At 51.3% G+C, this 138,198-nt stretch overlaps 5 protein-coding genes across 11 annotated transcripts in view; 3 read left to right on the top strand and 2 right to left on the bottom strand.

Moving 5' to 3' along the window:
* Window positions 1-5,293, bottom strand: part of JMJD6 (jumonji domain containing 6, arginine demethylase and lysine hydroxylase) — an 11,913-nt gene extending 6,620 nt beyond the window's left edge. Inside the window, exons 1-3 of one of the 2 annotated variants that reach the window (XM_086473679.1) lie at window positions 5,126-5,293; window positions 3,953-4,341; window positions 693-979 (exon numbers count right to left, since the gene is read on the bottom strand). In XM_086473679.1, the coding sequence (XP_086329805.1) occupies window positions 693-979; window positions 3,953-4,341; window positions 5,126-5,293 (844 nt within the window). The remainder of the gene's footprint in view (window positions 1-692; window positions 980-3,952; window positions 4,342-5,125) is intronic. The other variant, XM_086473680.1, reaches the window with a different exon arrangement.
* A 675-nt stretch (window positions 5,294-5,968) lies between these two features.
* Window positions 5,969-7,690, top strand: METTL23 (methyltransferase 23, arginine). The gene is made up of 4 exons (XM_086473389.1): window positions 5,969-6,286; window positions 6,378-6,615; window positions 6,939-7,023; window positions 7,346-7,690. The coding sequence occupies exons 1-4, from the start codon at window positions 5,969-5,971 to the stop codon at window positions 7,512-7,514; spliced, it is 810 nt and encodes a 269-aa protein (XP_086329515.1). The 3' UTR covers window positions 7,515-7,690.
* Window positions 7,691-8,007: 317 nt separating this feature from the next.
* SRSF2 (serine and arginine rich splicing factor 2) lies at window positions 8,008-11,770 on the bottom strand. 5 transcript variants are annotated; one of them, XR_015183903.1, is made up of 3 exons: window positions 11,376-11,770; window positions 9,438-10,971; window positions 8,008-8,932 (listed from the first exon to the last, which is right to left on the bottom strand). XR_015183903.1 is itself a non-coding variant. In XM_086473653.1 (3 exons), exons 1-2 carry the CDS (start codon window positions 11,735-11,737, stop codon window positions 10,668-10,670), a joined length of 666 nt encoding a protein of 221 aa, XP_086329779.1. In that variant the 5' UTR covers window positions 11,738-11,770; the 3' UTR covers window positions 8,008-10,310; window positions 10,661-10,667. The 5 variants fall into 5 exon arrangements, 3 of the variants coding, with proteins under 3 accessions (XP_086329779.1, XP_086329781.1, XP_086329778.1); XR_015183902.1 differs by having other exon boundaries at window positions 8,008-9,549; window positions 10,207-10,971; XM_086473653.1 differs by having other exon boundaries at window positions 8,008-10,310; window positions 10,661-10,971.
* A 4,292-nt stretch (window positions 11,771-16,062) lies between these two features.
* MFSD11 (major facilitator superfamily domain containing 11) lies at window positions 16,063-31,991 on the top strand. Its single transcript, XM_086473619.1, has 13 exons — window positions 16,063-16,158; window positions 17,805-17,860; window positions 18,835-18,942; window positions 19,373-19,452; window positions 19,551-19,647; window positions 21,781-21,839; window positions 24,149-24,290; window positions 25,133-25,173; window positions 25,596-25,661; window positions 28,029-28,154; window positions 29,107-29,281; window positions 30,284-30,419; window positions 31,708-31,991. The coding sequence occupies exons 1-13, from the start codon at window positions 16,063-16,065 to the stop codon at window positions 31,873-31,875; spliced, it is 1,350 nt and encodes a 449-aa protein (XP_086329745.1). The 3' UTR covers window positions 31,876-31,991.
* A 31,319-nt stretch (window positions 31,992-63,310) lies between these two features.
* On the top strand, window positions 63,311-131,908 carry MGAT5B (alpha-1,6-mannosylglycoprotein 6-beta-N-acetylglucosaminyltransferase B). 2 transcript variants are annotated; one of them, XM_086473633.1, is made up of 17 exons: window positions 63,311-63,378; window positions 69,843-69,955; window positions 88,623-88,767; window positions 100,321-100,433; window positions 101,196-101,269; window positions 102,777-102,947; window positions 103,800-103,964; window positions 104,615-104,784; window positions 115,377-115,508; window positions 116,400-116,533; window positions 117,242-117,372; window positions 120,130-120,285; window positions 121,011-121,157; window positions 122,725-122,841; window positions 129,712-129,786; window positions 130,283-130,557; window positions 131,710-131,908. In XM_086473633.1, exons 1-17 carry the CDS (start codon window positions 63,311-63,313, stop codon window positions 131,906-131,908), a joined length of 2,385 nt encoding a protein of 794 aa, XP_086329759.1. The 2 variants fall into 2 exon arrangements, with proteins under 2 accessions (XP_086329759.1, XP_086329758.1); XM_086473632.1 differs by having other exon boundaries at window positions 117,242-117,378.
* Window positions 131,909-138,198: the final 6,290 nt, after the last annotated feature.

The raw sequence follows: 138,198 nt of genomic DNA, 5'->3' as shown, positions 1-138,198 counted from the left end.
ATGGGGCCACACTGCACAAAAACGATGCAAGACTTCGAGGTCAGACTTGGGCATGGAACTCGCCCGCTTTACCCACCTCACCTCCCAGCTGCAACGCGCACACAGCGTGCAGCCGCTCAGAGGGAACGGCATCTTTGTGGGATCTTTCTTTAGCTTTTGATTTCACGTGCAAGATGAAGCATAACTACAGAGAGGTGGGCGGAAACTGTCGCTGCCTTTAAGTAGTTCTTCTCACACAGCTAAGAAAAACCCGTATGCAGTCAGACTACCCAGGCTACAAAACTCAGTCATGAATTTTCTACAGTGTATATAAACTCAAACATTTTTGTCTAAGAGTTACTCATACTCAAACACCGCTATTATTTTGTGCCTTGACAGTTTCCTATTACTGCAGTTTATTTCAGGATCATGTTCCCGTGATGCTGCAACTCAGGTCCCATCTGTATGTCATCCGTACCACGTGCAATCCTACGCCACCAGCCAGATGTTTCAAGACATTCAGAAAATAACTGAATAGTCTCAAAGAGAGCCTTGCGATACAGATCCCTTTTGAAACGGCTCAGAGTAGTTTCTTTTGTAAGAGATAAGCCATATAAGAAAGCTGAAATATTCTCTTTCTCTCTACTATACTATACATGTTAAAAATACGGTTTTCTCTCCCAGAGTTCCTTGTTGGAGAGACTCGTGCATACCTGGCACAAAGACCGTCTCGCCTGGTTTCTGTAAGATTTCCAGGGGTTTGAATTCCGGGGGCCAGGTGGGGAGCTGCGTCCGAGGATAGATGACATTGAACCAAGTGATAGCCTCATCCTGCTGGTTTCCTCCCTCTTCTCGCGTCACTTTGATCAGCTCTCTGGGAGTGCTGGTAGGGAACAGGCACCAACGCTTATGGCCCTGGACTAAGGCATTCCACGCACTGGTTCCCAAGGGATCAATGTGAATTCCTGTTCCAGAACGAGGTGGGCCCATCACAAACCATCTGCACGGGGGGGAAAACCAAATCCTTTAGTCACAGAGCACACAAGTAGCCACCTTCTCCTGTCTTCATCTTAGACAGGACCTGGCAGCTGTTCGTTTCACATACGGTTAGAAATCAAGGCAGTTACAGCTCCTTCATTCACCTTCTTGAGACTGTTACGCTCACGCTACAGCAAAAACATACAACAAGGGTTTAAGCTAAAAACCAACACAAACTGGGACAGGAATGACTCTGGGACAAGAAAGTGCAGACAGTTTTTCATATTTCATAGCTGTATTTTGTTTTAAACAGTTCTTCAATAAAACATACAGAGACTTCAAGGTTTATGAATGTGACTAAGTCACAACAGCCTGCAATACGATTCTTACTATGCAGGGGATTTTTCCTAATCCTATGTTTTTCTAAAATTCGTCACTCATAAATGGATCCAGGACTGCAGAACAATGAGAAACAAACAAAAGGCAACACAAGTAAGGAACAGAGCGAAGTTACGCAACCCCGGCCTCCCTCTATGCCTTCTGTTCATTTACAACGGGCTTTTCATTCTAACACTTAACTAGCTGGAGCTTATTCTCCGGTGACCATTCAGGATTTGGTGTGTATATTCTCATTCCCCATTTGCCAGGTTTATTTCTCCCACTGGAGAACTTTATCTCCTACACATGTTTAACAGCATCAGCACTTTCAATTGCTCATTTCCCCTGTAACAGAACAGTAAGACCTACCATACCAGATAAAGCAGTGTAAGTGAGGTGACTTAATATCAGGCATCAAGAGGAAAAAAACGGCAGTAATTGTTTAATGAGCAGCAGGGAAGGTAGAAACTAAAGCACCAACAAGATCCCTCCATCGTGTGGCTGACAGGCAGCAAGAGGAGTTCAAAGGTTCAGAAAATATCGGAAGTCAGCAAGCTCTCCATCTCCCCTTTCCAATGCAGGTGTAAATTAAGCTGGTTTTCAAGTATCCTTTGCTAGCACCAACTGCGGGACTGCAAGCTTGGTTACCAAACTGCACTCTTCCTACTTCACAAAGGAGGCACAGAAACATAAATAAGCAGGTGTCTGTCACTTCTATTGTCAATTCACTCTTTAGATTCACACTAGCCTTGGAAAGCTAATTAAACCACAAGCAGAACACTCAAAGCTTTTACTAAGAAGTCAGAAGTGAAGCACAAAGACCTGACACAGACAGATGCACTGTTCAATACCATTCTTCTGGCTATAACCTGAATCTACACACAGGGAAGATTTAAAACCCCTTATTTAGCAACACCATCATTTACCAGCATCTTCCTCCAGGCGTTTAATTTACAATGAACATAATCCAGTTTGCCATAAGACATCAAATTTACTGTTAAAAGCTTCACAACCTGCAACTTCAATTTAAAAGCAAAAAACCCAAACTCCACCCCCCCCCAACTAAAATAGCTGCTTCAGTAAATGGCTTCCAAGAATTACTGCCTTTATTTTAAAGGGGAACAACTTCAATAAAGATGCTCTAAGCAGCATGAGCTCTCACTTTTAAGATCTATACGCTACCACACACCTCTCAGTCCAGAGGTCAACCCGTGCAGTTCACACCCTGATCATTTGATTAGAAAGCATTGCTTCCTGATGGATTTTCAACTGTGCTCTTAAACTACTGGATACTCTTCACCCGTTTCGGTACCTAGATGAAACCCCTAACTCCAGGAGGCACCAATGTGCTCTCTTGTGTCACTCATCTCTCAACAAATGGAGCCGCCTCAAACCCACCTTTTCCAGAACAAAGTACAAGAATTGTGAATACCAAGATCAAAATCACAAGCAAGGAGCTCAGCCTGTGCCTGTAGGCGGGGAGGGCGTGGGGACAAGACAGCAATACAAGTGAGTGACAACCAGATTATCTAGTTTACCTATAACTTGGGATACGTGATTCCCAGTTCCGTAACTGTATTCACTTTCTACTAGAGACTACACCTAGTGTGCTTTTGTGTTTGATCACAGCATTGGATGTTCTTCCCGGAACTGAATTATAAAAATGGTCTGTTACAACACTGTAAAAACACCTACTTCAGTGATTTTAAATAGAATCAGCTTCCTGCTTCACTCCTGCAAAAGCACAACTGGACTACAGACACGTGAGAGACCGCAGAGAAGCGAAGAGTACCGTTATTCATTCCTTGTTCTATTTTATTTAAAAAACCCACATCACAGCCTCATGTCACTCGAAGGGCAAGGCATTCTCTGACAATTATAACGTTGCTAGAAAGACTTTAATTACTGAGGAGGGTTCAGCTTATGCTCATACTGCTGTGAAGCGTTATATTAACATAGATGGAAATCACCTTTGTACCTAACAGCCCAAATGCAAGGCTGTTGCATTTGAATTCAGGAATGAAGTATCATTTCAACCCTTTTCCAATCAGATGTGAAAAAAAGAGAGTTGAAAAGATTACATAGATGTGAAATATTTGTTCCCTCTCAAAATCATCTGAAGGGGAGCTAAGAACTAGTTTTCACACTTCATACTCATCCAGCTTAAGATCTTCACCTCAAAAAGACCGACCCATAATTAAACAAAATTCCACACTATACGTAGGCCACTCGTGCAAAACCCAGGAGCTAGTCTTGATGCACTTAAAATTTGAAAGCCAGAAGGCACACAGAGCAAGAAGTTAACAATCATAATTTTCAGTAACTATGTAAGCTTCTTTGAAATCTAAAGTGAGGTAAACTGACTTAATAAAAAAAAAAAAAAGAAAAAAGAAAAAAAGAAAAAACTCACGAACTTGTAGCAACACTGGTGGCAGAAACAGAAATTGCGATACACAAACCGGCCCTTCCCTCCCGCTCGGGGTTATGAATGTACGCTCATTTCAAACCAGCGGACACAAAGCTATCACTCTGTTTTATACAAGACAACCATACCTATTTAGGAATAGCTGATGAGATGGAAAATACCTACTTCTATCTTACTGCCACTGTACTATACCTGTAAGGCGGCCTTCGTTTCTCCCCTGCGTACTGAAACAGATCATCAGTGAAGAATTTGGGTACTTTGTAGTCCTCCAGGAGTTTCCTGCGCTTGGGATGCTCCCCATAACTGCTGTCAAAGATGTAGAGCGGGCTGTCATCACGTGTGGTTTCCATGTACTCTATGTAGTATTTCATCTTCATCTTCACAGAATAACCGTCATTGTCCTCCCCACATTTGAACTTCTGGTTCCTATACTTGCGTTTCAGCCGTTCCAGAGTCCACTTCTCTTGGGCAGACCAGCCCACCTGGGCATTCAGCAAGACTACAGGCTTGTAGGGTTTTTCATAACGCTCAACAAATTCCTCCACTGTTAACTGGAGTGCATCTGCCCTCTCCACATTATCCTGAGAAACCAAGAGAGGAATAACACAACAGGCGTTAGGACAGACTAACGTCCTAGAACTGTGCTCTCTAATCCAGTGTGGAGGAGCTTCACGCTGAGACTTTCATCATACACTACGAGGGCATCAAGCCACCTAATGTGTTATTTTAAGCTCCCCGAGGCTGCAGCCCTATTTCCCATGCCCTGCTCCTTGCACCCATCGGCAACACCAGCAGGCTGAAGTCGTTTGGCACTCCTCCCCCACCAGGATAAGTCCCCAGGCGCAAAGGCCACCCCTGCCCTTTCGGCTGCCACATCCCCTGCTGCATTCCACCCCCTCGGCGCCCCGAAGATGGCACCTGGGAATTACGTGGGCGCTCCGACACTGAGGGCGCCCATCCCATCCCGGCTGAGCCCTGACCTCCCCGCACCCCTCGCCACGTGGAGGCAGGAAAAAACCCGCGGGTGTTGCTTGACCTCCCCGCCCTGACCCCTCTCCCTCAGGGGTCCCTGCCTCGGCACCCCCAGGGAGCCCCGCCAGCTCTCAGGCAACCCCGGCCTCAAGAAAGGGCCCTTTCCCCAATCCCACCGGGCTCCCCCCAACCCCTCCTTTCCCCTCAGGCCTCCCCAGTCCCCCCTCAGCTGTCGTGCCCCCATTCCCATCAGAGCCTCGCTATTCCCCTCAGGGCCTCCCTATTCCTCTCAGGGCCTCCCTATTCCCCTCAAGCCCCCATTCCCCTCCCCCCCACCCCCCTCAGCCCCCCGTTCCCCTCAGGCGAGGCGGGGGCGGGGCGGCCGGGGCGCACCTTGCAGGCGGCGGGGCTGAGGGGGAAGGTCTCGCAGTAGTTGTGGCGGGTCCAGTCCAGCGAATCCTTCAGCTCGGGCCGGGCACTGCGCTTCGCCTCACGGATCCGCTTCTTGCTTTTATGATTCATGGCGGCGGTGTCGGCGGCAGCGCTAAGGGCCCCCACCATCCGCCGCCGCTGCCCCCGCCGTGCCCCAGGCCCCGCTCCCCGCCCGCCCCGGTCCCGGCCCGGCCGCACCTTCGAGAAATTTCACCCCCTTGCCGCCGCTGTCGCCGCGGCCCCGCCCCCGCCGCTCTCCCATTGGTTCGCTGCGCCATCGTCTTCCGCCACGCCTCGCCCGCCCTCCGCCGCTGATTGGTCGAGGAGGGGAAGCGGCGCGGCCGGGCCGCCATGTTGGGAGGGCGGGTGTAGCGGGAGGCAGGAAGGGAGCGAGGCTGCCGGTTGCCCTTGGCCACGCGGCTCCGCGCCCGCTCGCCGGCGGGAACCAGCCCCCCCGCCGCCTCTCCCCTTCCTCTGGCGAGCCCGTGCTCGGCGCCCGCTGCTCCCCTGACACAACCGCGTGTCACCCGGTTCGTGCGGGACCGCGCGGTGCCCCTGACGGCACCGGCCCGCGGCGGGGAACCCGTCCAGCCCCGCCGGGACAACGGCGCGGGCGGGAGCGGCCCGGTTTAACCGCCACACTCAGGGGAAGCCCCTCGGAGCGCCGGGCCGGGCCCGCCGCCATCAGCGCCCGCGGCGGCGCTCCGCGTGACGCCACGCCCGGAGAAGGCGCCCATTGGTTCGCACGGCCCGGTGCCATACGTCGCCGCCCGCGATTGGACGGCGGCGCAGCGCGGCACGGCCATGGGGGAGCCGCGGCGGCGGCGGGGCGGCGTGCGGCGGTACCGCTTCGGGGAGGGGCCGGCGGCGCTGGTGCTGCGCATCCCCGAGGTACCACCCCGGGGGGGGGGGGGGGGGAGTGGGGTGCGGACCGGCGGTAAAACGGGGACGTCGGTGCGGCCGCCTCGGCGGCGGAGCGGAGCCCGCCGTGCCAGCGCCACGCCCGGTGTGTTTCAGGTGCTGGACTCGCAGTACGGCATGTACGTGTGGCCCTGCGCCGTGGTCCTGGCCCAGTACCTCTGGGCCCACCGGGGCAGCCTGCCCGGCAAGCGAGTGCTGGAGGTACGGCCGCCCCGCCCCTCTCGCCACCCCCGGTCATTAGCGGCAGGGCCGGCGTCCCCGTTCGGCCGCCGTGAACACGCCGCGGTTTCAGATCGGTGCGGGCGTGAGCCTCCCCGGTGTGCTGGCGGCCAGGTGCGGCGCCCAAGTGATCCTGTCCGACAGCGAGGAGCTGCCCCGCTGCCTGCGGAACGGCCGGAGGAGCTGCCTGATGAACGGGCTGCCCCGCGTCCCCACCGTGGGGCTCACCTGGGGGCGGGTGTCCCCGGAGCTGCTCGCTCTCGCGCCTGTAGACATCATTTTGGGCTCGGATGTCTTTTTTGACCCAAAAGGTACGTTGATACTCTGGGGTGGCTTTGATTTGTGACAAACTTCGTGTCCCCAGGGGTGCTGGGAGCGCTGTCACCTCAGGTGAGGGCCGTTGGGGCACCGGAGCAGTTGTTCCTGGGGCGATTCCAGCGCTGAGGTGTCCTCAAATACCACCGGGGGGGGGAGTAGAAAACAGAGCAGATGAACCAACTGCTCAAGGCCCCGCTGCTCTCGTGGAGAGGCTATTAGTCTTGTGTAGATTTTTAATTACCCTTGTGTACCACCAGGCCTGTGACCTGGAACCCAGAGACTAACCCCGATTGCTTCATCTCCCCAAACCGCACAGACTTTGAAGATATTTTAACTACAATTTACTTCTTGCTGGAGAAGAATCCACATGCTCAATTCTGGACTACTTATCAAGTCCGAAGGTAAACGCTTTTTCATATTTAAGACTCAAATCTTAATTCCTGTCTCAGCTCCCGAAGAGCATTAACTTCTCCGAGGCAGCACCGCACCGCTTCCCGAGAGGCTCCTCCTCAGATTGGGGAGCCAGGTAAATCCTGGGGGTAGCAGGTTAAAGCAGCCAAACCAGAAAATAACCCACGAACCACCCCTTTACGGTTAACTAGAAAACTGCTGCAAACTCGGTTTTGTGACCTGTTGCGTTTCAGTTTGGTCACAATCTCCTGTAACTACTGCAGAAGTTAGAAACCTGCCTTGCCTTTTCACACACTGGTATTTCCTCCCCAGTGCTGACTGGTCTATTGAAGCTTTGCTCTGCAAATGGAAACTGAAGACCGTCCACGTTCCCTTACGTTCCTTCAGTGCAGACAAAGAGCACTTGGCCAGCTCCTCTCTACCAGGAAGACACACAATCGAAATGATGATCATTTCACTGGCACACTCAGATGGTACTTAAGTTTATTCCGCTTGATGGTTCCAATACAAGATGATACTTAACCGCTCGCTGTAGCACGGATCTGCAGGAAACAGTCCTGTTTACAGCAAACCTCATGCATATTTTTCAGGAAGCAGATCCCCTTAGCAGTAATTCTGAAAACATGCATTGTAAAAATAAAGCTGTTTGATTGTTCACCTGTGGCTTTTGGGAAATTTGTGCTACTCCCCAAAGCCCCTGTCACAGGTCAAAGACTCAATTCCGTTCCGTAAGCCACTACACAACATAGCTCAACCGCCTGACAATGCACCAAGAGCCAACTTCAATTCACAAGTCGGCTATGCAGGAAAAAGTTAACCGCACTCTTTCGAGATTAAAAAAATATCCCCAAAAGATGTTTCCCAGGACTGAAGCTCCTTCCCAAAGACTCACGTAGGAAAGCCAGCCCCTTTGTTTCTAAAGGCATCTGCGCAGACTGCCGCTAGGCACAGCCCTGGAACATACAACTCCTCGGTTGGTAGAAAAGCACTTTTAATCCTCCAGCCAGCCAGACGGCCAGTATTCAGATGTTTCCATTCCCAGTGAACATACATGCATGAAGTTAACAAGGCATTGCAATCCCCCTTGAAGTTACAATTCGTTGGGTACCCAAATCAAGAAACAAGCAATCGCCACGGTTAAGATCAGCTCCCAGCAAGCAGCAGCCTGTTGAGCCAGGGCAAGCACACGGCCCACGCAATTAGTACTGCTCAGGGTGTATCTTCCATCACAACGTCCGGCGGACCCGCCTGGTGCTGGGTTCAGTCTGGTGGGCAGCACTGGCCGTGCCACCGTCGGGTTAGTCACGACACCAGCTCAGTTCGCCCGCGGGAATTTAAAAGCAACCCCAGTGGATAAAATTGAGCAGCAGTAGAACGCATCCAGTTACTATATAGAAGTTAAACATTGACAGTGTAATTGCAGAAATCTTTTCAAGCTAAAAATAAGCTGACTCGGACATTAAGTTGAGAAAAGTTAACACAGAAAAATGTTTAATATTAACTACAGAGACAGTGGGTATAGTACAGAATGTCTTAAGCAAAAGATACACCAATCAGTACTTACAAAGGAATGAACCATTTCGTTTCTTAACATTACATTTCTCATATGTAAGTTCGTATATGCAGGTTGGTAAGTTTTACCATTCTGGAAAAAATAAGGTGTGTATATCATCAGCTAGATGTGCTCACTGTATGCTCCATTATTTTTACGCAAGGCCCGGGTGACTGGAAGTGCAGTTGTCAGGCATTTTAATTAACTGGACAGCCATTTGTTTCTGCACGACAAGGCATCGTTACACAGGAGCAATCAGGAGAAAACAGGAAACAGCCAAGCACTCTGCACTGCAACACGCCACCTTAACAGCTAACCAGCATTACTCAACTGCTACACAACTGCGCCTAGTGCACAAAAATACATAAGAGAAGAGATTAGAATTGAGTCTGATAAAACCATCTTTTCAAATATCAACTGTCACCTGAAAAGATTTCTACCAATTTGAATTTGAAGATACTATTTGAATCCAAAGTTAAAAAAAAAAAGCATTTACAGTAAGTTTCAATTAAATTGAAGTTTTGCAGAATTTTGTTTAAGGAATGAAGACAAAATTGAGAATACTTTTTGACAGTTAGCTACTCGGCATATAATGGCTGCATGTTTCCTCAGTATGAAACTGAAGCAGCAAGTTACCATCAGTTTTAATTTGAAATAAAAGTCAGCACTATATAAACAAAAATGAAGTTTTACCTCAAATATCCAAGCCAATAATGAAATCGGTAGTCGTTCACTTCACTAAATTACAAGAAATTTGAATAACAGCAACAAAATGGCACATAAAATGTAAAATCTGCCACTTGAGGCGCAACTTAAACAAGTAAAAAGTTAGACAAAATGTTACAAAATAACCTTTTCAACAGCTGGTTGCTCGTGCCAGGGGTCTCTCCAATGGACTGAAGACTCAAGCGATCTTTTCCCCCCAAAGGCGTCCTTTATGTAGGTTCTCATTTATCTGATGCATCTAGGTTTGAAGAGAGAGAAGTTCAGCCAGGTTTCTACCTTGTCTCTTTTGTTTGTGTGGATGACTTCAGGTATACTTCTAGTTGTGTTTCAACTGGCTTTGCCTAATTTAATTAAGTTTTAGGAATTTCCATAGTGTTCCACCTCCCCCCCGTGTGTTGCTTTACTTCAGAGGCCAAATGTAAGGTTCTTGTCAAAGTATTTAGTTACAAAGAAGAACAAGCATCAGGCTGGAGATCAAGCCACATTAACTTCAATTCAGCCTGTTCCAACAGTCGTTTATTAAAAGTTATATAAAAGTTATAAAACTAACACTCCTTCATAAAGACTTAACTAAACGCTAATTAGCATTCAAAACAAAAAGTGTGACTAATTTTGCTACAATTATCTAACTGCAGAGCTAGCTTAGGCCCTTTCCTTTTAAAAATAGGACCAAACAGTTTGAAGGGTTAAAGACACACTATCCTTTCCCCACCCGGTGTATCCTTAGATGCCTCTTCAAGATGTCGACTTGAGGAAAAAATAGTTTCCATGGTTTTCTCGTTGCAAGGAATTTGCCACTTTTCTAGAACAGTTATTACCTCCAGTCAGTACAACGGCCACTGAACCGATCTTCCGTTATAAAAGGATAGTGTATCTTTAACATTTAAAGACAAACCTGCTCCAATACACGCCCACAGAAACTGGTCCCTGGAGGATCAGCCAAATCAGTTAAAATCTGCAATACTGGCCAATATTCTTTTAGCAAACAGGAGACCGCAGCTTTAAAGGGGAAAATGCAGATGTTGGATAAATACAGTAAGAAATAGTCATTTTCATCATAGGTTGCGTCTCATACAATATTTTATTAAAACCAAGCCATTAATCTCTCAATAAAACATTTTCTCTGTAAAAAAAATTCTCCGTAGAAAGCCCTTCGGTATTAATTTCCCTAAACCAATAACCAAAACGCACTGCTCAAATAATAATAATTAAAAAAAAAAACAACTAACAGTGTGCCCCGTTAGGATTCACTTGCTTCAGGCTATTAATACTCTAAGAACTACCCAACACCCCACCTAAGTGCTACTATAAAGTAACATGCAACATGTGCTGATCCGGAGGTACATTACCATGTTCCTAGGAGGACACAGCTCCTTCTTCTTCCGGAGACTTGGGAGGGCTCTTAGACCTGGATCTAGAGTTGGATTCCCTCTTTGAGGCAGGGGGAGGGCTCCTAGATCTGGACCGGGATCTTGACCTGGACCGGGATCTGGAGACAGATGAGGACTTTGACTTGGATCTCCTGGCAGACCTGGACTTCGAGGTGGAGCGAGACCGCGAGCGTGTGCGAGACCGGGATTTGGATCGACTGTAGCGGGACCGACTGCGGGATCTAGAGCGGCTCCTGCTTCTAGATCGGCTGCGACGGCGTCTTCTAGGACTAAAACATCCCGGGAAGAAAGAAAGAAAGAAAAAAAACCCAACAAAACAGCGTTAAAAGTTGAACACGGGCGGCGCAACAGACTTCAGCAACTACCGCGGGACAGGGAGGGCGGAAAGGGACCCACGTGGGCACGAAAATGAGTGTTAAGAGGGCGCCATTGTTCAGAGTGAGTGGCCGGGAGCTACATCTACTACAGGGCGAAACCCTTCCACTCCGTGAGAACTCCACGTGCCTTTACTACTAAACCCCTACTCCCCCCTCCCAACCCGGCCACGGAACTCCCTCGGAAAAGGGAGCAAACCCAAGCGCTCCCCGCTGTAGAGGCGCATGCCGAAGCCCCGTTTCCCCGCCGCATTACTCCAAACTCCGCTGCCCCCCCTGCCCCCCTTCCAGGCGCTCACCTGCGGCTGCGGCGCCCGTAGCCACTGCTCCCGTAGCGGCGCGGCGGCGGGCCACGCCGGCTGTGGTGGGAGTCGGGGGGGCGACCGTAGCGCGCCATCTGGACGCGGAGCTCCCGGCCATCCAGCACGGCCCCGTCCATGGCGTCCATCGCGTCCTCGGCATCGCGTTTGTCGTGAAAACGGACGAAGGCGAAGCCTCGGCTCTCCTTGGTGTAGCGGTCCCGGGGAATGTAGACATCTCCCACGCGGCCGTACTTCTCGAAGACCCTCCGGAGCGTGTCCGGGGACGTACGGTAGGTCAGGTTGTCCACCTTGAGGGACGTCATGCCCTCCACGTCCGGCGGAGGGCGCCCGTAGCTCATGGCGGGCAAAAGCCCCCGAGGGGCGGCGGCGGCTGAGAAAAAGAAACCTGAGGGAAGGGGGGAGGGCGAGTCAGGAGACGGCGCGGCCCTGAGGGGGGAAGCGCCTCACACCGGAGGGGGGGCGCCGGAGCGGCGGCCCAGCAGAGTCCAGCAAGGAGGAGAGCTACAGGGCATAGGGGACGGCCGCGGGGTCCTCAGCGGAGAGGGAGGAGCAGACACCCACCTCTGGGGTCCGGGTGGGAGGCGGCCTAAGGCCGGAGCGGAGGCGAAGCGCCAGCACCGGCCACCCCGGCCCGCTGCTGCGAGGAAATGAGCGGGGCGCCGCCCGCGCGCGCCTACTTAACGCCACAAAATGGCCGACGGCGACCCGGAAGCGAAAGCGCCGCCCCGCGCCCGGCGGAGGCTTCCCCGTGTACGACCTCGTCCTTTTTTTTTTCTCCTTCTCGGCCGCGGATCCCGGAGGCAGCCTTGGAGGCAGCACGGAAAATGGTCCGCTACGTTAATAACTCGCCTGCTGTTGAAAGTGGCCGTTAAGGCGGCTCCGCCGTGACCCGGAAGGACTCGGCGGAGGCGGGGAAATTTTGAACAATGTGTGCTGAAAACGGTAAAAAAACGGAAATAAGGCGAGGCCTGTCTCTGCTAGGGGGAGGAGGGGCGGGAAACCCCAGCCGCGTGAAAAAAAAAAAAAAGCGTTACCGAAGGGAATCGCCTCGCGCGCGGGCGGCGAGGTGACGGTTTAAAATGGCGGACGCTGAGGGGAGAGTGCCGTGAGGGGAGGCGGGTTGGGGCCCGCGGTTTGGGCCGCCGTGAGGGCGGTTCTCTCGGGGCAGGTGTTGTGGGAGCTCTGTGCTCTTCCTGCTCCCGCTGCAGCCGCGTGTGTGCTCGAGTCGCCGGTGGGAGGGAGGCCCGGCAGGCCGGCATGGCGCTTCGCGGGCTATCCTTCATCTCCTGCCCGTGGCGGTGCCTGGGGAAGCCTCCTCGGTCCGTGCCGCTCTGGACGGTGGATGCACGCTGTGGTGCGGTGGGAGATCCGCGTAGGCAGCCCTCTGCCCGCACGCCGCTGCCTGGGCCATCCCCGCTGTGTCGGTGCCCGTGAGGGCTGTGAGCCGACCTGGGAAGCATCGGAAAAATCCGCTTTTACACACAGCGCTCTCTGCGAGTTCGTGCTTTGGCAGCATGCGTGGTAAACGTGGAACGAGGGAGAAGATTAGCACAGCCCTTGTTTAAGCATGACGAGCTGATTCCATGAGTTTTGTCTAGGCAATTCAGTGAAAGCTGCTCCCCCCGCTCTGAAAGTTATTGCTGTGTCACTTCAGGCACTGAATAAAATGCCCGAATTTCAAGCATAAACGGTAATACCTAGTTGTGATCTTACAATAATGACACGTTTCTGCCAATCTGTTTCATAATCCTATGTTAAGAAAAAAAGGCAGTTTGCTACTGGTTTAACACGATGACAGTATTGATATAAGAAAGCGAATTCAGTATTAGAATTTAAATCCCTATTCTTACTGTAATTGTGTTTAATGCATTCTGTACTGGAGAAGTATAAAAATAAACAATGACGTCAAAACAAACCCAGAAGCAACAGTTTGTTTTCTGCTACGAAAGACTTCAGAAATTAAATAACCTAGTACTGCACGTTTTCACAGACTCACAGAAGGGTTTGGGTCGGAAGGGACCTTAAAGACCATCCAGTTCCACCCCCCTGCCATGGGCAGGGACACCTCCCACCAGACCAGGTTGCTCCCAGCCCCATCCAGCCTGGCCTTGAGCCCTGCCAGGGAGGGGGCAGCCACAGCTGCTCTGGGCAGCCTGTGCCAGGGCCTCACCACCCTCACAGGGAAGAATTTCTTCCTAATAGTTAATCTCAATCTACCCTCCTCCTGTTTGAAACCGTTACCCCTCATCCCATCACCACTCTCCCTGATCAGGTTCCCTCCCCACCTTTCCTGCAGCCCCTTTCAGCACTGAAGGCCGCTGTAAGGTCTCCCTGCAGCCTTCCCTTCTCCAGGCTGAACACCCCCAACTCTCCCAGCCTGTCCTCACAGGGGAGCTCCTCCAGTCCCCTGAGCATCTTCATGTCCCTCCTCTGGACCCACTCAAGCAGCTCCATGTCTGTCTTGTGCTGGGGGCCCCAGAGCTGGACGCAGCCCTGCAGGGGGGTCTCACCAGAGCAGAGCAGAGGGGCAGAATCCCCTCCCTCGACCTGCTGCCCACGCTGCTCTGGGTGCAGCCCGGGATGTGACTGGCTTTCTGGGCTGCGAGCGCACGTTGCTGGGTCACGTTCAGTTTTCCACCCACCAGCACCCCAAGCCCTTCTCCCCAGGGCTGCTCTCCATCCACCCTTCACCCAGCCTGTGTCTGTGCTTGGGTTGGCCCCAACCCAGGTGCAGGACCTTGCCCTTCGCCTTGTTGAGCTCCATGAGGTTTGCAGGGGCCCACCTCTGCGGCCTGCCCAGGTCCCTCGGGATGGGCTCCCTTCCCTCCAGCCTGTCAGCCGCACCACAGGTTTGTATTGAAGCAACTGAAGCAATTTTGTGTTGCTTCGTGCTGTATCGTTTGTTCTTTTTTCCCCCGAGAATTTTGAGTAAAAATTTTCTGATTCAGCTGCTGAAACCCTTTCCCTAAGGAGAAATTTGAAGTTTATCTTTACAATGATTTCCCTAAAATGATAGAGGGGGTCTCCTGTCTCCCTTCCTCCCTAGTTTCACTCACTTCAATACAAGGTGCTGCTGTTGCTGAAGGACTGGGTCCAGCACACCAGCCCGGCTGGCCATTCAGCTAGATGAATGCTTATGTTGGCACAAGGGGAAGAAGGCATGACTGGGACACAGTGCCTGGAGGATCTTAAAAATCTGTTACTATAAATTCATAAGAAAGGAAGAAGAGAGCTTTGCTTGTGTTAAAAAACCCATCTTGATATTCTGACTGGATCTTTGTAAAGCGGCCTCTGAATAACCATAATGACTTTCTTCCACAAGTAAAAAAATAAACACTGTTTGAAAAAACTACATTTTTTAGAAAATACAACTTGGAAATTAAAAGACTATTAAATATGTAACGAGAGCTGGGATGCAGAGTTTATTTAAGTTCTGGCAATTTGTCATTTACTTCGACCAGCTCTGGATTTCCTTCCCTCCCTGTTTGGCCAGCAGTTACGTGGAGCTGGTTTAGCTGACTGCTCCAGCCCTGACTGGGAGGCCCAACAGAATGGACAGGAGATAGTAGCAGTAAAAAGCAGCCATTCACTCGATGTGTGATCCCCTTTCAATGCTGCTGACGTTGTAACAGAGATCTTCAGAACTTAAAGATCAATTGATCTTAAATTTATTACTTAGAAACACTGTGAAGTGAAATATTAAGGGTATGTAATTTCTAAAACCAAATGTGTTTCCTTGAGACAAAGCAGTGAAAGATTATGAAGATTCTTTTCTCTCCTGAGTCTCTGAGACAACGAAAGGCAGAAGCGCTGTGCAGAGCGTGCGTGCTGGTGGCATTGAGCTGTGTAGGTTCTCCAGGGGGGAATTATATTCCCTTTGGAATGACTATTTGTGCGTTTAAATTCAGCATTTGCTTAGACTACTTCCTAAGCCTTTTTTTTTTTTTTTTTAATCTTGCCAGGTATTATTTAGTGGATAGAGATAATCATTCTTACAAACTAGCATAAATCTTTATTTTAAGGATTAGGAGATTTCCACCCTTTCAGGTAGAAAAAGTATACTTTCATAAAACTGCATTTCCCATAGTGCACAAGGGCTTTCTAGGCTGGGTCAGCTGATCGAGATTGTGAAATGTTCCTTATTTCCTGTCCAACGTGCATGGAAATGACTTGTGTGTGTGAATGTCTCATCTTGCCTTCGTCAGGTGATTTAAGGGCCGTGGACCAGAATTGTGATTTAGAACAATGGCAAGAAGCTGAGCTGATTAACTAGCTCGGTCTTCGGAAAACTGCTTCGTTTGGGGGAAAGTGATGTCATGAAGAAGTAACGTACTGCCGTCTGCTCTGTTAACTTCATGGGAAAAGGTAGAGAGGATCTTGAGCTTTACCTTTTGTATGAGACCTTTGTGGGGGTTTTGGGGGTTGGTTTATTTTAGTTACTGATTTTGCTGTACATTTAAGAGAGTTACCAGATTTCTTGATTAGTTGATGATTATGTCCTAGCAGCTAATAAGTAGCCCTAAGCAGTCATCATTTTTGAGGCTTTTTCTTTTTTGATTTATTCTTTTTGCTTATTTGTTTTTAACAGAGGTTAAGAGGAAGCTTTTAAAAGAAAAGAGAGTTTTTCCAGACTGAAGCTGAGGACCTGGCAAGAAAACACAAAATGTCTCCTGAATCAAAAAAACTTTTCAACATCATTATTTTGGGAGTCTCATTCATGTTTATATTCACTGCTTTCCAAACGTGTGGAAATATCGCGGTAAGTGTGAATTCCAAAACATGCCACATTTCTATCAGTTATTCATACTTTCTTGTCTTTTGTGTACTGTAATGTAAAAGTTGCTTTATTTGGGATTTTTTAATGTGCAAGACTCCTTGACATTTTGTCTCCTTTCTTTTGGTTTAGTGTTAACTAGATTAAGTTGGTTAACTGGATAATTACGCAGTTTATTTCTTTAAGGTAGCGTAGCTGTACTTATAACTCTGCCTGATTGCTTAGAAAGGAGAAAATTAGTCTTATCAAATGTTTGAACTTTAAAATAGCGTCTGTTTTGACACTTGCGATATTTAACAGTTGAATCACATTGGACCTTCCATATTTCTGATGATTCTATATAGTCCCTTTCAAAATATTTGCCTAAGTTGTTATTATTAACCATGCCCCTAGTTTTTCCTAGAGTGTTTTGCCTAATTTAACATATTTTTCTGTTTTAACAAACTAGACATTGAGGGGGAGTATGAGGATAACATCTGACAAGTAGTCAGACTTCCACAATTGCTAGAACTGCCAAGTCACCTTCCATCTGAACAAGTAATTTGCTGCTTTAGTATTCTGTATCTCTTTGTGTGCTGAAGCAAAATTAAACATAGCACAACCCAAATTTACTATTAAAAGCAGGTTGCTCTCTTAGTAACTTCAATTTTTAGAATCCTGCTACTGACATACTTGGCCCGGATCCTCTAGCTTGCTGAGTTGTTGACGTTGCTTTCAATATTAGTTACATGCCTGAAGGGCAGTTAGATTTCGACATACCTCTTGAGCCTACAGGTCTTACAGCTTCTCTTTTCTTGCACGCAAGAAGAATCCTTTCTGGGTTCAGACATACAAGTGTCCTTGTCTGTATTATAGAAATAACTACTTAGGGTAGTTTTTGTAAAAGTCGTGGTGCAGCGTGATACTGTGCATGAGTATGTAAGTGCAGCCCAGTGATCTTAGAAGTTCTGCAAGGAATTCACAGCACCTCACTGAATTGGACCTAGTGATCCTGCCATCATGTAATTTGTTGTCACTGAAGTCATTACAAGTGGCTTTCAACCAGATCTGCCCACCAGTGCAACTAGTTACATGGTCTCATGATCACTAAATTTGATTCAAGGGAAAAAAAAGGAACAGGAAAATAACGGGAAGCTGACAAGAATGGAAACTCTTATCAGAAGCTCATAGTTAGGTCAAATTGAGAGTATTTTGAAACTTCTCCTTTTCCCCCACTTTTTAAATTAAGATAGTTGTGCATATCTGCCTAAGAGAGGTGTTTAGTGAAACGAAAGTTTTGTGAGGTATTTTAAGGTCTCTGATGAAATCATAATAGAATCCTGAAGTACTAATTACTGCTTCAAACATAGGTGTTTCTCTGCCAAATATCTCCTTCACCTTCATTGTGGAGCTGTTGTGAGTTGTAATTTACACTTTAAATTATTTATATATTACTATATATATTACTATTATATAAAGTACTGTAAAGTACTTTGTAGAGACTATTAATGATTAATATATATATTATAGTAGTTTGTAGAGTCTGTTCATGATTAATTCTAACATTTGATGCTGACTTCAAACTGGTGCAAGTGTTCTCAAACTACAGGATACATTCTGACATATGACAATGTAAACTTTTCTCCTCACAGCAAACTGTTATCACAAATTTAAACAACACGGATTTTCATGGCAGTGGCTACACAAGGTAATTTACACAGATCTCCTTGTTACTTTGCTCCTTGCAGGGTGAAGCTGGTTATAATTCCATCTGGTAGAGATACACGCTGAAGAGATTGTAGCATTCTGCTGACTTCACAATTTAATAACGTACTTAAAGCAGTTTAAAACATAGGCTTCTCACATTCACTCTAGTTCTACTCTGAATTATTTCTAGATGACCACCATATGGTCATGATGTTGGTCTAGATGACCACCATTCTCAGCATTTTATCTTAAGAGATGAAGAATGTGGAAGTTTTAAAATAAATAAAGCTTCTAAGACCTCGGTTGTTTGCCCTCGTACACCTCGGTGTGTTTGTGTAGGACAGGTGGTGTGGATCAGCTTCCAGGAAATACTGCAACATAAATGTGAAAGGAGCGGTCAGAAAGATGAGGAGCAAAGCCACGAAAAGCCCTTCTGTTTATTGCACTGGCATAGCCAAACTTGCCAAGCGTGATCAGGGACCTTTGGTATGCCAAATTATCCTGTCATATAGGAAAACCTGGTTGCTGCTTCGAAGGGTTTACTGTCTCAATGTAAAGTAAAAATACAACTGACACAAAATATATCTGTAAAATTCCTGCGGTGTATTTGGCAGAAAATGAAATCCTCACTGATAAACGAATGAGGCTCTGGAACATTCTCCTCTAGAGGTACTGGGCCCAAAATACAGTAACTACTGTTAAGGCACAGTTTGACAAATACATGCCGTACATTGCAAGACGGGGTTGCCTGCGGTAGTTTGGGACTCTGATCAGCAACGCTGCTGTGTTCCCGTACAGAGCGCAGGGGGCGAAGGCAGCAGGAGAAAGGAAGGAAATGTTTGATCATGAAAGTTATGCAGCTACTTAAGTTATGTATGTACTTGGTATTTTGGAATCGACTGAACATTCTTAAACCAGTTGCACTTGTAGTCTGTATTTTAAGTATTTAATCATCTTTGTTGTTTATTTATGTAGCATGTCCATTATTTACGGAGTGTTCTCTGCATCAAATCTTCTGTCACCTTCAGTGGTTGCGATAGTAGGGCCTCAACTCTCCATGGTTGTTAGTGGCGTATTTTATAGGTAAGTATTAATTCTGAATTTTTGTCTGCTTCCTTTGAAGTCTTTCTTTCATTTTTTCACGCCTAAGGCTACCGTGCCACACATGAAATTGTGCTGGCTGAGGAAGGCATCTTGCAGAGATACTGTCTGTATCAGTAGATGTGTAACTGCAGAGTACGTCAGCCTGCTGGAAACAGAGTATATTTTTTCCACAGCATTTCCAGACTTTGCTGACTGTGGAGTTCGGGTTGTGGTCTCAGATTAATGGCTATATAAAACAAAATTCTACATGCTTAGTGGAGTAAAAAGATTACACGTGCGACCTAACTGTTTTCTAATGTCACTTAGGAGAGAGTAGCTGATTTGGAAGCAGATAAGTGAGATACCCGATTGTTGAAGAGCATTGTCCCCTTCAAGTCTATATTCAATAAACTGATCTGTTCTATTCTAGCTTGTACATTGCAGTTTTTATCCAACCTGCTACATGGGCTTTCTACACTGCTTCTGTTTTTATTGGCATTGCAGCTGCTGGTAAGCATAGTTCTCACCTTGCTTACTATTCTTTGCTACATTTGAATATACCTCTAAAATATTTTTATTTCCTGAGCAATATATTCTGTGTATTTCAGTGCTCTGGACAGCACAGGGAAATTGCTTGACTGTAAATTCTAATGAAAACACCATTGGAAGGAACAGTGGAGTATTTTGGGCGCTCTTGCAGTCCAGGTAAGCTTTATTTGTTACTCTTTTTTTTTTGGTTGTGTACACATTCTACTTCTTACATCTTTTGGTAAGTGAGAGACTGCATCAAAAAGTACTCTACCGGTACCTTGCAGTCAGGGAGGGAGAGCTGGAAGCAACATTTCTGTTGCTATCGTGCATTATAGAACAACGAGTGGAAGTTACATCTTGCAAGCCTCTGCTCTTGATGTGCTGAAAGAATAGATTTCTGTTAGGGGAGCGTTTTGACATATACAACAGAAATCTTGTTGATTGTGGAGGGCTGTGCTAGTTTGTGTCAGGATCCTGAGTGCACTAGTAAGGCCTGATGGTCCTGAACCACCTCACCTGGGGCTCCACCACACCCTTCCCATCTGCCCATGGGCCCCATTTAAACTCAGCCCTGGGCCTTCACTTCCTCTGGAGCTGGGTTGGAGGAGTACTGGTCTGCAGTTTGGCCCCAGCTGTGCCTGTGGATCTTGATGGTCTTGACACCAGTTTGCAGTCTGACTTCCCATCTTGCCTTTGTCTGTGTTGTCACTGTGGATCTGCGTGGCAATCACCGGACCTGATTCTGGCTGGTGGGCTGACTTCCAGGCTTGAACTCAGGCCTACCTCTTCAACACACGCTTGTGTGATGGTCTGGACCTTCTGTTGACCCTGCCTACAGTCTTTTCTGTTGGACGTGTTATCCCCTGGACTCCCAGCCCTCCTTCCCTGAGGGAGCAGCTGGGCCTTGCTGCTCTCTGACAAGTTGGAGTGAAAATACTAAAGTTGGTCCTGGCACCCAGAAGTCAGAAAAGAGATCTTGTTGTGGGTAATACTCTGATACTAAGCTTAGAGTGCTGCATCGACCCAAAAAGTCAACAAAAGGCTCAGCATCAAGAAGGGGAGTGAGAACATGGTAGTGGTTGCTGTGTTGCTGCTATCGAGTACTTTGTGTGCCTGTGGTTTATGCCTCTCAGATGAGTTGTAATGTCATTGGGGTATAGGGAACAGCAACAAGAATGCACAGGAAGACAGAGCTGCTGGCTTGAAGAGAGCCTGAAAAGTCTGGGACCCTTTCCTCTAGAGAAAAGGCGTCTGAGGAGGTTTATACTGATGTGTGGCTAAAACACGAAGGCAGCAATTGAGCTGAGTGTAGAACTGCTGCTTGGTGGATGCTGCTGTACTAGAGCTCTGGTCACTTGGCGAAACTAGAAGAGGATTGGTTTGAAACAGATAAAGTGCTGCTTTACACAATGGGTAGCTAAACTTTGGCACTTGCTGCCACAAGGGAGTATAGAGTTGGATGGTGTCAGCGAGATCAAGAAGGGATCAAACAAATCCAGTGGCAACAGGCCCACAAACAGTTCCTGAAGAGAGACACCTTCTACCACCCCTGATGTAGCACTTCTGGATATTGGGAGATAGCGAGGGGAGTGAATTGCAGGAAGCTTAGGCTGGTGAGCCTGCACTAGGTGGCATTGTTAATGCTGTTGTAGGGACAGAATACTGGATTAATAGGACATCAGTCTGAAACAGTGGCACACTTGTGTTCTGTAAGTGTCAGGTTCAGGAATTAACATATCAGTAGGTTATCAAAGTAGCAATTTCCACAAACACAACTAATTGTGTGTTTTATAGTCAGTAAAATGCATGGTTTTATATGAAGAATCTTTAAGGCTGTCTTGAATCACGGTTCATTCAGAATTACTGTGTTTTGGGAAACTGTAGGTAGGAACACGGAATTTCCCTTGGGCTGTTAACAACCACTTTAGTATTGTTGGGGTGATACTTCAGGCAAGACACATGACTCTTCTAAGGAAGTATCAAGAAGTCATCTCCATAAATGTCAGCTTTCTAACTTAGACCCTTCCAAAATTAGAGAGGCAACTTAGATGCAGATTTCTTCCTTTTGCTACCACCTTGTGTTTTGATTCTTGAAAATAAGTAGCCAGCATTGTGGGGAAGAATCCTTTACTGTGTGTGAAGTTTTATACAGAATAAGCAGTTTGTGTGGAGAGTGACTACTGTCTTTATTTCTTTCACTATTGCACAGTACTATTTTTTTTGCATAGAACAGTATTACTGTGATGCTACAACCTTAATCTTGCCACAAAAAGCGCTGTTCACCCGTGTTGTCCTTTTTGTTTACAGCTTGTTTTTTGGAAACCTCTATATATACTTCGCTTGGCGAGGGAAAACTCACATATCAGGTGCGTATTGCTTGTTTGTATGGGAGGCCATCCTTTAGAGTATGGTAGTATGAATAAACAGATGAAATACTGAACTGGAAAGTGGTGAGAAAATTACACGATATCAGACAAATTTTTCTTCCAGTTTATTGTTAGATTTGCTCTTTTTGGAGTAGGTTTTTGATTCAGTGTTCCATGGTACTCGTGGCCCTTGTATTATGTGTGTTGTTTTGCTGCGTGCTGTGCACTGAGTACCTTCTGTTTGGATATTGTCTATGAAATTCTGCAGAATGCTAGTTTAGGATAAGGCTTTCCACAACAGCTACTCTGGGATTTTTCCCTGTGCAGACACGGTTATGCCAAAATAAGCATATTTGGGGGGAAAAGTGTTCTGGAAAGGCTGTGTGGTTAACAAACACGGCTGTCCTGTTCCAGAGTAAGTCCCTGGTGTAAACTCTCCTGCTAAATCAGGTTGGAGACTGATTAACATATGAGATAAAGGAAAAGGAAGGAAAACCATCCCAGTTCACTTATGGCTGCCCTAATTGTGCTGGCACAAAGTGGTGTAGCAAGGCAGGGACTGGGATGTCCAGCTGGACTGTGACTGTACTGCTGCTGCTTACACGGGCAGCCCTGCTGGAGGAGTGTGCAAAGAACTTAGTCTTCCTTTCTTGGCATAGTTTATGAAGACAAACTTCCTGACGGGATTGCAATGAATACTATAGTTTTATTTTGACGTTGTGCTAGAGTGGTAAAGGGCAGGAATTGGAGAACAGTGGTCTTAATATTCTTAAGAAGCTGGGTAGTGGTTGACTCAGTGGTTTTGAAGCAGAGATTTCTGGCAGCTGTTAAAGTGAGGCAAGGTAGGTGGGGGTGTCAACTGAGAAAACTGCAATGGTGAAAATAAAGCAAAATCTAAGATTTTGAATATAAAAACCAAACATTGCTGGAAACCCAACGTTTTGTAAACCAATTGGGTTGATTGTCTTGTTCTGTAATGACTGAGGGTTTTCCTTATTGTAGTCTTAGAGTAAAATACCTACTAGAATGGTCAATTCTTTTAATGTTTAAAGATGAGGCAACTGCTGTAGTCAGTCAGGAATAAGATATTGACTTTTAAATTACAATTATCAGGCTTCAGAAATACTGCCCTGTTGAGATGAGTAGTCCACTTCATGCCTCTGTTAGATCCGTCTTTTCAGGTTCTCTGCAGATGTGGGCCTGGTAGTACAGCACCGGTTAATTTTTTAAAGGTCATCTTCCGCATTCCTTTGCATTTAACACAAAGGTCTAAATGTTATTGAAAGTATTGGAGACACTTTGAACCTGGTGGGCCTGAAATTCTGTGCATTCTAAATTTCATTGCTCTTGCTAACCACAGAATGAAGCAATTAACGATGAGGGAGTTCTGCTGTTGCATTTTCCCCATCTTTAAATGTCTTGAGACTCCTCTTGATTAGAAAATGTATCAAAAGATTTAACAGCATTTAAAAATCAATTCCTCCTTCCTTTTACCACCTATATAAAAATATTACAGGCATTTCAAGGTGAAGCATATAATCCCTTTTTGATCTGTAATCATACGCTGGTTACTTTTAATTGACATAGGACAATTTTACCTTTACGTTTAAGGTAAAGGGGCGATAAATACAAGTGCAGGCAATATCTTCACAACCACACACTAGTTCAGTCACACCTATTAGCAGTTTCTTGGCTTTTCTTTCCCCTGCTTAATATTTGTAAATGGGAATGACTTTGGTATTGCAGACTTTCCTGTGCCAAACGAGTTGGTGCAGCAGAGCTCGTGCATAGGGCAGCCATTCCTCCAGCTGCGTCCTCTGTGCTGCACCAGTTAGGTTCCAGGGGTTGTAAGGCCTTTGTAGTTTACAAGCCTACCAGTTTACAGTGTTACGGTGCTAATATTTCTGATGCTGGTAAAGAGCTTTTTATTTTTTTTTTAGAAATCTGAAGGGGTTTGGGGTAGTTTGCTGTGTCCACTATGAATTACTTAAGTCTTGAAAGATGTACTTTCTTCTGCTAATGATTTATGCACTGCCTTTGTTAATTGGCTCCTCCTTGGTCATAGCCTTTGCATGGCAGAAAATGTGAGTGACACTCTTTAATAAGCCAATATTTTATTGGCGCCATAAAACTGAGACAGGAATTTGCCAGCAGCTGGGTACCTTTTGCTCCATGTGAAAGGTAAGGTAGGAAATGAATGTGTTTTACACGCAGTTACATAGTGTGTCTGTATGAGTGCTTTGAAGGGAGTTGCTTGGTCTGAATTGCTTTTGCACATCTAGTTATGGCTCCTGTTTGTTTTTCCACAGAGAGCGATCGCAGAACTGTCTTCATTGCTCTGACTGTTATCAGTCTTGTGGGCACAGTTCTGTTCTTTCTGATTAGGAAACAAGAGGACACAAAAGCTCCAGGGGAGGACGATTCTGCTAATGAAGTCCTGGGGGACAGCTCGTAAGTGCTTATGGCAATAACATGTTGTCACGTAGACTTGTTTGTGCGCCTGCTCCTCGGTGGAACATCGTGCCTTCACTTTTCTGTCTACACTGGAAACAGGAATGTTATCAACAACCTGTAGAGTTTACAGAATTAATGGAGAAGTGTCTGTACTTTAACAAGTGAGAATTAACGTTCTTTATATGACATATATTCAAGGTGGAGTGCAGTGCTGCACATTAAGTTTTTCCATTAATAAGCGCCTTCGGAAAGATACTTTTTACTACTTTTCTCCACTGATTATTATTAAACTTGTATCTGCCTTTCATAATCTGTCTTGCCCTCATCAGCCCAGTTTAAAGGCTGGAATAAGCAGAATTTACTGCGTTTTTATAGGTTATCTTTATATATTGAATCATGTTTTTCATGTCTTCCCTAAACATATATGTGCCACTCTGATAAATACATTAAAAATGCATAGGTACATAGATAGATTTAGTACGGTTTTGCCTGAGGCATCAGTTTAAATATTTTTTGCTTTATTTAACGATCAATGAAAATGTTAGAAAAACGTCAGTAAGTATGCCAGTGAAAAAATGTTCAAAGCTAAAAATGCTCAGAAGAAAGATTCTGTTAAGCAGGTTAATTTTTGAACGGCATTCACTAGTGCAGAAAGCAAAGAGATTTTGTGGTTAGTAGTTTAGATTCTCAGAAACTTTTAAGAATACATTAGGATATTCCAGTATATAGTGCTGGGCTAGAAAATAAACAAAAAACTTGAAAAATGAAACTACTTTCCAGCATAGCGATACTGTGTGGTTATTCTTTTTCCATTTTGACTAAGTTGTTTGTTTACCCAGGTCTGCCCAAAACAAAATGATGAGAGCAGTGGCTGCCTTCAGTAAGTACTGTTTCACCTAAGAGTTGCTTCAGAAAATACTGACGTACCCTTTCCAGCTCTTCATGATTCTGCTGATAACGTGATCATGTACAAACCACTTAGAACAAACATTTGTGAACAAATAAGGTTTTAAGAACGCCTTTCAGTTATTCCACGGAAACCTAAGCAGAAAATTGTCTGCTAATTGAAAACTGTGTGTTCCCTCTATAATAGTTCTCCCCTCGCATTTCTTATGAAAAAGGATTTCAGTTAATGGCATTTCTTTCAAAGGGCAAGTCAGGGTTGGTTTATTTAGCACTCTATTTACTGTAATAGTCACAGTTTGCGTAATTTTAACCTATTTTTGCAAAGAGCAAAAGAAAGTGTAGATTATCTTAGTAGTGCTATCGGTTATATTAATTTCCATTGTTATGTCTTTACAGAGAAATCGATAAAGCTGAGCTTCACCAAAGAGATTCTGCTTCTCAGTGTTACAACAGCCTACACAGGTATGAAGCAAGCAGTGTATAATCATGTGGCATCGTCAGGGCACTGTTTGGAATTTCAGCCCCCCAGCAGGACTGCAATTCTGTGTCTGCACACATTACTTGAATATTTGAATTAACTTTGAACACGTCACAACATTTCTGTGTTGAGAGGTGTGCCTAAATCTGCAAATTATTACTGAGGTGGTAATGCTGGGTTCGGTACAGTTCTGGGTCAACCAAATTGAGGGCTAGGCAAAATTTAGCTGTTCATGTGATTTAGTGTTACACTACCAATGGGTTGTAGATTGTCTAAAGCAGTTTCATTTCATTTGAATTAAAATTACTTTTGTAGGATACACTTTCAGTATCCCCTCCATTGAGGCACAGGAGATTATGAACAGTCTTCATTTTAGTCTTGGTTCTATTGGGAAAAAGTTTAGCTGTTTTCAACTGGTTTTGTCACTAGTATTTGCTGTGGCAAGAGCTCTCTTTAGCAACTTTAGTTAAACCTGGTCTGCCACTGTTAGACCAAGGTGTGAGTTGTAAAATAAAAATACATTTATCTGTGTCATATACTAAATTGATTCTTCTACAAAAATACTATAAAATGTTCAAAATGTTGTTGGAATCCTTTAATGGGTTTGGGGGGGGTTTCTTGCTCCTTACTTGGCTTCAGATGCGGATCTGTTCATGATAAAGTTAAGTTTTAGGAAGAATAGAAGTATTTTCAGAACCTCAGCTGTGAGTCACCATTATGAAAAACTGTTGTTAGCTCTTGTAGGTGAAAAGAAAGGCTTGGGTGTGAACAAACTATAAACAGTGCCATAACATCTGCCGCAGGTTGTGGTCAGCTTCTGGTAGAGAAATAGCAATAGCAGCTGTGAAATCAGCTTGCACCAGCCACTGATGAGTGACAAGTTACTTCACAGCATCTCCACTGTTGTGCTAACCCCAATTAACTAACTGGATTTCCTCTAGAAGTTTAGTGCAGTGGGAATGTGAAGCAAGATAACAAGGGAAGGGAGGCAGTCAGGTTTTGCTTCATTAATCTGAAATTTGGTCTTCCTGGTAGCAGAAAAAAAATAAAATCAGTCCAGCTTGGAAAAAGCAGCTGCTGCCATCTGGTGGTCGTGGTCAATATTGCCACTTTGTGTGGGAAAACACAAAATCCCATAATGTTGTCTGGAAAAGGGGATTCTTGCCCGGTGTGCCATAAATCAATACACACAGGAGAGAGGTTGCTTATTTATTCGGGCTTGCTCTGCCCCGGGTGCTTGGTGGCGTTCTGCAAATCAAGCACAACGCAGGGTGTCCGCGGTGCTTGCACAGAAATCGGCTACGGTGGACACTGCCGTTGTTAATAATTATGTACTAGTTAGTGTAAGTCAGTCACTCTGTTCTTTTACTTCTCTTCTGCAGATTTGGGGATTTCTGTTCTCCATGGTCTGGTCAAAACAAGTCCATAAAACTTTCTTCAAAAGGTCCTAGTTTAGACACTGAGTTTTCTTCATGTCTTAGCTGTGTCCTGGCGGTAACGCTGTGTACGCTTAGACTTGTCACACAGCGTTCTGTTGGGTTGCAATAAGGCCAACAAAAGCTTTTGTTTCTGAAACTGGTGGTCTGATCAATAAGACTGCTCAAAGTTCACCCCTTTTTGAGGCTGTGCAGGTCATATGCCATGTTAGGTAGCCTGCTGCTTGTGGACCAGGATGTGGTGTACTGTATTTCTGCAGCAGCAAAAGGCAAAGGAGGTAAATTAGAAACAGTTCTAGTTTTAAACTGGTTTTCTTTGTTTAGGCATAACACTTTGCATTGTTTTAATAGACTTTCTATTAAGGAACTGGTGTTTTTATACTGGTTCTTATAGTTATGCTAGTTGACTTGCCTGTGTTACCTTTGCTCACAGTAACGGCAGTAGAAAGAAAAGTTTTAAACAAACAGCTGTTGTTCTTTCTCAGTTTTAGTTCATGTATACAAAAGTAGCAGTCTGTTTTAGGAAACCTTAGCTTTTTTGGTATTTGAGGGTTCAGGGAGTCTTTCTTAGGAGTGCCATAACTTGGGGGGAAGAAAGCTCACATGTGGAAGTCCAGTTTCTGAAAAGCAGAAATATAAACTATATGCAGAGATGGCGTCAACAGAAGCAGTACTGAACCGAAGTGCCTGTGACACTGATTAGTGACACTGCTTTTTCTGCTCTAGTTTTTGTAAACTGGCATAGGAGAGTATCATTGCATAGTTTAAAATTCCCTAATTGTTTGTTCTGCATACCTTATGTAAATATATGTATTTGAGAGGTACTTTAGGGGAAAAAACAGCCTTAGACATAAAGATTATTGCAATAACTTTAATAATAGTTCATCTGTCAGTTTTGTTTGATTTCTTTCAAAGGTTTGGAATTAACATTCTTTTCTGGAGTATATGGGACATGTATTGGTGCTGTGAATAGGTTTGGCAGTGAAGAGAAAAGCCTTATTGGTCTCTCCGGTATTTTTATTGGTGTTGGAGAAATTTTAGGTGAGTCTAAATTTATGACCTTATAGACAAAAAAGGATTAAGATGTAGTTGCTCAAAATGGTTTTTGTGTTTAACTGAATAGTGTCTTCCAAGCTCCCAGCAATGATTACATAAACAAAAAATGAGATAGAAGAAACAGAATTATGAGTGTGGTTCCTTGTTCCACTGTGAATTATACAGTATGCCATCTAAAGTGAATGCAGACTAGGATGGGCAACACTGGTGACTGAGTCCTAAGATTTTACGTTCTTTTTGGATTAGTGAGACTTAGAGGGAGAGAAACACTAGGCTACAGTGTTATTGGGCACCTTTCAGCATTTTGATACTGTTTTTTAAATAGTATTCTGTTTACATTTTTATTTCTTAAGTGATGTCATAAGTATTTCAAATTTATTAAAGTATTACACTAAAAATGTCTTTATTTTAAAAAGTTAGCTTGTGTTAATGAGATCTGATATTTGAATAAAATTGAATACAGGGCATGTTCATTAAGTGAATTTTTTTGCTTTAACTCAAGTGCTGCAGTATTTAAACCAACCACACAGACCCCAACGCTGTGTTGATTCACCAGCAGCTTGGATCCAGAGATGCACGCTTTTGCAGTTAAGAGCTAAGCACAAGGCCATCCGTTTGTACTTGGTACAGTTGCAATGCTGGAGGAATCAGGGGCTGCTGGGAAAATACTTGCAAAAAGGTGAAGTGTCTTCACTGGCAATAGTCTGATAAATCTCCTGCCCCTGTGTCCCAGGCATCTCCAGCAACCCAAAGGTTACGTCGTCTGGCACATCTGGCAAACTCCTTGGGGCTGTTTTCATGTCTGTCAATCTTTCAGTTAGGAGGAAGTTGATAATCTGAGTTTTCAGCTGGTTTTTTTTTGCACTGGTTTGAGTTTGGTTCTGTTCTTCGCATCTTCAGTTCTGATTTAATGTTCCGATCTTTTGCACTCGTGCAGGTGGAGGTCTCTTTGGTTTATTGAGCAAGAATAATCGCTTTGGCAGGAACCCTGTTGTGATGCTAGGCATCGTTGTCCATTTCGTAGCCTTTTATTTAATTTTTTTCAACATGCCAAATGATGCCCCTATTGCTCCTATGGAAGGGACAGATCATGTGGCTTATATGATTCCAAGGTAAGTAAACTTTTTCCTTTACTGGTGTAACTCAAGATGTCTGTAAAGAGCTTATTCCTGTAACAGAGAGCTCCTCAAAGCTGCTTGTCTGTGTGGTGACTAACTCTGTAGAAAAGGCTTTCAGGAATTCTGTTTTTATTCAAGGTAGATATTCCACCAGTGTGCACCCAACTTAGGACTTCAATGGCATAAGAATAAAAAGCGTGAGGATATTTGGCAGCAGTTCTGTCACTGAGAACTGACATTCCTGACATCTCGTACAACAGCGAGACCAGAAACTATTGTACGAGATGTCAGGAATTCAGCTGATTTTAAACCAGTGTTGGGCTCAGTTTTACTGGAGCAGGGAGCAGCAGCCTTGTGCTCTTGCACTGGTTTCCCAAGTCTTTGGATGCTCGTTGTCAAAGTGTCCCCGTGGTCTGACTGGAGCCGTGCTGTGCCTGTCTCTTACACTGCTCAGCGTGAGGGGAAGAATATAAGGAGCTTTCTTATCTCATCATTGCAACTTTCTTTTGGGGTGTGTTTTTTGCCAATTTGTGTGAAAATATAGTATAGTCAGTTTGTGCAGGCACAGCTGCTAACTTGCAATTATAAGCGTTTGTGCCTGTGCTGGTGGCTGTTCTTTAACTGGAGTATTTTCCTGCAAGATGAATTGGTATTTCTCCAATATTCCTGCAGTTTTTATGAACTCCCCATGTGTATCTCAGCTTTTAATCACTGCCTTGTGGGTTTTGTGGCTCCAAGCAGCAAAATGAGTTTTTCTAGCAGTTCTAATTCAGTGTAGAATTGACTGCAGGTAACAGTGGTCTTAGCATTCAATAAATTACAATCTGAGGAAAGTATTCTTTTTGCCAAGTGTTCCCAGTTTCTTTTCCAGGGAAATTTAAAGTTTGATAACTTTCTTCCATTCTCACTTTCCAAATAAGTCTGCCAAAAATAGTTTATAGATGTGTCAGCTGTTTGAACGGATGGCTTTTGAATTTGATTCCCTTTCTCCTTCAGCAAAGAAGTGGCCATATTCTGCAGCTTTCTGCTGGGCCTGGGGGACAGCTGCTTTAACACCCAGCTCCTCAGCATTTTAGGATTCCTGTACGCAGAAGACAGCGCTCCTGCCTTTGCCATCTTTAAGTTTGTTCAGGTATTACATGACACAGCCTTTTGAAAGTATGACTGTTGGAATGTTACTGAAATACTGGGCTGGGGTTTTTAATGAGCTGAGAAAAATGATGTTGTTTCTGCAAAGGATTTCAGTCTGGGTTTTTATCTTTCACAGGAGAGAAAAAAGGTTTTAAGTAGGAGTAGCTTGATTGTGTAGCTTGGTGTGATTATATAATTGAACTGCTATTACTTACAAATTTGAGGGAGTTTCCAAGAGTTGGGAGTTGTAGTTTAATGTCAAATGGCTAGTACAGTTAACCAGACCTGGATTTTAGTGAAATAATAATTCACTGAATTTATTTGCTCAAGTCTTTGACAGAGGGGTGTGAGTTAAAAGAAAACAAGTTGTGCAAATAGTAGTTGAAGAGTTTGTGGGTGTTGTACTGGATCGCTGGCAGTTATCAGGTGGGTATGCAGGCAGAAGAACTAAGTAAGGTTTATCTGCCCTTAAGTTGTCCGAATGCCAAACCAAATGTATCTATGCTAGCTGGAGACTTGATGGAGCCTTCATACAATATGAATACAGCTGCTGTATTTTTGGGTAGATGACTCACAGGCATTAACCTTGACCTGGAGAGTTCAGCACCAAACAAGATCTGTTGATCGGAGGCGTCGGTAGGGAAAGGTGGTGCAAAGCATTGAAACTGTTATGCAAGGTCGCACCAACAGCAAGCTCCTGCTGGCAGCAGAGGTCAGGGTGTGTCTAGTTTAAAAGATGACAGCTGCTTGCTTCAAAAATTCCCCCCCTCCCTTGTGCCTGGCTCCACTTTTATGTCATTCTTAGTGATATGTAAGAATTTGAGATAGACAAGGAATATAAAGATTCTTTATACGGGCTCTAATGAAAATTTTATCTTTAAAAGGGGGGATTGCAAGTAAGCAATGCTGCTTGTCAAAGCCTGTAGCTATTTTGATATAGAAGAGTTTGTGATGCTGTAAAACTGGAAATAGTTTCCTGGATTTTGTCTTAAAACCTGGGCAGTGTTGTTTCTAGATAAACTTTTCAAATACCAGAAAACTGCACTTGAGATGCTACAAACACTTGAGTTCTGTGTTCGCTTTCTGCAGAGAAAACTATTTAAATAACTGAAAACTACATCTGTTGTATATGATATTAAGACATATGTTGAGGCTTTATTATATATCTTCTACCGAAGCCTACCGGGGAGTTGCACATTAAGCTGTGTATCTCGGTTTGGTAATCCTTGTAGAACACTAGCCTGGGTATTTCCACTGATAATCTTGTTGCGCTGTGTTTTTTCTGCCAGTCCATCTGTGCTGCAGTTGCGTATTTCTACAGCAACTACCTCCTCCTGCAGTGGCAGCTCCTGATCATGGTGGTTGTGGGCTTCTTCGGGACAATTACCTTCTTTGCAGTGGAGTGGGAAGCGGCAGCAGTTCTTGCTGCCCGTGGCTCGGACTACAGCAGCATTTGATCCAGATACCACGGCTACTCCAAGACAAGGAAGAACACAGGCACATTTATTGTGAGGTGATGCGAGAAGGTGAAAGGATCAAGCTCCTGCAGAGGTTAAGACGGAGGAAGCTACTATTAAATCACCATCGGTCGAACTGAATGTGAAGCACAGGTGAAAAAAAAAAATGCCCCATTTGAAAGGCTTTTTTCTTGCTTTAATCCACTGAGCTTGGTACATGTGTTCTCAAACATGTGGTATTGGAAATGGAAGGAAATGTGGAGCTCTGAATTGAACAAGTCTGTTCTGAGATGTACCTTTCCGAATGTAATTGCCTAATTTCACTCTACTGTGCACTATGGAATGACAGTTTTGGTTTTTTCCCCTTAAATTATTTTTCCTATATTCTAGTTCGGCAGACAGTTGCATTCTTGTATTGAATGGATGATATTTTTATAAGGTACATGATATTGCAGTGTGTCTGCCCAACTGAAATCAATTTGTCATTGACTTTTTTCAGCAATTAGATATGTCGAAGTATTTCTGTGGGTAATGTTGCTGCCTTATTCTGTATCACCCAGTTCCTTGTTTTCTCACCATTTGCTTTTAATCTGTTTCATGTGCTTAAATTTTATCAGGTGCATGTTTGTTTTTTGAAGAAAGTGAATTGGGTTATAGTGTGATACGAAAGATTTTAGAATTTGAGGAAGTTAACCCATCTTCAGGATGGGATCCTGAGATCTGTGAAGTGTGGATAACTGAAAGCAGTCTTGTGGTTCAGCAGCTCAGAACTGAACTGGGTTGGGATAGCTGCTGCAACTTTCTCAGGGTGATGTGTGTGAAGGACTGTAAGACATGGCTTCCCTCCCAGACTCTCAAATATATTTGTTTTTGAGTTCAGTGAAACTTTCATTATAATCTGTGATGGGAGCATTGTCAAAGATAACTTCTTGAAGTACAGATAGACACAGAGTGTGAACAGTCTTGCAGCGTGTATTCTGCTGCAGTCTAAAAATACCTGAAATGCTTGATGTAAATTCTCAGTGTATTTTGGGAAGACTGTGATGTAATCTTATTCTGCCAAACGCAAAAAGGATACTAGTCTAGTAACTGAGTTCTAATCCAAAACTGTTATAGATGATACAAAACAGGCAGTGAATGCAACTCACCTTGATTTTACCTGCCCATGCGACTCCTTAGTACCTGCAGTTGTGTTTCTGTCTAGTGGGCAAACAAGATGCAACTGAGAGCAGGTATGGAACACTGAGGAGGTGTTCTTAGACGCTCCATGTAGCTATTTCTAGAAAAGTACCATTTGCCAACCTTTTTTTTTATGCACAGTCAGAATGTTAATGTCTTGCCTTTGAAGATAAGTACAAAAAAAGTCAACTCGTGTGTCAGTAGCTCTGGCATGTCCCAACCACGTAGGTGTATCCAAGGTTAAACTTGGTGAGGGAGCATGGTATCTCCTGTGACACTTGCTGTCACTCTTGCTCTCAGACGGCGTGTAACACACCGCACCCGTGAAGCACAGCCCCCGTCATGCACAGTGAAACAGCAGAGAGGGATTATTTTGCAGAAATATAGAAAGGGATTTTCAGATTCTCGGCAGGTTTTTGCTGTGAGATCAGTAGGGTGTTAATGGGAGGATGAGAGGGCACCTGAACAGTTGGCAAGCGGAGAAGTCTGTGAGGACAGCCAGGAGAGAAAGCCTTTGTGTACCCCCGGGAGATTTAATGAATGATGTAAAAGAAAATGAGACAGAACACCCATTTGAGCGAGGGGTTGCTGAAGCCATTCCAATTTGTCAGACCAACTGAAAAAGCATTCAGTGTTCAATCAATATCTATGATTAACGTGACCAGCAGCACTCTAATGCTGCTCTTATCCACGCCTGTTACCCTGTGAGCTGAAGCGTGCTATTATATACTGGGCCCCACAAAAGGTATAGACGATAGGGCGCTGCCAGTGATGAGAGCTCTCCTGTTGCTATACATTTGTATCTTCTCCCAAGTACCAAAAGGGATAAAGAGCTGGTTTTAACATCAGGGCCTACTGACTTTTGTCTCCAGACTCTCCCCGGGACCTGTGTTTTCCTGCGTATCAATGAGCGAAGAAAGACGTGAAAGTTCACAAGGGACAATTTTGTCTTGCAGTACGTGGCTGGGGGGAAAAAGATTCTCAGGTCTTGTGGTGATAGTAACTTTTAAAACACTGGCATTTAATTGTAGCTAGGTTACGGCGCTCATGAGGTTGCTTTTTAAATGGTTACCTTTTAAAAATGAACTTCTGTGATGTTCGTCTGCCATATAGGAATTCTATGAACTATTGTATTAGAAATTAAAGAAAATTGCTGAGTTTATTTTTGAGACTGACTTTCAGGGATACTGATGAACTAGGACTTGTGGATTTTTCAGTACTGCTGTGAATCTGGTGCTTTGCCTTTTTTTTTTCTTCTGTTCTGTTTGGTCTGAGTCAATATTAGACAATGTTAGACAGCTGCTCAGAACTATTTATTGGGTTGTTAAAGGGAAGTGTTATTGCTCTGTGACAAGTTTTACAAGAAATCATGAAACTCTCAAAACTACATCAGGGATAGTCAAATTTTGTTTTTACTATTTACTATGTAAGTATTGCTTTTGACATTTGATCTGAAGAGACACTTCTCAGTTACTTAAGCTGATGATAACACATGACTGCTTTTCACTTATGCATATTTCTTTGGTTTGTCAGGAGGTGAAAAATCCACCCAGCTACACACAGTTGTTTGGTCAAAATTTTTGGTGTAGTGATGCAGACATCCATTTATGTTTCCATCTCTTAATCTTTTTATCAGCATCTGCCAGCCCTGAGACCCATTGATTCACCTCTTTGGCCTTTGAACAGTTTCATGTTAATCTAAATTGGGAGCTTACTGTTAAATTAAGTGTGATTTGAAAAAAAAGGCTTTTGCTGTATTTGTGGTATTGTGGGTTCGGTTTGTATTAGGGATTTTATCTTTATAAGCAAAGTTACACATTAAGTTGCTTGGGTTTATTGAAAAGTCTCTTTCATTTGTTTTTCTCTTCTTATCCTTTCAGGTTGTTAGTAAGGTTTAGTATCTTCACATATCACATCCCCAAGTCTTTTAAACAAATGCTGAAGAGGAAATAAACCGATATTCTTGACACTTGAGTGCTAAAGAAGCTGCTACAAAATAGTCTTTAATGCATATCGTAAAAGCATTATCTATATTTGTCTTGCCACCTGGTGTTGATTTTCATGTATGAATGTATGGAAAGAAACCTTGCTCATAATCAAGTGGTGTGCTTTTACTTCTGTTGTGTTAATTTCATTAGGTACAACCTGTGTTAGCAGGTTGGTATGAGGGAGAGGACCATTTCTAAAGGTTTTTTTATAAGTAACTCTAATCTATACATTTCTGCAGATACAAGTAAATACATAAGGGATATAAAATTAAGAAAAAACCCAACAAACAAAAACCCACAAGAAAAACCCAAACAAAAAAAACCCCCGAACCCCCATAATCTTTACCAAGGTCCCTATCTTAGCAGGAGCTCTCTTGTGGTACAGTTATTAAAAACAAGAAGTCTCATGCTGATATAGTTCCTTCAATTTTTGTGACCATTTTAAACTATACTGAACTTCCTGGTGGAGTTTGCTGGTATAACTTTATGGAAAAGGAGTTTTAGTGTAGAAACCCGTGAATTCAGGACTGTGTCAGTTAACCACGCGGAGAAAGCTCCACGTGACTTTCTCTGAATTCCTTGAGAACACGGTTCCCTGGACACCAGCCTGACGAAGTGCTGGTAATTAACGCTCCGGCGGCGGCCTGGCAGGTTACCTCTGTGTGAAGAGGAGGCGTGTACGAAGAGAGCCTCGAAGGTGGTTTTCTAGGGCGATGGCTGGTGGTTGGCTGCCAGTATAAATAGGAACCGCTATGTTCAGTAGACACAATGCTCAACTTTGACTTGAATTGTGCAAGTGTGTTAAGGCAGGACCTTACAGTCATGACCATTAGTTTTTGTGTCAAAATGTGTTTTTTGAAGACTTTATCCATATCACACTTTTCCTTGGAAGCCTTGTAACCCCGCTTATGCTAATTGAAGGGCAGGGGTAGTTAATGCCATGTTTTCCCTGTTCCCTGGTAGTTCTTCTGACATGCTGGCAGAAATATGAAATGGGGGAAATTAAAGATGGAGCTGGAGCTGAGAAGGTAGCTGCTTAACAAGATGCTTGCCATTCTGAGGTGACCACATTGCAAGGGTGGAACTCTGTAGTTTTCGTGGATAAATTCAGAATGATGCTTTGATAAGTTTTAACTTGTTGTGTTAGTACCACAGAGAAGCACTAATGAGAAAGTGGAAAATCCTTTAAAGTGCAATAGAGAGCATTGCTGGCCTTGACTCAATTTCTTTTGTTCCATATTTTTTCTATCTTGGTTATTTCAGCTGTTGACATGTCCTCCTCCAGGCTGTTCGTTCTTTTGTTTACGTTTTCTCACTGTGCAGAAGTCTAATTTAAATGATTGAAACTTTTTTTACTTTAAAAGGTGTCTTTGGCTTAGAATTGGTGATAATTGAGAACAGGCTCACACAATGATTATCCTAATGAAAATGCTGACTTCCAGTGAATGTACTTTTTACTACATTTCTTTTCATGGTCACAGCCATGCAAATAAAAGTGAATCACAGACAATGTTTTTTGTTAGTGCTTGTTAAGTTGTCAGAATTGCTCTTGTCACTGTTTCTAAAAGTCATGCCGGGGGCTCTGGGAAAGGGAGACGGTCTTAACTGGCGGGTCTCGGAAGTGCTTTGTGGCACCTGTAAGGGCCTGCTTAGGAAGATGAAATGCTTGGTTTGGTGCTTGGGAGCCCTTTGGAACCACTGAGTTCTAGTGTGGTGCAGACTGTTGAAGTGCCTTGGGGAAATCAGGGTGGCTGCTTCAGTCCCAGCCCGTTTTCTTACCCTGTCCTGTTTGAGAGCCCATCTTAAGAAAACTTAACTCCGTTGTTGAGAGGACAGCGTGTCTGATGTTACTTTTTTGTGGGTTCCTCTTCCAAAATCCTTTCCTGTGACGTTAGATACTTCTCTCAACTCAAGTGTTGTGTATCTGAAAGACTCTGCCAAATTCATCAGAACTGCTGAGTATTTGGGTCCCGTTTGTCTAAAATTAAACATAGATGGGGGGGGGCTGTTGTCCAGTCACAACCAGTGTGTGGCGAAAAGGTGTGTTTCAGTCCTGGCTTCATACTGTCATTAAGGGCCTGGGGAGAGCAGCAGGGAACAGCTTTGCTGGCTGTCATTTGGCTGGATTGTTGGTGAAAGGATACGATGGCAGAGATGAAGGTGCTGAGGGAAGGTAACAAGCACTTCATGCAAGGAGGCCAGTACAGACAAATTTTGCCCGCTGCATTTTTCCCTCGAGATGCAGTGATTTACAGATTCGTCAAAATCTACTGTGGTTCCACTAGTGTAATCTTTGGATGGCCTTGGTATTCTGATTTGAGAAAGAATCTGTATTCAATAGCTGACTGTGAAATCCTTTATGTGAACAAACAGAAAAGAACCTCGCAGGTTAGTTTGTGCTGCACACAGCCCTTTGAGTCTTTGAATAAAAGGACACTTAGGAGTTTGCACTTCAAAGTTAGATCATGAAGAAGGATGGAAATAGAAGGTTTGTGCCTTAAATGAAAAAAAAATTCTGTCATATTAAAGGGGAACTGCTCTTTGTTAATGTCACTTAGTGAAATTAGCTTCAATTAAGCAGCCTTACTAAATGCAGCAGTGACTGCTTGTTGTCAGAGCCACTCATCTTGGGGCAATGCCTGACCTGCAGAGTTTATGATTATTAAGCTCTGTTTAAAAAAAAATTACATAGCTAATAACCTGTTGAGAAGAGCCTCACCACCACACAACATTATTTTTCATGCTCGCGGCAGTGTAACTGTGGTACGGAGCGTTTGTTTGACAGCCCCAGTGCAGAACGAGGGTGCTGGGGACGTAACGGATTTCCTCTGTGGCCGTAAACCAGCGGAGGATGCCCAGGGCTGTGTGCTGGGCTCCCTTGCCATGGGACTGGAGCGGGGCGCTAAAAGCGGGGGGGCAGTGGAAAGAATCTCAAGCTGCCAGAGCGCCATGACTGATGGAGGAAAATGCAGGTGGAGGATAGCAGTGAGTGCTCAGCCTCTTCCCTTGCTGAAATCTCTCCAAACACTCACCTAAAATTTGCGGTCTGCATGGGTAAACTACCTTTCTTCCCATTATACATCCTCCTGTAAATATCTGTATAGGGTGTAAGTGGCCGCTGTCATGTGCTCAGCTTGAGGCAGGGTGAAAACAACGCGTTTATCAGCCAGTGCGTCCATTCAGGCCTTTTCTGTGGTGTAGGCGACCCAGCATTGCAGCAGGATGAAAGTAGCTGCTCTTCCTCCCCGCGGGGCTGGGATCCCTCCTCTGCCTGCAGAGGCAGCAGGCTACGGCGTGGGTGCGAGGCCGATGCTCTCCGGTGGCGTGCTAGAGCCCACGGTGACACTAGGCAGTGCTAAACTCACCAGCACAAGGAGCACTTGGGCTGTAATTAGAAGTTTTGGAAAAAACACGGCATGAGCCAGACAGTCTGAAAAAACAAGTGTTCCAGCGTTCGTGTGCCATCCTTACCTCGCTGCAGAGCGAAACAGAGCAGCAATCACAGCCAGATCTCAATGACATTTATGGATAATTACAATAATTATACTTCATAAGAGCTTAATTCTGCAGATTCTCAGATGTGTCTGTAAGACACAAAGCGCTGCCCTTTCGCAGCCGGGGGCAGAGGACAGCGCTCGGTGCCCCCACGGGGGTTCGTCGGGCAACGCGGCACAGCGCTTGCCTGCGCTTCGTGCTTCCACGCTGGTGCTGCTGCGCTTTGATACACGCGTAAAAAAAAGACTGTAGGGGAAGGGAAGGGCGTTCTGCCCACTGGGTTTCGTTTCAGGCAGAAAGCAATTGCATTTCAAAGTTTGCTGGCTAGTAAAAATATTTATGATGTTCTGCAGCAAACCAATAAACCACCAGTCCCAGGGACTGGGAGGGGAGGATGACTTGAAAAGCTGTCCCACTGGAAGCTTCATGTTCAAGGTGTGCTTCTCACCTTCGTACTGAGGGAGATCCAGGGGTGTTGTGTCATGCTGTTAGTTCAGGAAAGTGCCTGTCAGGCGCCAGTGGAGAGGGGCCAGTGACTGTAGGTCGCCCCGAGGTGTTCACAGGGCCTTTCTCTCTGCGAGCGCACTTGCACGTGGCCATTTGCCCTGCCTGGGACCTTGCTCGAACCCCCTGCCCCACTCCAGAGCTGTGTTTGAGCCCAGTCCCTTGCCATTGGTACTTGTTTAAACCACAAAGTAGGTGCGTGTCCATGCCTGGCCTCTTACTGTCTTGATCCTGACCGGGTCTCATCCGTGTGACTTACTCACTTAGCCTTGGCTAGTGATCGCTGGCTGTGGCTAGTCCTGGCTACCATCGCTGGACCCAGTTTGGGTGCTGTGGGCATGTGCCCTTGCAGTGATGGCACTCTCTCAGCTTGGCTCGCAGAGCTGTCACTTCTGCTGCCTCTGGGTGTTGAGCAGCTCACCCTGCCTTGATAACCGTGTGTGCTTGGGGAGCCCGGTGGGATGGAGCTCTGGGTTGATGTGTAACGCTCCTGGGGCTGTCACAAGGCTGTGGACAAGCTGGCCTTGTTTTTTACCCACCATGAGCATTTTTTTTCCCACCAGGCAAAGGAAATATTGCTTCGCCTTAATGACTGGGCTGGGGAAAAGGTTCCCAGGGCGTAAGCTGGTTCTGCTTGGGCAGTTTTACACACTCCAGTCCAAACTCTGGAGAAAAATTACTATGTGGGTCTCATTCTGCTTTCCAACATCAGCTCAGCCTCACCGTGGGTCTGGATTTGCTGCAGGACCAAAGCAAAAGATTTCAGTTTGTGAGGGAGCCAAAGGCTGTCACGAGTCGTGGCCAAGCGAGGTCGGTAACAAGCCAGGTGAGAGGCAGAGGTGAGTGCTTAAATATGTGGAAGGAAAACAAGGGGATTATTTTTCATATTTAGGCAACGGGGAGTTATGAAATAATGCGTTGATAAGTAGCAATAATGAGGGATCAGCAAAGCTCAGGTTCTGCTTGTCTGTGAAGCTGAGCCTGTGAGCCAGGCGTGCGCAGAGCACAGAGAGCTCTCTGTGTCGGTCTTTACTGGCTTTTCAACTCGCAGCATGCCACGGTGTGGTTTGGTTTTACTCTGTGGGTGTGTGTACGTGTGTCATACTATTTTGAGGAGAATGAAGGGTCGTGTTGCAGCACTACAAATTAAGCTTCTTTTCAGATGGTGATGAAGCCTTAAGGTGGTGGGGGTTTAGGCTGCGGAGAAAAGGAGCGGGAATACCCTGGTAAGTTCAAAGCAGCTGAAAGCGCAGTTTGATGGTCAATATTTTCATGAGAGGCTACAGTTAGCAAGAATTATTATGTTCCTGGGTCACTGACTGAAACTCTCAAATGAATTTGTGTTGTCTCTGGTGGACTTAAAGGCTTAGGATATTGATAATACTTAGACGTAGAGACTGCTCGATATTTTCTGCTGCAAGGTACTGCTGTGAAATACTTCCTTTGTTTTTCCTTTGCTAATAGATTCCTCCCCTGACAAAACTTCGTGCAGGAGATAAATATTGCAAAATGGGAGAATTTTGGAATGGAAAGTCAGGTGGTATGCCGAAGGTGACAGGCATCCTCAGCAGTGGAGCTGGGATTAGCAGTTGGTTGTTCCCAGCCAACCAGTTTGCAAATCCCCAGACAGCACTGCTGTCCTGGGAGCTGCTTGTAGCTGCAAACAGCTCTTCCCCCTCCGGAGGGGGTGTGAAATACTGTCCAAAACCTGATCACAAGCCTTTCTGGGGGCTGGGAGGTGGGAAGAGCTTCACCTTTATGAGCTGCTAAACAGAGGCAGGCTGCGAGTGCTCGAGGGACTCGCTGGTTTGCGAAGCTGTCGGAGGACCTGCGGCAGCAGAGCCTGGGGGAGACGCTCCTGGCTCTCATCCTGGTTCTGCTGGCCCGGGGGCTGGTGAGAAGGGGGGTGTTCAGCCTGGGCGGAGGGAGCTGTGCGGTTTTGGGGGGAGCAGAGAGAAACACGCTGTTTCTCTGCTCGGTGTTTGGCAGTGCTGCGGGGAAACCTCTGCGGAGAAACGCCTTGAAGTGGGGTTCTGCGTCCGAGTGCTGAGAGACAGACCTTCGGGTCCTGCTGCCCCGACACGGGCGCTCTCGGTGCCGGCTCTGTCCGTGAGCAGCTCGTTGCCCTCTGATGTACCCTGCAGAAGGCTCGGGGCACGCTGAGCGCAGAGCAAACAGGCGAGGTCTGATTTAACGGACAGGAGCTGAGGGAAGCAGCCCCGGGCTCTCTAATCCAGACCTGAAGAACCCAGACTCTCCAAATCCCGGGTCTGGCTCTCCTGGGTGTAGCTGCAGAGGATGTGCTGTGCTCGCACCACTCCCGTCCGCCCCGACTGCTCCTGTCCTGGCTGCCCTGCGTGGAGCCTCCCCAAGGTGCCCTTTCTGATCTTGCTCCCACTGCCAGCAACTGGCTTTCAATTAAATCCAGCTCAGGTCAGCTTTTGACAAGCAGCCTCCCTTGTAACTCGAGGAGGTTACCAGCCAGCAGATTCTTGAAATGCATCTTAAAAAAGAGAAAGGCTTGGGCTGGAAGCCAAGATAATTTTCTTTTTTTTCTTTTTTTTTTTTCCTTTCTTTCTCTCTCCCCCTTCCTTCTCTGTAGCAACTCTTTCTGCAGAGCTGTGGCTCAGATGGGAGGTTGTGGGGACCAAGAGGTGATAGGGTGTGCGTAATGTTAATTAGCTGTTGTACCTGCAGCACTTCGAGCATGGAAAACCCTTATAGACCCAGTTGTCATAATTAATGACCACAGAAATAGCAGAAGGGCTCTTAGACCTTGTGCTGGGGGGTATAAGCCAATTTTTAAGTACTAGAAACCAGGAAGAGGCTTGAGCAAGGGTGAGTTGCCCCATGTGTTTGCAAAGGGTTTCTTGCATCCTCCTGAAACAGCCAGAACAGGATGCGTTGTGATTCAGGATGTGGTATACAGCTGCTCCCAAATACGAGCTCTTCTGGTGGTGTTTCTGCATTCACCTCTATGTCAATAATCACAACTGCCCTCTGTTAATAAGGTGGTGGTGTACAGCAGAGATGAAAGGAGTTTTTCTTATTTTTATAATTGAGGTCATTTTTATGCAGAGCAAAAGGACAGGAAAGCAATGAAGTGACGTTTGCTTTGATGCCCTAAACGTGAGCAGCCCCTTTCTCCTGCTGTCCCAGGGCATAAACCAGGCTGACGGCTGGGAGAAGAGCTCCAGCAAAGAGTCAGCAGGAGCTGCTGTCCCTGCATGAACAGCTGCTGGTCCTGGGTTCGGGGTCAGCTTGCGTGGGAAACCTCCCAGTTCCTCTGGATGACTGAAGTGTGGGACTGACCTCCACCCCTCTGGGAAGGACTGGGTTTTGGAGTGAGTCCTCCCAGCTGTGGAGGAGAGAGGTTTGGAGAGGGGGGAGCATAAGAGGGACACAGGAAGGGATGGGGAGGTGTTGTGGTATTGATGGGAAATCCGTGGCCGGCTGGTGAGGGACTGGTGGACAGGATGCTGGTCGGGATGTGTATTTGAGGATGAGGTTGATCCCAGAAGCTTCCTTTGCTCTTTGTGGGGTGGCAGCCTCATCCTGTTCGTTCAGGAAGGTGATTAAGAGCCTCTGAGTATTATCCTCTGAGGATAGTGTGTGGAATGGAGGGCACTGTGTGATATTTTTGCATTTAAGTGATTCATCAGAAGCCTGGCTGGGGGGGTTGTGTGCGACCTCGGTGGCACCTTCACCCTCCCAGGGCGACTGTGCAGGCAGACAGCCTCGGAGCAGTGAAGTTACATGGTCCAGGCTGGGCCTGGGATGCAGGAGACGAGGTCCCACCTACCTGCCCTGCTTTGGGGTGGGGATATGTCACAACCACGCAGCAGGAATCGGTCCTGTCCCTGTGGCTGCTGGCCGACCATGGGGCTTGGTTCCTCCACAGGGCTCCTGAGCTCCTTTGCAAGCACCTGCAGATGAGTGGGTGGAAATAAGCAGGTGAAAAGAGCCCGAGGGGAGCGGAGGAAGCCTTTTCTAGCTGGCTGCTGCTGGTGATAACGTTCTGAATGTGGCAACATCCCTCTTCCCCAAGGCATGGTTATTCCACCCATCAAGGTGGACCTGTAGCTGGGGCAGCCCGCGGCTGGGGTTAGCTCAGCGTGCAGCACTCGTGTCATCCCCTGCCAGGGCTGCTTTGTAGCAGCGCTCGCTGGCAGAGCTTATTGCTCTGTTGGGCACGTACAGCCTTTGGCTTCCCCCTTATCTAGTGGAGAGACAATTCCAGCCTCTGTAATTAATGAGTCTCTCCTGCCAGGGTCTTGGGTGAAGCATCAACACAGGAAATTGGCCAGGCTAAGTGGTGTCTGTGCTTGGATCCCGGCTGCAAAGGCAGACCTTAGCCAGCCGAGATGAATTGTGGCTTGGTTGCTGAATTCACTTTTCATCCTTGGGTCTGAAGGCAGACACGGGCATAGCTCCTGTGCGCTCTGAGCTGCGCACGTACCACCCTTCTCCTCTGCCTGGGGCCTCATCTGTTGCAAATATCCTGTGTGCTGATGGAGAAAGAACAAGGTGTGTTGGCCTGTATCCCTGGGGGTTACCTGTGCCTGGATTTTGCAAAAATATTTGGGGACCAGACGGTCCAACACCGCTTCCCAGGGTAACAAGGTTACAAGATAAGGGGTTAATTCTCGGAGAGCGAGGGGGCTGCTAAAAGGCAACGCAGCTGATCTGACCTGGGGTTGGGTTAATCTCAACAGCTCACCCTGGACACTGGTCCTGAGGTGCTGTCAGGCTCCCAGGCACAGCGACTGTGCACCGTGGCCATCGTTTCAGAAAAAAACAATTTAGCTTGTAGGGAAGCACGAGATTAAACATGCAGCAGGCTCCGTACCCCTGTGCTCATTTGTGCATCCTTTCGTAGGAACTTGGGTTCTGGCTGAATCCTCACCACCGCAATTGGGGTCAACTGCGAAACCCTTCTCTCGGGCTGGCCGCTGCTGTGCAGCAGGGACACGTTGCAGGAGGGCCAGAGCGCTGAATAAATGACTGCTGAGTTGAATTGCCGACTCTTTGGAGCGGTGTCCGTACAGCCTGGGCCCTGGCTTTCTGGATATTGTGGCAATAGAAATATTTGTGTTACTGTGAAACAGCACGTCCTGTTGTGCAGAGCGGTGCTGTGCATCCGTGGGTGGGTTTGTTGGGGAAAATGAATGCGCTTCAGCTTGGCACGACTCGGAGGTGTTTGTGGACAGTGAGGATGAGGCAGTTCTGCTCTCTCACTAGCCAAGGGTTTGTAGATCAGCAGCAAAATCCGAAAGCACAGAGAAACCGCAGCTGATGAGAATCACTGGCAAAGAAGAGCCAGAATCCATCTGGGTGTGGTGTCTCTTTTATTTTCACCTGTTGTGTTTGCTTTGGAAGGGAGTAGGGGTAAACTGTGCTGGCTGGCAGCAGGCACCTCAGGACGTGGCCTTTGGGCAGAGCAGGCACCTGGCCAGTGCTACCTCCCCCTTCCTGCCGCTGCTCCAGGAGGTGCTCTGGGAAATCCTGAAGTCTGGGAGAAAAGGTAGGGCTGGGTTTCGTCTGCTTTTTTCTCCCCAAAGCCAAATACTCTCCGAATGCTGTGCACAGTCCAGCCTGAGGTCAGACTCCAGTCTGGCTGGCAGCACAGGTCACATGTGGCTGCACTGCTCTGCTTGAGAGTGACACCAGTGCCAACAGGGCAACCCTGTTCCCTAGCAGCAGAAGGCAGCAGTAGAGACCTGTGCCTGTAGAGAAAACAAGCAAAAACTCCCAATCGTGGACTCGGGGTGATGAATGTGTGGGTTACCTCCCTGCTTTCCCTTCCCTCCTTTACTTTTGCCACTTGTCTGCCTCCTCCATCGCATGATCTTTTTCCGTGCTCCTTCCTTCCTCTGCAGCTTGATAAGTAGCTGTGGTCACATCTATTTCAAAGGCTCAGCAGTGTCACCAGGTCCACGTGTGGTACAGACCATAGAACTGTAGAGTGGTTTGGGTTGGAAGGGACCTTGAGGCAGCCTAGTGAGCTGAGCTTTGAGCTCTGAATTTCTAATCCTGGCTCCTTTGCCGGCCTTAGGCAGGTGCCTTAGAGCAGGTCTTGGCTTCCTCACCTGCAGGATGGGACTGTTGCTAAAATAGCCCACTTCTGGGGCAGCATGAGGTGTGCTTGGTGGATCAGGTTCAAGGAAGAAACAGTTGGAAATAAATTATTCAGGCTGGCTGGCCAGCGACGTGCAGCTTCAGCGGTTAGCTCTTCCCTGGGCTGGGAGCGATGCCTGCAGGAACAGCCCTGCTTTGGGGCTGCGGTCGGACACACCGGTGGGCAGGCAGGGCTTCCAGATGTGAGGCCTGCCTTCAGGCAGCCCAGATAAGCTGCCTTGCACCCAGGAGGGAACAGCATCTCTGCTGCTTCCCTGCAGCTTCAGGGGCAGCCGGGAGCAGGTGATGCTGCTGCAAGCGCTCGGTTGGTTTGGGAGGCCCTGTAAGGTAAGTGGGGAGCATCCACCTTCTCGGCAGAAGCTGAGCGGAGGGGCTGGCCTGCCAGTCAGAGCCAGCTCCCCAAAACCCGTGGGCATGAAAACCAATCTTTCACCTTACCAGGATATCTTTGGAGGTGCTGCCTTTTCCCCAGCCCTGGGAAGAGCCAGGCCCCTGCACCCTGTTGCAAGAGCAGCTGAGAGGAGTTTGGCACCAGGGAAAGGCTGTGGTGGTGCTGGGGACACTGGGGACAAGCTGCCTCTACCTAGAGTTTCTTCTGCTGTGGGTGCCTAGCTTTTAAAAGGTGCTTACATTTGCTGTTATTGGCAAATAAGGATGTTTTGGAGGCTGTAGGGGTGGTTGGGCAAGGAGTGTAGCAGCTTCCCGTCACGTTGATGAAACTCTGCCAGCCCACCTGGAGGGAAGGAGCAGATCTGCTCGAGTCCCCCGAGAAGGAAAGATGCTGAGCACATTCACACAGCGAGCGGGTTTAAGCCTGTGCACGCGTGAGAGGGCAAGTGCATTTTGCAGAAGTAGCTTTTCCTGGCATTGCAGTTCATCTTGTTAATAAATCTCTCATAACACCTCCCTGCAGAGCCCCTCAAGAAATCAGCTAACCAGGAGAAAGTCGAGATCAAAGATAAGCCTCTTAATCCATTATCAGCAAATGCAATCAGACTCTCCATCTGCTATCAAAGGCCCCTGCAACCCGACAACTGGGAGCCAGCCATCCGCTGCCTGCCTGCACAGATGCTTGGTCACCACTGTGCCTTCGCTCTGCCTCTCTCTACATTCAGCCTAGTGTCATCTTAGATTAACGGGCTGATGTTCAAATCCTGCCTCCTCTCAGAAAGGGCCAGGTGGAGCTGAAGGGCTGAAGCAAGCAGCACCTTGGCTGAAAAACGAGCCCTGGGTGCTTTATAGAGCCATGTTCAGCTCAGTGCCGTGTGCTCTGGAATGGGAATAAGAGCTCCCTCTCAGCCAGGATTGCTTTGGGAGTGTCTGTAGAAGGAGAGACAGAGAGAAACTCTTGTGGTGGGTATTTAATGACACGGGTGGGAGTGCTTGGTTTCCATACCCCCTCCCTCCGTGTTTGAGCTCAGACCCGGCTGGGGGGGAGCACCAGCAGCCTGGCAGCGTCTGGGCAGCCCTGGGGTGCCCGGCTCCAGCACGTCAGGTCTCTGTCGATGCTCACCAAGGGGGCAGTCCTGCCTCGGAGGAATCAGCAGTCTAAGCTGAGGACCCTGTTTTGCAGGTAGGGCGCAAAGATGTTATGTGACCTCTCGATGGCGTCTGAGCCCAGAGCTGAGATTTGCAGGCAGGGCTGTGGTGTGCAGCGTCCCTTTTCCTACAAGACCATCTTTCCTGCCCTCCCGCTCCTCAGGTTGGTCATCCCAGACCGCCTGAGGTTGGAAAGGACCTCTGGAGGTCACCTGGTCCAACCCCTTGCTCAAGTAGGGCCAACCACAGCAGGTTGCCCAGGACTGTGTCCAGTTGGCGTTTGGGTATCTCCAAGGATAGAAACTCCACCGCCTCTCTCATCCTCAAGTGACCAGCATAGTCCATGGCTGGCTCCATGAACAGCGTGAAAATCTAGCTTGGGGGGCTCATCTAGTTGAAGATGTCCCTGCTCACTGCAGGGGGTTTGGACTAGACGGCCTTTAAAAGTCCCTTCCAACCCAAACTATTCTATGAGCTGTTGTACCCAAGCTACAGAGGCTTTGCCTCCGGTGGTGGCAGTCACTTGTCTCGGTGGCAGTGATGGAGCAGTAGTGGGATGGTTTGCTGCAGATGCATCAGTGCACCAGGTGCACAGCCACGCGGGCATGTTTTGGTCTGTTCCAACCACATCACGCTTTACCCACCAGCTGCATATTAAGTGTGGGGACCTACTAACAGTTCCTACTTTTCTTCTTTCGCCATTCCTATTGCCTTTGAAATATTCATTATTCAGAATAAAAATCTGCCCTGGGTAATTTCAGGATTCAACTTGCTGCACAAAATGAGCAAAAGAGCAAAACTAACAGTGGGTAAAGAATGGTTTAATTTGGTAACTGATTTTCTATAAAGTAATTATTTCTTTAAAAACCTGGGCTTTGCTAAAAGTATCACAATTACTTTTTTTCATTATGGCTATAGAATGAAGCGCTCGTTTAATCAGTAAACATTTGGCATGCCTTTAAATAGGTTTTTAATTACATTAAAAGGACACTGTCAAGGTGTTTTTCATCATTTTTAATAACTTGGATTCATTTTTCCCCTTTTTTTCTTTGGGTTTGGCTGCTGCAGACAAAAAACTGGAAAAGCCGTTTCCCTAAAAAAAGATTAAAAAACCCCCAAACAACTCATTTGTAGGTTTGGAGCTGAGATGAGGTCTCCCTGCCCCCTCTGGTTCTCAGCTCGTTGGCAGCAGGGCTCGTAGCCTGCTCTGCATTGTGCTGCTGGCTGGGCTGTGAGGAGGTGGGGGTGTCCCCATCCCCTGGCTCACCACCCAGGGACCCTCTGAGCGTGGTGGCACCTCTCCTGCCCCAGCCAGCCCCAAGGGTCACCCTGTGCTGTACACCCTGTGCTAAACCAGCAGCTTTTGCCCCATCGAGCCCCCCGTGTTGTTCAGGACCCCTCCCTGGCGAAGCAGATGCCTGTACTACAGCCTTACGGCTCGCAGCTGCTCCGAGGAGTAGCTCTCCTCATAAATCACTGGTGCTCTTACTGAGCTTGATGTGAGCTCCCGGAGGAAATTCAGCTCTAGGTGAGTCCCCAGGCTCCCGCTTGCCTTTGGATACGCAGCGTGCTTCTTCCCTCGGCTGCGAAATGCTGTTGGCAGAGGCCAAATTTGATTAACCCTGACCAGTGATGGGGTGCTGCTCGTCCCCTGCCCGCTGCGGGGGAGGCTGGGTATGCCTGTGCTGTTGGTAATGATAAATGAGGCTCTGAGCAGCAGCCCTGAGCGGGGCGGAGGCCATTTGTCTGCATCCCCCTACTCTGCCTCGCAGGAGCTGAGGTTTCTGGCCCCCTTTTTGGGGAAAGCTCTCTAATTGAAATAGATGAGGCAGCCTGGCTTGAGTGAAGGCTTCCTAGGGTGTCCCCGAAGGAAAAGGAATAACAGCAAAACCCAGAGCATGGCAGTGGGGGAGGCAGTGCTGATGGCACCTCCCTGGGGTGTGTGACACAGTGGTGGCACAGGGGCTGGCTGGGGACATGTGCTGGTCCTTTCTCCTCCCCTCTGAGCTGTGTCTGCTGTTCTTCCCAGACCTTTTACAGGCTGAACAACCTGTTTAATTTCTGCCTGCATTTCAGACATTGTTGCTGTCCTCTGAGGAGCAGGAGCCGCAGGGAATTAAAATATCCAGCGTCTTTGCTTTAATACTGTTGACTTTCTGCTCTGCTGGGTACTGGCAGTCTTTCCTGTGGTCACGTCATCCTCCGGCATGGTCTGAAGCACCTCTTCTTGGCTTCCTCAGATTTTCTTCTTACTCCTGTCTGTTCTTTTCCATCCCATCCGCCACCTGCCCCTTCCTCCTGCTGCTCCCTCTCGTCTCCCCACAAAGTCCTTTGCTTCTCCTGCAGCGCCTGTCACCCCCCTAAATGGCCTTGAGCCACAGCGCTCAGTCTTCCTGACCCCAGACCAGACGGAGATGTGGAGCAATGGGGAGATGTGGGGATGGCTCATGCCTCTCCCCAGCCTCGGGGAGCCCTGGGCAAGAAGGGTCTTGCCTGCCACCCCTCAAGCCGGGCAGCAGAGGAGCCATGGCCTTTCATCCATCCCTCTTGATGGAAGGAATCACTGCGCAGCTCATCCACCCACCTTTCCTAAAGGGAACCGATGCCCCCTCCTGACTCCCGCCTTGGCACCCAGATCCAGGGAGACAGCTGCTGGGAAAGCAGTGGAAGCGCTGGAGCTGGCAGGATTGCACAGCTCAGCAGCAGGTAGTAGGTGCCCCAAAGGTCACCTCCGCCTCAGCCTGCATCCCACCCATCAGGGGACAGAGAGACCCACTCCCCTGGGAGCAGCTCCTGTCCCTTTGTCCCGCTCAGCATTGCTGTGTGACAGCTTCCTGGGCAGAGGGGATGGTCGTGCAGGAGCCATCCCTCTCCTGGGTCCCTCCTCGGGGCCATAGAGCCTCTTTGCTGGGCAGGATCAGGGCTCTAGAAGGCTGCGAGGCAGCGGGTGCGGGACTGGGGTTGCGGTGGGAGCGATGCTGCTGTGCTGTGTCTGCGACTGTCAGTGTCCCCTGTCCCTCTGCCCTGGGGTGCCTGTCCTCTGGAGGTACTGGGGGGGATGGATGCTGGGACGGAGGGGTAAAAGCCAGCCCATGCTGGTGCCCTGGGAAGTGGCTGCCCTGATGCTGCTCCATGCCCTGTCACTGGGTGCTGCGGGAGCTGAGGTCCCTGAGGTGTAACCTGCTTCATCCTCACACCCGCCACTGATGGAGGTTTCTGGAAAGGAGCAAATGGTTGTGAATAACCACGGTCACAGCTTTGCAAGACTTCCATAAAATATGAATGCATGATAACATCTGCATAAATTATTCAAGCTAATCAGCATGGGGGATATTTCCCCAGCAATTTCACATGGGCTCCTGGAGCTTGATTATCCCACCCGCTGGGTGTGCAGCAGAAAGGGAAGGTCCTGAGCATCCCAGGCCTCCCAGCTCCTCCCGTTGCTCTCCTTAGATTGCAAACTGTTCTCCCTCCTGCTTTGATGCTCTTTCCCCCAGCTCCCAGCACTACTCACACCTCTAATTAGAGCTGCTTATTGATGTACTGCTGTTTGTCTAAGTGCAGCTGATCAAGGCAGAGAAGCCATCGAGCCTAGAAGTGAATTGCACCTCCCTGCCTTGCAGTGCAGCAGCCTGCACGCCCAGCACGGTGCTTCTCAGGGCCGGGGGAACAAGGAGGAAAGAAGCCGGAGAGGAAAGAAAGCGCCGAACGAGCGGGTGCTGCCGGCCGGCTGTACCCGTGCTGTGTCTGTGCGGGTGACCCCAGGTAATGCTGGCATTTTCCTCTCCGGCGGTCGTTACACGAGCGTGCTGTGAGTGCAGTGTCCCTTGGGAGAAAGATGTCCCTTGTGTGCAGGCCTGTGTTCAGCGTTGCCCCATCGGGGTTGCCTTTGCCAGGAAAAAAACCCATCAGCACAGCGGGTGCTCCAAGGAGGAGGGGTTTTCTTCTGGGCACCCACCCCGCAGGGTCACCGGGGAGCTGAGCACCCAGAAAGCAGACCCAGCACCCAGGGCTGGATGGATGGATGCTTGCTGCGAGAGCGAGCTGTGAGCATGGGGAGCTTGCAGGTGTGAGTGTGGGGGGCAGGATCCAAACCCCCGAAAGCAGCTGGGCACGGGGGTCTCCCCGCACAGCTGGGGTGCTGGGGGACATGGTGCTGCTCTCTCCTCCCAGCGCAGGTACCTGGGAGGGCCTGGGTGTTTGCACCTCTGTAATGCCACCACGGGACAAGAGCAATTCCTGGTGTCGAGGCAGTGCTCTGCGGCTGCTACTGGTGTAACTGGTGTAATGAGACAGGAAGGGCTAGCATAGCACTATGAGAACGTGCATTTAGACTCCACCTCCTGCCAGCAGCTGGGCAAGAGTCTGTGCAATGACCTGCATGTGGTGAGACAGGTTTCCCGGTCTCCTCGCCTGGCTCTGAACCCAGCAGCACCTCCTGGACCACAAGGACTGACAGGGGAAGGTGGCACTCGGCTGCAGGGCCAAGTGACTGAGTGCTGCAGGAGGCGAGGTGCTGGCTGTCGCTAAAGCCTGGCATCCCTCCGGCACCTCTAACCATCAGACATCCCAGGGACAAGGTGGAGAGGGCAACACACTCCAGAAGGAGTGTTTCCCTTCCCCCCCCTTGCTGTCGGGTTTTATTAATTCCTCACGCGGTGAAGTCTCTATTAATAATGGCTCTAGGATCTGGCTAGTAAGCTGGGTAATGAGATTCTCTACCTGCTGTTCCTGTGCTGCTGTGATTGTGTTTGGAGGACAAAATTCTATGTGGATTAATTAAAATGAAAAACAAAAGGAAAAAAAAGGGTTTGTTTGAATTATTTACTAGTTTCCAGGAGACAAAGCAGTAATTGCAAGTGTCTTATTGCAGGTGTTTGGAGGGGAGAGGCTGCCTCCTCCAAGCAAGGAGCAAAGTCTGGCTATTTACCAGTGTCGGAGGAAATTTATCAATCCTCACGAATGCCAAGCGCAGCTCCAATTGCTCCTCAATCTGCTGATTCTGATTTTCTCCTCTTGGTTTTGGAAATTCAGAAGAGATGGGTTCTGAGACAGCTTTGGGGTGAGTAAATGTGGGAACGCACGCTCTGCCAGCAGCGTGCTCTTCCCTCGTGTGTAAGTAAATGTAAGGGAAAAAACCCAAACCGTCATGCCCTGACAAACTGCCTGTTCTCAGTTGGCTTTCCATCCCCTGGGTCACACGAACGCCACCACATGTTCCTCGTGGTGCTCCTTTCTGGACACTCGTCGTGCCAGGAGGGTCCTGAGCCTGAAGCAAGGGGAATCCCCCCTAGGATGGGGACAAGTGGCCTCTGGGGTTGGCTGAGGTCTCGTCCCTAATGGACACATCTGGGCTGGATCTGACCCTGGGGATCACCCACCATGTGCTGTGTCACTTTACTGGGGTCCCGTAGCCGGGGTGGCTTTGGCAGCATGCCCCAGCCATGCTCTGCTGGGGTGGGGATGGAAGGTTGGTATCAAATCAGGTGTTGAGATCCTGTCTTCTTTCACAGACCCTCTTAGCTGACGGATCTGCAGCATTTTAGGGAATTGTTTCATGCTTCTACTGCTCTTTTACTCAGCTGCTGCTCACACTGATTGCCTCCACCCGTCTCCTTTCAACCAAGGTCCTCGGGAGCCGCCTAATTGACTTCAAAGGGAACAGGACTTGCCTGAAATTGAGTTTTGCATTTCTCTGCCTCTGTGACAGAGTGCCTGGTGACCCCATCTCCAGCTCCTGCAGCGGTTCACCTTCCCTGGTTTGTCTGTAGCAGAATGATAGAAAGAAAAATTAAAGGAGTATGGTGCAAAAAATTCTATTTAGTAGTATACGGTGTAATATTCCTTTGTCTCCATATTCAAATTGTGAATCCTGCTGAGGAGAAACAAGTGGAGGTGCCTCGTTGGAGAAGTTAATCTTTAAAGCCAATAAAGATTTAGGACAGTTTAATTGCTTTAAGATTTGATACTTTAAACTATGCAAACTTTCAATTTTTAACCCGATGACCTAGATCCTTGGCAATGGAGATGATTCAAGATGAAGAGCAATGGCACCTTGGCGTCCTGGAGAGAACCCGTGGTGGCGCTGTGTGCCCTGGGATGTGGCCCCTCGGGGTTGCTCACAGCTCAGTGGGGGGGAAACATGTGAGAGCTGGATATTGTCTGTCCCCAAAAGCAGAAGCAGTGAGTAGAGAAGGTGAAGGAGGATGGGAGAGAATACAGGGGGAGGTGAAGGGGAGTGCACAACCTGCATGGTAGGGCAGGATTTGGCCAGGAGTTGGTGCTCATGAGGGTGGCTTTTGGCAGGTCCAGGCTGTGGCTGTGAGGCAGGTCTGCCTGGCTTCGGGAGCTCCCCTTTCCCTCTCTCTCAAGCAGGGATGCTCCCCGTCGGTTGCCCTGTGCGTCTGCCCCTACCTGCAATTGTGGGTAGTGGGAGTGTGGGGGGTCCCCTCTCCCTCTCCCTCTCCCCTCTCCCTCTCCCTCTCCCTCTCCCTCTCCCTCTCCCTCTCCCTCTCCCTCTCCCTCTCCCTCTCCCTCTCCCTCTCCCTCTCCCTCTCCCTCTCCCTCTCCCTCTCCCTCTCCCTCTCCCTCTCCCTCTCCCTCTCCCTCATCCGTCCCGGGACACCGAGGCTGGAGGAGGCAGAAACTTCCCTTCCTTTCCCTTCCCCGTTGTCCCTGCCAGGTCGAAGGGGCAGGAGGCCACCTTGAGAGCAAACCACACACCGAAGCAAAGCAAGCACAGCAGCTAATTCCAGGTTATTGTTCACCAAGGAGATAACTGGGGCTGGGAGCTGGAGGAGAAGGCTGCAATGGCTCCATATCCCTCGTGGGAAGCTCAGCCCAAGCTCCTGGACACATGCAAGCGCTGCTCCCCTCAGGCAGCAGAGGCTGGGAACCATCCCAGGGATTAGATATCCTTCCCAACAGCGGTTGTCTCTGGGAAACACAAGGCAGCCGGAGGGTGGGCAGGAGCAGCCTGGCATGGAGGGCACCCCCTGCCTCCCTGGTTATGCCCATGGGGGTGGGTTTTTTTTGTGAGGTGCAGCCCCGGACCCTCAGTGGGGGTGAAAGCCACCCTGTTTTCAGCCCAGACTAAAGCATCCTGCTGTGGATGTGAAGGCCTGGATCTTGCTGCAGGCGCTCTCGAGGAGAAGGGGGACCAGCCCTATCCGGGGTCAGCAAAGCACAGCCCCCCTTTACCCTCCTTGCTGGGAGGGGGGCAGAATTAAATCCCAATCTTTTCTGCTGTTATGATTTTGCTGCGTTTATATGGGAAGGGAGCACATTAGCGGTGAGGTAGGTTATTATGTGCTTATATTATCAGCAGTAAAGCAAAGTTGCTTTTAATTCCTAATTCCACCATTGTCTGACACATTTCTCTCTGAGTTTTCTATTCATCCATATTTTTTTTTCCTGGGTCTCCACTAACAGAAATTGCTTTGTTGTTAAACTCAATTTCACTCTTGACTGCATTGAAATACACTTATTTCCCTTCTAAAATAATAATAATAAAAATCTAAAATGATTTCCACTCATTGTATATAAAAAGGGAACATTTTTCTTCATGTGGCCTATCAGGTTTAAATGTCTGAGGGTTTCAGAGGTTTATTTTTTAATGGTCTAATTGCATGATCTCAGCCCGTAGCTGGGGGCTTTCCCGTTGTTGCTTTATGAATTTGAATAAGTCAGGACAATATATGATTTCCTGGGTGATTTTTGAAGTCTTTTGGCAGAGATGGGGCTGCAAAGTAAGACTTCTCCCAGTTTCTGCCTCCCGACGTAGCAGCCTTCAGCATAGTTAGGGCTGGTGGGCACCTAAAGAAATCACCTTGGGCGTCCCCCCTGCGCTGGCTGGAGAGGTCTGTGGGCTGATGCCTCCTCCTCACCCCACAGCTGCTCCATGCTCAGATAATCCCCAGCACCACCAGTTCCTGGGACTGTGCCCTGTGCCTGGAGCTGACCTCGCTTTCTGGATGGGGCTGAGAGGGGGAGGAAGGTGCTCGTGGCTTCCAAGGCTGACCAGTTGATTTGTGTTGAGAGAAAGGCTTGATAACAGGAGCAGCCTGTGCCCAGCATCCGTGTCTGCCCCATCAGTGCTGGGCTTGCTGGGAGTTTTGGAGCTGTTGGGGTGCGGTAGCTCGGCTGAGCCCTGTGAGAGATGAGCCTGGGCAGCATCCAGAGCCTGCGGGCGGGTGTCTGTCCCTCCAGTTACTGAAGGGGTGACTGGAAGGAAAGCCTAGCAGGAGGTAGGGACCCCCAAACCCAGCTGGAGGGTGCAGCGAAGGAATCCTGGCCTGTGCTGGTCTCTCCTGCTTTTCTCCTGGCTGTGTCCGAAACAGAACAGCGGAGGACCCTGTTTGGGGTCTGATGATGCCACACCCGGTCCCCAGCACAGAGGTATCCCAAGTGTCCCCAAAATGCAGCTCTCCCAGTGAGATGAGGCTCAGCTCGATACCGGAGTGAAGCACAGGCGTTCCTGCTCTGCTCTGGCATGGTCAGGCTATCATCTCCCCCACCTCCTACCAGCCCCCAGGGACCAGCAGCAGCAATGCCTGAGCCTTATTCCCCATTATCTCTGAGAAAGGTGAGATAAGGGGAGGGAGACGCTGGGGTCAGTGTTGCAGAGACGCCACGCGTGAACGCTCTGTTTGTGGATAATGAACGTGTGTTAATAAGCCACACAGGAGCCTGTGGAGCTCTGGCTGCTGGCAGGGCTGTATCACCTCCCTGGGTATAGCGGCGTGGGCTCTATACCCTCCCTGGGGACAGTCAGGGTGAGAGGAATGGGACCTGTCGTGGGGCATCCAAGCATTGTGTCCCCCGAGCCTGCCCAGGACGTGGTGGCCGAGGCAGTGCTGGCGGAGAGCCGGGGCTTCGTTAGCCAAGAAGTAAGCAGGGGAGTGGGACGGGTTTCTGAGACCTGAAATGAAGAGCTATGGCTCCCGTCGCGGAGGGAGGCGCTCGCTGCAGAGCAGCGCTGGCGTGTCAGCAGGAGCAGCCCTTTGCCTGGTGTTCGGGGGGAGATTCGGGGCTGCCCTGGCTGAGACAATGGCGCTTCTCTCCCGTCTAATGGGATGCAAAGGATGGGGGGACACACACCCCACGTGCCCTCAGCTCCCCTTTGGGTGCTCGGAGTGCGGCTGCAGGGCTCAGGGACACCTTGCACATGGGGCAGAGGCGGCAAACTCCTTACAAACCCCAGCAGGAAGGGCTGCGAGCGCCGGTCAGCAGCAGTGACTCTCCCACAGTAATTAAAAGGCCGGAGAGTTCTTGCTTTCCTAACCCCTAACTTTATTTTCTTTAATTACAGCTGAAGCTTGACATGCCTTATCCCTCTTAATTTGGCTAATGCCAGTGCAAGCCTTCCAGCAACCCTCTGCTAGCTGTGCTGACTCCCAGCTCACCACTCCCCAGATGCTTTGCAGGGGGTGTCAGTGTCCTGCCCAGGCTGCCCGGGCTCACTTTGGGCTGTCGACATGAACCTTGGGCCCCTACATCAGTCCGTGCACGTGTGGGAGGCTGTTGTGGGAGGTTATAAGCTCCCTCTTCTTCCCAGTCCCGTGCTGCACCATTTTGCATCCTCCTTCTTCCAAATAGCACGTGTTGATGCCACCAGGCCAGCTGAGCCTTGGGGCCACAGGGGATATAAAATCCATCCAGTGGGATGGCTGGGAGGGCACTGGTGGCCCCTGGGCACCCCCCTCCCACCGGGGTTGGCAGCACTTGCTGCAGGAGCTCAGTGCAATGTGCTGATAAGCCTGGGAGGCTCCTCCAGCCTATTTTTCCTTGCGGCCTCCCCTGCGCGATGTCCTTCCGATGCTAATTCAATGGCTGAGCAACAGAGCGTCCTCCCGGGACTGTGCCGGGCTGGAAAATGCTGCTCAGCTGAGTGTGACAGCAAAGCAGAGGAGGAGGCAAACCTGAACTGGCAGCTCTGAGAAGTCTGCCCAGCAAAGGGACAGATCCAGCCCTTGGGTCGGACGTTTTTTTTTGGAGGTGTCTGGATCCAACCTAGAGCGTGCTGCCTTGTCCCCTTCCTGGCTGGGGCTCTCTCTGGGGTTTAGCCTCAAATAACCTCACCCAAAGGGAGGATGCTCTCTTCCCCTTGGGAGCTGTGGTTCAGCATCTCCCACCCATTCTCCTCTGCTGCTCTCATTTACCCTGGGCTTGGTCTCCTCTTCTTTTTTTTTTCTTCCCTGCCTGGACTTGAGCTGGGCAGAGGGTGTCAGGAGTTCCCCCCAGGGGAATTGCAGCCCTGTTAATGCACTGCAGCGATACAAATACATCTCCGTAATCTGCTGTACAGCTCTCCCTCTCTCTTTAATTTTTAATTGCTGCTCTTGTTTCCTCTGGGCATCTCCCTTTGCAGCAGGGCAGGCAGGAAACCTTTCTGACTGATAAAGCTGGTTCAGGCTCTCCTTTTACCTTTTGTGTTTTCTTCTTGGTGAAGCCAGGGTCATTGCTGGTTTTAATTAACACACTAAGAAAAATGCACTCATTTCTTTCTCCAAGAAGAGAAATTCAGCTTTCCTTCTGCTCTCAAAACATAATCCTATTGGGAGCTGAGGAGCAATCCTTACCTCTATTATTTTCCTTTGCTGTAAGTGAATTAGCAGCTAATGGAAGGGAAGAATTCACAGTGCTGACAGGCTTGCAAGGGCAGGAGCTTCCCAAATTCCCCATGCAAGGCTGTGCTGACGGGAGCTGTAGAATCCCATGTTTTACACCTGACCTGGCTGAGCACCTCCAGCAGGTACCCGAGCACCGGAGCTGTACGTCAGTGCTGTGATACCAGCACCATGGGCTGCAGCACCCCGTGGCGATTGCAGCCGCAGCCTACGGTGAGGGGGTTGCAATGCTTCTCCTGCTCTCCAAGCGTCATGGAGCGATCCGGCGAGCCGGGAGAGCCCGGCCTGACTGCTGAGAGCTGCAACCAGCCTCTAACCCTGCCCAGTCTGTCCCCAGGGGATGCTGCTGGCTCCGACCTTTCAGTGGTGCAGAAGTGCTGGATGTCACCACCGGGCTCCCAGCTGCTGTCCTAGCGAAGGAGGGGGCAGAGAGTGGTGTCTGCCTGGGGTTACGTTGCATCCCACCAAGACCTCAGCCATGCAGACAGCCCCAGGGACCAGAGAACAGCCCCAGGGACCCTGATGGTGGCTAAAACACCCCCCCACGGTAGTACCAGGTGCCCTCTCACAGCTGCCTTTTAGCTGAGCAGCCCTTCTGGTTTTCAGGCTTTGCAGGGAAACGTTGCATCCTCTGGAGGCTGCCACCGTAAGCCAGTGGACGATTCTTCAACACCCGCAGCTTCAGCGCTCTGGCAGCAGCAAGGCCATCCGTGCTGCTTGCTGTTGGGGAGGTCCCATCAGCCACGGTCCTCCCCAGTTTCTCTCGGTCCCTTTCAGCAGTCTTGGGGACCCGTGTGGCCTCTAAGCATCCTGTGAGTGGGGATGCAAAGGTGGCTTTAGGACACTGCCACCCCCTCCCCGCTCTTTGCCCGGTGCCCTCTCCAAACACTGACATACGAGCAAATTTAAGGGCTGTTGTTGCTGCCCCTGGGAACAGGCAGACAGGCTCGGTGCGCTACAGGGGTGGAGCAGGGCTGCCTGCACGGGCATCTGCGGGAGCCACCGGCACAGCAAGAGCGCATCGCGGCGCTGGCAGGCGGCTCAGCGCCGGCGGGGCGGCTGGTGATGCTCGCTGGCGCGGGAGATCGGTACCAGGCTTGAAGGCTTTCCGCCTTGTTGCTGCAGAGATGGACAGAGGCGTGAATGCAGTAATTGAGGCGAAGCCAGTGATGGAGCTAAGTTGGTTTATATTAATAAAGGGAGCCTTGTCCCCAGCAATGTCGCTTGAGGGCGATGGAGAAGTTACTGTGACTAAGTGATCTTATGCCCAAAGCATTTGGGCATTGCGGCTCCTCTGCAATCAAATTATATCTCTTATCTCAAGGGCAAAATTGTGTGCAGGGAGAATTTGAGAAAGTAGCTTGTCGTAGCACATTACAACTCGGTGGTTTGCTATGGTTCTCCTCCTCTGTGATCATTATTTTTCCATGAAGACCCAGTAGCTTGAGGCTCAAGAGGAGGCTCCGAGAAGAAACATGGGCAGAGTCTGAGCCTCAGGCTTTGGAAAGCGTTGAAGAGAGGTCCTGGGCTGGAGCGGGGACTCTCTGGAGGGTCCTGGGGCGCCTTTGGAGCCCCGGCAGCGCTGAGGCATTGCTCACCAAAAGCCAATGTCAACGCTGTCACTGTGACTTGCTCGGAGGTGCCCAGGGGTGTGCTGCCCGCAGCTGAGCAGTGATGACTGTCAGGCTGTGCCCTTTACAGGAATATGACATTTTAAGCTTTGTCTATGGTGGTTTACATCCCACCTTGCATTTATAACCCCTTTTCTCTAGTTGTAGTGATCTAAACCATCATGGTCTGCCCGGCAACGGCTGGGTTAGGGAGCTTTGGGACTCATGGTGACATGGTTATTCAAGATCAGTTGAAAATTCCCCAGGTCTTTTGCTGGGCCAGTGGCACAGGATGAGTCCTGGCTGCTGGAGGATGTTCCAGTGTCAGAGCTGGAACCATGGCTCTGCCCCTGGGTTATGGGCAGGACTGTGGAGGTGGAGGTGGCTGTTGGGAGCCTGTACCAGAGATGCTCCGTGTCTACCTCTGGCTGGGCAGGGGCTCTAACTGGTGGAAAACCGGGTTCTTTTGTACCAGCCAGCTGCTGAGCTGGTTCTCTCCATTCCCTGCTGCCGCCTGATTTGTAACAATAACAAACATACACGTGTACGTGTGTGTGTGTGTGCACATATAACTTCAGCGTATTGATTTTTGGGGCTATTGCTTCTCAGCTGCTGAAGAAGATAATTCACCGCTTTATTACCATCCTTGAATTTTGGATTTATCCCTCTAAACAGACAGTGAACTGGTAGTTAATTAAGCTTTTTGTTTCAAGCAGCAGCACAGGGAAGGGACTGCCGGCTGCAGCGCTTCCCCTTGGGGACGAGGGACCCAGGGGACCAGCAAATGCCATGTTCCCCTCCACAAGGTGATGACCCTGCATGGGACAGCGCTGGCGGGAGTTGAGAGCAGCAGAGGTAACTCTGCCTGGCTCCCCAGCCAGCACTGCGAGTGCAGTTGCTGCTCCCTCCCAGGCTGTGCATACGGGACGTGCCTTTCCCCATCTCCAGCCAATCCCTCTCCCCATCTCTGGACAATCCCTCTCCCACGTGGCCTCATGGACTCGGGATGAGGCTGGATGTTCTGCAACGAGAGGCAGGAGAGCTGCAGCAAGGGGAGCAGCGGGCTCTGGTGGCCTCCATCCCTCCCTTGGCTGGTCACAGAGGTGTCCCTGCACATCGGGGTTCCCCCGCTAACCGCCGGGTTTACGGGGTTTTGCCCGTTGCTAATGGGGCTGTTACACCATCCCTGATGCCTGTGTGCCCCCCTGCAGGGTGATGGGGAGTTGCCGTCTAATGTGCTGGCTGGAGCCAAAGCAAAGGCTTGTTGAGTGGGGATTGCCAAGAGCAGATTTCTAAATTTGATTTTATTTTGTATTTTTTTTGCTGGCTGGCGCTGCAGGAGGCACTTGGAGGAAGCCAAAGTGGCTGAGCTGCCTTCTGCCTGCCCGAGAAACGGCTGGGCCCTTTCCAGCCCGGGGTCAGCCCTGGAGGGAGGCATGGGAGGGGCACAGTCTCCTTCCCGGTCCTTTCTGCCCCCACGCTGACCCTCACCCCTAAGTCTTACAAAATTAATGTGCCGTGCCTCGCCATACCCCGGCCTTTTCCTGCTGGGACACTGCTGCTATTTGCTTCAGGGAAGAGCTGGCACTCGGCACTTGAGCTTGTGGGATGCGCAGCGGGACCTTGGCACTATCCTTATGGAGGTGAGAGGGGGGGTCGTGTCCCACAGCAAAATTCACCCCATGCTGGAACTCCCGTAGCTCCTGCTCTGCACTCCCCGGGACGGGATGCTCTGTTTTCCTCCCAGCCTCTTGGGAAGGCGCAGCCAGCTCCTGGCATGTGGGAGGCAGCGATTTGGCTGCTCCATTGACCACTTCATGTTGTGTGTTTACGTGCATTAGGAAGGTTTCCAGCCCCATCATGCCGAGCTGGGCTCAGAGTGAAAGACTCTGCCTCTTGCTGCTGGCTGGAGTGGTGCTCTTCAGAGCAGCAAGTGGGGAAACACCAGGTTTTAAGGTGGTTTTATAGCTCAGATGGGGACTAAGGGTCTCCTGTCAGAGGAACAGGAGCTGGGAATGGAGGGAGCAGGCAGGAGTAAGGAGATCAGGTATGGCAGGATCCTCACAGCACCTTCATTTAGTCTGCTGCTTCCCTCCTTGCCCAAAGGCCAGGTTAAGAAAACCATTTTTTTTTCCAGAGGTTGTCAGATGCACCAGAAGACTCCCAAACGCACCTAAAATGGCAAGGACTGAGGCACCCCAGCTGGAGTTCAGTGTCTGTCCAGCCCAGCAGGTCTGCATGGTCATGTCCAAGGTCCCCACGGGTTTTGGGGAGGGGTGTCCTTGCCAAGATGTTGGGCTGCCTGCATTGCAGGTCGGGGAGAGCTGACCTAAGGGTTTGAATTTGGCTCACCAGCGCTGACTGCTGCTTCCAAGCCACAATTCCTGCAAATCCTTTGTGTGTCCATCTGGTATTATCCTGCTCAGACCTGGTGTGGCAATGACTCCTTTTCTGTCTCTTTTGCCCATGCAAAGCGTGGATGAACAGAAAAATCCTTTTGTATTTACGAAACCCTAAAGGATATGGGTTTTCTTCTCGCTTCTGCTTGGCAAAAAGCGCTGTTTCATAGGGAGAAAGTGCTGTTTCGTGGAAAAATTCCAGCTGTCTTTCATCTCTGAGCCCACCTGTGGCTGATGCTGTTGCAGCATATGGTTACCTGGAGCTCTGCTGACCGAAGCCACCCCTGGTTTACATCAGGGAGAAGGAAGCAGAGCAAGTGCCTGGGATCCCTGTGGAAATTGGAGCTATGCTATCACAACAGTCATAATACAGCGTTTCCTTTTCATCAGCCTCGTGGGAAAACACCGGGAATCTGCACAAGCAAAGGAGCCCACAATTAGTTTATAAAAGAGGGAGTGGTTGGCTGCTTGGTGCTGGGAGGGCGTTGTAATTGCACGGCACTCGCAGAGCGGATGCTTGAGCCGTGTCGGGTTGTTGGGGTTGGAGGAAAGCTTCCCACCCGGGAAGCAAGCAGGATGGAGAAGGGCTGGGAGACACCACGGGAGGAGTGTCCCGCCACAGGGAAGGCAAAGGGACAGCTTTCCCCCAATGTCACCCTATGCTTTATGGGGCCCACGGTGGTATCAAGTGCAGAGAGGGACGGCCGGCAGGGCACGAGGGACCACAGCCCCAGAGCCCGAGCACGACAGCCTCCTTACAGCCCTCTGCGATCTTGTGCTCACCTTGTGGGGTGATGCACCCCCTCCCTGAGCGCTGGTGGGGTGCACCCATGCCAGCCGGGCACCCTCGAGTCCAGGGCTGGAAACAGGGCGCCTCCAGGCTCTGCGCACATTCAGCTCCTTTAAGTCCCAAGCTTTGGGAGGCTTTTTGTGCCTGTCACCTTTCACACGCGAGCCGGGAACACCTCTGCTGAGCTCAGCAGCTGCTTCTCCTACCTCAGCTCTCATGGCCCCTTCTTTGTCTTCCCAAGGACGCTTCCCTGCCTCCTTGCCCTGGCCCCTCCACGCCACCCTGGTCCTTTCGGTGGCACCCAGGGGTGCCTGGGGACGCTGGGAAGCCACGTTGTGGGCCGTGACTGTGAGACCCCCCCCCCCCAAGGAAAGAAAATGGGGTGATGGGGAAGCAAAGCTGCAGGCCGGCGCTGTCACAGCCAGACCCCAGACCCCCTCCTTTTTCCCCAGAAGCGGGGCTTGCCCTGCCCCTCCCAGCCCCCAAAAGCAAACAGCACCCGCGGGGGCTGCACGGGGGCAGTTTTGGTTTGACACCCCCCACCCCACCCCCCCTCAACCCCTCTTTTCCCAACAAGGGCCACCCCCGGCTCCCGAAGCCGCCGGCTGTCACCTGCCCCGGGGTGCAGCCGCCCTCCCCCCAAAGATGCCTCTTCCCCCCCCCCCCCGCGGGGGCAGGGGCTGCTGCCCCCGGGAATAACAGATACCCCCCACCCCCCCCCCCCCCGCCGCCCGCCCCGCAGCCCGGCTGCCGCTAGATGGCGCACCGCGCCCGGCGCAGCCTCCGCGGGGCGGTGCGGGGCGGAGCTGCCTCCGCGGGGGCTGCGCGGAGCGGGGCAGGGCGCGGTGCGGTGCGGTGCGGTGCGGTGCCGCGCAAGGGTTGCGCGGAGCGGAGCGGTGCCGGCAATGGGCTCGGCCGGCAGCGGGTAGGGGTAGGGGTAGGGGTAGGGGTAGGGGTAGGGGTAGGGGTAGGGGTAGGGGTAGGGCGGGCGGGGAGGTGCTCAGCGCCCGCTCCGCGCCCCGCCATGCGCCCCCGCGCAGCCCCGCGCTCCGCCCGCTGAGCCCCGCTCGCTGCCTCGGCTGGGCGGGTGGGTGGGGAGGGGGTGCGGGGGGGGGGGGGGGGTGTCTGCCCCCTCCCCCCGCTCCCCCCCCCGCAACTTTGAACGATGATCACAGTCAACGCGGATGGGAAGATAATGGTCAGAAGATGCCTCGTCACCTTGAGACCCTTTAGGTAAAGTTGGGGTTTTCTTGTCCCTCCTCCCGGCTCTCCCCCGCCTTGCTCGGCCCCTGCGGGGTGGGGAAGCGTTTGAGGGAGCACATTTTTTTTTTTTTGGGGGGGGGGGTATTGCGGCTCGCTGTGGGGGTGGGAGGATTAAGCCCAGAGGAGGATGTCGGGGACCCAGGCAAGTTTGCCCGCAGGGCAGCGTGCTGGTCCTCCAGCGCTCGCTGTCTGCCGGCCCCCAAGTCACCCGTCTTACCGGTATATTTTGGGGGTTAATTTGCCGCTGGCTTTTTAAAATACCTTTATCGGGGATGTTGGTACTTGGCGTGGGGGGAATCGGTTCCTCTGGTTTAAAGCTACTGGTGCTGATGGGGATTTTGAAACCCCCCGTGAACGGGTGGCGGGGCTGGGGTTGATAGGCAAGCCTGAAACCCTCCGGCTCCAGCACGCCCGTGCCCACCTATTGCTTTTTTCCCCTCGGTGTAACTCTCCCCGGTTTTACCTCCGTGCATTCGCTTCCCATCTCCGGCCCTTTCTCTCCAGCTTCCTTATTTCACCGGAGATGCGCTTTGGTTGCTCCCAGGCTTGGGGCACATGGGAGATGCCGATGATGGCTTGCGTTTTCGATGGGAAGAGGGACCAAAACCCTACAGAAGTGGGAAGTGCCGCGGAGGTGGAGTGAAGCACAGGGTGGGGTGAGCCCAGCCCAGTGGTTGCCAGCGCTCTCCGCTGTGTTTGGGGGCCAGGGATCACCTGGGATCACCGGAGGGACCTGTCCGCTGCGTTTTTGCTTAGTCCAGGGAGGATGGGGCTGTGCTTGCACTCAGGTTTGGAGACGTTGTCTGCCTCTCCCCGGGAGTTGCCTGGCTCTGCCCTGCTTGCCTCCGGGGATTCCTGCTGCTGGATCTGTCGGCAGAGCCCTGGGGCTGGGGAACTTGGCCGAGGGGATGGTGGAAAGCGGTGGCGGAGCATGAGCCTGAGGGTCCCCAGGGCTTGGGCTTGCTCCAAGCGTGGTGTGGGGAATGACTGTGAGAGAGGTGGGAAGGACACACGCACCCCAGGGGCACGTTCTTTGCTTGGCTATTTGTTTTCTTAAGTGGGTTTGAAGTCTGTAGTGACTGGCCTGAGCATCCCTCTGGGCATCGCCCCTGGGACAGTGGAAACCCATCTTCAGCAGCGACCTGGGATCAGGCTGGGGGAGCCCAGGGAGTGAGTCGCAGCGTGATCACAAAGTCCCATTGGAGATGAGGATGTGTGTGAACGAGGGGTTTGTGATGGCAGGAGAGCACAAGGCTGGGGGGTCCCGGGTGTCCAGAGCAGAGCGCCTGCACTGTCCTGTCTGCGTGCCCTGGGCTGGCTTCTGCTCTCAAACCAGTGCAGACCAGTACCGGTGCCAGTGGATCCACTGTTTTTAACCAGTTAGGCTTTCCCTGAGGAATGCCCTCGTTGCTGGCTGGGCAAAGCCTCGCTGCTCTAGGGAAGCCCATGGGTGTGATCCCCTACCTGGTGGAGAGTCCTGGCAGCGGTGCCAGCAGCAAACAGGAGACCTGGCCCTTTGCACCAAAACATTTCATTAACGGCACTCCAGGCGTGCTTAGCAAAGCAATGCAAAGCCCTGAGCTGTGAAAGCGCCTGCAGCGAGTGGGAAGGGGAGAGAGAGCAAATCAGCGTAGAAACCATTTGTAGAAATGTCCAAGGATGGCTCTGATTTTATCTCGGTGGCAAAGGGCATTTCATTAGTGATGTTACCGGATTCAGGCAAGAATTCACCATGGAGCCCTGGTCCAGCTCACCGAGCTCTTGGTTTTGCAGGGCGTGGGGAGTTCAGGCAAGTTTGCAAGGCTTTTTGCGTGTCTGCAACATTGCCCAGTAAGAGAATTCACTCTGGTCCCCTTTGTGGAGGACGATTCCCATGGCTGAGCATCATTTTGACAGTGCTGTGATGGTGCTGGGCTCTGAGCAAAGCAACGTTTGTGGGAGAGGGAGCATCTTTTATTAGCCTGCCTGATGCTGCTGTTAGAAATTGTGGCTCAGCTCTTGGGCTCAAGAGACTTGGGTGTTGAGAACTTGTCTAATAAAAGACGTTACCTGTCTCCGTGGCCCTTGGTTTCCTCGTGCACATGCGTAACATTCTCCCTGTGGGTCCCAGCTGGGTGATGGAGCACCGTGGACAGACAGTCCTGCTGTCACAGCTCTGTCCTGCTGGGTTCTGCTGGCTTTCCTGTCCCCATCACCTCCCAACTCATTGCTCAGACCCTCCTGGCTGCATCCAGCTTTCAGTTCCGTGGGCCAAAATCTGCAATGACTGGGGCATCGCTTCCAATTTTCACTAAAGACTCGGAGAATTTGGCTTCCTTCTCTTTTGGGCACTGAGTCAGAACCCAGAACTGTGAACATTTCAGATTGGGGAGGATGTAGAGAGGGACTTGGCACCACAACTGTGCCCAGGCGATTAATTAAACATGATGTGGGATGACAGGCAAAGCCAGCAGGCAGAGTAGATGTTACTTGGTCTTTGGAGCTCCGTGGTCTTCAGTGAGTTAGACTTGATTTTGGAGGCAGAGGACTCCGTGCATTTGATGGGCAATTTGGAAGATCTGGGGTCTGGTATGTTTTACCTACTTCACAGTATTTGTTTTCTGCATAAGGAGTTTCTGCTCAGTTAAGGCTGGGCCAAGTATTTTTATTCACCTGGAGAAGATCAGCACAAAGTAAAAGAGATGGGGTCCTCAGGCTGAGAGCCCATCCCTGCAGCCTCCCTGCTCCCTGGAGCACTGCTGCTGGGCTGGATCTGCTTCTCTCCTAAGCACACCAGTTCCAGTTAATTCCAGTTAGGCTCTGATCACTCTTTTTTTTTTTTTTTTTTTTTTTTTTTTTTTTTGGGGGGGGGGGGGTGGAAAGCATCCTGTGTTTCACCTACACCCTCTGTAATCCAGTCAAAATTAAAAAGATTTTGTCTCCTAGTGACATGCTAGAGCACAGATCACCTTTGCATCTTTTTCCTTCTTTCCTCTTTTTCCTTCTTTCCTCTTTTTCCTTCTTTCCTCTTTTTCCTTCTTTCCTCTTTTTCCTTCTTTCCTCTTTTTCCTTCTTTCCTCTTTTTCCTTCTTTCCTCTTTTTCCTTCTTTCCTCTTTTTCCTTCTTTCCTCTTTTTCCTTCTTTCCTCTTTTTCCTTCTTTCCTCTTTTTCCTTCTTTCCTCTTTTTCCTTCTTCTCAGTGTTTAACCATCACTCCTTGCCAGAGTATAATTATGAAGATTAAAATGCGTAAACAAGGTCTTGCATAATGATGAAGATATTGTCAATAGGACGGGTGAGAACAAAGAGCAGGATCAGATGTGATTATTTAATCAGGTGATGCTTTGTTAAAATACCCCTTGGGGAAGGGGGTAGCTGGCAGCAATATGGGGCATTTGGGTGGGTTTTGTACCATGAGGTGTTCCCAGGGAGGCTCCTCGGTCACGGGGCATGGCTGGGCTTTGACCTCCTCCTCCAGCTTGTGCCTTCTCCACCGTGCTGTTGTCCTCTCCTGCCAGAGAGGTGCCATGGCAGACAGTGTTCGCCGCCTCCTGCTCTAAGGACAAATTCAACCCTGTGAGGCCAAGCTGGGTGCTGCAATCACTCTCCGTCATGTTCCCAAGAGCCTCTTCCAGACCCAGGGCTGCGCTGTGTGGCTGGGCACAGGGTGTGATAATGGGAACAGACTAATGTCCCCGAATCACTCCCTCCCCAAGCAATTTACGGGACACCATGTTGCTTCGCAGCATCAGGGATGCTCTACTGTTTCTGCAATCGCCTCCCTGCCGGAGCTGGACCACATCTCTCTGGAAACCCTTCTCTGAGGTCGACTTTGGGGGAGGTCTGTAGTCATCTCTGCGTGCAAATGCCGCAGCTTGATGGTTCATCAGCGTCTGCTGGGGAGGGGATGGCTGTGCTCCGCCGGTGGCTGCTTGTAGGCACACCAGCCATGCCTGGAGCCAGGCCTTTAGGGATGGTGGCCTGGATTAACCGAGTGCACGGTGCTTCTTATTGCTTGTTTCAACTGCTTTCCACCCCCCCAGGGCAGGCTCATTCAGAAATAAAAGGGACTTGAGCTGCTTCACTCCGGAGGGCTTGCCCAGGGGTGTCAGGCAGCTTTGCTGATGCACTCGAGCATCCCCTTGCCCAGGTGGGTCAGCTCTCCCGGTGCCTGGCTGAGGGTCTCCAAAAGGGTTAGTGAGCATTTGTGCTGGTGTTGAGCGTGCCCTGGCACAGCTTGTTAATGCTAACGAGCCCAGGGTGTTGCTTTTTCTCTTGATGAGGTGGGAGGTGAGAAGGGGATCCAAAGCTGCAGGGTGCTGCTTGTCCACAGCCCATGGCCGGGTGACCCTGATCTGCCGGGACCCCGCTGGGGATGGGCCAGGGCTGATCTGTGGGAGCAGGGGGGACGCAGAGGGGTTAAATGTCCGTTTGTGGTGGGCAGGGCTGATCCTCCTCAAGGCAGGCAAAGGAAACCCTTTGCTCTTGAGCCCCCCCCGGTGCTAAGAGCGAAGCCGCCCTGGGTCTGGGGCTCAGGTGCGCGTTGGCTGTGCGAGAGCAGCGTTGGAGCTGGCGGGATGGGGGTAGGAAGCTCGTGGGGTCCTATGAAGGTGCCGTGTCTTGCCCAGGAGCCTCTCCGGGCAGGGCAAGCCTGGCCGTGCCTTGCTGGGACAGCAGGGACCTGCCCTGGGAGCTCCTCCAGTGGATCTCCCCAGGGAAGCCCAGTCCTTCTTGAGCTGCTTGGCGCTGTATTTCAGCTCTCTACAGCATCTCCTGTAGCTACGAGTGCTTGGAAACAAGTTACTTTGCCAGCCCTTTCCAGCAACAGATAATTGCGGTGCTGGCACCTTGTAGCCCAGACTTGATGGCTGGCTCCTAATCCTCTGCCTTTTAACTACGTGATAATGATTAGATGGAGGGCTGTGGTGTTTCTTTGCAAGCCTTTCTCTGGAAGAGCCTGGTTTCGGTGTTGGGTGGCTGTGCTGTGCCTCTGTGTGCAGCTCCTGGGCCCTGCAGATAATGCTGCGAACCTGTAAAGGAGAGTTACTGGTTCCTGTCCTCGGTGGTTTGCTTCCCTTCAGCTGGGGGATACTGAAAGGCAGAAATGCCCGTGGGCACCCCTAAGGGCTTGCTCAGCTCCCCATCCCACATAGGATTGATCTATTTGAAGATAAACCCATTGTTTCACAAGGCTGGCTGGCAGTTGTCTTTTTTCCTTCTCCTCCTTGAACTTTTCCTTGCCTTTGGCCAGCTGAGATCCCTGGTACAGCCATGGCTCTGGTACGTGGAGCCTGGCGGTGGGTCTGCCGGGGCTTTGCCCGTGTCGCTGTTGGAGGGTGCTGCACCTCCACGGAGGCTCGGAGGCAGTGGCAGCATCTTTCAGCGGTGGAAAGTGGCCAGGCGTCCGTCCCTCGGTGCGGCACGCTCTACTTGCGTGCTGGGGATAATGGAATGCTTGGCTTTATGCGCCCTGGTGCACGATAACCCTCCTGCTTGCACAGACCTCCTGCCTGCAGCCTTTTCACCTTCCAAAAATGTCACTGGCCCGAACAGGAGCAGCGCTGAGAGCTCCTGCTTCTCTCGCAGCTGGAGGTGACCATGAGCTCGGCTGGGAGCGACGTGCGGTTCAGCATCCTGGCCGGCATGCCCCCGTGGGAGCCGCTTTCCTGCCAGCCTGAACGAACAAAGTGGCGGTGGGATGGTCCCAGGCCACTGTGTGTGCCGCCAGCGTGGGTCCCTCCTCGTCCTGCTGTGCACAGGGCTGTCCGCGCCGCGCAGGCGATGCCGGACACAATGGCAAATACCCGTGGCCTAGTTACAGGGGGAACAAAAGACCTTATTTTTTGTTTAAAAGGGTTTTTTTTTTAGATCCTTTGGGAGGAAGGGAAGGTACAAGGTCTCTCTTTTCTCTGATCTCTCCCAGGAGGAAATCGGGTATTGTTTATTGTAGTGGTTCCTGCAGTCTGGGTTATTGGGCTAGGTCTAGCGGAGCATCGTAAGGGCAGTTGTCGTCTGGTTCAGCTTTCCCACCTAAAGTGCAAGTCCTCCATTCCCTCTTGAGTCCTGCCCGTTGGAGCAGGCTCCAGGGATTTCAGAGGGTGTTCTCCAGCAAAATCCACCTGCTCAGTGCCAGGGTTTGGGCAGAAGCATCTTGGGGCTCTTCATGAAGGGTGTACGGGTCTGGCCGTGGTTGGGGTGAGGTACTGGTGTGCTCTCACGAGGCTGGGGCCGCAGAGATGCTCCTTGCCTGGGCTGGATGGGGTGAGCCACAGGGATGGAGCAGTTGGGAGGGAGGCAGGGGTTGTCCTGGCTGCCTCTTCCAGACTCCCCAAAACACAGCCACTCCTGCTGCTGTGCAGAGGGGTTACCCCAGGGAGGCGAAGGGTGGTGAGGCTGTCCCAGGAGCGAGCCGGTTCCTCGTCACACCTCGCTACAGCTCTGCTCTCCCTCCCGCAGGATATTCGTGCTGGGCATTGGATTTTTCACCCTGTGCTTCCTAATGACGTCGCTGGGAGGACAGTTCTCAGCCAAGCGCCTGGGGGATTCGCCCTTCACCATCCGGACCGAAGGTGAGCACCGCTCCGTGCCCGTCCTTTCCCATGTGATGCTTGGTGGCCCCCATGTGCATGGTCCAGCCGAGCTGACGAGCACCAGGGATACAGGCAGGATGATGCTCGGGTGCCTCCATTCCCAAGGCTCCCTCCTGACCCGTTTCAGGGACGTCAGGACGGTTCAGTGTCCTGTTGGCCCTTCTTGCCATGGCGTGAGGGGCTTTGCAGCCCTGGGGCTAAAACCTGGCTGTGTTCGCATCCAGAGGTGTACAGGCACAGATGGAGTGTGGATGCTGGCTCTGGCTCGCAACAGAGGGATGGGAAAACACCAGTGACTGGGGCTGATGGGATTAGACCTTCAGCTGCTGGTGGTGGTGTGGGTTGCTTGGTCTGATGTGCTGAGGATTTGGCTCGGGTACTTGGAGGGCTTAGTGATTTTGGTCAGTTTTGGTCTGCAGGGTGTGGAAATTGTTCCCTCGGGATGGGAAAATAAAAGGCTTTTGTGGTTTTGTGGAGGTACTGAAATGTAGAAGAGAAACAGTCTGATTTTTAGCAAGTGTGCTTTCTGTTACATTTTTTTTTAAACACCTTTTTTGGCGACAAGCGCAGTCAGCTCAGGAGACAGCCTCCATGGTGGGAGGGTCGTGTCCTGCCCTGGCTCTGGGAGGGCGCTGCTGCACTGAATTGAGCTTCGCCCTGGCTTTTCCTCTGCGATCCCAGCCTGGAACAGCATGGCCGAATTGCACAGAGGGAAATGCCCAGCTTGAGCTCCAGTGAGCAGAGGGAGCGAGGCTTGGTCAGGCCGCCGTGGTCTTCTCTTCCACACCAGAGGCGTGGAGGGATTTGAGCTCCCCAGCCTCGCCTGGAATGTGATATTTGGGTGTTAAATCATTCCCTTGTGGGGCTGGAAGAAGTGCTAGTTGCTTTCCTACAGAAGGAGAGGACTAAAGTGGTGGTTTCCAGAGGCTGGGTTGTGCTTGTAAACTTCCAGAGAGTTTAAAGTGCAGCCTGTGGCAGCTGGCTTTGCTTTCTCCCCCGTGGATGTTTCTGCCCCTGTGCTCTCCTAATTGTTCCCACCACAATTCCATTAACCTCCTTCTCCAAGGGAGTTCTCAGCCTGAGCCAGAGCAGGCTGCAGGATCAGGGCCTTTTGGTATTTTCTGTGTGTTTTACTATGGTCAGGGTACCTGCCCCTGCGAGGAGGGTGTCCCCGTGCCGAGTGCAGCCCCCAGGACAGCTGGTGAGTGAAGCCTGGTTGTAGCGGTTTTCTTCCTTCTCGGGGTGAGAAGCGGCACATGAGGAGGTTGGGCAGAAGTCCCCAGACCACCGCCTTCTCCAAACTTTGCTTTTGAGGAGATGGGTCCTCAAAAGGTTTCTGAGTTTGGAATAAAAGGTGTCACTTGTTACAGCTGCCTGCTGTCCCAGGAGAGCTCCAGCATGCCCAGGGCGTTTGCAGAGACCTAGAAGAAAGGTGAAGAGGGGCTGACTAACTGTGGGACCACCCCGAGCTGAGAGGTGGCACAGGTCGTGCTGCAAACAGCAGCAAATGTTTCCAGAAACCTGCAGAAGCCCCTGGTCCCACCCCAGAGGACTCTAAAGTTGTGGTGAAATGATCGCAAAAAGACGATTCTTCAGCTGCTTTATCACCTTTCTGGGTGCCTTGGGGTGGAATTAGCTTTTCCCATGTTTATTCTTGTCATCAATTTAACCCAGATCTTTGAGGTCACTGTTTCCCATCCTTGCATGTCTCGTGTTTAGCGGGCACGATCTCAGTGCACTCCTGGACCTGAGTCAAAACAAACCTCCTTTTGCAGGCTCTCGCACCTCCGAGCCCTCCACACTTACTGCTTTAGGTGATTAAATCAAGGTGTGTAAATGGGTTCACCTTCTTGCCTCTCAGCTCCCGGTCCCGGTGAGCCCCATGGGCTCTCCCAGGGGGTGGGCTGCCAGCACCTGCATGCCGGCCAGGAGAGATGCTCACTGCTCTGCTCCAAGGGTCTGGATGTCACTTCTGGTAGTGGTTGGTCGGTCTGATTTAAAGAAGAAAAAAGATTTATGACCTAAGTCTGCTAATTTCTCAAGCGTTTGGTCCCTTAGGTCTGTAACTGGCTGAGGCAAGTCCCGCTTTGTTAGAAAGCTCAGAAATTCGATGTAAAACTGTTTTGGGTTTTTTTTCTTTATTGGATGGATTTGCCAAACAAGGTATTGCTTCCAGATGAATTGCTGCCAGTTTGGCTGTTGTCGTGTTTCTTGTTGGGGAAGATTTTTTTTGTTCGTGGTCTCGCACACCGTTTTGAAACACGAAGCATCCTCTCTCCTGTCTCTGGAGGAAGAGAGATGCCACTCTGGAAAAGGGTCGTGTTCTTTGTCCCCGGGACTTGGCAGGCACAACCTGGGAGGCTTTTTCTAGCTCTTTAACGCCAGGTTCAGGCTGTTGAGGTTCCACCTTTCCTGTGATACTGGTATGTAGGGACTGGCCGTCCTGCCCGGTGATGTAGCTGCTCTCAGCAGAGCTCCCTGCACACAGCTACATGGGGTGACAAACCCCAAAAATAGAGCGGGACCAGGACCTCAGGGCATGTCCAAGACTGGAGCTGGGCAGGAGCTGGCCGACATGGCTGCAGAGCCCTCTCGGTCACCTCTGAAAGGTCGTGGCTGTTGTGGGAGGCTCTGATGCCTGGAAAAAACAACTATTGCACCCATGGAAAAAGGCGGGAGGGATGATGCACGCAGGGCAGCCTCACTGGTGTCACTGGGAAATGGGGAGTCAAAGCCTCTGGAAAGCTGGTGAGATGGGGAAACTCCAGCCTTGGAGACTTTCAAAACATGTCTGGCTGATGTGAGGCTGTGGGCAGCTCAGTCTGACCTCCAGGTCTGCTCAGCTTGGAGCAGGGGGTTGGGGAAGGGATTCCAGAAGTCCCTCCCAGCTGGGGTGATGCTGAGCTGACGTGGAGGAGCACTGAATGCGCGTCGAGGTCGAAGCGGGTTGATGGGAACAGAAATGGGTATGCTTCTTATTAGTGCTGTGAAGTCTCAATAGGTCTGTTTGAATAACAAACTGGCATTTAATTAACATGCGTTATGGATCCCAAGGAAACCCAAGAAATATTGCTGGTTGTTGTCGTTGCTGTTAAGCGCACAATGCTGGTGTGAAGACGAGCTCAAAGCAGCATGTTGATTTTGCTGGGCTGATTAGCTCTTGATGTGAATAACAGTGGGAATCGGGCCAGTATTCACACAAACCTGGACAGGTTCAGGGCTCTTGGCTTTGGAGGAGTTACCAGGTGCGTGGCCTCAGGTCTGCCACGCATCAAAGCCTGGGCTTGAATATCTCCTGCCACTGGGCTCCCAGTGTGAAACCCTCTGGAGTGCGCTGGTGGTCCCGCCCGGGGAAGGAGCCTGGTCCCTGCTGCCGCTCTCCTTTCCGCATGGGCTCATCGAAGCGTTGGGTTTAATGGGCCCTTTTGAGCATTATTCATGAATTGATTAATTTTGCATTGCAAGCTGGCAGCATCCTCTCCCCGTACGCCCTGGGTGTGGGCTGCTTTACCAGCGTAGCTGGTGTATTTCGTCGGGTACGTTTGTGGCTGGTGAGCGTCGGCCCCTGCAGCCCTTCCTGGGGGTGATCCTGGCTTTTGGGGCTGTTTGCTGTGGTCCTTGTTTCCATGTGTCCTACCGGACTCAGCAGCGATGCTCTGCAAGGGCAGCTGCCCGTGTGCTTCAATGCCTGCAGGGCTGGGGTGGCTGCAAAGAGCCGGGGTGGGGGCAAGCCCAGCACCCAAGCACTTAAAAATGATTTGCATCAGAGAAGTCCTGTTGGGTTGCAAATAAGTGGTAAAGCTCACTGTTCATGGTCCAGTCTAGGCTGGGGCTGTTCCTGTTTCTCCTTGGGTGTCTTGACCAGCACTGAACCTCGGCTATGGCAATCCATGGGGAAGCTTGTGAAAATGCCCCAGACTTGCCCGGAGCTTTCTTGGCTTCTGAACTGTGCGAGCAGCCGATCAAAACCAAAATAAAGATAGATGTGAGGCAGGAGCGTGAAAAGGAGAAATGGATAATGTCACAGTCCAAAAGTTAATCCCATTTTTAATTTTATTTTTATATGTGAATCCTTTTCTCGGAGGCTCTCTCCAAAAGCCAGGTTTTTCAGTGTGTGCCAGAAATCATTCCTCGCATGGATTCCCTGCTTGGTGATTCGATGCAGCAGAGGCTTTGCGTCTTAACAATAAATAAAAAAACCTTCTGAAATGTAAGTTATTTTATCCTAATCCGCTGCTGTCAAGTAAACACAGACAAAGGTTCCTTTGTTTTGAAATCGCCACTGAGAGAATTTGTTCTACAAACAAAGATCTAGATAAAAAAAGTGAACAGACAGGTCTATAAATTTTGAATGTGGGAGATGCTTTGGGGAAGGCTCTAGACTCAAGAGATTGAGTTTTCTGTGCCCTCTTCTCTCCTCCTCTTTAAATTTAAAATGTTTGGGTTTGTTTTTTTTTTTTTTCCAAGCATCTTTCTTTCAGTTTTGTTTCACTGCTGGAGTCAAGCTGTCTTGGGGCAGAGGGCTGATCCTGAAACAGCACCAAAATCTTTAATTGTGGTGCTTGCGGTGTGGCTGGGGAGGGATTTGGCAGCGGTCCCTCTGCCCACGGCTGTGCCCCAGTCTGGTTTCGGCAGCGATGTACATCCCGCTGGTGGAGCTTGCTGCTGCAGGGGATTAGCGGAGGAAAATAGGTTATTAAGTGTTAAAATGTGATTAGATGTGGCTGGAATATTGCCTGCAACTGCTGTAGCTAGTTTAAAAAATGGAAAGGCTTCTGATTTCTCCTGCTGTTGATTCCTGCGTGGTAGGGTACGAGGAGCTGGCGGAATTTGCTGCAAGCCCAGGGGACGTGTAGGACAGGTTATGATATGGCTGGAGCTGAGCTCTGCCACCGCTGTGGGCTGCTGATTCTTGCAAGAGGGCTCCGGTTTAATTTCAGCTGACCTTGATGGTTCTTTGATACAAGTGGTTCGTATAGATATCTCGGTGCTTGGGGTCTGTGTGCAGCAACAGCAGTTCCCACGCTGGGGTCCTTGAATCTCAATGCCTTTGGGAAGTGGTGGTTTGTTGAGCGCTGGAGTTGCATGTCCACTTTTCCCAGAATGGTCTTTTCAACTCATTTTCACGTGTTTCCTGCCTGGATTGGCGCTCCGCTTCAGAGCTCAACACCTGCCTTTTTTCACCCCGAAACGAGCTCCCAGCAGCAACTCCAGCTGGTTTCCTGTTGGTGGCCACAACTGGGCTCCTGCGTTGTGTTTCCTCAGCCACTTTGGAAACAGGATCACTGGGGACAGGGGACGAAGGAAGGACAAGGGTGGGGGAAACCCGATTTTTAGAGCGCAAGCTGGGAAATGCAAGTGAGCAGGGGTGCGGCACATCCCCTGTGAGGCTGTTGCAACTTGTCCTAGGTTGCTGAGATGTTTTTTTCAGTCTCATCTCCTCGGGGCTGCAGGGGATGGACCTGATGGGATATTAAACAGCTTGTGGACTGGGGCAGGGGGTTTCCCAGTCCTATGCCACTGGGGCTTTCTGCAGCTGGGCAATGGGAACTGCCTTGACCTGGAATCTGTGTGGAGGTGGGCAGTGCAGGGACTTCCCTTGGCCCGTGGCACAGCAGAAGGGCAGCTTCTGCTGCAAAAGCCTCTGCGATTTGGTCATTCGCTTTCATTTTGCAGGGAAAGAAAAATAAATGTGGAAAAGTTACAGAGAAAGCCTGCAGGGGAAGCTCCCCTTGCTGGCTTGGGGCATCTTGTCCTGGATGCAGGCTGTGGGTGAAGCTGAGCTCCGCTGCTTTCTTGGGGTGTCAGAATGGCTCTTGTTTGCTGTGTTGGGGTACGGGACTCTTGGGAGAGGTACAGCAGACAACAGCCAAGGCATGTTGCGCTGGAAATGGTGTTTAACGTCGCCTGGCAGGAGTCCTGCCCTTCTCTCCCCAAACCCAGCACGCCTCCTGTGTTCCAGCTGCTGGAGTGCTCTGCCTCTCCCGCGGCTGTCGCTTGCTCCAGTTCCTGGAGTCTCACCTGCTTAAAGCAATTTTTTCCACCAATGAACACAGAAGAGGAGAGGAAGGGAGATTGTTTAGGGCTGTGCGACACAGCTGAATACTTTGGTGTTTGTGGCTTCTGTTTGTCTCCAGAGCAGGGATATTGGTGGAGGGAGGCGGAGGGGTGGGAATTGTGCTGCAGAAGATAATGTTGAAGGTTGCTCAGGGCATCTTCGCCGTTACAGAGTCATAGCACTGTGAAGCGATGGGATCTCATGTTACTTCAGTCCCTTGAACTGCTCCTCGAGGAGTGGAGCTCAGAGGCCGAATAGAAATGTGAGAACCTGCATGATCTCCTCGGAGGGGTCCTTTGCTCCTGCTCTTGTCTCTGCTTGTTTTCCTTCTGCTCCAGCAGCATCCCAGCTGGGTTAGCGTGGCCAGGTACCATCGCTGTTTGTTCTCACAGAAGATGCAGAAAGGTCAAGCTCAGATTTGCTAATGATCAGAGTGTGCGTGAATAACTCTGTCATCCTCCCTTGCAGTCAGCCATGCTGGGAGGGGAGGAGGAGGAGGTCTGCGTGCATGATCCTGACCCGCCACATACCCTCTGCATGTGGCTCATTGCGAGGGAGGACAGCAGAGGAGGGGACAGCTTGGTTTGGCTCTGCCTGTGAGGTCCTGGCTGCAGTGAGATGCTGCTCAGCCCAAAGGAGCTTTAAAGCAAAACACAGATGTGTTCATCCTCACATCCCAGTTCCCTCTCTTGGGAAAGGTAATTTCTAGATCCATTTGCAACTTTGGGTCGCTGCCACTTGTGACAGATCCCAATCTGTTCCTCAGTTATTTCTTCTTGGTGCAGAGCACATAGTTCTTCTGACAGGAGCTTGAGTTGGGCAAAATACCTGAAAGTTGCTTTGTGGCTTTGACAATCCCTTTTCTTACCTGACCTTGCTGGAGAGAGCACCTGGGAGTGAGGGCTTGGGCTGCTGCCTCCTTGAGACGTGATGCATGGATGCGCGGTTCCAGGATGCTTGTGTTCCCTTTGCTTTCAAAAAGTCACGTGAGTTATAAATTTGTCTTGCTGCCTTTAATGCATGGTGAAGCGACAGGAGAACCAGTTGCAAAGGCTTGTGTAACCAAGTGACGGTGACAGCACGGGCAGAGCGAGGGAGGGAGCCCGGCAGGCTCTGCTGTGCAAACTCAGCACTGATTATTCTCAGTATCTTCTGAAGTGAGTTATAACCCTCTCCTGGGCTGCTTGTGTTAGGTTTTGATGTTGTCTGCTGAGCAGCCCTGGATAACTGTCTGCAGCGGCATGTGAGCAGCTTGGCAGGATCTGCTGCTTGAGCGTGTCTCGTCGGACGGCACAGGCAGCGGCTGGGCTGCTTGTCCGGGTGGGGCGATGAGGCTGTTCTCATGATCTGAATCCAGGACTTGCTTATGCAAAACCCTCTTGAAAGGCAGCGGGAGGTTCCCCTCTCTGATCCCCTCTTCCCCCAGTGCCTGTGGGGCCTTTAGCTGGAGCATTTCCCCAGTGAAGAGGGTGTGGGTGAGCGGGTGCGTGTCTCCTCCCTGGCACCAGCTGGGACACGCAGATCCCGCACACCCCCAATGCTTAATTTTCCTGCTGCTGCATCCAGAGCTGGATTAGAGTCTTCTGGAGCCTGTGGGCCACTGGAGGGATGCCAGCCAGGGGAGACCCATGGGGAGGAGTGTGCTGTGCAGCTCTTCAGTGCGTGGGGCTCGTTTCCAGCCTGGCTGCATCCATCTCATCCAGAGCTGCTCCAAGGAGCCTCGGAGGGCTGGAGCAGCCAGCTGATGCTGTAAGAAGTCGCCTGGTCGGTGCCAGGCCAAGCTGGTCGGTACTGGGAGCACATCCTTGGTGAGGAGCTGTGCTGGGGAAGGTAGGCTTTTGATTTTTGCTCCCCTAGAAAAATTCTGGGGAGGTGGGGCCGGCTTCCCAGCTGGTCCAGAGATGCTGTGCTCAGGACTGTTCTCTCCCTTCTTTGTTGTCCGAGTATTGGTGGGGAGAAGGGGGTTAATGGAAACCCAAAAGCATGACAGAGCCCCCATGCAGGGTGAGGGCTTTCTGCCCCAAGCACTGCCTCCCCCCAGCCCCACTCCCTGCCAGCTCCTGCCAGATGCTGGGTTGCTCCAGGGGCTCTTTTAAGCGGGTAACACCGCACACAGCAGCAGTAACAACTTATGCTGCTCTTCTTGTGGAGTGTGTGTGGGGGGGCTCATTTAATTATGGGTTGAAGTGGTGCTCTGTGCTGACGAATGGCTGTTGGTGACGGTGGTGGGTGCTGCTGGGAGTGACTGTGGGGGTCAGCTGCCCCCCTGCACCCGTGCAGCACCCCGGGGGGCGAGTGCCGTTGCCTCCACTGTGCTGCGATGAGAAGCTGGTCCTGGGGTCGCACCCCCTGGGCAACACAGGGGTGTCCTTAATCTGCATATTTTATTTTTTTTTTTGGAGCAGACCCTTGCTTTGCCCGGGTGGAGGAAGCGGGGGTTGATTCAAAGCATGTGTCCTCTCCCACGCCTGCTTCTTCTGGTGTCCCCGTGGGCCATCCCACTTCGATCCCAGAGCGCTGCATCCCCCCGTCGGGTGGGTGAGCATGCACCATGCTCCCATCTCCAACCCGCGCTTGGAAAGGGAGTTTAAAGTGGAAGTGTAAAACTTTACTGCTCTTATTAAATTGCTGTTGGAGGCAGGGAAATGAGTGCTGTTAAAATAAGGAAAAAGGCATCCGTGGGGGCTCCGTGTGACACCAGGTGTCACTGCCCACTTCTGGGCATTGAGGGGGACAAAATGTAGATTGGTGCTTTGCAGGGCAAAGAGGGGCAATAAGAATTGTAAGGGCTACCACAGTAGAGGTTAAGGCTTAATCCACCCTGGGGACGTGTCTCTTACTGAAGAAGAGCTGGTTTGATACAATTGCTGCTCAGAATTGGATGCCTGCAGGCTTAAAAAAAAGAAAAAAAAAAAAAAAAAGCCACCAAACTTAATGGAAGACGGACGTGTGAATTCACGAGTCTTAAACTGGCAGAGCAGAGATGAAGATCTTGGTGCGGTGATGTGTGCTGGCCCCTTCCCTGCTGCTGCCGTGTTGGAGGAGGGAGCAGCGGCATCCTGCTGGCCCTGGCACTCTGTTATCTCCATAAGCAGTGACTCCTAGGGAATGATTAAATCTATTAATTGATTTTCTATAGCTCATAAGGAAGTCAAATGGCATTTCCATCAACGTGTGATGAGCAAACACCCCACCACAGGCAGGAGGAATGTTAATGGCTCTTTATGCTTTTATTACCCCTTTTCACTCTTAAATCAAAATTCATCCTGAGGCAGCAGGTACTTCAGAAAATAAAACTAGCACAGTGGGAACCATAGCAGCTTCTGTAAAAGCTGGTTTTTGCCCCCTGATTTATTTGTTTCTCTGGCCTAAAGGAGAGACCAGGGCTCGGTTCAGCTCAGGCAGAGATTAGCCAAGGCTCGTCCCGCGGCTCTGCCAATGCCCCCCAGCTCCTGCAGGCTCTGCTCTGCCCTGCTCTGCTGCCGCTGGAAGGATCTGGCTGCTGGGCTCGGCAGAGGCTGATGGGTTTGGAGGAAGGGGAGGATTTATTCACCCCTGGAAACAGAGTGGCAGGATGCCCGGCACTGTTTGGCCAATATTTTTGGCTGAAGGAGAAATGGTAATCATTTTTGAAATGTTAAATTACTGAGTTCTGCTGTTTCTGAAACATAACATTTTGGGGCAGCTGTAAATAAGGTTGCGGGCTCGAGCGCTGGTCGTGCGGAGCCAGAGGAGCGATGGTGGTGCCGAGTCTCCCGAAGCCTTCCTGTGGCTCGTCTTGGGGTGTGCAAATGCTGTGTCGAGTCCTTCCCCTGCCCAAGAGGTTTGGGCTGACTTCCTGCATCCTTGGGGCATTGGCTCCTGATAATATAGTTTTTCCCAGGTCAGCAATGGGGGCTGTGAGCAAAACAACTAGTTGAGTTAAATGCTGATACCCTTGGAGAGGTGCCTCTCTTGTAAAAAGACCAAGAACCCAAACGAGGGTTGGTGATGGAGGGAGTCTGTGGAGCCACGCTGGGGCTGCCCTTGTGCCGTGGCACTGGTGTGTGCTGCTCATCGCCTGGAGCTGGGGGTCCTGGCTGCAAAGCTGGGGTCCAGCTTTGCCCCTGGTGCTGACAGCATCCAGCCTGGTGTTGGGTCCAGCTGTGCCCTGGGAGCCCTGGTGTCCTCTGGGCTTTGCTGCTGGCAGCTGTCCTTGAGGAAGCCCCGTGCTGGAGCCCTTGCGTTTTAGGAAGCAATTTAAAGTCAATATTAATCTTGTAGTTTGAAAGCCTCACGTGCAGTGTGAGGTGTTTGGAGCACTGCAGAATGGTGCTTAAAATGCCATTTAAAATAGTGCTGGCTGGCGGCAGAGGAGCAACTAAAAATACCCTGCTGGTACTTTTTTTAAAAAAAAAAAAAAAAGTGAAAGGGGGATGAGAAGGAGGGACAAGATGGGGGTTTAAAGATAAAACGAAATGAATAAAAACTGAACTGCAGCTTGCTCTGGGGTTGTGAATATTAGTCTCCTCTTCCCCAGCTACCTGCCTCCTCCAGCCCATCTCCTGGGACTGTGCTGGGGAGAGAAGGAGCTGGCCGAGCTCATTTTTCTTGGTGAGTGATGGCTAGTGGTAGGGCTTGTGGGACCTACAGGGAGCATCAGGTCTCTGGTGTGTGTGTGGGTATGGAATAATAAAAGTTGGGGGGAACAGCCCTGCGCTCTCCCTTTCGGCAATGAAACGCTCCTGTCTGAATGTAAGTGCCTATTTGTGTTGCTCAGCTTCCTGCCTTTTCTTATTTATATGGAAATAGGGAGCGAACATGTGTTAGGGTGGAGATAGAGAGCTGCAGACTGCTCTTACAGGCGGTTCCTTTCGGGTGGCGGGCCAGGGGGAGCTGGTTGGGGTGGAGAAGCGGCAGGAGCCCCTTCTGCAGGCTCAGCCAGGGGTCCCGTGGCCCAAGAGCTGCCCTGAGGGAGGCAGTGAGACCCCAGACCCAGTGGGGTTGGTATGGGGACACTGGGTGGGCACCCTCCCCCTCTGTGCAGCTGCAGGCTGGAGGAGGACTGGTGGGACCTTGGGTGGAGGCTGAGGTTGGCCCAGGACCTTTCTGTGGCATCTCTCTAACCAACCTCCTCCGTGAAACCTGGTGCAGCATCACTCTCCCATGGGGCATCACCCATCCTGGGCAGAACCTGCAGCGTGCTGGGGCGTGGGGCTGCAGAAGGAAAGCGGAGGTAAGGCTCGCCGCTTGTGGCAGCGCAGGAGAGCGGAGCCCAAAGCCGTGGAAGTCCGGGAGCAGCGTGGGCAGAGCGGTGCCTGGCCGTAGGGGTGGCATGGCGCTGGTGGGAGCGATTTATGGGGCCGAATGGGGTTGCTTCCCAGCTGCTGGTGCTGTTTTGGGCAGCATGAATGCCGTGGCACAGCCGGCTTTTGCTTTCAGCTGGGGAGCTTCTGCAGCACGTAGGTCCCCCTGGCTGCGGTGGCTCACCCCTGGGCACCGCCGGTGTGTGGGGGCTGTAGGAAAGCAGGGGGGGGTGTCTCTCGAGCCTGTGGCAGGGTTGTGATGGCTGCTATCACATGGCTGCGTTATCAAAGCCTGGGTCAGTCGTGGCACACGGCTGCCAGCCCCGTGGTGCCAAAGCCGGCCGTGCAGGGCATAGCGAGGCCTGATGGGCTCTGCCTGCCCAGGGATGTGGTGAGAGGGAGTGAAAACATCCCATTTGCTGTAGATTGCACAGCAGTGGTTGAGGGGATGGATAAATCCAGGGGGTAGATGATAGCAGGCAGGTGGGACGTAATCTACTTTACCAGCCGGTGACTTAAGGCTGCTTAATTTGGCCGATTACCAGGAAACCACTTTGTTGCTGGCCGTTTCCAGCGGCTTAGCAGCAGATCGATGATGCAGCTGGAGCCGTACTGAAGTGTCCGCTTCACTGGCAGCCCCCAGGCTGCTTCCAGGTGGACTCTCCTGGTGCAAACTGCTGCTGCTGGCGGGCCAGCTCCCTCTGTGGCTCCTTGTGCTTTTTTGCGTCGGGGCACTGGCTAAGCAGGTCCATGTTTTCTCTATATAACTTAAAATAATCAGTTCATAGCGGTTTAATGGCAAATGTGGGTGGGTTTGCTGAAGGCAACAACTGGGGGGGGAGCCCATGCTGGTGAGTGCGTGCCCTTGAGGGGTGCAGCCACCCAGGAGGACCTTGTCCATCGCTGGAGCAGTTTTCCCTCAGGGTGGGTGCCAAAGGGATGGAGATGGGAGGTGGCCATCGCTGCTAGCCCGAGCTTGGCCTTGGGCTTTCTTGTTGGCAGTTAGTGCTGGGTCTCTGGGTTGTGGCTGTAATGGATTATCTGTCAGGGTTAGCTGGAGCCCTTGGCTAGTTGACTTTTTGGTCTTTTAATCTGCTGGAATCAAAATCAATAGTAAAAGTAAATAGAGGAGTGTGGGAGGGAGAGAGAAGTGAAGGGCTGGTGCTTTGCTCCCCAGGAACTGGGGAGGTGCTGGGATGGGTGCCCTCCTGGGAGGATGAGGTCCCCAGGACAGCCCCTGGTACCAGCCACCTGAGGAGCTGGATGGTGAGATCTGAGTCCGGCTGCACAGCGTTGGGGATCCTCCATTTTCTTCTCCAAGAAATCCTTCAAGAGTACGTTGTCCTTTTGAGGGGTTTAAGTAGCTTGGAGTTGTCCTTTAAAGGAGAAATACAAAGCAAAGCAAATGATGCTTTAGATTGAAATTAATTCAGTTGGTATTTTCAGTGGACGTAAGTAGTATCTTACCATCTCTGAGCAAATTCCCTTCTTGTACTGGAGCGTTCAGCTGTTGCAAGACAGCCAGGCAGGGATATGACTTATGCCTGAGAAGGGGCGGGGGTGGGGGGAATCAACAACAAATCAGCCATGTTACGAACAGCAGATATATCTTGTGGAATCGCATTTTAAATGTTGGAGGATGTTTTGGTGCCTTTCACACTGATGTGCCTCGATCTCCCCCCAGGAAATGGGCTCTTGTGGCTGCTGGGATAGGGAGGCTTTTGCTTCTGTTGAAACCGGACCAGTTTTTGAGTGGAAAGGCTCCTTGTAAGTGACCAAGGTGAGATGCCACCTCTTCACCCATGGGGTGTCACCGAGGTCCTTACCCTGTAGGAGGACAACCAAGGGATGTGTTGGGCTGAGTGCTGGTGTGCTGCTCCAACACCATTTCCCCTACGGGTTTCTCTTTCCCCATGTCCTCGGCATGAAGCCGGCGCTGAGCAGTTTGAGACCCTGTGAGCAGGATGGGGTTGAGTGACCCAAGGGCAGGGACCTGTTGTGTGGGTCCAGCAGCTACACAGGGTGTGGAGCTTTGCATCTGTCCGAGCAGCTAAAGGAAGCATGCCCCCAAAGTGCAATTTTTTCTCCCAGAGGGTCTCAGCTCCTTTTGAAAACCTCAGCTCAAGTGTCCCAGAGCTGCACGCAAACCTGTGGGGTGGGCTGGCATCCTGCACGCTCCCTCCATGCTTGTGACATGCTGGGTGGAGATGGCTCCCAGCATGAGCAATGGTGGGGTGGCGTGGGGAGGACACTCAGGATCCCAAAACACAATGCCTGAGCATGGAAACACCTTCCCATCTGCTCTTTCCCCCGTGGCACAACCTGGCCTTTGCCAGCGCCACTTCCCATCATCTCCCCTGGTTCCAGCCCTGTACTGGGCTGCTCGTCAGGGAGCCCCCTGCGCTATGTCCATGCTGGAGATGCTCTGTGAAACGCTGCTTTCTCAGCTGCTCTCCGCTCCTGCGTGGTTGCCCTGAGGCATCTGAACTTCACCCTTGGGTCCAGGTCTGCACAGGCAGCAAAACTCACCAGTGCGCCTGTCCTGGCTCCTGTTCCTGGAGGTTTTGGTGGCAGGTAATGGCAGGGGGTGGGACACCTGCCCACGGATGTATTCACTCCAAGAAGGTATTTTAAAGAGAAGCGTATCATTAGTGAATTCTCCAGGGTTTCAACCCATCCAAATTTGAGCAGATTGGCTGTTGACTATTTAACTGGTTTCACAGAGAAACTGTTTCTTCTTCCACTAGACATCACCCTTAGGGGATGCTTTTTTTTTTCTTTTTTTTTTTTTTTTTCCCCTGATTTCATCCAATTACTTAGCTGTATGGTCTTCTGAAGCACCATAAATAATTCTCCTCCCTCTGCTGTGTTTACCAGCATGTCTCGTGAAATCCAGTAAGAGATGATTGATTGCAATCATTATTTCCTAGTGCTGCTATGAAAACCTCTGTCAGGTTCAGTGATTGCCTTTAAAGAGTGGCTGCCACTCAGGAAGACTGTCAAAAACCTGTCATACTTTAGCAAACTCCAATTAATTTGTTGAGCAGTTTTACTTGTGTTTTCTTTCCCATCATTGCTGATTATCAAGGGTAATTAGAATATTTTTGCTTTGTAATTAGCAGCTTGCTTGCTTTTTCTAAAAAGAAGTGCTTTGCAGGACTACTTTACTAGGTTTTCATGTTATGGAGTTGGATTTGGGTTTATCCTGTCTGCCTGCAGTGCTGTTTGCAAGTCTGTTGGGGGTCTTCCTCCCTGGCTTAAGGGGAGAAGCTGTTGGTAGCGGCTGGGCTCGCCTCCATCCTCCGAATCCCCATCGCTGACATACGCTGTCAGGCAGCCGAGCAGCCGTTCGGCGGGTGTCTGGGTCTCCGCTTCAGGTTAACAAATTAATCCTGGCTTTTGCATTTTTAAAAGAGTCGCTTCAGCACTTTTCCTCCTTTCTTTTGGTTTTAATGAGACACACTTTCCAAGAGATGTAATAATCATTGCCAAAAATGTCAAATCGTTCTTGTTATCCTCCTTAAGCTTCTGGAACAACAACAACAACAACAACAAAAAAGACCAAGAACAGAAAAAGAGGTGTTGATGAGGAAGGGCTTTGACTTCATCTCTAAGAGCCAGGGGAGGGCTGGGGGGAGATGTGCCCCACGACAGCTCTGCTTTCTGGCAGGGTGCCTGAAAAGATAACCCGGTGAAGGCTGAGATTTTCTATTTTACTATTTTTACTTGGGATTTGGGGTGGGTTTTAATTCTTTATTGGAGAAAGAATATCTCCACTCACTGTTGACAGCAAAGCTTGGAGCTTTGCTGTTGAAAAGCATCCTGGAATCTCTCAAAACCAGCTGGAAAATTGGATGGTGGCAGCGACATGAGAGGAAATCTCAGCGACACCAGCGGGAGAGCTGGGGGGGCCGGGCTGGCACCGGGGGCTCAGCTGCGGGGCCGGGGCTTGCGGCTCTGCTCGCTGCCAGCTTCTCTGGGATCCAGCAGGAAACAGTTTCATTCCCCAGTGGGAATATCCTCATCCCTCCGTAGCGACTTGGGAACAGAGCTGTCTAGTCGGCTGTGCTTCTGCGGTGAGGGCTCAGAGCAGGCATCGTCATCTGGATTGCTTGGGGCGTGGATGTGGCGCAAGCAGCAGGACATCTCCATCTCCTGCTCCTGCTTGAGCATGGGGCTATCCCTGGGGAGCTTTGCCTGGGTGGTGGGGATGTGGCAGTGTGCACCCCTGGGTGCCCAGCATGGACGTCAGCTCCTGGCTGTCTGCTGGAAAGGTGAGCCCTGTGTAGCTCCGTGCCTCAATTTCCCTTGTCCCTCTGCCCAGGGCACGATTAGGCTCCCTTAGTGGGGCTGGAGAGGCTCCCAGGATCCATCCTAAACCCCTCAGGACCCGTCAGGTGTCTGCTGTGGGGACGAGCTCCGTATGTGCGTCTGGGTTTTACTCAGGGGCCAGAGCTGTTTCTCTGCCTGGGCTTTGCGAGCAGCCGTGTAAATTTGACATGAGCTGCACCACTGAACAGGCCTTTGTAATTAAACAAATGCAGCCTGGCTGCAAATCGGGATGACAGCCCAGCCCTGAGTGGCAAAGGCAGCAGCAGCTGCCAGTCATCTCCGTTGCCTTCCTAGGCATGATCCTTGCATCTTCCCAGCGAACCAGCACGACCTGACCCCTCCCAAAACAATCTGGGATCCAAATCCTTGGGCCTGGGGTACCACTCCATCCATGGAAATGTGGTGGTTGTGGGTTAAGCCCTTCTGGCCAGCTGGAGGGGTTGTATCTGGTCCTTTTCCTGACTCCCAGACTCACCTGCCAGCACAGGAGCGTGCAAGGAGGATGCACAGTCTTTGTTTCACTCAAAAACTGAGCTCAAGGTCTAAGCTCTGACCCACTGGCAATGCTGGATGTTGGAGCAGGAGCAAATCCTGAGCAGAAATCCTTGTTCGGAGGGTGTCAGTCCTGGAAGCCGCCTGGGGCAGGCAGGCAGAGGGTGCCAGGGGCTGCAAGGCACGAACACCGCCTGGCCATGGTAGGGACGTCACCGCAGCGGGCTCAGTCCTGTGAGGAAATAACTAATGTGGATTTTCTGACTTAAGCCCATCTCAGAGCTTTTCTATTTTTCTTGCCCAGTTTGCTCAGCTGTGTTTGGGGAGGCCCCTGTGCAAATTGAACTCCAGGGTCCAAGTTTCCATTTTTCCCCCATAGCATCTTTGTGAGTTCATTAGCACTTCTCCCCTTTAAATGGGAGACACTGTGACTTGTCTCCCACCCAGGGGACTGGAAGACCTTCCTGGTGGGACGGGCAAAGGTGGCTTCTGCATTCCCAGACACATCCAGGGAGGTCTGGGGCTGCACAGGACCTCGAGCACCCACTGATTCAAGCAGAAGTCACCAACTTTTTGCCATAGGAGCGCAGGGAGTGTTTGGGGAAAAGCAAGAGCCTGGTTTCAATCTCCATGAATGGAATTTTTTTTTTTTTTTTTTTGGAGGAGTTGCTTTTGCTCTCAATTTTTCTTCTGTTTTATTAGATAACGTCAGGAAAAATAATGTGTTGCTGATAATCTCAGCCAAGCGGCGAAGACAGCCTTTGGCGAGGTCTGGCTGGCCTGGTGTCAGCTCGTCGGAGGGGTTAAGGGTTGGCTTGTAGCCCTGTGTTCGCGTGCCGCGCGTCCGACAGCGACAGACAGCCGCAGCGATGTGGTGCTTTCACGGTGCCCGCCGGGGTGAGAGCCTGGCAGGGGCGAGTGCCGAAGCCCCCGGTTCAGCTGCGGCGCCGACGCAGCCCTCCTCCCTCAGAGCTGGAGAACCGACCCCCAGCGGCTTGTGGCTCCAGCGCCGCAGCATCTGGAGCTGGAATTAGTGGATGTTTTACTGGGGGAGTGGGGAGGGAGCCGGGGCTGCATCTCTGCAGCAGCGGGAGCCGTTGTGGTGAGCTGGTTCCCACCACAGCCCTACACACCACTCTCACCTGATACCGAACCCATCTAGACCTTGCATTCAGGCCGGCCTCTGTGCTGTTTGACATGCACAGCGGCTTGAGCCAGCTCCTGCGGAGAGGAGAAGCCCATGCCGGGGCTGTCGGGATGCCCCGCTCCATCCCACAGCCAGGGCTGAGCTGGATCCAGGGCTCCAGGGTGCCGTGCCGGCGTGGGGGACCCAGGAGAGACACCAGCACAGCCACCTTCTGGCTTTGCAAGACCCAGTTTTGCATCTGTTTGGAGATGCACGACATGTCTCTAAGTCCTGATAGCCACGCGGGGTGTCCGGCAGCCACCTGCCCGGCTCCTGCTGCTCCCTAAATTAAATATGTACTGCCTCTTGAAAAGCACATGGGAGTGGAACGGCGGAGATAAGCTAAATGGGAGAAGTTCAGGGGATTATGCACTGATTAAGTTATTACTAATGTGAAATGAGCCGCGCTGAGATGAAACAGGAGCTTTATTTTCTGTTCCCTGGCTTTGGGCTCAGGGCTGCCTGTCACTAGGCAGCAGATCAAACTGGGAGCCAGGAGCTCGTAGCCCCCGGCGCTTTCAACACAGCAGCGGGTCGGTGCTGTGCAAACCCGTAGGAAGCAGAGTGTTAAATGGGGCTGGGAATCGGGGGCCTTCCCTGCTGGGGAGGGTTTGCTGAGATGCAGCGCTTGAGATAGAGCTGTTCCCAGTGCTGGGATGCCCACCCTGTAGCAAATTTGGGTAGAAAAGAAATTCTTCTCTGCAACAGGAAAAGCCGGCACTGCTGGGAGAATATGTTGGGGGAGAACCATCTATTTGCTCAGTTTCCCGTGCTTTTCCTTAAGTATCCCCTGCGGGCTGCTGTCAAAGGCAGGATGCTGGGCTAGGTGGGTCTTGGAGAGTGAACAATAAAGTGCAAAATGAAAGGCTGTTTGGTTAGTGTTTGAGAATAAAGTTGGTTTCCCATAAGCACTCAGGACAGGCTGGATCGAGTGGACACGTCAGGAGTTTATGCCCGGAGAGGCAGGTGAGGAAGCTGGATCTAGGGCCAGTATAACCTCTGGCACTATGGGGGGCTGCAGCAGCCCAGCTGGATTTGGGCACAGGCAGGGCTTAGCCCGTGCTTGAGCAGGACGATGGGGCTGTGGGTCTGTTGACAGAGCCAGGGAAGGGGGTGTTGGGGACAGCGGGGCACCGAGACGGTCTGTAAACCACCAAGCCCATCAGCAGGGCTGGGGAGCGTCGGACTGCGGGCAGCTTTGGAGCTGAAGCTGTGGGGAGGGGGATTTTCTTGGTCCGACGTGGCAGCGCCTGGCCCGTGACCGTGTCTCGCTTGCTCTTTGTGTGCCTGCAGTGATGGGCGCACTGGAGTCCCGAGGGGTGCTGCGGCGAATGAGCGACATGCTGGAGATGCTGATGAAGAGGATGGACATCCTGGCCAGGCTGGAGAATAGCACTGACTTCCACAAAGGGGACGAAGCGCGATTCCCTCTGGACAGGTCAGTCGGTGGCGCAGATGCCCCATGCAGCCCCCATGGGGAGGTCGGGGTGGGGGTGGGGGGGTTTGCAGGAGCAAAAAACCCACATGTGCTGTCTGGTGTGGGGCTGAGCTGCTGCGTGGGGGTGGTGGAGCCCACCAGGGCGTGGGGCTGGGGCGGATCTTTTGCAGTCTTGTTGTTTGCCATTTCTGGAACCTTTTTCTTTTGGGATTTCTGAAATTAACTGTGATTTTTGGGGGTTACCTGTAGCACCCGTCCCAGCTGCTGCTGTTGCAGTGTGGGAGGGTGTCATTTCTCCACCGTGCTGTGGTGGAGCTGGAGGTGGGACTCGCCGATGGCTGGAGCAGTACCTGGCGTGTGGGCTGTGCTCCCTCTTCCATTAAATCCCGGAGTAAGCTCAGGCCAGTTTCTTTGTGCCCAAATACCTCAGGTAGCTGTCGAAATGATTGTTGTTTGCAATCCAGGGCTGATATGTTCAGCCTTGGCGTTAAGCAAGGCTTAAAATGAAATAGGAGGAATCTGTCAGGCCCCGAGACGCTCGCTGCGCAGAGCTGGCGTCCTGCCTCCCCGTGATGCACGTGCCACATCCATCCCGGCCGGCAGCTTGAGAGATCCCGTCAGACCTTCCCATCATTGTGTGATTCTATCATGACATGCAGATTTACCGAAGAGACATTTCCCTTTGCTTTGGGAGCCTTTCAACATCTGTTAATACTCATTCGGCTGTCATGCCGAGGGCTGCGAGAACGGTAACTGAAGCAACTTGAATGTGAAGGGGCAGAGATGAAAAAAGCGAGGGGCAGCGCTTGGGACAAACTTTGCAATGCAAAAAAAAAAAAAAAAGCCAGCAGAGATTTTCCTCAGTTGGAGTCACAGGTGACACATGGGCAGTGGGTGGCAGGGATGTGGCGTGCAATGGTCTCCTCTGCCCTGCGCCGTGCCACCGGAGCCGCCGCGGGAGCTGTGGTGCATCCCGATGGCTCCCGCCTGGCATTCCCACCTCTGCCTCCTGCCGTGGCCGGGCTCGACAGGCGGTGGGGGTTCCTGTGCCTCCCTGTTTCCATCATCATTTCCATTTCGCTCCTTTGCTTTCCTTACGAGTCTCTTTTGCACCTTTAATGGAAAATAGAGTAAGTGAGCCTGTAATTAGAGGCTGTGCTGTGCCGTACTGCGTGCACACATGAATTAAAGCTTCACAGGCAGCCTTGGAGTGCATGGTCTTGCCTCTTAAGCAACATCATTTCAACTACTGAAAAATATAATTTATTCTGGTAATGGCAGGTGCTGGGGATTTTGTCGTTAGGAGGCTGGCTGGTACCCAAGTGTACAAGGGCAACAGTAATCCTGGAGAGGAATGGGCAGGACTGTTACAGCCAGCAACTGCAAGGCACTCGCTCACATTTGGTGATTTTCTTGGCCAATCTCCTGTTAAAAGAACCAGTAGTTTCAGGTGATGGTAATTTCTCTACACCAGGAGATAATCTTAAAAACATTTGTGTGAACCGGCAGCAATCGCTGCAGGTGGGGATCTCTTGTTTCAGATCTGCTGTGTGGCTGGTGACTCTGGGGCCATCGCTTGGAGAGACCAGAGAGGGTGGGAGCTTATGGACCCAGCACATGAAAACAGCCTCGGGTTTTGTGTGTGTGCTGAGATGGGCATGAGTGCTTGAGATTACAGATATCTTAATCTTCAGGAATAGAGAATCAGGGACAACTAGTTTATCACCTTTTGCTCCCTATATATTACCCCATGAGTGCATTCAAGTCCCTTCACTTGATCCTGCATCAAAACTGGTCTGTGTCATCTCCTTGTTTTCACCTAGCCTCTGAAGATCAGGTTTTGGTCATGGGGCAGAGCACCTCCAGATGAAGCAACCATCGTGGGGGGGGTTTCTCGTGGATGGGTTTTTGCTGTGACGGTCTGTAATGAAGCATCGGCTGCATTTGCAAACACTTGTGACGTGTTTTCCGAGCGTTCCCCTCCTTCCCTGCAGCCCCCAGGTTTGGATGAGGTCTGTGGTCAGAGGAGACATGTTGGAAGTGTTACAGCCGTGCTGGGTCTCAGTGGGTTTGAGCAGCTCCGTCTCTGCTGCCACGCGTGCTGCCTCGTCCGTAGTGCCCTTCCTTGGCTTGTCCTGGTCCTTGTCCTCCTTTTTGGGGTGCACAAGAGCTGGAAGGGTGCAGAGCCAATAAACCCTGTCTGCCACCCTGCTCCGAGCAGAGCCTGGCTCCGGGCTGACCCCACTGCTCTGATGGATGCTCTCCAGAGCTGCATGGAGCATCCTGGGGTGAACTGAGTAGCAGATGGTGTGAAACCTGGGCTGAGACCCTGTGGAATGCGGGTGCTGAGGTCTCTGTCCCTTTTGGGGGTAACCAGCTGCCACCCCTGGGTACCCCCTGTGCCAGGGGACAATAGGCACCACCAACTGTACCAGGACCAAGCGGTGTCTCCTGAACCCAGATCAGTCCCGTGGCCGTGGGGATGCCCTGGTGCTGTTTGTTGTTAGGACCCCAGGACTCCACCGAGGGCTTGTTTCTGCCTTCCCTCCCTCTCTCTTTGATCAGCAGCGACCGACTTGAAGCTGTCAGCAAAAGATAATACAATTAAAGGGTGAAAATTTCAAAGGGATTTTATTCTTTAAAGCATCTCTGGTTGGCACAGAGGCTGCCTTCGTCTCCTTCCCTGCTCAGCAAAGCCCTGAGCGCGGGCTTTGCAATTCCATCTGCGCAAAAGTGGATTAATTCTTGTTTTTACAAAGCGCTGTCCTGCTTAATGCTGGATCTGCAGTGAAATCAGGAGGGCTTGGGTTTGCAGAGCCCCAGTGAAGAGGAGGGAGGTGAAGGCTTAGGGGGGCTTTATGGAATAGGCCATGAGCACCGTCCCCTCCAGCACAGCTCCGGTGGAGGGCGGGGGTGGCGTTTCCCCTTGAAAAGTGCAAGGAGGAATTTAAATATAGGTGTGTAATTAATGACCTGCCTTGGAAAGACTTTTGGCTGCCAGGGCAGGCAGCTTCACATGGCCAAAAGCTGCTCCAAGATCTTTCTTGCTCCGTAGGTGCTGACTGAATACTCCACAGGCGCCCCTATGTGTAGCCCACCAGCCTCTTGCAATGCTTTAGATAAAACTCTTGGAAAACCCAAATGTCCAACATCCTCCTTAGAAGAGCTGCCCAGGGGGTTTTTGGGGATGTCATCCTGGGGTAAGGGGACACAGCTTTCACCCGTGAACCAGCCTGCTGTGCCCCCAGGCATTGCTGGATCCTTTCCCCAGCCCTCCCCAGGCTCTCCCCTGCCTGCAAACTGCCCGCACCCTGCCCGTGCTGGGAAGGTAAGCGATGGGCTCCCTAACGAGGGCGAGCAGCCTGCCAGTCAGCTGCAGAAGAATCAATACCGCTGTTAATTGAATGCAATCCTCGTAAATCATCGGAGGGGAAGGAAATTAGAAGTACTTAGAGAAGCCTCCTGGAGAGCTATTTACTGGGCAAAGGAAATATTAGTTTGCAGTGGAAGTGTTGGTCCCTGGCTGGAAAGTGCTTGGGAGGCAGGGAGGGAGTCTGAAGTGGCTGACCCGAGCTGGCACTGTGACCCAGCAGCGTTGGGGCTCGGAGAAGCCCTTTTCCAGGAGCTGGGCTGCCCCTGCCCAACCCATGCCCGTGGGGAGGTGGCAGCGGGGAAAGCCGGGGTCTGCAGCGCTGGCATCCCCACTTGTCCTTTTTCCCCACATAGTGGTTAGCCTGCAAAGGGTGTTATTTGCTAACGACTGATTAATCTTCAAGCTTAATTACTGCCAAGGCTCAGTTAATTTCCACACGCTTTAAGTATTTGTTCTTGTAATCATTACATGACTCCATATTCCATATAATTAAAAGTCTCACAATATGACATTAAATGGGTGATGTTCCTGCATCCTGCCAGCCTGGCTCTATTAATTCCTGAATTGTTGTCATTGATAAGCTGGCTTTAGTAAAATGGCTGCCAGATGCCATGGTGCCCTGCTATCCAGGTGAGCCCGGAGTGGTCTTGGACCCCTCTGTGCATCGTCTCCCTGTCTCCTTGGCACACTGTGGGGCTCAGTGAGGGCATCTGTGAGATGAGGCTGGTGCTAAGTGGTGTGAAAGCTGTCCAGAGTGGGCAGAGCCCCAAAGCAGCCCGTGGGGAAGGTAAGACCCATCCTGCGCTCCAGCCCAGCTTTGCTGGGTAGTTGTTTTGCCGAGCAGAGCTCGGCCGAAGGAGCAGCATCAGCTGGGCAGGAGAGCCCAGCAGCCAGCGCTGCGGGAGCCTTCCTCCCTGGTGCTCTCCGTCCTCACAGGTTCCACAACCCACTTCATCTTGGCAGAGGTGGCAAGTTGTTTCTTGCCAGCTCCTGAGGACATCTCCAGCCTGGTCCTGGATGCTTTCAGTGTTAGCTTGGAGGGGATGGGCACAGCACAGGGGGTCGCTGAGGGCCTCTCAGTCTGGGGTCCCTGTTGGGGTCAGGGGAGGAGGTGCATGGGGCTATTCATGCCTGGGCAGCTGAGATAAATCGCTTTTCCTTCTACGGCAGAGTGGAGAGGTGGCTGTGTACCACCAGCAGGGTGGCCAGGGGAGCAGGATCCTTCCCCATGCCCCCACCTTGCCTGAGGGGCTCTGGGCTCATTGGGAAAGACCTGCAGCCCGAGGGTGATGGGCATCACCGACGTGGCGGGGGTGTAGGTGCCCATGGGTGCCCAGGTCACTTACACCCTCCCCTCCTGCTCCCAGGCTTGTACGTCCCCCAGCACCTCCAGCTCAGTTTGCTGAACCCAGTTCTGCAACAGGCTTTGCTTTCTGTTTGTTTTGTACCTTTCCATCCCAAAGCATTGATTCGCCGGGGGCTGCTTTATCGCGGGGCTTTGCAAATGAGGCTTCTTGGTGCATTAGCCACGTGGAGGCAAAGTGCTGTTGCCGGTGGGTTTGTGCTGTGGTTGGTTGTGTTGTCTCGGGAGGCTTGCACAGGGAAGGCCTTCGGCACCCAGGGCTGGGGGAGTGAGGTTTTGGGGTGGAGAGGAGTGTGCCACCAGTGTGCCTTTGCCCAGGCTGTATGTCTGATTTACCCTACGAGGAAAATTAGATCCTGTTAACGCTCCATCCTTGTTTTGGAGTAGCTGGGAGCAAGCAGCACCCTCCAGAGGGACAGGCTTGGGGGCTTCCCAGCTGGGAGGCATGGGCACGATGGAGGAGGCTGTAGTGCTGATGGTAGAAACACAGGCTGCCAAAAGAAGCCTTCCAAAATGAAGCAGAGTGTGCCCATGAAACACACAGCTAGCAAAGAAAACGTGAGGCTGAGGTCTGTAGAAAAGCACAGGCGTGGGAGAACATCTCGCCCAGGGGATCCCCTGCCCCAGGGATTGTGGTCAAAACTGGGTATTTTTGGTCTAACTTTTGGGCAGGTCCCTCTTAGTCGAGACTGTCAGGGCTGGGAATGTCTTCACAGCTTACCAAAGGTGGTTTCTTGCAGCCTGCATCAAGCTAGTCAGACACGTAGACAAACATAGCTGATTTATGCCTCAATCAAGTGACGATTAACATTCATCAAAGTGATGATCCCGTAACCCTCCTGCCCATGATCCCTCATGTTTACATAAATAAAACCTGCTGCTGCCCAGGCGTACGGCTCGGCTTGGTCCTGCTCTGGGAGTCAGGAGGAAAGCAAAGGTTTGAGCTTGTGGCTTCAGCTTCGTGTTCTGCTTGGGAAGGATCTCGGAGCACTTTATAGCATTCATAAAATATTTTAATTGATGATCTTGGTTATACTTTGCTGGCAAGTTCTCCCTATGTTGGCAAGATACTGGCTTTGATTGGAAAGTTGGTTTTCATCATTTTTCTCATGGAATTTATTGCCAGCTTGCTAAAATAGCAGCGTCCTCCCCGTGGGGTGTGCAGCCACGGGCGTTGGGTTAGCTTAGGGTCTGCTCCTTTAAATGCATTTGTGTGAGAAACGTCACCCACAGTAAAATGAAATTAAAATAAATGGAAGTACTTCAGTGAGTAAAATGCTCCAGTATTTATTACACATTTGTTATTTAACTTGGTGGTGGAGGAGTTCAGGCAGGGCTCTGCTCATGCGTCATCCGATATTTGCTTCGGATGATTTTCCAAGAAATGTTCCTGTCCCAAAACGTGTTCTCTGGGATATTTGCCCAGGGTGAATTCCCAACGAGCACAAACGTGGCCAGAGCAAACTTGGGTCTTTATTCAGGTGTTCACGGAGGGGATACCGAGCTGTTTGTCTCAGCCCTGAGATGTAATGGAAAAGATTATACAGAGATACCAGAAATTGTATTGGAAGTGTATGCTGTTGTGGGATTTTTTTTTTTAATATTTTTGTTTATTTTAAAATGTTTATCCAGTTGACTGGCTGGAGCTGCCTGTGAAGAATAAACCCACTTATCGGTGGTATGAGCTTTCTCATACATGGCTCTCAGGGCCGTTGCAAAGCTGGGTGCAGCATCCCTGTCTCTGATGTCAGGAAAGGCACCAAGGAGCTGAATGACCTGGCAGAGCCCGCACTGGGGATGGCAAAGCAGTGGGTCCTGTGCCTCAGTCCCAGCACTTTTTTTCCCCCTAATGTTGCTATAAGTTTCTGCTAAGCTGATAGCAACCAGGGCTTTGGGCTTTTGCTCTGCTCCCTGGGGCTCTGAGCATTTCCAAGCAGAGCAGGGCATGGGACCTTCCCCATGCTCCCTATCATGACACCCCTGTGCTGCCCCCTCACCAGAAGGACCACCAGCTCAAACTAAGCCAAGGCTGTTTATCCAAGCTTAGGGTAATAGCTCCAGCACTGGAGTTATGAGGATTAAAACCAGGATTACAAGTCGAATAAACACAAAATACACAGCCAAGCCTGATGAGCGGGACTCCTGCCCGGCCACCACTGCCTCTCCCACTACACCCCCCATTGGGAGCATCAGTGTCAGGGGACTGTGACCCGAAATTTTAGGGGGAGCATCAGCCACCTGGTAACCCCCTTGTGTCCCCGTGTTTGTGTCCTTGCTCTATCCCCCATGGGCAGCCCTGGCTCACGGCCTTTTGGGTGCACAGCACCTCGGAGAGATGCAGAGATGTGCACAAGGGCATGGATCTCCAAAAAAGGTTTGGCCTCCCGCATTGGGGAGGTTTACTTGGCTTCTCTTATGCCAGAGGAGCAAAGCTTTTAATTGCTTCATCTTCTTGGAGATTTAAATCACCATTTTTTAGTTATCCAGCAACTTGGATAAGGGCTTTTCCCCACATCCCTGGGGACCTCTTGGTCTTCCTCAGCTTGTCCCCAACTGACTGTTGGGCAACTCCAAGCTGGTCCCACCGAGATGGATGGGGAGAGGAGCCTGAGCTCACGGAACAACAGGCTGGAGATGCCCTGGGGGGTCATTCCTTCAGGAGATACCCCAGCTATTTTAACAGGCAGCACCTCAAAAGCTGCAGCAGGAGCCAGGAGGACAGGAAAGGCCCTCTTCCCATTGCTGGCAAGGCTTATCCATCAGTGCCACCTCCGGGATTTCAGCTCCCTGTCCTGGGAGCGAGGCTGTCCTGTGGCTGGACATCGGGGCGGGGGGGGGGGCGTGATTTGTGTCCCCAGAGCAGGGGAGTAGTGAGAGCCCAGCAGCAGCCCCGGGCACCCTTCCCAGCTCCTTTCAGCTCTGCCTCGGGTCTTTGGGGGGGGGGGGGGGGAAATCTTTTAAAGAGGCAAATGGCAGTGCAGACATTGTAATGAGCAAGTTGAAATCCTTTAGTAAACTGCTCTGTGTGAATGTTGCGTCTGTTGATGTATTATCTTCAAAACATCTGCTTTTCTCCATCTGTATCGGCCTTCCCAAAGTCACTGCTTTCACCAGTTAATAGCAAGAAATATCAGATGAGCAAGCAAATATGTTTAGGGCTTGTATTATGAAGACAACACACAAATAGAAAGAGATTCATCTTTTCATAATGCCACTTTTATAAAAGGCAATAAAAATACAGTGTCTTGTAAAGGGATAAACAGGCTGAATCTGAGCTGCTGCTGCGGGGTTGGGGACAAGAGACAAAGTGAAGGGAACCAAATTGATGCATAAAAAAGTAAAGGAAAACTCAACCTCCAGCTATATTATATGGCAAATGATCTGCCAGTGGGGAAAGATACATCTTAATAGCAGTTTTTGAAACGAGATGAATACTGTATACAGTGCATTATAAGGCACAGCGTGATCTGAATCTTAATCAACGTGGGGAAATATAAATCTGAAAATAATAAAGACGAAATCAATATTGATGGTTAGAAGTAAAAATACTGTATTTGCTGTAGTAAACGGTTTTAAGGTCCCAGGGAAAAATTTGTTCAAGAAACCCCGTAGTAATTTACTATAGTTTCAATAGCTGGCGCAGCCCCAGTGCATTTTGGTGGCATTTATATTGTCGCTATAGAAAAATTTAAAAAGCAAGAAGGGAAAAAAAAAAACCCCAAGCAACAAAACCCCTTTGCTGCTCCCTGTGCAGTGGTAGCGCTGGAAGCGAGTTCTTCTTTCCACTGGGCTGGTGGAGGCTGTGCTGGCATCCCAGCTCGGGTGGAGACTCACGGTGGGATATTCCCCTTCTGCTTAGCTGTCACTGAGCCACTTACCTTGTCCTTCCTAGTGTCTCCAGTTACTAAGAATAGTGCCTCAGATTCTGACAAGCTACAGAAAACCTTTCTGTGTTTGATGTTTTGCTTTAAATGTCTTATTTTCTTGTCCTCTGCCCAGGTGACAAGTCACTGTAATGATAGGTGATGTAACTTATGCTTAACCTTTCTAGCCTCTGTTTAATAAGTTACATGAAATTTGCTGCTCAAGTGGTAGCCTTGCTGCCCAGCAGATAAAAACACCGAGGCAGCCGACTCAGTGCTGCCTGTGTTAGTGCTAACGCTGAGGCCCATCAGCGCTCCCGACATGGGAGCGTGGCTCTTCACCCCAAGCGTGAAATCCCTAGCTCGAAGTCATGGGGATTTGGAGAAAACTAGTTTGCCAAGGAAGGGTGATGAGCATGCAAGCGGTGGGTGATTTGAGCCTGGCTCCTTATTTTGGAGGGATGTTTTCTATTGTTTTTCCATCTTCTAAATACATGCCAAGCATTGTGCTGGACGCTTTTTGTGTCGCTCTGCGGCAACCCTCTGCGTTTTGGGGACAGCCTCGCAGAGCGCATGCGATGCGGCTGTCTTGTTTGCGAGAACTGGAAGTGCTGTCTGTGATGGTCAGACACACATTTTACGTCAGAGGGCTCTGAGTTAAAATCTGTGTGTTTGGGGAGCAGCTGTAGCTGACAAGAGCTGGGCAAGCTGGCAGAGGTGCTGGGCCAGATCCATCACCCGGTGGAAGCCACTGCTGTGGCTGGAGCTCCAGCAGGACTTAGGCTGGCTGCGAGGCTGAGCGTGGGAGAAAGCGATTTATTTAGGATAACAGTCCTGATTTTTGTTTGAACATGTTCGTGAGTGGCCAGTGCTCAGCCCTGGCTGAGCTGAGGTCTGGAGGTCATCAGAGAGGAGAGGGGGACGAAGGTTGCTGTTGACTGTTGAGATGCCCCTAATTATGTGGGTGTTTGGGAGCAGGTTTGGACCCAAGTGAGAATTGCGATAGCTTCTGGGAGGAGGCAGAAGTTGGATCGTGGGCAAAGCTAGGTGCTCTGAAGCATGGGAGCAGGGCCGTCACGGCTGTGCTCGTCCTCTCTCCTTGCCATGAGAAATCTGAGGAGCATCTCCACCAAGCCAATGTCCCTCTACTGTTGTTGGAGCAGGAGGTTGGGCTCATTGGCTCTAAATGCACTGCACCCCTGTGATATTTACTCCTAAACTGCCCATCCCAGCTGTTCCCTGTTTACTGAGCGCCTGTGCAGCGCCTGCGTGGTCTCGTGGCTACTTGCTGGTGGAAGAAGAGATGCAGAAACAAGCGGTTTGCAAGCTTTCAGGGATGGCTGAGCTGTGCAGCCCTCAGACCAGGAGCGTTTTATCTCCTTGGAGCCATGCTGATAAGCAGAGCTTATCACAGGTCGTTTCTGTGCCTGTATTTTACCAGAGTCTCATGAGCAACCTCCCTGCTGCAGCAGTTACAGTAGCTGGCAGGGTACCTGGGGTTTATTCTCTGCAAAGGTTGAAAGTTACTTGGGGGCAATGGTGTCCTCTGCATTTAATTATTATTTCTTAAAAGCCTAAGATGTGTGGCTCCCTGTGGAGGTATGCAGGCTGAATATTGATGGTCATAAACTATGCCAGAAGGAAAAATGTGGGCTGCTCGCTGCTAGCGAATGGACTTTAAATCAACAACCGAAGCAGTATCGGTTCATAAAACTAGGATTTTTTTAGCCTTGAGGACACAGGTACATTAAATCCCAGCCTTCGGGTTCACTGATCTGCTGGAGAACAAACATAAAACTTCACTGAGAAGGACCTGACATCAGCACATATTTTTTGTGCCAAGGGAATTCAAGGTAGCCCTTTTGGTTTTGCTCACTGCTTATGACATTTCCTTGTATTATAATGATCTCGGCAGCAGCAGGAGGAGAAACTTACGACCCAGATGCTGCAGAAGGGGAAATTATTTACCGCAATAACCACGCTGGTTGAGATGTGGTGGTTGTTTGTGGTGGCAATGGCAGGCGAGGCGTTGGAGGTGGAGAGCTTGCTCCTTGTCAAGCCTGACAGGGCACCGCTGCTGATGGACTGAGTTCTCTTGCCCTTCTGTATATTACACCAGGTTTTAATTGACACTCGGCCTCTTTGCAGTGCTCTGTCTACGCAATGTGTTATGTAGATGAGTTTAATGGCGCTGTTTACCCAGGATGGTATTGATTGCGCGGTTTCATTCGATAGACAGCCTAGGCAGCTATTCAAACCGGTGGAATCTGATCTCAAGCCTTGCTGGGGAGCTGCCTGCCAGACCCAGCTCACCCCTGGCTTATGCAGTGCTGCCGACACTCGCCTCAGCACCCTGTCCCCACACCGCCCTCGCTGCTCCTGCTCCTCACTGGGCGACCTGGAAATCCGCTCGCCTGAATCCTTGGTGGAGGGGCTGGCTCAGGCCATCCGTGTGTCCTGTGTGTTTTGCATCTGTCTGCAGTTTGCTCCAGGCCCACAAGCTTCCTCAACCCTCCTCTGGTTTTGCCTTTCTTTCTCTGCATTTTTGGTTTTTTTTCTCCCTTTTTATCCCAGCACGGCTTCCTACATGCACTGCAAGGCCAATAATCACAGCAGAGGGTTTTCAAACATAGCACACCTGAAATGAGAAAGACAATTTTTTCCAGCCTATTTAATATTTCCCCATGTAAAATGCACAGGTGTATCTGTGTTTATCAGCACACTGCAAAACGTGGTAGAATACTGATTTACAGAGGTTTTCAACCAAACTGCTTGGAAGGCAATGACCTCTTTGCCCGGTACGTGCTGGACCAGGCATTCCCATGTTGCATCCTGGAGCTAAGTTCAACCTGCTGGCCGCTTCCAGGGACAGCAAGTTTGCTATAAATACCCCTGGTGTCACCACTGGGAGACATCAAGTTTTCAGGGTCTATTTATTTATTTTTTTTTCCCAGGTTCCAGCCAGCAGCCGGGTTGATGGAGAGGATCCAAGCTATAGCTCAAAACGTCTCAGACATCGCAATAAAAGTAGATCAGATTCTCCGGAACAGCCTCCTGAATGGGAAAGGTGAGTGTCCCCAGGGATCCCCATGCTCCAAACCTCCTAGGTGTTATGCAGTTGCAATAGGGAGATCCGACCAAGCCTATCATGAAGAATTCGGTAAAAATGCCAGGGAATGGATGCTGATCTGAGGTTACCCAACTCCCTCCTGTCTGCAGGACTAAGTAGGGCACCTGAAGCTCTTTGGCAGACCTCCTAGGGCTGTTTGTGTCCAACTCTGTGTGGATGCAGCACGGGGTCATACCATCTCTTTGAGGGAGAGGAGGTCCTGAGTGCCATCTGAGCCTTCTCAGAGGTTTCCAGGACTCTCACCTTGGTATTACAGCCAGGAAGGCTGGAAAACGAGGCTGCATAGGGAACCACCCTCCATGGTCTCTGACAGCAGTAATGTTCTCCTGAAAGCGTTGCCTCCCTTGGCCCAGGAGGACTTGACAGCAGGGGAGATCAATCTGCAGAGGAGCAAGACCTGGGAAACCTGCAAGGGGGAGGAATGGTGGCAAATCTGAATTGCTGTCAGAAATAAGTGCCAGGGAATTAGATGCAGAATTAAAGATGAGGAGGAGTGCCAGCACAAACACCTGGATAGAAAAATGTGGCGGTTTGCATCCAAAGCCATCAAGTGGAATGGAGCTGCCTGCCAGCCCTGGTGCGGTGCTGATGAACGTGCTTGGGGCTAGCAGCCCCACCCCATCCCATCCCCTTCCAGCATTTCTAGCTGCTCTGCCAGCATGTCCCAGCTCTCCCCGTACCCAAATTGTCTTTCTGCAGTGGTGGAAGGCAGGAGGGACCAGTGCGAGGTGCCCAGGGACCCCAAGTACCCTGACTGCGCTGGGAAAGTGGAGGTGAGTTGGGGGTTCCCTGTCTGGGAGAGGGTCTCAGCCTGGGGTGGAAGCTGCTGGGAAGGGCACAAAGCAACAACCCCGGGGGTTAAACTGGGAAGGGCAGTAGGGAGGGGGATGCTTTCCAGAGTAAAACTATTTGCTTTAAAATGGGAAAGGTGCAGCCCGTTGCAGAAGGAGGAGCAGAGCCAGAGGTGTGGAAAGCAAAGCACGGCTGTGCTGCGAGGAAAAAAGACCTCCTGTGTCCGACCTCCTCTGGGAGCCTTTGCCATACGAATGTAACTGTTTTCCCCCAATAATAAGGCACATACCTTCGGTTTTAGTGATACGAAGCACTGAATCCCTGGTACCCAGAGGTGTGCAGGCAGCAGCAGAATCAGCTCTGTGAGACCACCTCTGCCTGCAGCCCCCTCTGCCCGTAGTTTCTGTGTTTAATGACAGAAGCGTGGTGAGGAGAAAGCACTGTCACATCATCTTTAAATATCTGGAGCGTTAGCTAGTGTCTGGGGAATAACCTCAGCATGGCACAGAAGACCATGTTGTTAAGGTGGCCAGGACCTCCATCTCAGATAGGCTATCCTTCCTGACCCAACCTGCTCTTTACACCTGAATGCAGCCTGGCATTTGGCCTGGAGCATGATTGTTTTGTCAGAAAGCATATTTACATGACCTAATTAAAAACATCTCCCTCTTGCCTCCCCTTCTCACCTCCTTCAAGCTTCAAGCTCCGGCTTCTGCAGGGCCGAGTCGCCCTGAAAAGAAGTTGAAGGGTATATTGAAATGATACCGGGGGGGTTGTATTTCCCTCTTCCCCCTGTGCTGTACATCCTTTCCTTCCATGTTTTGAGTAAATTCGGAATGTAATTTAATTGTGGAAGGCTGTAATTCGATCTCCTGTCCGGGTGATTGCTGCATTTTACATATTGGGCGCAGCTACCTGTCTTCCGAGTAGATTTGTTTTTGTAGCAGAATTAGGAGGAGGCTGGCAAGAGCCGTTGTGGGGGATGATAAATCGCTGCTCCGGTGGCTGGTTATTCTCCTTCATGTGAAATCATCCTTGGGGACAGCTGGGGGATCTGTCTCCTTGTGCCGCTGCGCCCGGGACAATGAGATCAGCCGCTCAGCTCGCTCCCCAGCAAAGCTAACGAGATGAAAACCCTGTGGTGTATCGTTTCCTAGGGATTAATGGCTGTGCCCCTGGGGAAGGCACATGTCGGTGCTGGAACCAGTGCTAGAAACCCAGGGAGCCCCCCAGCAAACCCTCCTGGCTCTTCCTCTGCCCCGTGGGCCCTGGAGGCACCGGACAGGCAAACACCAGCATTGGCAGCACTGGTGTGGGGTGCACGGCGGTTTGCAGCCCTTTATTCAACCTCTGCCCTTCATTTCTAGCTCCCAGCTAGAGAAAGGTGATGGAGAAGAGAGGTTGCCCCTAGCAGGGGCAGCTCGCAGGGCTGCCGTGTCCCCTCCCGGCCGGAGGATGAACCCCACGTGTTTCTTTGCCCCCTCGCAGTGGATGAGGGCCAGGTGGACCTCCGACCCCTGCTATGCGTTTTTTGGTGTGGACGGCACCGAGTGCTCATTCCTCATCTACCTCAGCGAAGTCGAGTGGTTCTGCCCTCCCCTGCCATGGCGAAACCGGACGGCATCTTTGCCTTCCCCCCCGCCGCTGCCCCGGGTGCAGGTAAGGTGGGGGCATCCTGCGCCCTGCTGGTCCTGGGGGGCTTGGGGTGGGACGATGGCTTCAAGGATGCTGGAAATAAATGTTCTCAACGCCAGCAGTGTCAGCAGGGCCATGATGCCTCACATGGGTTTTCATAGAATCATAGGATGGTTTGGGCTGGAAGGGACTTTAAAGGCCATCTAGTCCAACCCTGCAGCGAGCAGGGACATCTTTAGCTCGATCAGGGTGCTCAGAGCCCCGTCCAAACCTCACCTTGAGTGTTCCCAGGGATGGGGTACCGACCACCTCTCTGGGCAGCTTGTGCCAGTGTCTCACCACCCTCATTGTAAAACATTTCTTCCTTCTATCTAGTCTGAATCTCCCTTCTTTCAGTTTATAACCATTACCCCTCATCCTACCACCACACTCCCTGATCAGGATCCCTCCCCACCTTTCCTGCAGCCCCCTTTAAGCACTGGAAGGCCTCAATAAGGTCTCCCCAGAGCCTTCTCTTCTCCAGCCTGAACAACATCAGCTCTCTCAGCCTGTCCTCACAGGGGAGGTGCTTCAGCCCCTGATCATCCTCGTGGCCCTCCTCTGGACCCGCTCGAACAGGTCCATGTCTTTCCTGTACCGAGGAATCTGGGTTGTCATGAGATGCTCTGGGTGCAATGGGGCCCCTGGGATTTGGTGCAACAAGTGGAGGAGCTCTGGTGGTGTTGTGGTGGCACCAGGGGAAGTTGTCCATCCAGGAAGGACCCACGGCACCTCAGCTGCGATGGGCAGACCTCTGCCAGCCCCAGTGGCAGTCCAGGGGCTCCTCTCGCGGCTGCTTTCTTTACACTCAAAATGCAGAGTGTGCTCCTTTCCTAGGCAGCTTTCCAGAGCGACCTGGCTCACCTCCTGGAGCTGATCGGCACGGGCAAGGAGTCCCTCAGCTTCATGAAGAAGAGGATCCGGCACTTGGCCCAGCAGTGGCTGCGGGCGGCTCGGCGCCTTGAGCAGAAGCTGAAGGGCCGGCAAAGGGACCAGAAACACGTATGAGCAACTTGCACGGGGGAATCGTGGTGGGGAGACAGAAAAGCTGAGCTCTTGGGAGCGTGGGGAGTGGAGACAGCTGGGATGTGAGCAAGCTGGGAGGAAAATTCATTTATGGAAGCACATGGGTCTGCAGGGTCGGTTTGTGGGTGCAACTGCACCCATTTGGGATGCCGCAAGACTGGTGTTGCTGAACAATGGGGTGAATTTTGGAGATAGGTCCTGGTGGGTGGGAGACAGCATCCAGCCAGCAGACAGCCATCGGCAGCAGGCAGGGAGTCTGGCACGTCTCCTCTGCGGAGGTGCCGAGGTTGCTGGCCCTCCTGTTCATGTTTTTGTGGTGCCCTGCCCTTCGGTCCCTGTGTGCCGGGAGATCCGGCTGTGGTCTGTGGGACGGGCTGTGATGTTCCTCAGGAATGTGAACCTGGTCCCAAGACACAGAGCACCAGTTGGTGGGAGCTGGTAAGCTCTGACTGTTGGGTGTTTGCTAGTTGGACAGAGATCACTTGTCTTTACACCCCACCGATTTCCCTGGGTAATTACAGCCTGCAAAAGGAGCTGGAGGGAATCGGGGACCGTAAGTCATTTTGGGCTGGAAAACCCAAGTTGTCCCTTTCCCCCAGTGCTGACCCCAATCCTTGTCTTTCCAGATCTTGATCCATATCGGCTTCCTGACGGAGGAGTCGGGGGATGTTTTCAGTCCGCGGGTGCTGAAGGGGGGCCCACTGGGTGAGATGGTGCAGTGGGCTGACATCTTGGCTGCCCTCTTCCTCCTGGGACACAGCCTGAGGGTCACGGTCTCCCTGAAGGAGCTGCAGAGGTGGGTGCTGTGGTGCTATGGGTGCGCGGTCCCCCCCAAAAGCATCTACCCCCCCATGCATGTGTGAGTTGCATCAAGGTCTTACATGAAAGCACAAGGTCTGCAAAGGCTCGGGGGGTGGCTTTTCCCCCACCTGCATCTCAGGCAGTGCTGGTGCTGTACTGGTGTGAACATTGGGTGGGTACAGACCACCAGCATCATGGCTAGGATCGATTCCGTCCCTTCTGTAGCCTGGAAAAGTGGGAAGGACTGGTGCAAAGCAAGACTTTGCAGCAGGGCTTTGCATGGGGCGGATGTGGAGATGTCCGGGGCAAGGCTCTGCCCTTCGGTCCCAGCGCTGGATCTGAGCAGCGTTGGTCCCCTGCTGTCAGCACACAGCATTGCCCGGGTCCCCCGATCCCTGCCTAGAGCTGGGTAAGGGAAAGGCTCCCTTTTACCCCAACCCTGTTTCCTAGGGATGCTCCCTGCTGGGCTGCTGGCTGTGTGGCTGCAGGATGCAGGTGTCCTGCAGGTCGCTGGCTCTTCCCACCATGCATGGCCGCGCTCAACCCCTGTGGCTTTGCCGGTGTTGTTTGAGCAGCGACTGTGCTTGCTTGCTTCCTTCCTTCCCTCCCTCCCTCCTTCCTCCGTGACACAGGCAGCTGGGGTGGCTGCCAAAAATAACCTGCATCCCTTGCAGGGGGGTGGCAGCCACCAAGGAGTCCATCCTCAGAAGGTGCTGTGGTGGCTTGGGGACCTGCAGGGCAATTATGTGCTTTTTCTGCTGCGGCATGTGGGGCAGTGCAGGGTGAGAGTGTGCAAACAGCTACTCTAGGCCACCCTACAAGTGTCTCTAGGCAGCAGCCTGTCTCCGAGACCAACATTAGATGGGAAAAGTAAGAGGGAGAAGGTAACTGTGTACTGTGTTCCTCTCTGCTGTTGCAGTGCTGTTGTTACCGGGCTGATGCTGCTGCCTCCTCTAACCTTGCAAGGTTTCCTCGCCTCCATCTCAAGTGGAGGGCAAGTGCCAGGGAAAATGCAAATTAGGATGGGTTATAAATTGAGAAAAGCCTGAAGCTGCCTCGGGGACCGGGCAGGCTTTGGGCAATGCTAAGCCAGCGTTGGCCGCATAATGAGCCATGCTGAAAAGGGAGTGAAAAAACCCAACAATCCGGTAAAAAAAACCAACAGGAAACCCCAACCCAGCCCCTGCAGCATTCAGAATTAATGAACAGAATTAGCTCCTGACTAATTAACTCAAAAAAATAATCCTGGTCCTAATGCAAAAGGCAGCGGCTTTTCAAAGAGGCGGGCATACATCACAGCGATCTCCACGTGGCGTGCTGAGCTAAATTGACGTGCTAAATAATACCCGTGTGCTCAGGGAAGAAAGAATTTAATGGCTGGGAGGGTTGTGTTGTTGTTGTGTGGTTCTTGTTTGTGTTTTTTAATGAAGAGCCTCACAGTGGTCATTTAATGAGGGGAAGGAGCTGGCTGAGTCTTACGGGGGGGTTTGCAGCATCCATTTCTCTCTGCGAGTGACTCTGGAGAAAGCTGCGTTGCTGCCTGTAGTATTTCGCCTCTCGGAAGTGCAGGAACTTTGACACGAGTTGGCAGTGATGAGACCTCCTCTTCTGATGTGGATTTGGACGTGTCCCCTGGGATGCCTGGGAATGGCATCTCCGTCCCTTCCCCTTCATAGCTGCGATGGGGAGCGAGCGAGCCAGGCTGCGGCTGCCCGTCTTGCGCTTCTCTCTGTCCCAGCAGCAGAAACCGTCCCCCCTCTCCCCGAGCGTGTGTCCTGTGCCTGGCTTTGATGACATTTAAAATGCTGGACACCCATGTCGTGGGCCCACCCCCGTGTTGATGGGGCTGGGGTGAGCGGAGGCAGGACCTGGAGCTGTAGCTGGGTCCCCTCTGTCCCTTTGGAGAATGAGCTCAGTGTTCACTAGGACCTTCCTGCAGCCCATCAAGAGATGGATTAGTGCAGGTGTTGGAGGGGGGGAGCAGAGGTCCCCCCTGAGGGAAGGACCTAGTGGCACCAGCCATCCTGCTCGGGGCTTGCAGATCTCTCAGCAATGTCCCTGCTGTCAGGCTGGTACGACATTAGCAGCGGCTCTAAGCAGTGCTGAGAGAATCCTTCGACGACCACGAGTGAGTGGGAGGCTTAGCAGAACACATGTAATTAATCCTGAGTTGTGCTAATAGTTAATCTTGGGTTCTTCATTAAAGCCTGGAGGGGACTTTACCTGCAGCTGCAGCTTTGGGCAGGGGTTGGTGTGCAGAGAGCGAGGGGCTGGAGCTGGGCTGCAGAGATAAAACAAAGCTAAAGCTGTGTCACTGTGGAAGGGCAGCCCAAATACTCCAATTTCTTATCCCTCCTGCCCCCCTGCAACCTCCTGAAGCAGCAAAGCTTTGCTCTGCTCTGGACCGGGGCTAAATTTGTCCTCACCCATCCCAGGTGTCTCTTGCTGAGCTTGCAACAGGGCAGGCACCAGTGTCGCGGTGGGTTTGAGAATATTTTGCTCCAGCAATGCGAAATGTGGAGCCCACTTCTTGTTTATTTTTCTCTGGCACCCCATGCTCCTTCTGTGGCTCGAAGCTGTAGCTGCTCCTGCCCAGCATGACCTTCGTGGAGCAAAGGCTGGTGTCCATAAATTATTCTGCATAGAATAACCTCTGTCCTGGTTTTTTTGTTTTGTTTTGTTTCTTCAAATTTCTGAGCTGATTTTTCTACACATATTGATCATTGGCAAGGGATCGCTGGAAGGTTCGCCTGTGTACACTTCAGGCAGTAGTTATCTGAGAGCTGTTCATTATCAGCATCTGTATTGATTGCAATGCAGCAGTGCCCGGAGGTGGTGGTCAGGATTGGGCCTGAAATGCTGGGGATCAGGCAAATGAGGAAGAAAAGTAAGTCCCTTGTCCAAAAAACTGGTGATGGAGATCTGGGGTGAAAACAGGTCGGGAACGTGACCATGTGTGTTGGGCACCTCTCCATGCCAGAGGGTCCAGTGAGGAGAGCAGTAGATGGCAAGCGGTGAATAGCAGGGGTGTTAAGCGGTTCTTCCCTCGGTTTGGGGGACCAACGCTAACCTGGAGTGAAGCCAAGGAGCTCTGGGGATCTGCAGGCTTGCTCCATGGCTCAGCTAGGCACTGTCCAAATGCCCCTGTGAGGTCTGAGATCGAAGCTGCTGAGCTCAGTCCTGGTTTTCCAGGGCTACCTTCTCTAGCTTCTCTTTTGTCCACTATAGACCTTAAAGACCTGTGAATTCCGCTGCTGTGCCCTGCGAGAGGCTGATTTTTCTCCCGTAGTTGAACTAAGTGCAGGTGTTTGTCCTCTTTTGCATTTCCCAGTGAATTTGTGAGCTTTTTCTGATGCATCTTGACAGGCAAGGGGTGAAACAAAGGTGGGTACAAAACATCGCTGGGCATATGCAGCTCCCCGGGAGGAAGGCAAAGCGTCCAGCTGGAGCAGGGAGGCAGGAGCTGTTTTCCATCCGAGATTTGTGCTGGCTGGGTAGGGGCAGAGGAGGGAGCTGGCAGCATTTTGAGCCCTGTCTTCCATCAGGGAGGAAAGAAACATCCCAAATCTGAATGCAAACGCTAGATTCTTGCTGAAGACCCCTTGTGCTGCTTCAGTAGCCAAAATGTGCTTTCAGGGAAGTGAGAATCAAGGCTGGTGTGCGTGTGTGTTTCTTGGTAGGGGAGGAGTGGGAAGTGCCTGAAAGACCTGAGCTGGGTTGTTAATGAGGCAGCTTATGAGTAGATGTTGGAAAATTACAAGCAGCACTTCAGGGTGATGGCTCCACCGGGGCAAAAGCCGCAATAAGCTGAATCTCTTCCTCCGGAGCACCCGTGCCCCAGGGGCAGGCAGGGAGGGACACACTCAGACCTTCCCCCCAGGAGAAGGGGTGCAATGGGGGCTGCCGGGAGCTCCAGCTTCTGCTCCTCGTCCTTAGGTCATGGGAATGGTCATGTCGGCCCCTGCAGCTGCTTTGGCAGGGCTGAGGGAGAGGCTCGGGGAGACGGGGGTGCGGTGCTGCGAGCTGCTGGAGCCCCGGGGAGTATTGATCTCGGTGACGCTGCAAGGTGCTTTTTTGCAATGGTCCCCTTGAAATTAACTGCTCACAAGGCAGGACAGAAAGTCGAAGAAAACAGGATTTGATGCCTCCTGGGGTTGGGGCTTTACAAAAGGTTCTCAGAGCTCAATTGCTCCAGTGTCAAGTTCTGGACTCCTAATACTGGCCCTGGCAAGGCACTTAGTTTTAAGCATGTGCCTGTATCCTATGCTGGCAGCCCTTTCCCTGCCAAGCAGTAGCTGTGGCCGGTGTGTGGTTTGGGCAACAAGCCACCCTCTGCATGCTGGGGTGATGTGGACGGGCTGTGGGGGGCCGGCACCACGTCAGGACCAGCACCACAGTGGGACGAGGCTCAGCTCCCGCTGCCGCTGCTCTCCTCGCATTGCCTGGCACAGACTTAGAGCTACTGTTTTCCTGCGCTTTCCACAGTCACTGAGGCGTATTCAGGCTGCAAAAAGGGCCGTTCAGATGGAAACACGATGTCCAGACAAAGGCCTTTCTAATTATTTTCTGGCAGATAAAAGCCATCTTCCTGTTTTGCATCTGTTCACGTGAAAACCTGCGCAATGCCCAGGCTCCAAGCTTCACCTTCCCTCGCCAATTGGCAAACAGAGCCCTGCCATTGTGCGGGCAAGCCAGGAATTGCTTGTGGAAACAGCCAGAAGTGACCAGTTGCATGTGGTCCTGATGGAGCTTCGTGGCGTGGCTGTGGGATTTGTCGGCTCCGCACTGATGGGGAGGAAACCTCAGCCTTTAGTGTCGCATCAGATGTTCCCATTACTTGAGAGCGAGTGCTTCTGTAGGCTGTTAGATCTACTGGGTGTTTCTTTTTCTGGCCACGCTTTGATGTTCATGCTGGTTCATGGTTGTGTATGGGATGTTGCTGGCTTTGGAGAGGCTGGATGTTTGGTTATAGGTCTCAGCGGGGGATGAAGATGATGCCCTCAATTGTGGGTATTCGACTGCTGCAAACCCTTGCAAAGACAGAGACGATGAAGACTGAGACTGAAACAAGAGGTTACACAAATGCTGGACACACCACTGTGTGTCTGAGCTTTATTGGGTTCTCCAGTCTATAGTTTAATTAGGACACATTTCCAGCAGACATATCTTAGGTGACGGGTTAGGCAGGGGTCTGGGATGTTAGTGGGTAGAAACTGGCTTTGCTCTAGTGGTACCTGTGAAGATCTGGCTGAAACTGTCCCTTCGTTTTGAGCTGCTGGAGCAGTTGGGACAGCAGGGGACAGCCAGTCTGGCCAAGGGTCTGCCCGGGCGCTGCGAGCATGTGAGTGCTCAGCTCCTGCTGCTCCCCAGAGGAGCCCAAGTAGTTATTTCCCTTTCCTGGGAAGTTTCTTCATTATTTGCTGAATTTCTGACCAGAAAGAGCTGATTTTTCTGGCAGCCTCCTGTGCATCTCCAGGGTCTGACTCTGCCCAGCCGGGAGGGCAGCTCTCACCAGAGGATGGTGGATCCTATCAGCTCCCCTGCTCCTCCTCCCCTCTTCGGCCACATCAGCTGCTTGATGTAGCTCCACAATTAAAAGCCAGATACGTCGAAACGAGACTGCAAAACCTGCTCCCTTTAATTACAGCAGCTTCCAGGCACCTCCGAGGAGGCGGCAGCAGCAGCTACATGAGGAGCAGGGATGAGCTGCCCTGCCATGGTGAGGAGTGGCAGAGAGGGATTTCTTCCACCTTTGAGGGCTTTATTTTGTCGGAGAGGAAGGTGCATGGAATAGCAGGAATTACCGAGCTGTTAAATTGTGCTCCTTTGTGAAAGATGTTTATTTAGTAGCCAAATGACGACTTGCTCACTGGCTTCTTTGCCATTGCAGAAACCTCTGCTTTGTCACATAAAGGTCATCATAACCTTATTAATTACTGGGTAATTTATATAGGTGAGAGGGGGTTATACCTGGTGTGCAGGGAGGGTTGATCCTCCCTGCGGGGGCCCAGACCCCCTCCGGGCTGGTGAGGTTGGGGAGGATAGAGGTTTCAACACACCCAGACATGGTCCAACTGGGAGCCCCTGGACCAAACCCAGCGCAGGACTGTTGACTCCCCATTTTTGGGAAGCTTTCAATCTCCTTACAAGATGCAAAGTGTCCAGCAGTCTTCATTCCTCATGGCTTATCTTTGCAGACCAGAAAAAGTGCCTCCCTGGGGAACTCCCGGCAGAGGGGATCTCCTGGCGGAGCCCTGACTGGACCCCCTGGGACTGCTGCTGCTCAGACGAGCAGCAAAATCTCAGCATTAACTATCTTCTGGGGATGGGCTGCAAAGGTTTCCAGCAAGTGCTGTGTCCTGCCATGATGGGAAAACAGGGTTTTGTTGAACCTTGGAAATAAATAAATAGTTTGGTGAACCTCACCCCCCAGGTGGGTAGGGCTGTGTCACACGGGATCGATGACAGGCCAAACAGTTGAAATGCACATTGCAAAAGTAAAACCATTGCAGAATGGCTTAAAAAGAATATTGTAGTCGCTTGAAAAACCTCATTTTTGAGGTCATTGTGTCCCTTCTAGCAGGAGGAAGAGCTGGGAGCAGAGGCCAGGCAGTGGGGCGTTCATCTTGTGGGCTCCTATCTGCACTTTAAGATGCTTGTGACGGGCTTGTCACAGACCCCCAGGAGCCGCTCAGGCTCAGCTCCAGAACCTTTCATCCCCTGGATAACGGCCTTGTGCTTGCTGGGCTCTTGTAGAGAGGGAGAAGCCGAGAGAGCAGAAAAGACAGAAGCCCTCCTCCATTTCCCCTGCTGCAGACCGCCTTGCTGATGACAGCAGATGCAGGCAGAGAAGATGCAATTAAATATAATATAGGCAATTGGCCCAGCCTGCCAGCAAATGCCCACAAGATCCATTCAGTGCTGCACTTTTCAACCCCAGGAGCGATAACATGGAAGGAAACGTTGGGTTAATTTGAAAATAGGTCAACGGGATGTAAAGATAACCCCGCAGTCATCTGATTTCAGAGAGTCCGCACCACGCTCGGGAAGGGAACGCGTCCCCTGGTTGATTAAAGTACCTATAAGGGGAAAATAGCAGGACAAGAAGCTGCTGTAGATTTATTCTGGAGTAGGCACAGCTGGTAGAGGCAGCTGGCGGAGAGGCGAGCTCGGCGCTTGCATCCGCTTGGATTGAAGCCGCTTCGGCTGCTCCCTCCCAAAGAGGAGTGAGGGCTGAGCTGATGCACTAATCCGGGGTGTCGGGATGGGGCAAGCCACCGGGTCACCTGCCGGGGCTCTGGAGGTGCTGAACCCGGGCACGAGCTGGTTGCCAGCCTTGTCTGGTCTGGGAGGGGAGGTTTCTTCAGGAGCTGGGATCAAGTGGTTTTCAAAAACAAATCTCTTGGCTGCACGGGCTGAGAAGGCGGCGTTTGCTCTCATCAATTTTATTTGCGTAATTTCAAGCGCCATTAATAGTACATGGCACGAGGAAAAATCAGGGAAATTTCTCTCCAACCATGAGTGAAATTGGGTTTAGTAGAAAATTAGTTGACTTAACTGGCAAGTGATGAAAGCTTGAATAAAGAATGTTTAAATAAGGGGGAATGAAAAAAAAAAAATCTCCCCCACCTTAGTGGTGCAGCTTGGGTTTTCACGATTGGAATGTTAAAATCAGTGGTTGTAAAGTGTTTAGGAAGGATAAGGGGGGTAAATGAGAGAGATGCTCTGCTTCAAAGACATCGTGCTTTTAGATCTATTCCTGCCTCACAGCCTTGGCACTGGGACTATAAATGGACGTGGCAAGTCCTGAGCACCTGGAAAGAGGATGTGTGGCCAGCCGTGGTGACAAGGTGGAGCCAGACCTGCTCTGTCTCACCAGCGGATAGTTTTCTGGAGGCTTCAGTATGAGATACGCTAATTGCTGTCTCCCACAGCCCCATGTCAAGCTTGGTTACGGCTTTTTAAAGTTACAGATGATTTTGTAATGCAGCAGCTTGTGCAATGTGTGCTAGCTAGAGAATGGGGCGTGCTGCACAAGAAGTGTAACAGTTTGGGGATTTTTAGTTAAATACAAAGTTTATGAATCAGCTGAGTTGCTCTACTGCAGCGCCAGGTCGGCGTAAATCAGCATTGCCATTTGGCTGGTGACTGAGGAAAAAGCAGCACGTATGAGAGCAAAAGTGATATTTGGTATTGCGTCTCTGTAAAATCCTGGGGGTTTTTACTGCCTTAAAAATTCCCCTTCCCCTTCAGCCTCCCCGGGAGGGCTGCATCTCCTCGTTGCCCTCTTTATTGTACTGAGGTGGCTGTTGGAAATGAGATCCATCTTCCCAATCAGCCATGTCGTGTAAAATTGTGCATAAAAGTGATAAAACTGCAACCTGTTTCCCCTGCGGCTGACCCGGTCGGGCTGCCCTGAGCCGATACTTACATTTCATGTGACAAGAGCAATGAAGCAGCTGTAAATGCGGCTCTTTGCCTCAAATTGAACTTCTGTGTTTTTCCTGGCTTTGGTGAGCGATGTAGTTCCACGTTTACATGCTCTCTGGAGTCACAGTCGTGGTCAGGATTTTGGGATGACCCTTCACCGGTCTCAGGTCGGGATGGGGCTTGAAGAAGGATCTTGGTGCCCAGCGCTCAAGGGCTTGCAAGCTGTACCAGAAGAAGAGGGAGATATGACCAGGAGCAGACCAAGAGCCCTTTATCCAACCAATATCACCTGCTACATGTGACCCCTTCTGATGTTGTTGGCGAAGACTAGTGAGAGATCAGAGAGCAAATGCTTGTGATAACTGTATCACTTGGCTGTTCCCCAGGTGGGAGAGCCATCGATTTCCTCTGCAAGCAGCCATGGGATCAATAGATGAAAAGCTGTGCATAGTCGTAGGTCTGGGCAAGGGATGAGGACCTTATGGAAGTGCTCCTCTGAGGATGGACTTCTGGACTGTGGGTCCATTCAAGCTTCAGCTGAGCAACAGATAAAACCCAGGTAGGGCTGGAAAGAGGATTCTCAGGTTCAGAAGGGGAAATGCAGAGAAATTAGGAGAACGAGTAAGAGAGGTCACATAGAGAGAAAGCTTCAAAGCCCAGGAATGTAAAACCTGGCTGGACCTTTTGTTCCTAAGAAAGGGAAAATGCTTACAAGGATGGCTGGGATAGATTCCCATCTCCAAATAGGTGCTAGGGGTAAGTGAAGAGCCCAGAAGAAAACAAAGACAGACATCTTGGCAGGCAGGAGCTAAGGGTGAGATTTCACACTGTCTGAGCTCAGACTTGCAATATCAAACAGAAATTCCTCAGCCCGGTTAGAAGAACTGAGAACGAAATGGGGTGACTGCGTGGTGGGCAGAGCCCAGACGGACCAGATCAGCTCAACATTTTGGTTTTCCATGGGGATGTTGCTGTTGCTTTTTTGTGTGTGAGTGGGGTTGTGAGGGTGAGGATGAGGAATTACCGTCTTTAGGAGGAGAAAAATACAAAAGCATTGAAACTGCAGGGTGGATCGTTTGTATTTCTGAGCGATCTGGCACTCAGAAATCACAAGTACGTGTAACAAGGATTTTTGAGAAACCTGCTGAAGCTGGAAGGTGTCACAGCTTTTTTTCTGAGAAGGAGGAAATGTGGTCCAGACAAGCAGATGGGCTGTCAGGCTGACATCAGTGGTACACTTAGTGGAACAGCTTTGCAGAGAGGGATTCATCAGTTCACAGAGGTAATTGAAAATGGAAGGAGACATGCTGCAGGTTTACCAGCCTTGTATCATGCCAGATTAATCACATATCACCCTGGCAGCAAGGTAACTGATGGTCTTGATAAAGAGATTGCAGTCGATCTAGTTTATCTGGATTTTCATAATGCGTTTTATCCACTGGAGGAGGGAACAGGGGCTGAGTACGGCTGTTGTAAGGAACGGGCTGAAAACCCACTGAGAGAGACCCAGGGTCTGGCTGCCCCGGCTTTATTAAGCTATTTCGTAAATGGGACAAAAAGTGAGAAATATTAATGAAACGTGCACAACATCCAAGGACAGGCAGTGCCACCAGAGTCAAGGAGAAGCTGAGGGTGCTCTGGCATGTGGTGGGGACCTGTAGGGACTGGAGTAAGAGGAATGGTGCATGGTGTGTGCTGGGAGGGGTATGGGGCTGGGAACAGGGAGATGTAGGCTAAGCTGGGAGCCTTGGAGGCAGAGAGTCCCTAAAGATGTGGCTTTACGAGTCTGTCACTGATATGGTTGCAATGAAAGCAAACGAAATCTGGTGTCTTCAACAAGAGAGGGCCAGGGGAGCGTGTGTTGAATGAGATGCTGGTGAGCCCTGTCTGGGAATGCTGTGCAAAAGCCTCATCATCCACGAGGGGGGAGCAGGAACTCAGCTGGAGCAAGTGCACAGGGGACCAGCACTCCCCAAAACCTCAGATTTTTGGCCTCAGAAGTAAAGGCTGAGGAGAGGAGAACGATCTTCCTCGTGCTCCATCAACTGGGGAGCTGGTTGATGGCCCCTGATAAGCACTGGGCAGGGAAATGAGTGTTTGTGTTGCAGGGGGTTCGTGGTGCCGGGAGGCTGATCAGTCCCTCCTGCTTCTCCCCAGTCACTTAGGGGTGCCGCCAGGACGGGGGAACTGCCCCTTGACCAATCCTTTGCCTTTCGACCTGATTTACACCGACTACCACGGTCTCCAACAGATGAAGCAGCACATGGGGCTCTCCTTTAAGAAGTACAGGTAAGCAAAGCCACTCCTTCTCTTACTCTCCATTAATTAGCAAGCAAAAACTAATGCTAATGACCTCGAAGGCTGGCCCCCACATCCAAGGAGTCAGACACTTTGACTGCACCTTTGATTTTTGCCTGGCTCTGCCAGCTGGTGCCTTGCTGTGTCCCCTGCTGCCACGGCACAAGGCAGTCTGCTCGCTCCGGAGCCTCGGGTGTTTAAGATAAAACCTCATTAGAAGAGACTGAATTGGGAAAATCAAACCCTGCATGTGCCTGTGTGCTTCCAAGCACCATGCCTGCAGCCTGCAGACAGGAGTGGCCGCACCACGGAGGGAAATGTGAGCCTTTTGTGTTTGCATGAAGCCCCATCCCTGGCTCCTTCGGCATCAAGACAAATGTCATCATCCCCTGGTACAGCACCAGCCAGGAAAATATGCGATTTAATTTAGTGCTGATACTCCTGCTATTTATTATGTTTTCTCCCATCTCTTCCACTATCCTACACAATTTTATTAGAGAGAAAAATGACAAGTGGTGTTATTGCTTTTATTATAAATGCATTTGCTCTCTCATTCAGCTTGTTTTGCTCTTCCTTTGCTTGATGCTCCCCTTCTCTCCTCGGTCTTGTGCTGGTAATGCCTGCCTCAGCATTCCCAGGATATTGGGAAAAGCATTAACAAGTCTTCAGGAGATACATCATTCTCGAAATGGTCAGGGAGATGAAAGCAAGGGGAAACTGCTTGTTACAGGAGGGAGCAGTGGGTTGGGAAGGGCTGCTTGGGATGTTCCTGCACCTTCTGCTCAGGGAGCAGACAAGGGACGAGCTGCCTGGGGACACCAGATGTCCCTGGCAGTGGGACTTTCTCCAGCTGAGGTCCTCAGGTCCTGTTTCCTCTGCCAGGTGCCGCGTCCGGGTCATTGATACCTTTGGGACAGAGCCAGCGTACAACCACGAGGAGTACGCCACGCTGCGAGGCTACCGCACCAACTGGGGCTACTGGAACCTGCAGCCCACCCAGTTCATGACCATGTTCCGTAAGCGGGGGACAGGGACACAGTGGGGCAGTTTCGGGGGCTCATAGGCAGCGCAGAAGCAGGTCTCACCTCCTTTAGAGGTGATGCACGGGCAGTGCTATCCTCCCCGGCTCCACTCCTGCTTCCCCCTGCCTGCAAGGAGCTCCTGAGTCTGCTTGGCCATCTCTTGGGCTGTAGAAATGGTCCAGGAAGAAAGACCTGGCTCCCTCCTCCGTGATGGGTTGCTGGCTCCGGTCAAGGCCAAACACAGGGCACAACCAGGAGCTTCCAGCTCCTGGGAGGGGAAATGTGAGGTGATTTTGGTTGCAAAGCCTGGTTTTATTTCAGCTGGCGTTCTAAAGGTGAGAGCCAGCTCAGTGATTCGGATTTGCCTGTGGCATGGAAAAGACATGTGCTTGTCTGGAAGGAGCCTGGTGACCCATTGGGCACTAGGTGACTCAAACGTTGCTTTTTCCTGGCTGGATAAAGCCCGTTTGGCACCCTTAAAAAGGCCTTACTTTCTAAAGAGTCGCTCAAATGAGTTCCAAAGCCTGTGTTTTATGAGCTGCTTGGATGGGGATTCATGCTGGTTTTCCTCCAAGCTCCAGCGAGGCTCTGGAGCCAGGCTTGTCTCAGCCCCTGTGCTGCAATGGGGCTGTGTCCTCAACCCTGATGAGGTCCCAGAAAACATCTCTCCAGCCATGTCTCTTCTCCACTTGGTGTCCACAGCTCACACCCCCGACAACTCCTTCATGGGCTTCGTGTCAGAGGAGCTCAACAAGACAGAGAGGCAATTCATCAAGTCCAACAAAGTGAGCAGCATGGCGGTGGTGTATGGGAAAGAAGCCAGCATCTGGAAGGTGGGTGTCCTGGGCACTGCGGGGAGCACCCAGGCGGGCAGGGGCAGTTGTAGGCAGAGCTGTGAGGTAGCAGAAGCTTCTGGCTCTTACCCTGAGATTTTGAGGCACAGATCTTGGTGTGTTTGGAGAGAAGCATCCGTGTCCCATTCGCAGAGGGGAAGCTGAGGCAGCTGCAGTGCTGTGACATGTCCAGCGCCTCCTCGCAAGCAGGGCAGAGTCTGGTGAGACCCCGTCCCCTGCTCTTTGATCTAGGTGATGCTTCCCTCCCTGGCAGTGCTCAAGGCCAGGTTGGATGGGGCTTTGAGCAACCTCCTCTAGTGGAAGGTGTCCCTGCCCGTGGCAGGGGGTTGGGGCTAGATGATCTTTAAGGTCCCTTCCAACCCAAACCATTCTGTGATTCTGTTTTCTCCCAACGGGCTGCTTAGACTGAGGATTTCATAGCAATGATTTTACGTAATTAATTACGATGATTGCCGGTAGGTGATATGGTGGGGATGGTTTGTCTCTGCTTTCAAGTACTCTGTGAAAGGGGGTTGTGCTGCCCCGCTGCCCACCCGTGCCTGTAACGCCTGGGGGAGAGGGGTGGGTAGCTACGTGGGAGCGATACCCCCAACCCCCTGAAACATCCCCCCTGCATCTCCTGTAGCAGCCAGGGGACGTGTGTACTCCCCGCTGTCTTATCCAGAGCTAGCCAGCTGCTTTTCCTTCCAGGGCTTAAAAAAAGGAGCAAATTATCATTTTTCTCTTGATTTATTTCTTTTTTTTTTTTTCTTTCCCCTTTGTGCGCTGCCTGGGGCTGTTCCAGTTGCAGGTACTGTAACCACACCAGCTGCTGCTGGGCTTTACCTCTGCACATCTTCTCATGAGAGAAAAGATTTTGCTGGAGTAGACTTTGCTTTGTCGTGGGCTCGGTCCTCCTGCCCTGCTGGGACTGATGTGGGTTGACACAACCAGAGTCTGTATCCCCTCCCTGTCCCCTCCTTTCCTGATTTAGCGGCTCTGCCATCGCAGGGATGCCTGCAGTGGGCCAGGATCTGGCCATGTCACACCATCTCCTCCTGTTCTTGGGTGTTTGTGGCTTTTCCATCACCCCCCCAGATCTGAGAGCAACCCCCTCCCCCCCCTCGCATCTGCGTAGCTCGGAGGCTCCCCAAAACCACATTGAAACCCACTACATCTCATTTTAGAGGAACTGTAACATTTTGTCTTCTTTTTCTACCATTTCCTCACCCTTTCTTATCCAGAAATTTCATTTGAGCTTAGTTAGGTGAATTTGGGAAGGCACTAAAGAGAGTTAAAACCTCAGAACGGACATTTCCCTCCGCCCTCAGCGCTATGAATGTTCGCTCTTTTTAGCTAGAATTCACAAACAGCACCGATTTCCTCAAAACTACATATTTGGGGTAATTTATTACTGGGTGAAGGCACCGGGGCTGCTTCTTTCTGGTGTCTGTTCCTGGAGGTCAGGCTGCCTGGGCATTGCTTCACATCTTGTGCCACCCCATGTAATAAAACAAGGGGGAAGAGGAGCTTTTCCTTATTTTGAGTGATTTTGAGGTCTAAGAAGGAAAAGAGCACCTGCATCTTCTGGAGCTGGGTGCTTATTTACAAGCCTTGGACCAAGCACCATCTGCAAAGCAGGGTCTTTTTGACATTTAGAAACATTTCATTAAACCTGCCTTCCCATTATTTCTCATCTCCTACCCCTCTGAACTTCTCGGCTTCAGCTCGCAACAGGAGCCAAAGTTTTAATAAGCTGGGGAAGGCCATTTTCATCAGGTTGTTGCCCAGCTTCCATGGGTCGAAGCAGCTGCCAGTGCTCAGATGCAGTGGTGGAGGGGGTCTCCCATGCCAGCCCCCCACCGTGCGGGGGGATCAGTCCCCCCCGATGATGCTCAGTGATGCCAGGTCCTACCCAGGGACTATAAGCCGTGTTTCAGTCCCAACTCCCCAAGCCCTTTGCATTAGGGAGTTGATAGCAAAACGGTGCTGATTTGGGTGACACTGTGGCCAGGACTTCACCCTGCAGCCTCATCCCACCAAAAGCACTTGGTTTCAGCCTTGGAGAAGTTCAGGGATACATGGCTGAGGGCAGAAATACGGTGTTCAGAGAGGCTTTAAGGCAGAGTACTGAGTTTTCTCAAACTCCCCGTTTATACCTCCTTATTCTCTCCCAGTCTCTGCTCTTTCAGAGCCTATTGCAGCACTGGAACAAGCTGAAAATGCAGCATCCAAAGGATGGTCCCTGTGTGGTTTTTCCAAGCAAAACTAATCTGCAATAGAGAAATTGTTAAAATGGGAGGCTGCTTTGGAGAGCAAAAGGAGGAAAGCCTCCAAAAGACAGAAAACTGATGACCCCCTTGATTTTTCCAGGTAGTAAAACAGGATTAAAACAGAGTGAGAAAATCCTGGGGACTTCTTACTTGGAATAAGAGGCCATTAGCAAGCTCTGGTCTTTGCAAACTTCCCTCTGAATCCCCTGAAACCTTTAACTCAGCAGCTGCAGAGTGGAAGCTGCCTGCGAGAAGTGGCAGGGAAGGGAGGGGCTCAAGGTGCTGAGTTCAAGGTGATGGATCCTGCAGCCATCTGGGCTCACTGGGAGCCTGGGGTGGCCCAGGACGTGTGTCTGAGGGATGTAGAGGGGAGGGTGAAGGTTGAACCGAAGCATCGTAGGTGCTCTGGGACAGCAGTTTGAGGGTTACATCTCCCCCTATAACCACCTTCTGGTGCGGTTCACGCGTCTGCCTTCCTCCCCAGGGCAAGGAGAAGTTCCTGGCCATCCTCAACAAGTACATGGAGATCCACGGCACAGTTTATTACGAGACACAGCGGCCGCCCGAGGTCCCGGCGTTCGTGAAGAACCACGGGCTGCTGCCACAACACGAGTTTCAGCAGCTGCTGAGGAAGGCAAAGGTGGGTGAGATCCAGCTGGGGCGTCCGTGGGACCCCGTCCCCCGTTGACCAGCCAGCAGCAAGGACTCAGTTGCCTTGAGTAAGAAAACCTAATTAAAGGAGGAGGCATGGGGAGGGGAGGGAGGCTGTTATCTGTGCTCCTCCCAGGCTTGCAGGCGCTATCAGCAGGGCTAATTAGCCAGAGGCCGAGCAGAGCACATAATTTGAAATGAAGATGTGTCTGATGAGTTTCTCCTTGCAGGCTGTCCACAGATGGAGCACAATGTTTCCTGACTAATTCATTTATTGCTAAGTGGGGTGGGATTTTCGCCCCCCGCCATGGCTGTGATAAAAATAAATGGGATTCTTGGAGTGAGTGTGCAGGGTACGGGCGCATCCCGGTTGCCTTCAGCTGGTGTCTGAGGGAAATGCTGTTGGTTCTCCAGCCTGAATGGCTTTGGCAAACCAGTATTTCTCCGTACAGGGCCAGTGTGATGGTCGTAGCCACCACGGGGGAACTCGCAGCTCCTTAACACCACATTGCTTTGCCCAAGTGGGCTGTGAGGCACGGAGAAGGGGGATTTTTTAGCACATTGAAGCTGTGGGGTGTTGAACCGCATGGAGCTCCTTAAAGGCTTAGTGTGCAGGACTAGAGCGGCAGAGAGGGGTGCTGGCGGGTTATTTGGGAGACTTTCCTATGGGGTCGGCCGTGTTTGCTCACCAGCACGTGGGTTTCTCCCTCGCAGCTCTTCATTGGCTTTGGGTTCCCCTACGAGGGTCCTGCCCCGCTGGAGGCAATCGCCAACGGCTGCGTTTTCCTGCAGGCGCGTTTCAACCCCCCGCACAGCTCCCTCAACCACGAGTTCTTCCGCGGGAAGCCGACGTCGAGAGAGGCGAGTCTGGCAGGAGGCGAGCAGACGGGCTGGATGGAGGAAGGGGAGGCCAGGGGAAGAGCAGCTGCTAAACTGAGATTATTTCTTTCTGGCAAGATTTCCTCCAAATACAGAAGCGCGGGCAGATGGGGTTCCCTCTCCCATCCTCACGTTGTCTCCATCCGGAGCGCTTCGATGCAAGGGGCCCTGCCGTGGGTTTGGGGTTGCAAAGGAGAAGGTGGTGCAGGAGCCTTCTGCAGGCCACGGACCCCAGCTCCTTTCCTGTCAGCTTAGATCCACGCACACCCCATACCCTGCTCCCAAACCGGGGTGATGCTCCCCTCCCTGTTCATCCTTTTGTACACCCAGAGGGACACTGGGACCCTCCTGGTTGTTGCAGGGGTACAAAATCCCTCTCAGGCTTGCCCATCACTGGGAATTCAATCTAAGTGAGGCAGGAACTCTTTAAAAGTTAAAGGGTTGAGAAAATTGCCTCTTTTATTATTAATGAAGTGGATAATGCAGTGCAATGCTCACTCCCGCGAGAAGGGCTCTGCTGGGGGGCCGTGCGGCTCAGCCCTACCACAGCCCAGCTTGGCAGCACCCATCATGGGGTAGGGGGCACTGGGCTGACCTGGACCCCTTTGTCTATCCCGTGCACCCCCCTAATTAGCTGTCAGTGTTAGCACCCATCCTGGGTGGGTGCTGTGGCTGTGCTTCAGCCCGGAGCTGGGAGGGCAGCTGGGAGCAGGGCTGTGAAATGCCCCAGGGTGTTTATATGCCGGAGGAGGTGATCAATCTGCCAGAAAAAAAATGGGAAAGGACAGCAAGCTGGAGAATAAAATACAGAGCATGCACTGCTCACCTCCTCCAGATCCAGGTGTTTTTCAGGCCCCTCTGCAATGTTTTGCGGTCTCCCCGAAACAGCTCCTCTGCTCAGCATCCTCTCTGTTCCCTTCCTGAGGGGAGATCTGGGTTCTGGCTGCCTCGCAGCACCGTGGGGCTGAAAAGGCAGCTCAGGGGCTGAAACAACAGAGGTAGATCCCCCCAAGTGGCCTGGTGAGAGGCAGGTGGCTGTTGCCTACCAGTGTGTGGGACTGGCTGTGGCATCGGGGTGATGCAGCTTCCAGCACTGCTTTCTCCCGGTGCCAGACTTCCCTGGCCTTTGGTGGGGATGGATTTTCTCTCTCATTTCTGGTGCTGGCGAACCTGGGAGACAGGGTGCCTTCACAGACCTTTGCTGGTTTGGCCTATTTTGCCACTCCAGACCCACAAATGGCTCAGATCAAGGTTAAATTGTACCCATATTACGGAGATGGAGATATTCAGGGCTGTGGAGGTGATTGTAGTGTTGATGGGAACGGGGTATCCCAACCCAGTGGGAATTTTAAAGCATCAGGCTGATGTCGGGGTGCAGATGGGTTCAGAGGAAACCTTTTTCCAGCACATCTTTACGTGCAGTGGGTTAAAACCCAACGTGTCTGTGCCTGAGCCTTGCTGCTTCTCTCTGCCGTCACGGCTGTGAGTGGTAGACAGCAGCCGTTCTGGCAGGGATTGCAAAAAACCAGCTCACGCTGCTCTGTTTTAGGTGTCCTCCCAACACCCATATGCTGAAGACTTCATCGGGAAGCCGCATGTGTGGACTGTCGACTACAATAACTCCGAAGAGTTTGAAGCTGCTATCAAAACCATCATGAGGACCCAGGTACGGCTCGGAGGAGGTGGCGAGGTGAACTCCCCGCTGCTGCCTTTGCAGGGACAGACATCATCAGCGGTCGCTGGTGCCTGGCTCTCCCTTTCAAGCGTTAATTGTTTTTCCTTCTTTGCTTCCCCTTGGAAATTATTTGCATGCGCAAGGCAGAAATCCTCCTCTCCTGCAGCTTCAGGGGGACTCGTGCTCTCACCTTGCTTTGGTACCAAGCATTGTAGGTGTTTGCCCAGGGCAGCACTGTGCCCTTGAGGGGTCCGCTGGGAATCCTCCAGGCAGAGCTGGAGCAAGGGGAAGCTGAGATAAGGGAGATGAGGTTTGGGAGCAGGAGACTGAGGTTTCTGGAGATGTGCAGCAGCGTGGGACCTGGTGTGAAGCAAAGATAAACCCAGAGAGCACCTTCCTGCGAGTACCCGGGGAGCTACTGGCCTCTGCGCCTGCCATTCCCCCGTTTCACTCTTCATTGTTATTGTTAGGATTGAGCAAATCAATAGAAATAGCTCCAGGAGTTGCCTCTGTGAAGGATGGAGGGATGTAAGGAAGGGGAGGGGATATGAGGACCCCCTGGGAAGGCAGCACTCCCACTGCGCCAGCCCTGGAAACGGTCCCTCATGAATATTTACCTCCTGCCCTGTGGCAGGAGCCTTTCAAGTTGTCCAAATTATTAAAGTCAATTTTCCTGGAGGGGAGAAAAGTGCTGATCTTCGTTTTGCTTGCAATTTGCTTCGCTCGGGATGAGCCGTCCCCTCGTGAGGACAACGATGTGCTGTGAAACCGGGGCTCTGCATCCAGCTGCGGGGGTCCAGGGTTCACAGTGCTGGGGGGGGATTTTGGAGGGGACAGGGGTGATTCTGGCCAGAGAGGTGTCATCCTTGCTTTTCTGTGCGTTAGAGGCTGCAGAGGTGGATGTCTGTGACATTCTGAGGACTTTATTCAGCTAATGTGTCCACGCTGTCTGCTGGGGTCTTGCACCTTATCGGGGGTGATTGCTGCAGCTCTTCACCTTGCGCTGATTTTCTCTATGAGTTTGCAAAGACCAGACAAACCTGACTTATGGAAACAGTTGTTGTTTTGAACATTCATTCCGGTATCTCGATTAAAATTAAATTAAAAATAATTACATCCCTGCTGCTCTGCTGCTGGGCCAGCTGTCAGCGCTTGACCCTCCACCATCTGGGCTGAAGACATGACCCTGAAGCGAAGGCAACGCCATGGGCAGGTGGCCTGGAGCTGCCGGTCTCTGTTTTGGGAGAGAGAAGGAAATTTTCAGTTTTTCCACAAAGGAGAAAGAAAATAGCGAAGCCTGGTGCTGCCGTGCTATTAAAATAATTAAAAACTGATTGGAGAATTAAGGAGGGGGAAAGGGCTCTGCTGGCTCCTGAGCAGCTGTGTTGTGCTGCGATGTCACCTGGACGTGCACCGGGTCATTTAGATGCTTCATGATAATCTCTGGTTAAAAATAAAAGAAGAAAAAGGGATTTTAGGAAAGAATTTGCCAGTGTGATGGGCACCAGGCAGGAGGAACCGGTGTGGGGACCTGCTGGGTGCCCTTGCCATGCCAATCCCTGTTTTGCCCAAAGACGAGCTCCCGTCTCCGCTCTTCTCCCCGTTCCCACTCTTTGTGCAACCGCAGCTGTGGTGCAGTCACAACACGTCCTGCCTCCCTCCCTTAATTAACATTTCTTTGGTCCCTAAAGGGCTGATGGAGGACAGGGGAGGCAGAGCTGGAACAAGGGTGTCTGTAACGCCGGCACAGCGTGTGGGCAGCGTTGGCATCCCAGGGTGGCTGCTCTCTGTTCTCCATCCCAGCGTGACATAGTCAGATAAACTCTGTCACCTCTAAGACCATGGGGCAGGTAAAGCTGCCTCTCGAAAGCCTTATTTTGGAGGAGTCTGGCTGCACCCAGCTCTGCGCGACTCGGGACCCCCACCCAAAGACTCCCTCCCATGAAGCATCCCGACCGCTGTAATTACCCTCGGCTGCCGGGATGTTGAAGTCCTAAATTTGCCTGAAATGAGTAAAACCAGCTGCTGACATCCCACTTGCACTGAAAACGTGCCTTCACTCTGGAGGGAAATTATTCCTTCCCACCAAGAAGTGCACTGGGTTAATCCCACAACTCACCTCGCTGGGTTTTTTTAAAGATATCATATAAATCCTCCTGAAGCAGAGCAGGGAGTGAGTGTGAATAACTTACAGCACTTCTCCCCCGCCTGCCCCCCCCCCCCCCCCTATTTTTTTCCCCTTTTTCTCTTTTAAATAGAAAGTTCTGCTTTATTAGAGATGCTGTCAAGGCAATTAAGCCTAAGAACTGACCTACCTTACAGGTTTAAAAGCCTTATTATGGGCTTTGGCTCCAGGAATCCCTTGCTATCTTGCCTTTAAAATACTGTTTGTTACAGCGGGAATTCAAAACAGGCATTAGCAGGAGGAGCAGCAGAAAGCCAGTGGCCGGGCATTTAGTGTTGCAGTTCCCAGCCAGGTACTGGAGCTCGAAGAAACTCTTTCACTGACTTCTTATTTTCCCTGAAGGCAAAATGGGATGTTTTGTTATCAGAATATTTAACAAATTTGTCTATGTCTCAGAATAACCACCATCAATTCATTTTTTCAGTCAAAACATTTCATTTCAGCATTACTGCGATGAAATAATATGTTTTTCTTTCCCATCTGCCTGCCTTTGTTTAAAGATACCCTGCCAGTTTATTGAAAGGAAGGCTTATATCCAAAATGATGCATTTCCCTTTGCTTCACCAACCCAAACAGATTGCCGAACCTGAAGCACAGCATTTTTTCCCTTCCTTGATGGGTGGAAACATTGGAAATTGAAAACTGACCTGAAACAGATTTTCTTTTTCTTTTTTTTGCTGTATGACTGAAAAATCACTTATCGCACAGCTTTAGTTTTGCGTCTTCCAGGCAAAACCCAGTAAAACATTTTTTGGGGTGAGATGTTGTGCGAAGCTGTGGGACGTCTCCTTTGCTCTGCCTCTGCCATCAGCTTTTCCCAGCGGCAGCCGTGCCGTGCTGGGTGCTGGGAACTGGGGTGCCAGGGACCGGGAACCGGGGTGCTGGGAACCCCTCAAGGGCTTTGGGAGCTGTTTTCACGAACCTGCTATTAATTCTGTTACGGTCAAGCTGACAAACAAGCTCGCGCTGGTTTAGAGCATCGTGGCTCTGGGGGATTTGCTGATGCTTCGGGGATATTTCAGCGTTACGCTGTGGCTGCCCCAGCCTGCTCGTGGCTCTCCAGCCAGGACTCTGCTGGTGTTGCTGTACAGCCGTCCCGATTTGTATCGCAGACACCCGGAGCCGCAGCTCGGGGCGGGATGTGCCGTCCTCGCAGCTACAGCCCTGCCCTGGCTCTGGGCGGGCTGGCAGAGCTTCCTTCGGTGTGTTTGGAGCCGGCCGGCTCTGCTGGCAGGGCTGGCTGCTGTATTTGTGCAAATAAAGCAGTTGAGATGCAGCCGGCGTCCTTCGCCAACCTGGATTTGCTTGAAAGAAACTTCTTCCTTCTGGAGAGGGACCTGAATCGCAGTTTGGACGTGGCTTGGGTTTGCAATATGGGGTTTTCCCCCCAAGAAAAGCCCTTGTGCTCCCTTCCCTTGTCCTTTCAGAGGTGGCATCCGCTCCAGGTCACCCTGCAGCTGCTGGGGAAGGTTTTCGGCAAGCCGTGTCTCTGCCGTTCATCCCCCCTTGGAGCAGTTTTGGGTTTCCCCGATGGCTCGCATCCCTGACCTATTTATAAGGAAAGTAGAAATCATGGAAGCACCAAACCCCTCTGCCCCAGAGATCAAATCCCAGCACAGTCAGTCACATGGGGCCAAGAGACAAATTGCGTCCCCCTGGGAAAGGCGATGCCAGGAGGCTTGTCCCGGTGATGGATTATGGCCATTAGCCAGGGATAGAGGCTGGAGAAGGAGAGAGGTTTGCAGGCACCACCATTTTCTTGGCCTTCAGCTTTTTCCGTTGTCAAAAATAGTCCTCGCGCAAGCAATTTAACAGACCCAATATTCTGGTGTAGTGGAGGGAGAAGGCTTCATTATATTAAAGTCAAACATACAGGAATATAATGGAAAATTATACATTTCAGACTATGCTTGAAAGAGTGGCGTATTAAACATCACAGCGAAAATAGCTGGTTAAAGTGTTCCCAGCCTGCTGTTACGTGCCGGCAGAGAATTGCGTTATTTTTCTGCTTATTTGTCTGATGATGTTTGAATATATTTTTTTTCTTTCTTTTCCTTTTGAGTGAGGGATACTTATTGCTCTCTTCAGCTCAGGGGTTCCTGATGGAGACTATAAAACCAGGGCTGTTGTGGTGATATCCCTGTGGGGCACCAGTAACTCCCCATTTAGCTGATGGAGAGCACTGGGGCTGGAGAGCTCTGGCCCCATGTTCCCCTCTGATGCCTGGGGGAAAGGATGGCAAAATCCATCTTCACCGACCCCTCTGCTCTCTCCCATGGCGTCCCGTGCATCGCTCTGCCTGGCAGCAGGACGCAGTGGTCCCCACCTCAGAGCTCCCCTCCTCCTCCCTCCCAGGGCTCTGGGCAGATCCTGAGCTCCCGGCACCGGGAGCGGCATTAACATTGTGGCTGTCAAGAGGAGGCCAAGGCTGTCAGATTTTAATTAAACAATTATCTTCTCGAAACTGGCATTTTCTACCAGTCATGGGTGTACAAGCTGAATCCTAATGAGGCTGGGAGAGGGGGGCGGGGGGGTTGCAAGAGCCTTTTTTGGGGAGCCCCTGGAGGGGAGAGGGGCACATGGGGGTGTCAGGGCTAGAGGAGCAGGGGCTGCAGCGGGCTCTGGCCGCAGCCTCCTGATGCCCTTGGGCGCAGCAGGGCTCCCAGGAGCCTGCGGGCAGGTGGGATTGCACCCGGAGCATCACCTCTGGGTACACGTGTGGGTGCAAGGAGGTTTTCTGTCTCCACCCCGCTGTGGATGTGCTGCGTCCCACTAGGTACCGCGGCGGTGTTTTGGGGGAAAGAGGCTGTTTTACAGAGTTATGCCTGCACCGTGTCTGGCGTAACGGGGTCCTGGGAAAAGCCCCCCCAGCGCTGTGGCCATGAAAGCAGCGGTAAGATGAGACGAAGCACTGGTGATGCTGAGCAAGGGGTGGTTTGTCTCCCCCGAATCGGTGCCAGGCAGCAACCAGCACCCAGCCCAGCTCTGGGTTTGCTTTGTGGAGGGCTCTGCCCCAGTTAACTGAGCGCCCATCAGCAATTCAGAGGCAGGATCAGTGCCTGTCATTGTGTCAGCCCTGATTAGCGTGCACATCTGTAATTAGACGGAGCAGCTGTGATTTCCAGCCTGGCTGAGATCTCAGGTGGGATATTTATGGCAGGGAGATGCTGAGAGGGATCTTCTCAGCAGACTGAGACTTTAAGCTTGGGTTTGACAGGTACTTCAAAAGGGGATAGCTATTTTGGAGGGGCAGAGCTCAGAAAATAGAAGAGACAGTGTTTTCCAGATGAATTATCTTTGGTGTGTTTTTTCTTATAATCCTTCTTTTGCATGAACCTCTGCAGAGATGCACGGGGGAAAGGAGGGTCCCAGGACCAGCCCCTTCCACGCACCAACATCCTGTGGCTCGTGTAGCATCTCTCTGGAAAAGTACAGGAGTGTGGAAAAATCTGTCTTCCCAGAGCAGAAAGTTCCATAAAAAATAATTTGTGTGCGCTTCCCAGGGGAAAAATCACCACTGACCCTGCGGCAATGGCCACTGCTGGAGGGCAGTGAGCCCAGCTGCCTGCTTCTGCCTGCTCACCCTGGAACCTGTGTGGCTTCTGTGCCAGGGACGTGCTCTTTTGGGGGGATGCTGCTGAGCTGCTGTGCAGAGCAGGAGGTTTCCCTTGCCAGGACCCGAGGGTGACTCTTAGGACAGGGAGATGGGACGTCGGGAAGTGAGCGCAGGCACAAGTCTCCCGAAGACCCGGAACATTTTGTAACCCACGCTAAAAATACACCGTGGTTTAAGCACTGCTGGCTCTGTATAAATAGCAGTTATCAACGTGGGGTGCAGCGACAGCGCCAGCATCGACGTGGACATCGATGTTTGTTCCATCCCAGCGTGCAGCCTCCCTGCCCCATCCCAGCCTGTGCCGGTGGCAGTGGGGAGCACGGAGCCTCTGGGGCTGGGGGAGATGCAGGCTTCCACCCCGTCACAGCCGTCTGCACTAGGCAGCAAACCCTCAATGAAGTGGCTATGGGAAAAGAGGGTGGTTTTTTTCTCCTGTATTGTGCACAACCAGTCCCAGCCCTGGGCTTTTCACTGGCCAGTGTGGTGGGTCATAGCGCTGGGGCGGTGAAGCCTGGACCTTCCTCTCTGAGCAGGCGGAGCTGTGCGAGGTTGGAGGATGCAGGAGCAGGGGAACAGAGGATGCTAGACCAGACCCAGGGCACCACTGGGATGCTCTTGCTCTGGATTAGCTTGGCATCTTTACCAGTCCTAACTCCTCCACTCTGTTTTAAAATTACTCCCTGACATTGCCCACGTTTGCTAAGTGTTTCTTGGGCTGACACAGTTCATACTTTAACTGGAAGTGACCTATTGCATGCAAAGTGATTTTGTTTTGCAACTTACCAGAACTGAAGAAAGGTGAGACTAAAATTTTTTCCCGAAATACATGGGTTGAACCCAAATAACTCCTTCACCCTCTTTCTCTAGCGCTTTATGGCTTGCGAAGTTTGTCCAGTCCTCGTTTTCTGCCCTGGCTTCGGTGGACAGACACAAGCAGTGGGCTTCAGCGGGTGGGGAGAGCCATTGCCCCCAGGGCACTGCCGTCCCAGGCCACTGAGCCCAGGGGGAGGGCAAGGCTGTCCCTGCTTGCTGCCTGCACTCTGCTCTTCCCTCTTCACAGGTGGACCCTTACCTGCCTTACGAGTACACCTGCGAGGGGATGCTGGAGCGGATCCATGCCTACATTCAGCACCAGGTTGGGGAGCATCCCTGTTCTCCCTGGGGAACCATCCCTCTTCTCCCTGGGGGAGCATCCCTGTTCTCCCATGGGTCTGTTCCTGTTCTTCTGGGCAAGCAACCGCTGACTCAATGCATCTCCCCAGTGAGGAACCCAGGTCCCAGCCCTGTGCAGCCAGTGGCCTAACTGCAGAGAGCACCAGGAGCTGGGGGCTGGAGGAGATTTGTCATGAACCAAAGACGCCCAGGGTGTTGGCGGAGGGTGGCTGGGGGTGCTGCGGCTGGGTCAAGACCTTTCTGCTGCAGAGAATAAGGCAGCATTGGGAGAAGAAGAGGTGGCTGGTGCCTGCACCTCCTGAGCAGGAGATGCTATCTATGCATGCAGGTGACCGCAACCTGAGGAGCAAACTCAGCAGCCCAAATGTCCTTCTGTCCCACCAGCAACCTCCCTTCCCCATCCCCAACATCTTACCCTGTTCCTCCAGGCACTGACCCATTGTCTTCTCTCCCACTAGGATTTCTGCACTACATCATCTCCTCCTCTGCCTCCCAAGGCCAAGAGTCCTGCTATGCAAAGCCCTCCAAGCCCGCTGGCCCTGTCTCCCAACGCCACTCACCTGGTGTGGTCCCCCAGCGCCAGCCGGGACCCCCATGCCTGGCCCCCAGTGGACTCGCTGCAGGTGTGGGTGTCGGAGACCCAGCACGCCTGCACCGAGACGTGCCGGCGGCATGGGCTGGTCTGCGAGCCCACCTTCTTCAAGTTCCTCAACAAGAAGGAGGTGTTTCTCCAGTGAGTTGTGACCTTCTCAGCAAGGTGGTGGTGGGGTCCATCAGCCAGATGATGTTCCCTTTGTTCCCCCCCATCCCCAGCACCCATTTTCCTCATGTCCTCCCTCCTGAAATCTTACTGAAGTGCCTTCGTGCCCGAGGCGACGTAGGCAGGGTGCTGCCTGCAAAGCAGCCCTTTGCTTGCATGTGTTGGCATTGATCAGCTTCACACTTCAGAAGGCAACGATAGCCTTTCCAGGCACGTTTCTGCCTCTCTCCCACCTGGTTCCTCTCCACCTCCTCCATGCTCTCTCCCTTTCTCTCTTTTTTTAATGTCTTTGTCTATAAAACTGCATTTTGAACACACAGCGGTGAAGTTTTAATAGAGTATAAATCTGCCACCAGGCTCAGTGCTGCTCTGTGAGCAATTAAAATGCGAGCATTACCGTTGCTGTCATGCTGGTCGGGCAGGCGCTGTGAGTTCCACTGGCATTTTTATGTGACAAATTAGAGCTGGGACTTGGATTTCACTCTCTCCCCTCCATGCCCCGCTCCAGACCTTAAAATGAGCTGGCTCAGGGACTCACCAGGTGAGAGGGGTTGGTGGGAGAGTGATGCCAGCGCGGCTGCTCCATCTGCAGACGCAGGCATGGGCAGGAGAGGGATGCTGAGGTCCACACTGGGCGTTGCTGCGGCTCCTCCGGGCCTTTTCTGGTGCCCACTCCGGTTTTCCTAGCTAATCCCAGCTAGCAGGGGACATGTGGGCAGCCATTAAACTCATGCGCCCTTCCAGGGGACATTAGCTGCTGTGGGAGGTGTCCACGGAGAGTGGACAGACCTGTTCGTCAGCAAGGGGATATAAAAGATTTGGGTGGATTTTTGTGCGTGATTTCCTGAGCCACCCGTGGCCCACGTGGGGTGGTCTCTGGGCTGCAGGGCTGAGTTGCAACGGTCACCTCTTCCTGCGTGGTGTGTTGGGCTGGTGACAAGCATTCATGTCTAGCCAAGGGGTGCCAGACAGCACTTACGATTCCTGGGGCAACCAGCAAAGGTCTGTCCCAATGCTTAGTGGAAGGAACCTCCCCGGGAAGGACAGAACAGCACTAAAGACCCTTCAGTGAAATCCCAGACAGCCTCCTCACCTGAACTGACCCACCTTTGTCTTTGTTCGCAGGCTCAGCATCACCTGCGACAGCACCGAGTACGAGATGAACCATCTTTACCCAGCGGTGGCCGAGAACGTCCACGAGTGCTACCTCCAGAAGGAGCCACTGCTCTTCAGCTGCGCGGGCTACAACACCAAGTACCGACGCCTCTGCCCCTGCCGTGACTACCGCAAAGGACAAGTGGCTCTGTGCAGGGATTGCTTGTGACTTGGTGTGTCCCCCTCCGTGTTTGCGACATGCAACGTGCAACGAGTGGCTTTTTCTCAAAGCTTCTGCAATAGCCGAGGGAGGTGGGACAGGTCCCTCCCAGCCGGTGAGCCGGGGGTGTCAGACTCTGGGGGTTGTTTCGTCCGCCAGTCAACTGTGAATGACCATGTCCTGACCTTTGGTTTCATTTTCTTCTTGAGGAGCATCGTCTGACCACATCCGAACCCACCTGGACCTGGTGGTGCTGGGACGGGGTGGTGGGGAGACGGGGGTTGGGGACACCCTTCCCCTCCTCTGGCAATGGGACAAGCCACCAGCAGACTGCAGTTTCAGGGTTTTCATCCTCTTCAAGCATCCTAGGTTGTTTTATTTATTGATTTTGTTTTTTAACCCTCCCCCCTGACAACTGGTAAATTAAAGGGGAAGCAACACCGAGCCCTTCTGTGGGAGTTATTGGGCAGAGCTGTGCTGGGGGGCGCAGGGCGGCTGCCGGTGCCTGCATTGGCTGCGGAGCTGGGGGGAGGAGGAAGCCCAAGGAGAGAGGCTGGCTTGGATGGACGCAGCGGGGTCGGCACCAACAGTCCCCCTAGGAAGAGCTGTCAGGGGCTGGACAGCCCCCAGGCTGTCCCTGGGAAGCGAGGGGCAGGATGGGGCCAGGGAAGGCTCCCGGGAAGGATGCAGGTCCCCGGGACGATGCTGCTGGCAGGGCAGAGGTACTGAAGCAAGTACCCCCCAGCCCCTGGGCTGCCCCCCACCCCGCTGGGCTGTGCACGGAGCTGTATGTCCCTCCAGGGACCGAGGCATCGGAGGTGGCGGCAGGGACATGGGGGCTGCTCGGGGTTCGAATAAACAGGCAGGAAGGAGGATGTGCTGCAGCAGCCAAAAGGAATTTCGGTGGGCACAGACCGGGGGGAGAGGGGGCAACTCAGCAGCTGTGAAAGCAACGTCGTGTCTCTGCGTGCCCGAGATGTTGCGGCCACGGGAAGAGGTGAGCTCCAGGAAACCGTCTTCCGTGTGTGGGCTTCGCTTCTTTAACTTTTCTTCATGCCATTCCTCTCACTTTAGGGGAGTTTTCACTGCTGCCGGTATTTCCCCTCCCAGCATGTCCCCTTGCTGGGTTAGTGCGGGCTGGGGTGACCGGGTTTGGTTTTGGAGGGTCGCTCGCTGGAGCAAGTGTCTTGCTGTAAGGTTGGTGCTCAGCCCTCCTGTTGCTTGGAAGCGTTTGGTGGTGAGGCTCCTGCATCCTCTAAAACATGTGGCTGGAAAGTTACGGGCTGGAAACTCCCTCCCAGCACTTCCCAGCATGGAAGAGCTGCTGGTGTGGCAGCTTGTCCTGGCGGTGTCACCACAGGGTCCCAGGCCCTGGCAGGCTTGTCCCCGCTGACTCGAGGTGACTGATGGAAAGCAATGGTATGGCAGGATGAGTGCATGGAGGTCTCCCCTGTGATCCAGACACTTGCTGGAGCTGTGCCATGCAGCCCCAGCACCTCCAGCCTGTCCTCCCCGTGGCTCAGTGGCTTGCAGCTGGGTTTTGGGAGAAAAACCCCATTCCTTCAGCTGTGCAACAGCATCAGGCAGACCCCAGCTCCCCTCCCAGCTTACCTCACCCTCTCCCTGCTCTGGCCCCGGGAAGGGGGACACTGCACAGTGCTCACGTCCTCCAGGCATCCCTTTGGCCGAGCCTGCGAGCCCCCCACGGCGAGACCGGCCGTGTCCTGTGCCGGATGAGGCAGGAGCTGGAGACGCTGCCGTTATCCTGGAGCAATTTGTCATCTTCAGCGCAAAATTGCATAGGCAGGCTCCATCCCGCCTGCGACGCCAGACAAGGGGAAGGATTGATTAAGTAATTTTTGTGTCTTGCAGCCAGCATGTGTATAAATAAAAGCAGCGCAAACCTCTCCATGCGGAGCTGAGCAACAATACGTTGTGCCTTTCTATGGCACCTTTCATCTCAGTATCAAAGCGTCGCCTGGCAAAGGCTCCTGTGCCACTCACCCCAGCTGCTGCGAGCGCTGGGTGGGCAGGAGCCGGCCCAGGAAAGGCCTGGGGGATTTGCAAGCACGAACCACCAGCAATTCACTTCCCAGGGTTGTAAGGACCGAATAAAACCAGGTTTTATAGGGGATCTAAGTGAGCTTTAAAGACCAAGAGGCTCGGGATGCCTCTCGAGGCAGAGCTTGGTGCACATCAGCTCCCCAGGCAGCTTTCTTCACCGGTTCTGCTCAGCTGCTTTTAAAATAGCCTTCACCTTTCGGCAGCCCAGCGCCTGCCTCCCACCGCAGAGGCCCAATTATCCCCTGGCAGGAGCATTTTTCTCCAAGCTGAAATAAAAGGTGGCTGGTTCACCTTCGCCACTGTCATGGGAAATAATGATCTGTCTGGAACCTTGTTGGATCTCGAGCCAGCCTGTAAATTTGGGTGATGGGGCTGAGTAATGCCCTGGTATTACCTGTCATGTCTCTGCCCCATCAGCTGGCACTGAGTCCTGCTCTCGGTGCTGCCCTCAGGGTGGATGCTGCTTGGGGAAAAGCTTCTCTTGTTGGCCCATCGGTGACTGCGCATCGCTCACGGATGCTGGATGTAATGGGGACCAGAATGTGGGTGCTCGGGGCAGCCCCTCCTGCCTCATCCCGCGTGGAGCCCCAGCTGCTGAGAGCAGGGGGACGCCTTGGTCTATAAAATCCCATGTAGGGGCAAGGTGGGGTCTTGGCTGGTTCAGTAACACCAACACTAGATACTGATGGTGGTTTTGGGTGCCAAGTTGGCACCGAATCATTTGTTATGTGGGGGGGTGTGTGCCAGGGCTGTGGGGCATGTTGACTCCTGCAGTGCTTCTGGTCCTGGGCACCCCGACATGGAGGGGATGGCAAGGGATGGAGCTGCTGGGTCAGCAGCAGCACTCAGAGGAGCTGGCATGAAAGAGAAGGGACTCTGTCACCTGGAAATGCTTCTTCTCTGCCTGTTTCTGACCCTGGCTGTGCCCAAGCGATCACTGGAGCATCCCACTGCCTTTCTGAGCTGTTGCCTGAGCAGGTCTCCAGCTCTTGCCCCAGTCTCCCTGGCCAGGACACGTTTTCCATCTGGAAGGGACATCTGAGGATCGTAAGTAGGAGCATGGAAGAGATTTAAAGGGAAGCTGAGGTGCTGCCATATGAAAGAGATTCTAATTACCACAGCTAATTACAAAGAATAAATCCCCAGTTAGGAGGGGGAAAAGAGGGGGGAACAGTGTCAAAACTATGAATAAAATCAAACAATTAAGAATCAAATGAAGAGCTGTCAGCTACACCCTCCGATGCTGGTGGATGGGACAGTTTATTTAACAACCAGTGCATGTGTGTGTGGAGCCCCTGGGGTCTCCTCGGGGTGGGGGTGTGTGGACCTTCTGATGGAATCTCTGGTGGCATTGCAGTGGGCAGAGCCTCTGAAAGGTGGTTGTTTTTAACCTGTTTTCCTCTTCTGGCAGCTGTGAAACCAGGACAGGCGTGTCGAAAGAATGATATTGTTCTGGAAATCCATTTTCTGTACCTAGAAATGGAGCCAGGGGCAATTTTTGTTTCTGAGCCTCACTCTTCTTAGTAATTCCACTCAGAACTTTCTTTCTGGAGGTTTTTTTTTGCCCCTGTTTATAATGTTGATGGCATCAAAACCTTCCCTTGCCAGTGCAGCTAGGGGGTGTGGCGAGAGGGCGGGTGGTGCCTGCCCCGGTGTCCCCTCGCAGCATCCCCGCCGGCGGCTGGGCGCTTCTCCCTGCACCAGCATCCTCCTCTGCAGAGGCTCAGCTGCCGTTGGCTCCCGGAGCATCAATCTGGGCTGTAAATCACTGCTCTGCTCTTATCTGGGGCTTTATTAGGAAATCGTTAAGCGGCTTTTCCCTCCTGATCCCCTGCTTATCAGCAGCCAGGTAAAATGGCAAATTGCATCCACGATGTGGACAGTCCAGGCAAGAGAAACCCATTTATTTCCCCTAACGGGTTTATCACTAGATCAAGGAGCTGCTGAAGATGTAAGCACCGGTGGTTATTTTCCCAGGTGATGGATCTAGCTGCCACACAGCCCCCGGTAACCAAAGCACGCCGCCTGACAGGGATGTCTAATGGACCCGTGGTCGGGACTACAGGCCCGTGTATTTCAAGGTCTTGCTTTAATTGAGTCCTGTCTCCCTGCTGTCATGCTTTTTGCCTTTTTTTTTTTTTTTTATTACTATTATTATTTTTCCCCCCTTTAGAAAGACTTCCCAAAATAAACCAATGCATTTAATCTCCTGTCCCCTTCCCTCATCTCTCGCCTCCCTTTGGCAAAGCTGGAGCCATAAAGAAATTTTGCACATTGAAAATCTGTCCTCAGACTTATTGAGTGAAAAGAGCAGTGAAATATTCTGCCTTTTTTCTTACTTTCTTTCTTCTTCTTTTCTCTTCTTTCTTTTTCTTTTTTCCAGTAGCAAGGACTTGGGGGTGGGTGTGAAATCTCTTTTCAAAGCTGTGGGGCTGAGTGTTCCCTTTCTTATCAGCTCAAGCAGTGATGCCCAGTGACACTCATTGTGGCTCGTTAGCGGAAAGCCGTTAAAACTCTGGATCGATATTTTCTCAGGAGTTATCTCTCCCATTCAATATCATTCCCCAGGCAGGCAGAGAAATACCAACGAGCCATCCACAAAGCGGAGCAGAACTGCTGAGGATGCAGCTTCTCCTGCCAGCGCCCGCAATGGGGACGGGACGTCCCCCAGCCCAGGCAGAGTGGGAGCCGAGCCAGGATCCGGCCCTCGGCATCCAGGTCTTTTGGAAAGGAAGAAAAATTAAAGGTTGGGAGGATAGGAAGAGGGGGGAGTGTTTGGGAGGGGGTGGGGGGGTGTTAGGTGCCTCTGTGGGGCTTGACCTCCAGCCAGGGCCCCTGGGTGCAGATGCCACCACTGCCTGCAAAGGGCCTCAGGAGAGCAAAAAATACATGAGTAATGTGGCCATTCCCAACTCCTGGCTGCTGCTTTGGAAAGCCAGGAGGAAAGGGGCTGGTGGGGTGTGCAGCCCCTCTCTTCACTGTCTTTTGGAGGGCTCCCACCGCCTCTTACCCTCTGGAACCCAGCTTCCAGTAGAGACCAGCTGGAAACAGGACAGAGGTTTGCTTTTAGTTTTAGAGTGAGCTACCAGATATATCAGCTTTTCTATAAATATAAACCAGAAAACAGGAACTAAAGATCTGCCCTAATTTAGTCCCTTTCATCTAAGGATTCAAAGCATCTGACAGCATCTCTAAGAAATAAGGCAAGACTTTGCAACCTGCATGGAAATGCAGCTGTTCCAGAGGTGTGTGTGCGACTTTTTGCTGAGCGTTGCATTGCAACCCCAATTCCTTCCCAAATTACCCTAATTTCGTGTCAGTGAGACTGGGACTCAGCAAGCCAGCCCGGGAACGGGTGATGTTCTTGCAGCTTGACGTGGTGCACAGCTGGCTTAGTGCCACCGAGCGTGGAAGATTGTTTATTTAATCAATTAATGGAATTAATTAATTTTCAGGAGAGGGTTGAGAAAAATAATAGGAAGCGCCAGCAGCTCTGCGGGCTGTCTGGCTGCGTGCAGCGGCGGGAACAGGGGCACGATCCGTACACGTGGCTCAGGGGAGCGAGGCGAGCCGGGCCGTGCAGTGCTGGGGCAGATGTGAATCATACAATCACAGCATGGTTTGGGCTGGAAGGGACTTTAAAGGCCATCTAGTCCAACCCTGCAGCGAGCAGGGACATCTTTAGCTCGATCAGGGTGCTCAGAGCCCCATCCCACCTCACCTTGAGTGTTCCCAGGGATGGGGCATTGACCGTCTCTCTGGGCAGCCTGTGCCAGTGTCTCACCACCCTCATCATAAAAAATTTCTTCCATATATCCAGTCTAAATCTCCCTTCTTTCAGTTTGAAACTGCTACCCCTCATCCTACCACCACTCTCCCTGATCAGGAGTCCCTCCCCACCTTTCCTGCAGCCCCCTTTAAGCACTGGAAGGCCTCAATAAGGTCTCCCCAGAGTCTTCTCTTCTCCAGGCTGAACAACCCCAACTCTCTCAGCCTGTCCTCACAGGGGAGGTGCTCCAGACCCCTGAGTATCTCCATGACCCTCCTCTGGACCCACTCAAGCAGGTCTGTGTCTTTCTTGTACAGCAGTTGCAGCGGGGAAGAGCCTGGTCCACACCCGGCCAGCAGCGCTTTCCTCAGGGAAAGGTACACCCAGCTGCCCTGGCTGAGGTTTGGTGTTGAGGTTTGGGCCACCTTGGTTCCCAAATCTTGCCATCCCTCCATCTAGATCAAAT

The sequence above is a fragment of the Leptosomus discolor genome, chromosome 15 (assembly GCF_034619465.1).
Source record: "Leptosomus discolor isolate bLepDis1 chromosome 15, bLepDis1.hap2, whole genome shotgun sequence".
Lineage (NCBI taxonomy): Eukaryota > Metazoa > Chordata > Aves > Leptosomiformes > Leptosomidae > Leptosomus > Leptosomus discolor.
Note: the sequence above shows the minus strand (reverse complement) of the source record. Positions and strands in the feature narration are given on the sequence as shown.

Excerpts from the sequence above, each read along its gene's own strand:
- SRSF2 (XM_086473652.1), bottom strand. The coding sequence starts at position 11,737 with ATGAGCTACGGGCGCCCTCCGCCGGACGTGGAGGGCATGACGTCCCTC. Across the intron at positions 10,972-11,375 it reads TACGGGCGCCGCAGCCGCAG|TCCTAGAAGACGCCGTCGCA; the intron begins GTGAGCGCCTGG and ends GGGATGTTTTAG.
- MFSD11 (XM_086473619.1), top strand. The coding sequence starts at position 16,063 with ATGTCTCCTGAATCAAAAAAACTTTTCAACATCATTATTTTGGGAGTC. Across the intron at positions 16,159-17,804 it reads AAACGTGTGGAAATATCGCG|CAAACTGTTATCACAAATTT; the intron begins GTAAGTGTGAAT and ends TTCTCCTCACAG. Across the intron at positions 30,420-31,707 it reads CCATCTTTAAGTTTGTTCAG|TCCATCTGTGCTGCAGTTGC; the intron begins GTATTACATGAC and ends TTTTTCTGCCAG.
- MGAT5B (XM_086473632.1), top strand. The coding sequence starts at position 63,311 with ATGATCACAGTCAACGCGGATGGGAAGATAATGGTCAGAAGATGCCTC. Across the intron at positions 69,956-88,622 it reads CTTCACCATCCGGACCGAAG|TGATGGGCGCACTGGAGTCC; the intron begins GTGAGCACCGCT and ends GTGTGCCTGCAG. Across the intron at positions 120,286-121,010 it reads AGCTGCTGAGGAAGGCAAAG|CTCTTCATTGGCTTTGGGTT; the intron begins GTGGGTGAGATC and ends TCTCCCTCGCAG.
- METTL23 (XM_086473389.1), top strand. The coding sequence starts at position 5,969 with ATGGGGGAGCCGCGGCGGCGGCGGGGCGGCGTGCGGCGGTACCGCTTC. Across the intron at positions 6,287-6,377 it reads CCGGCAAGCGAGTGCTGGAG|ATCGGTGCGGGCGTGAGCCT; the intron begins GTACGGCCGCCC and ends CCGCGGTTTCAG. Across the intron at positions 7,024-7,345 it reads ACTACTTATCAAGTCCGAAG|TGCTGACTGGTCTATTGAAG; the intron begins GTAAACGCTTTT and ends TTTCCTCCCCAG.